General features: G+C 43.3%; 1 protein-coding gene and 1 long non-coding RNA gene across 2 annotated transcripts in view; both read left to right on the top strand.

Annotated features, from left to right (window-relative positions):
• TSHZ3 (teashirt zinc finger homeobox 3) overlaps positions 1–11,273 on the top strand; it is a 75,539-nt gene extending 64,266 nt beyond the window's left edge. The window contains exon 2 of the mRNA XM_045381073.3: positions 6,462–11,273. Within this exon, the coding sequence (XP_045237008.2) occupies positions 6,462–9,667 (3,206 nt within the window). The 3' untranslated portion in view covers positions 9,668–11,273. The remainder of the gene's footprint in view (positions 1–6,461) is intronic.
• A 46,411-nt stretch (positions 11,274–57,684) lies between these two features.
• Positions 57,685–137,511, top strand: LOC123570313 (uncharacterized). The gene is made up of 5 exons (XR_006694403.2): positions 57,685–59,202; positions 85,904–86,026; positions 86,961–87,042; positions 135,681–135,742; positions 137,061–137,511. It is a non-coding gene; the product is annotated as an uncharacterized lncRNA (long non-coding RNA).
• Positions 137,512–144,179: the final 6,668 nt, after the last annotated feature.

Genomic DNA, 144,179 nt, shown 5'->3' with positions numbered 1-144,179 from the left:
GTCCTTGGCACTCAGCTCTTGAGAGATCGATGGCTGTCTTGCTGCTTTAAGCACACAGTCTTCATTGGTGGGGTAAGGAAAGTGAGATGTGTGTGGGGAAGCGGGTGCAGCCATTCCGCAGGGACTCACATCTTGAAGAGAGACTCTTTCAACAGAGGGACTTGGAGAAGCGTGGAAGGCGGGTGCCCAGTCGGCCCCTCACTTGCGAGTCCCTGATCACTCCTGAGAGCTTCTTTGCATCTTTGCAGCTGTTGGTTTGGTTTGAATGAGAACCTCCTCCCCCTCACAGTCCAGCTGCCTCTTCCATGGGCGTTGGCAGCAGAGGTTCCCATCTTATTTGCTCAAGAGAAAAGAAGGATGGCGGGATGATAATGCATTCTTTTATTTTTCTTTCACTTTCACTTTTCCTTTTTTTTTTTTTTTGAGATAGTGGCTCGCTCTGCTGCCCAGGCTAGAGTACAGTGACGATCTCGGCTCACTGCAGTCTCCACCTCCCAGGTTCGAGCAATTCTCATGCCTCAGCTCTCAAGTAGCTGGGGCTACAGGTGCCCGCCACCATGCCTGGCTGATTTTTTGTATTTTTAGTAGAGACGGGGTTTCACTATGTTGCGCAGGGTTGTCTCAATCTCCTGAGCTCAGGCAATACCCCAACCTTGGCCTCCCAAAGTGCTAGGATTACAGGTGTAAGCCACCACGCCTGGCCTACTTTCCTTTTATTTATTTTTTTTTTTTGAGACAGAATCACTCTGTCACCCAGGCTTTAGTGCAATGGTGTGATAATAACTCACTGCAGCCTCAACCCCCTCGGCTCAAGTGATGCTCCTGCCTCAGCCTCCTAAGTAGTTGGGACTACAGGCACAGGCCACCATGCCTAGTTAATTTTTAAAAGAATTCTAAAGATGGGGTCTTGCTGCATTGCCCAGGCTGATCTTGAATTCCTGGGCTCAAGCAATTCCTTCACCTCGGCCTCCCAAATGCTAGGATTATAGACAAGAGCTACTGCACCTGGCAGATAATGCATTCCTGAAGAGGGTATTTGAGTGTGGACACAGCTTGGGGGGCTCTAATGCAAGGAGACCACCGACTGGGGTGTCTCCTCCCATCTTCCTCAGTGGTAGGTTCTGCCATCCTGTCTACCTAGAGACCCTTCCTCACAAAGTGGCATTGCTGAATGTGCCAGTGACACTCAGACAGAACTTGCCTAGGATGGACTTTGGGTCTCACCCCAGCACATCTGCTTTGCATTGGGACTGGCTGGACTCAGCATCCCCTCAGGATGTTTTGGCAGCTATTTAGGAGGTGTGAAGCAGCCGTCTAAGATATTCATTCATTCATTCATTCATTCATTCATTCACTCATTCATTCATCCCACTGACATGTATTGAGTGGCCACTCTGGGCCAGACGGTAGGGTTGCGGCTGATATCAGCGGTGTGGGTGTGTGGGATCTGGTCCTGACCACACAGAGCTGACAGTGTGTTGGAATCTCTGGCTGTAGACAAGTGATCCTCATGGCTAAGGGGACAAACGCTGGAGTCAAAACCCTGCCATCCCCAAGAGCCTTTTCCCTGAGGCCCGGGGAAGGATGGGTTCCTGCATTCTCCACTTCACTGCACCTGCCCCGGGGTTTCCAGCAGAGGAGGCAGCGCTAGAAAGTGTGGAGTGAGAGATCTTGGTGCATCTCAGAAGCTGAGAGGGGCTGGAGGGGAACCGGGCAAATGGTGGAGGACTCCCTTCCTTCAGGGCTGCTTTGAGGAATTTGGATGTTCTTCCAAGCCTGGTGGGAAGTTACTGAGGGTGTTATATGGGGAGGTGACATGACCAGTGCGGTGTTCTATATTAATCTCAGCAGTTTCTGCTTGGAGATGAGATTAAAGGGGCTGGGGCTGGAGTCAGGGAGTTGGTTGGGGATGGGATAAGAGATGCTAGTGGCTGAACTGGGCCCATATGGGAGGCCGCAGAGAGGAAGGGGGGATCCTGTTGCAAAGGCTGTTACAACTCCTTGCTGGTGGACATGATCTCCCACTCACCTCCTTGAAATGAGACAGCCACTGTCCATTGCTCACCTCCTGCGCGCAAGACTAGGGATGTAAGGTTCCCTCCCTTAGAGAATTCAGACAAGAATGAGCAGAAAGTGAAGTAGCAACAAGGAATTTAAATACTCTCAAATACTGTTGGAGACAGTTGCGGAGTTTCCCAAGGTCATATGTGATACATTGTTGGGTCCAATCGGTGGACGGTGCCTGCCCCTGGGCTACTGAAGCCAGCCTGGTGGGGACCAGGTTCTCAGCAGCCCTGCCCCACACCCCTGTTGACTTCTCACCATCTGCACAGTTACTGGAGACACCCAGTCTCTCCTCCCCTCCTTGCCTGATCCAGGGCATTCACTGTGCCAGCTTCCAGAGCCCGCCCTTTTCTCCAGCCAGGGGCTTTGCGTATCATGCTCAGTCTAGAGAAGAAAGCACTGAGGAACGATTCCACTTGCTGAGTGTAGGCGAGGTTGGCGTTTGCAGAGAATGAACCAGATTAAGCGACTTTACAGTTCAGCTCTTTACCTTCTCAGAAGGGCCATAAAATGATAGACATGTAGCTGAGGAAGGACCTTACAAATATGACTGTGGTGCCCCGTATCATTCGGAGAGGGAAATGGAGGCCTAGAGAAAGAAAACTGCACTGCTCAGTGTGCGGTAACCTGCCCGGCGCTTGTGGGAGCTGGATGCGTATTTGTGGAGTGCCTTTCATCCCTTAGTTCCCTCATTTCACTGGGTCCATTTCCATTTTCTAGAACATTTTTAAAGTTCAGTAATCAAGAGTATAAATATTTCCAGAGTAGTGAAATTATTGCAAAGCATGGTGGAAGGATGGGAATTTTCCCTTTATTTTTATGTATTTATTTGTTTATTTTTGGAGACAGGATCTCGCTCTGTTGCCCAGGCTGGAGTGCAGTGGTGGGTCATGGTTGACTGCAACCTCCACCTCCCGGGTTCAAGCGATTTACCTGCCTCATCCTCTGGACTAGCTGGGACTACAGGCGTGTGCCACCATGTCTGGCTAATTTTTTTGTATTTTAGTAGAGATGGGGTTTCACCATGTTGCCCAAGTTGGTCTCAAACTCCTGAGCTCAGGCGGTCTGCCTGCCTTGGCCTCCCAAAGTGCTGGGATTACAGGCATGAGCCACTGCGCCCAGCCTTTCCCTTTATTTTAATGTGGAGGGGAGAACCAATGGGTAAAAGTCTTAGGCTCCACCTAAGGAAATACTTCTCACCTTCAGATCGGAAAAGAAAACGGTCATTTGAACAGGGAGTGAGGCCCACGTCATGACCATGAGGGTGTGCGTTTGTAAGGACCTGGGGTGTGCGGTGAGGCTTCCAGGACCCAGTTCTCTTTGGCACTGGAGCCTTTTAATTCTCCTCTGAGTTGGATCTTGTTCCCACCAGGGAGGTTGAGAGGTTGGCCTTTTCTTTCCATATCAATTTCCTTCTCAGTCAGCAGACTAATGACATTCTGACCCTGCTGTGTAATTTACAAAGCATATCAGAGCGTGTTGTGGGCCAGCCCAGGACAGGAGCTGGTCACGTCATTCATGGTGCCTGTGTTGGGGAGGAGTGCTCCGGACAGCTTGGGCTGGGTTCGTGCTTGTGCAGTGGGGGTGGGAAAGGCTCTAGCCATGGGGAGACGCATTGCCCCTGGGTGGGAGGTGGGCTGGCAGAGCACCTGGGTTTCCCGCTCACCTGGTGGCCTTCACCCACAGAGGACTCTTTCATGTCCACTATTGGCTCTGCTTCTTCTGGCTGCTGGTGTCCTCTTGTAGTGGCTACTGTGGGGCCATTTCTCTCGCAGACTTAATTTCATGGGAGCTACTGTAATAGGAGCAAAATCCCCAGGGTGTGGGGTTTGTATTGCAGACTGTGGCTCCAGGAGGCATCTTCAGGAAAGAAGGGGCTTTGATATCTTCACCCATCTACACAGACCTGGGCATTTCCTTGAGTCTCAGTGGGAGGGACACCAGCCATGGGATTTCCTCCTCTTTCCCTGTTTACAGTGAAACCGTACTATGGAAACATCATGTATGCATGCACCCAGTGCACTTCTGCAGACAGTGGGCTGTGTCTAGCTAAACCCAGCCTACCCTGCTCCAGCGGTTCCCCAAGAGGATTATAAGACAGGTTGCAGACCCATCTGGAATCTCTGACCTCAGTCATACTGTGTGCCCCAGCTCGGGTAACAACCCATCCTTCGGTTTGCACAAGACTTAGTGAATTTCCAGGATGCAGGACGTTCAGTGCTGAAACCAGGACAGGTCCAGGCAAATTGGGACACTTGGTTATTCTTCGTCGGCTGTTCTTCCTCCAGGACCGCCACCCCATTGGAGTTTTGAGTCCGGATATTTCTAGAATGTGCTGCACGCCGAGGAAGTCTGTTGGGGGGCAGGTGGGGGAGAGTGCGATGTCTTCTTTTCTTTTTCTTTTCCTGTTCTTTTTCCAACACATGCGTTCACAGTCTTCATTGTGACTAGCATAGGAACCTCCACTGGTCAGCGCTGTATTTCCCTAAGCATTTGGTCCTGGCCCTAGGAACACAGCTTTCACCATCTTTATTTGTCATCTCAAAGTGCGTGGCCTCAAACTTGAGGTTCCTCATAGCACTTCACACTCAGCTGACCGCAGCAGGGCACTCTCTTGTGGTCACTTGTAAAGAACACCCACAGCTCCTGGACAAGACTCTTGCTTAGTAGTTGGCAAATGAGCAGACGTATCCCCTTCCTGCAGCTGGTGTGTGTACCTGGGACAGTTCCCATTCAAGTTCACATTACATCAGTGTTGGGATTCCATGTGTCTTGGCGTCGGAATCTTGGCACTCAAAGGAGGGGGCTTAGGAGCAAAAGAATCACACTTGTCCTGAAAGGAATGTGAGGGGGCCTATCTGTTTGGCTTCAAGGGACTAATTTCACTCTTTTTGTTTGTTTGTTTGTTTGTTTATCATTATTGTTGGTTTGTTTTCTGATGTGAAATGGAGCAGGGGCAAATCTTTAAAGTTGGTGGAGTCAATTCCACAAACAAAGCTTCCCTTCCTTTCTTAAGAGCTTTTTGTAGAAATCAGCCTTGCCATTCGCACTGCACCATTCCAACCATCTAACACACTTCACCACTGGCCTTTTGAAGCAAACAAGTATTTAGAAGCTGACAGGACAAAGTCACTTTATTTCCCCTTTTCCTTTACCTTGAAATTGTTCCTAGCCACAGGGCTGACCACGCCTCACTGTCCAAAAAACTATCCTGATGCAGTATGCAGTGGCAGATCAGTTTAGTAAGGAATAACCCAAATCACTGAATGCAAGAGAATGAAAAAAAAAAAAATCACCCGGTTGCATTAACACTAGTATTCTCTGGGCTCTGCGTCTCTGGACGTGCATCTTCCGGAACCTGCAGGCGCGTGCGTGGCCTGCCCTCCACCTGTGTGGGAATGCATGCTGGATTTACATCCTAGCTACATCGCTTCCAGAAAGACAGGATCTCTGTTGGATGCCCATGAAGCTTATACTGAGTAAATATTGACAAAGTAGTCTAAAGAGCAAACACTTTGACATTTGTAAGGTCCACTGGAAGGTCTTGTATATATTTATACAGCAGGAATGAGCACCGAATACCAATTTTCCTGAACTTGTTCTGACATAATTCTGCATGGAGAGTGTGTGTGCGCAGGTGGCTGAGAACGGCTGAGTGTTCACGTGGGGGACAGGGCTGGGGGCTGGGTGGTAGCCGGTCAGGGTATCTCCTCTCAACTGGAACGAACCCACACCTATCCCTGCCAGGAAACTTACCTCTAAGCTCTTCTGAGACCTCCTTTTCCAGAAGGAAGAAAGAAAAAAAAAAAGCCACAAAATCTTGTTTTTCCTTTATTACAATGGACGTACTTTTCTTTTTACTTGGTAAAAATTTTATTGATGTTTTTAGACTTTATATTTATTAAAGATTGAGCCTCAAAAATGTAATGAGTAAAAACTGCTTGCTTAATTTAAATTGTGAATCTGTCTGTTAAGAAATGCATTAGGGGTAGGAGAAGCATAAGACATATTAATTGACAGACAGGAACTGCTGTCTCTGAGGTTGATACAAGTAATTTATTACTTTAGAAATGAATGCCACCTCCAGAATGTGCTTCATTAATTTCAAATTTAGTTTTAATTTCAAGCTGTTGCCCCTTGAGAAGAATAAGGTGGCAAATTATGTTTGAAGAGCAGATTTTTTTTTTTTTTTTGCTCCAAAGAAACACCACATTTTAACTATTTAGTTTTACAAATACATGTGCCCATCTGGGTTGCTGTGTTTTCCTGAAAGCCCAGAACGTATTCTAGGTAAGATCAACACGTACTAATGCTTTTTTTTTTTTCTTTCTCTCCTTCTCCCTCTCTCTCATCATTCCATCCTACCTGGCTCTCTTTCCCACCTGTTATCATGGCAGCCTATGTTTCCGAGGAGTTAAAGGCTGCTGCCCTGGTGGATGAAGGTTTAGACGCAGAGGAGCATACGGCAGATGGAGAGCCCTCAGCCAAGTACATGTGCCCGGAGAAGGAGCTCACCCGGGCCTGCCCCAGCTACCAGAACTCCCCGGCCGCTGAGTTTTCCTGCCACGAAATGGACAGCGAGTCACACATCAGTGAGACCAGTGACCGAATGGCTGACTTTGAAAGCGGCTCCATCAAGAACGAAGAGGAGACCAAGGAGGTCACGGTCCCACTGGAAGACACGACCGTGTCGGATAGCCTGGAGCAGATGAAGGCCGTGTACAACAACTTCCTCTCCAACTCCTACTGGTCCAACCTCAACCTCAACCTGCACCAGCCCTCCTCGGAGAAGAACAACGGCAGCAGCAGCAGCAGCAGTAGCAGCAGCAGCAGCTGTGGCAGCGGGAGCTTCGACTGGCACCAGAGCGCCATGGCTAAGACACTGCAGCAGGTGTCGCAGAGCCGCATGCTCCCGGAGCCCAGCCTCTTCAGCACCGTGCAGCTGTACCGGCAGAGCAGCAAGCTCTACGGCTCCATCTTCACGGGGGCCAGCAAGTTCCGCTGTAAGGACTGCAGCGCCGCCTATGACACCCTGGTGGAGCTGACGGTGCACATGAACGAGACGGGGCATTACCGCGACGACAACCACGAGACCGATAACAACAACCCCAAGCGCTGGTCCAAGCCTCGCAAACGCTCCTTGCTGGAAATGGAAGGGAAGGAAGATGCCCAGAAGGTGCTGAAGTGCATGTACTGTGGCCACTCCTTTGAGTCCCTGCAGGATTTGAGTGTCCATATGATCAAAACAAAACACTACCAAAAAGTGCCTCTGAAGGAACCCGTCACTCCTGTCGCCGCCAAAATCATCCCTGCCGCTCGGAAGAAAGCTTCCCTGGAGCTGGAGCTCCCCAGCTCCCCGGATTCCACAGGTGGAACCCCCAAAGCCACCATCTCAGACACCAACGATGCACTTCAGAAGAACTCCAACCCTTACATCACGCCAAATAACCGGTACGGCCACCAGAACGGGGCTAGCTACGCATGGCACTTTGAGGCCCGGAAGTCGCAGATCCTGAAGTGCATGGAGTGTGGGAGCTCGCACGATACCCTGCAGGAGCTCACGGCCCACATGATGGTCACTGGCCACTTCATCAAGGTCACCAACTCGGCTATGAAAAAGGGGAAGCCCATTGTGGAGACGCCCGTCACGCCTACCATCACAACCCTGCTGGACGAGAAGGTCCAGTCCGTGCCCCTGGCGGCCACCACCTTCACGTCCCCCTCCAATACACCTGCCAGCATCTCCCCAAAACTGAATGTGGAGGTCAAGAAGGAAGTCGACAAGGACAAAGCGGTCACCGACGAGAAACCCAAGCAAAAGGACAAGCCTGGCGAAGAAGAGGAGAAGTGTGACATCTCTTCCAAATACCATTACTTGACTGAAAATGACTTAGAAGAGAGTCCCAAGGGGGGGCTCGATATCCTCAAATCCCTGGAAAACACAGTGACATCCGCAATCAACAAGGCCCAGAACGGCACTCCTAGCTGGGGGGGCTACCCCAGCATCCATGCCGCCTACCAACTTCCCAACATGATGAAGTTGTCCCTGGGCTCGTCGGGGAAGAGCACGCCCCTGAAACCCATGTTTGGCAACAGTGAGATTGTCTCCCCGACGAAAAACCAGACCCTGGTGTCTCCACCCAGCAGCCAGACGTCCCCCATGCCCAAGACTAACTTTCATGCCATGGAGGAGCTGGTGAAAAAGGTCACTGAGAAAGTTGCCAAAGTGGAGGAGAAGATGAAGGAGCCGGATGGGAAGCTTTCCCCGCCCAAGCGGGCCACTCCCTCCCCCTGTAGCAGCGAAGTCGGGGAGCCCATCAAGATGGAGGCGTCCAGCGACGGGGGCTTCCGAAGCCAGGAGAACAGCCCCAGCCCCCCACGGGATGGGTGCAAGGATGGGAGCCCCCTGGCGGAGCCGGTGGAGAACGGGAAGGAGCTGGTGAAGCCCCTGTCCAGCAGTTTGAGTGGCAGCACGGCCATCATCACCGACCACCCGCCCGAACAGCCTTTTGTTAACCCTTTGAGCGCCCTGCAGTCAGTCATGAACATTCACCTGGGCAAGGCCGCCAAGCCCTCCCTGCCTGCCCTGGACCCCATGAGCATGCTTTTCAAGATGAGCAACAGCCTGGCGGAGAAGGCCGCTGTGGCCACCCCGCCGCCCCTGCAGTCCAAGAAGGCAGACCACCTCGACCGCTATTTCTACCACGTCAACAACGACCAGCCCATAGACTTGACAAAAGGGAAGAGTGACAAAGGCTGCTCCTTGGGTTCAGTGCTTCTGTCACCCACGTCCACAGCCCCGGCAACCTCCTCATCCACGGTGACAACGGCAAAGACATCTGCCATCGTATCATTCATGTCAAACTCGCCGCTACGCGAGAATGCCTTGTCAGATATATCCGATATGCTGAAGAACTTGACAGAGAGCCACACGTCAAAATCCTCCACTCCTTCCAGCATCTCCGAGAAGTCTGACATTGATGGGGCCACTCTGGAGGAGGCTGAGGAGTCGACGCCTGCCCAGAAGAGGAAGGGCCGCCAGTCAAACTGGAACCCCCAGCACCTCCTGATCCTCCAGGCCCAGTTTGCCGCCAGCCTCCGGCAGACCTCAGAAGGGAAGTACATCATGTCAGACCTGAGCCCCCAGGAGCGGATGCATATCTCCAGGTTCACTGGGCTGTCCATGACCACCATCAGCCACTGGCTGGCCAACGTGAAATACCAGCTTCGAAGGACAGGTGGAACAAAGTTCCTCAAAAACTTGGACACTGGCCACCCCGTCTTCTTTTGTAACGATTGTGCGTCTCAAATCAGGACTCCTTCCACGTACATCAGTCACCTAGAATCACACTTAGGCTTCCGGCTACGGGACTTATCCAAACTGTCCACCGAACAGATTAACAGTCAGATAGCACAAACCAAGTCACCGTCAGAAAAAATGGTGACGTCCTCCCCCGAGGAGGACCTAGGGACCTCCTATCAGTGCAAACTTTGCAATCGGACCTTTGCCAGCAAGCATGCTGTTAAACTTCACCTTAGCAAAACACACGGGAAATCTCCGGAAGACCACCTTCTGTATGTCTGTGAGTTAGAGAAGCAGTAGCATTTGCTTTTGATAGAAGGGACTGCAGTTTGCTTTGAGGGAAACTGTGGAAGGCACCTTCAGGCCCCCCCTCTGACTTGTTGTTCTTGGCACATGTTCTTATTTTAACTGCAGAGAATCACTCTGGGCTGGACCGTTTTGTATAACTGTACAGTGTTTAATAGAGGTGCATAATCAGCTGTTGTTACTGGTAAAATATGAAGGTTAAAATGCAGTGGTAAGTGTTTGGAACTTTGTGTAAATGGGATTTAGTTGTGAGCATCCTGCCGATGCTTCAAGCTGCATGCATTAACAGACAGTTTAATTAAGCATTTATAACGAAATCAGGCACACTTTTTCCACGAGACTCGAGTGTGCTGGCATTTCTCACCCTTTCATCTTTAGCCCTCTGAGTACTTTGAAGCACTTTTGCATTAATTTGGTTAAAAAATAAAATAAAATAATAATAATGTATGAAGCTCTGTTTTTTAAACTCCTTACCAGCTTAGTTATAATGAATAATATGAACCTCCATTTATGCAGGTCTGCAGGGGTATAACACGCCTTGAAATTTAAAAGAATATTATTTTCACATTGAAACATAGATGTATATATTGTATAGATTTCAGACTCTCTTATGAAAAAAATGTGATTGTGGTTAAATGACCTTTTTCTTGCATTTATAGCAACAGTGTTTTATGCACCTGCTGTGCTCTGGGCATAAGCTGTGCCTATGTATAGTGTATATTTCTTTTTTCTTTTTTTTTTTTAAGGTCTATGGGTTTTGTTTTTTACATGCAAACATTGTAAATTATACAGAAGATACCACAGATAGCATTTATAAAGTATACAGAAACATTATCTGAAAGCAAAGTATGATAGTTTGTTTTGCTATACAGTACATCTATATTGATAGAGGTTCATGTTTAAATTATACATATTTATTAGCATCGTATTATCATTTGTTTTGAGCAGTCTGAATAAACGAGACCGGGAAAAACATCCCTGGCAGGCATCATAACTATTTTGCACATGATTTTTAAAGGTATTTATTAGAAATCAAAGAACGCTCAAAATAAACTCAGTGCTCAAAGGGTTAAGTCTATTTGAAAAGGTTAAAAAAAAAAAGAACAAAAAAAAAAGAACTTGTACTGTATTTCCTAAACATTGATAAAGCCTTTAAAATGTTTGTACTGTAATACTTTGCTTAAAAGTCATGAGGCATTCTGTGATCCAACCTCTTTCACTTATTTATAAGCCCTCTTGGTTGCTATTCCATATTGTAGGATGCCTTTCTATTTCAATTGGTAACTTTCTGTTTTGTTCTTCCTAATTATTCTCCCAAGATCCCACACTGCAGCTTTATCTTTAGGCTTATGAAAGGTAACCCGTGGTTACCGGCTCTCCAAGTGATTCTGTTCTTCTCCATTTTTGGCAGTTAATTTGCAGAAGTAACTGACAGCTGACACCATATGAGAACCTTTGTATAAAATATTGGCATGTAAACAGCACAGACACCGTAACACACTCTGTGCCCTGTTTGGTTGTTGACAATGAAGCACCATTATGTGACTCTTCATATAACCCTTTTTTCTACGGCAGCATTAAAATTGTCTTTTTGCTATAATTTTGTGTTGCGTTCACAATTATGTCTGAAATGTGCTACGACTAACGAGCACATTAAAATTAAATTGTATGCGATCTGTTTATGACGGAGCTGGTTGCTGCGGCTGCCAGGTGCTGGCAGTCGGAAGCTGTGCGTAAATCAGGGGGAGTTTTAGTGAACTTTGGCGTTTGGAGAGCGGGGAGCACTTACTCAGAGGCAGCTTGAATAGGATCTGCACCGAGAATAAACATTCACAAGAAAGGAAGACTTGCCTATAAGGTTAGATGCTCAGTGCAGAAGGGATATTGCCAGACCCCCAGATCAGAGCTTCCGGTCACACCTGGTGACCTGCAGGGGGGGCTGGGGTTTGATCTCCCTTCTGGATGCTCGGGGGTGAGGGGCCTGCGCTGTCGAGGAGGCTGATGGGAAAGAAAGCTTTGGAAGGGTGACTCCTTCCTGTTGACTCAGGATTTTCAAACAGCGGGAAACAGAACCAGTCGGGTCAGACAGACTTTGGGGTCCCAAGGTTCTCCCTCCTGTGTTAAAACAGCCACAGATAAGCAGGCAGGGGGGTTGTGGGAGGAGACTGAACCCATCCACCGGAGGAGGGGGAGAGCATTTATATGATAATCACAAGCTTTTATTAGCCCCGGCAAATCATGCCAACAAAACGCTGGGAACATCATGTAAAATTGTAAAATACCTTTATTACTATATTCAAACTACTCTTGCAGTTATGCAGAATCATAGCTCCTAACCTAGAATTATACAAATGAGAGATGTATTACATCCATGTAATACATAAAACACCTCAACTTAAAAAAAAAAAAAAAGAAAAAAAAAAACCTCTTTTATTAAAAATTTAAATTAAGCCCTTTCAGAGATGTTCGGCAACACGCCTACGGTTTTTCCGCTCATCCCCACCCCTTTTTCTCAAGAGAAGTCCAAATTTTTCTGTCTACTCTATTTTCTCTCGGCATTCCATCTTTCTCCGGGTTTTTAGGGAGAAACTCACTACAATTTAAAATGAGTTCTTTTGGCAAATAGAGATTACTGTGTTAGCTAAGCTCTTGCCTTGGGATGTGGGCACACAGGTGGATTTTACAGACGGGCAGGGAAGAATGCAGGTTCCCTTTCTGGTGCAGGGCCTGTGCCAGGCCCCATCTTTTCTGTGGCCAGCCCTGGTTCTTTTCTGGCCCATTCTTTGTCTTACTGACCTTTACCTGGGAGGAGCTGAAGGACACGTACGCTTCCCTCCTGGACCGGCTCCCCACAGAACGCATCTCAGGGGACAGAGACACCCTCCCTCCCGTGCCTTCTGCATCTTCACATCCTGGAGCCCAGATTTCCACTCTTGAATTTTTCACAGGTTAAATATAGCATCGGTTTATTAGAATCCAAAGTCCTGCATCTAACAGATTAAACTGACAACACTTCCATCACCACCAGGGCCCATGTGGCTTGAAGGGAGATGGGATTTGTACGAGTGACGACGGAACCCCGCTCTTGACAGTTTGGGAGAAGGACTCGACACACACTGCCCATCTCCTCCTCACCCCAGTCCCAGGATCATCTTCTGGGCTTTCCAATTTGGGGGTCGGTGTGGGGATTTACAAGCCAAGGTAGGCCGCAGGTTCTCTTGCTCGTTTGACACCTTGGGCAAGTTTAGCCAGGAAAGGACTGCTCATATTCATGGGGGTCCATGAATTAATTTTACTTCTAGAGAAACATCAGAATTGGGCAGTAGGGCTCTAGGCATGAATGCAAACCTCACTTGGCACAATAACAACCCCCTAAACCAGGCAGCATGGCGGATATGACTTGTTGGGATCTCACCCTACTTGGAAATCCAGGGCCATCTTGTCCTGAGGTTACCAAACCTTTGCCTGGCTAAAGATTGGGCCACTGTCCGGAAGAACCTTCCACCCCTATCCCAGAATGGCCCTGGTTTCCCTGAGATAAGACAGGAAGATGTAAAGTCTCACTTCCGCGTCTGTTGTAGTTGTGCTCACGTTCTGTGGTTGCTGTTGCGAGAGTGAACGGAGGAAGGCATTGGTCGCCCAAGTCAGGCCTTTAAATGGGTGCAGGGAGGAGGGGGGATGTTACCAAGGGAGGGAGGTTTTAATCACAGGTGCACAGGTGACCCTGACCTCACCCCGCCCAAGCCCCGGCTTGCTGCAGTCCTACTGTATATCTTCCGACCATCACATTTACGCAGTATCTTAAAATAACATTTGTGATAAATGTGCAATTTAACTAATTTATGGTGCTATGATGTGCTCAGGGCTACATGCAAGATGAAAATCTTAAATGGAGCTTGAACAGCTCACTTCACAACAAGAAATCAATATGCCACATCTTAGCGATTCGCTGCAGTCAACATTTAGCAAAAATATCAGTGATGTATCTTTAAGTTTTAGGCAGCAAGAATTCTATAATTAACCAAAATCCTTACATGTAAGTTAGAGAGGGTTGGTTATGATGAGGACCCAATCTCCCTGGCATCTCTGTTCTATTTTCATTCTGCAAAAGGAAAAAATATATATATTGATAACCACCAAACAGGCCCTTCTCTGCCCTGCGCTCACACAGAGGTGGTACGTCCACAGCCTTCCCAGCTGAGTTCCGGGCAGCAGTCTCCGTGGTGCCTTCCTCAAGTTCAGACCGTTCCAGCTAGGTAGACTTCACTGATCCCCAACCCCTGACCACCTACAGTTCCACAGATGGGGTGACAAAATACTTAGAGAGGTAAAAAGGCCCCCTAAGTCGTCCAGCTCCATCTTGAGGAAGCAGGATTCTGAAGACAGAAACCCGTGAGTGGCAGAGAGACAGGAACTGACAGGAAGCCAGGCTGCATCAAACAAGTCCGGGATGAAAACGATCATCTTTAGACATTTCCAAGTCATCTAATAAAAATTTTTTAAAAAAAATAAATCCAATGATTTTTTTTTTTTTTTTTCAAATTCATCTGCCACAGTCCTTTTGAGATTGGAAAATTGCAATCGCGTTTCATTCTGTTGACTATTTAGCAGGAAAATAATACACTTTGTGTCAGAGGAAGCAATCATATCACTGAAAACATGCAAACTCCAACACTGCTCTTTAATAATAAATACTTTAACTTTAAAATAATAGCTATTATCGTCTTAGCTAATGGAGAAATTACCATCTTTACTCTGCCAGATAGTTATTCTTTTGGTAATGGAAACATGAGCCTCTTTCTCCCTGGGGATTTATTAGTGGGCACGTGTAATCTTTGGCAAAGGCAGCCTGAACATACATTTTCTCCTGGGACGCTGTGCTGGTGGATGCCTTTCAGCATTCAGCTGACCTCAGAAAACACAGAAAGGGTGCTCAGACTTGGACCTCCATGCAGTGCCAGGGCTCACTGGCCTTTGCAAAATACACTCTAGTTAGCTCTGGAAATAATCTGGCTCATTTGGGTAGGGCTTCAGCACTGTGTCTTAGCATAAAGTTTCAGGGAAGACAACCTCATCTGTGACAGAAGCGACCCCACCTTCCCGCGTGCCGTGTGGCAGCTTTGTTGCAGCCAAGGGCTGGATTACGGGTGTCACTGCAGAGCAGCGATCAAACCCAGGTTTTTTTTTTTTTTTTTTTTTTCAGGGAGTTTGCTTATTTTTCTCGCACTCCATTGAGTTTCCACAAGCCAGAGGGAGATGCTGTTTGACTCACGGGCGCCATTTTTCTGTCCCTAAGGATTTGACAGGAGGCGACCCCCAGGAGGATTTTAAAGGCCAGAGAACCCTGGAACCGGTGGGCTTTCATGGTTCCAAAGGCCTGCATCCCAAAGCTCTGGATGATTCCGAGCCACATCCCCTGCCCTGCCAAGACAATAGATTAGCCAAATGGTTGGTTAGTGGCCTGACAGTCCATGAAGGCTGGAGCCGTACCAGACAGGCTAATGATGACTCAGTCCAGGTACTGCTGTGGACACCAGGGGTGGCTTAGATAAGTCCACAGCTTCTGGAGGCTCAGCACTGGGGTGTCAGTGCCCCACCTCTGGTCCAAAAATCCAGGTTTAAAAAACATTAAATTCTAACCGTAGCAGATCAGAGATACTGCTTTTCTGCAACCTTTGTATAATGTCAGGTAGACATATTCTTAATAAATCATTCCTGATGACTCAGGTGATAAGAAAGGTGATCCTTTTCCAGAGATTAACATCCACAATTAGCCAACTCAGGAAGTAGGATACATATACTTACCTTCTAACCTGTGCTGTCCAATATAGTAGACACTAGCCACATATGACTATCCAGGTTTAAATTAAATTAAAATTTAGTTCATCAGTCAGTCACACTAGCCACATGTGACTAGCAGCTACTCGTTGGAGAGCAGACACAGAACATTCCCGTAATCATAGAAAGTTCCATTGGAAGGCCAGGCACAGTGGTCCATGCCTGTAATCCCAGCTCTTTGGGAGGCTGAGGTGGAAGAATCACTTGAGGCCAGGGGCAACATAGTGACCAACCTGGGCAACATGGTTTTGTCTCTACAAAAAATAAAAAATAAAAATTAGCTGAGCATGGTGGCCTGCACCTGTAATCCCAGGCACTTAGGAGGCGGGGCTGGGAGAATCTCTTGAGCCCAGGAGTTTGAGGCTGCAGATTGTGATGAAAGAAAGAAAGAGAGAAGAAAAAGAAAGAAAGAGAGAGAAGGAAGGAAGGAAGGAAGGAGAAAGAAAGAGAGAAAGAAGAGAGAGAGAGAAGAGAGAGAGAGAGAAGAAAGAAAAGAAAAAATTTCCATTGGATATTGGACAGTGCTTTCTATACCATGATTTACAAATCAGTTTCCTGGGTAAGAGCTCACACCTCAGTGATGTAAGCGTGTTTCCAGTTCATGAGTATTTCTAAAAATCCTTATCCTGCCAATATGGGCACAGACAACATTTTCACATGCTAATATCTCTGATCAAAGCCAAGGACACACATAATTAACCTTGAGCATAAAATTATAAACAGAAGTGCAGGCATCGGTGTATGAAGTTGCAGATCATTCTCCCTGCTGTGGATGTGATCTGGGCTGCAAACTCCAAAGCCCACAGATCTGATGGATGTAGTCGTGACCTTGCTCTGCCCTTAGTCAGTGATGAATCAGGCGGTCCCTGAGCTGTTCTTTGCGCCCCACGACTTGGAGACAGACTTGGCTCCATGGCCGGCATGGCTGTCAGCCCCCATGCGTGGGTACTGGGACTCCCTGCCCCAGGCACCGCTGCAGACCCCATTAGGCCTCTGTCCTGGCCTTCGAAGCCCCAGGCATCAGCAGAAGAGACCATCCTGCTTTCTTTTAAAAAATTAAAAGATATAAATGGGACTTCGGAATGACTTCTTAAATTTGGGGGGGTTAAGTTTTTAAATTATTGCATTTCAACATTTCCTTTCGTTTTTTTCTTCCACAGCAGGAATCCAGGGACACATTTATGACCGACATAATTGTGAGTTAGAGATCTCCCAGGCCAAGTGAAATGAAATTATGAGAAACTGAAATCTGTTTTAATTGGAGCATTTATGGAAAAAAGAAGTCAGTGTGGCTGCTTTTTTTTTTTCCTTTATGTGACTCTCTTGTTCATGGCCATACCTGTGTCCAGAAATCAGGACTAGGTAAACTTGAGCCAAGAGACAGCTGGGAGGAAAAGAGAGAGAATGAGATAGGTGTGTCTGTCGGGAAGGAGTCATTTTCTTAGTTTAAAAAAAAATGGAGGTACAGTCGCTGGAGTTCCGCCTCAGTGACCATGAAACCGAGTCGGCAAAAGCTGAAGGACCCGGCTCCTGAAAGCCTCATCAGGGCTTGTCATTGCTCTAATGAATATCATTTAAATTGCTTTGTATATTGGTGGAGTTTGGATGTCGATTTAATTTGTGCATGTGTTTGAGTTCTTCTGCTTGGCTAGGCTAACAGAGAAGCAGCCGCCTAATGAAAACTGAGTTGGTGACAGTGTGATGAGCTGCAACCCAGTCAAATGAGTTTGAAGGGCTGCTATGACAGCCCTCAGAAAGAAGTGCATGTGGCTGAAGATAGAAGAAGGCGGCTTTCCTGCAATGTGTGGACGTGCTGGGCAGCAGGGGCTGCTCCGTGAAGCTGAGGTTACTGGGGATAGCACCTGTGGGGACCTCACTCAGCCCAACCCACCCTCTCTCTAGTGGGTGCTGAGCTTGGGGCACAAGAGACTGTGTCTATTGAACTGGGATCTCAGGAATTCTCCCCTCCCTGTGTTGAAATGGCACGTGGATGGATTTGCCAGGGGAGGCAGCCGTAAAGGTGAGGCTCAGAGCCCATTTCTCCAGCAAGCCTTCCAGCCGAGATCATACAGGAGGTCCTTCCTTATGTTTTGGTTACCCGAGAAAGCAGAGGCCTTCTCCCACATTGCTTTCAACCCAAGGAGTCGTGTCCTGATATTCTTCTCTGGTGGCACAAGCTCACCTCACTACTTTCTTCTTGTATCTGTCTCCCTAGCCATCCTGGGAGGGAGAAGGGCTGTAATCTCTGTGATACCCATTCACAGATGAGGATTAGGGGATCAGTGTCCCGGCCTGGGCCACACAGTGTGAATCAGGAAGATCAGCCAGGCCTCCGTTTTCAGCAGCTCTAGAAACACGGAGCATCCACCCAGTGACAGCCTTACCCAACCCTCCCAACCCCTATCTCCAAAAGGGCCATGGTTCTGGAAGGAGTTTGACATTTGGCTCTCGTGTTTCAGTGAGACTAGGGCTTGGGTCTCCTGGGGCTCTGGTTTCATGAGAAGCACCCTGCCAACCCAGATTTTCCTGGGGGTACTGCACCAGTGGGTGGTCCTGGGGAGAAAGAGAGCACATAAAAGAAATTCAATTTCCCTGCTGTATTAGTCTGTTCTCACACTGCTAATAAAGACATACCCAAGACTGGGTAATTTATAAAGGAAAGAGGTTTAATGAACTCACAGTTCCACATGGTTGGGGAGGTCTCACAGTCGTGGAGGAAGATGAAGGAGGAGCAAAGGCACATCTTACATGGTGGCAGGCAAGACAGCGTGCGCAGGGGAACTCCCATTTATAAAACCATCAAATCTCGTGAGACTTCTTCACTATCACAAGAACAGCATGGGAAAGACCCACTCCTATGATTCAATTACCTCCCACCAGGACCCTCCCATGGTACATGGGGATTATGGGAGCTACAATTCAAGATGAGATTTGGGTGGAGACACAATCAAACCATATCACCTGCCTTCTTACTGCACTTGTCAAAGGTGTGGCCATTGAACAGATGACTCCTACCTTCACTCGGCTCTCTCCAGCTTCTCATCTCAGCCTTCTCAAATGTTTTCAATATCCCCATTCTCAATAAGCTCAGCATAGTGCTTGGCAACAGTGATCCCAAAGGAGAAGGTGCTCTGAAAACCTGGCCACAGCCTCTGCTCTCTAAATGCCCTCTACCCTCACCCCTGTGTGACTCTCTTCCAAGGGGCAAGTGGGGACAAAAAGCTTCTGAAGTCCAGGAAAAAAAATGGGCTTATTCTCCTAAATGGGACTAAAAAGTCAGAGATGTGAGGCACCCACCAGAAAGACCCTTCCCTCTCTTTCTAGCAGCCAAGAGATGGGGGAAGGGTGGATGGAGTGGGGGCAGAGGAAGCAAGGAGATGCTGAGGAGATGGTGCCTTGTGCTTAGGCCTGATGGAGGCTCTGGGGGCACAGGTAGGGGAAGGAGTGGTGGGGGATGGAGGGAGCTTCCGGACTCCCAGAGAATGAGTGAGGGCAGGGCCTGCAAGGGACTTGACCACCATGACCCATTTGAACATGGGGGGCCTATGGTTTTCTTCTGAGAGAGGGTCTGAGGAGCTTTCCCCAAGACACGTGGGGGCCCAGGTGGGTCTCCTGGACCCTGCACAATTCTCAGGCAAGGGTGAGCTCTCATCTTACCTGTGCAGGCTGAGAGAAGGCCCTCAGGCCCTGTGTCGTCACCAAGAACAAGAAGAAAATTCCTAAGACCTGCCTTTGCCTTTCATAAGTTTGGAGTCAAGCTGGAGAGAGGAGACATGTATGTAGTCAGCAGTCATGCCAAGTCAGTGACAACACACAAGGAATGAAGAACACGATTAGGCAGAAAACAAAGTGAAATTGCAAGGCTCAAACCCTGAAACTTGAAGTGGGTCGGCCAGGAGCGCTTCCTTGGGCCAGACAGGGCCTGAGCTGGACCTTGAAGGATGGATGCCACTTGAGCTTGCAGAGAAGGGAGGGCATTGGAGGGCTGGCCCTCTCCTTGGTGGAAACTATAGGGGCTTGGTCCCTAGATGTCCCTTCTGGTGCTGCTTTTGAGATGGTGAGACTGATGGTGTCACTTGTCACATCCTAGGGAGTGCCTTCTGAATCGTCCGAAGCAAAATATCACCATGACCATTTTCGAAATAAATGCATTTTATTCTATTCCAGTGTGTCTCAGATGGGGATTTATTAGAACTTTATACCACAACTTTTTTTTTTGTTGTTTTTTTTGTTGTTTTTTTTGGAGACAGGGTGTTCCTCTGTTGCTTTCCTGGCTCTGCCTGAAGGTCAGGTTCAAGCTGTGTGTTTAGGGTTATGGTCTGGGATGAAAAGGGTCCTGTTAATGGGCTGGTAGGTGATTCTTTGTGCATCTTGAATAATGTCTGACCTCAACTTGCAAAAGGGGGAATAAGCCCCAGTGTGAACTTCTCAGATTCCTCGGGGTGTGGCGCCCCTGATTCAAGGACTTCAACTGGTGCAATCATAGCTTACTGCAGCCTTGAACTCCTGGGCTCAAGTCATCCTCCTGCCTCGCCCTCTCTAGTAGCTGGGACCACAGGCAGGCACCACCATACTCAGCTAATCTTTCTTTCTTTGGTAGAAACAGGGTCTCATTACGTTGACCAGGCTACGTATACCAGTTTCTTGACCATTTAGGGGTTGCAGGCCCTTTGAGAGATACAGTCTCTCTCCTCAGGAGAAAGTGGATGCAAGCACCTACATGCATTTGCTTAAGTGTAGGGGGACATGGGCTCCGTGAAGTCCACCTCTAGGCCTTCGTGGTGGATCCCGGTTAACAAACGTTGCTCTCCACTGCTTTTCAGAACCTGTGACTCACAGGACACCTGTTCTTCTCCAGGCTCAGGGGCCAGGGGTGCTCGTCAAGATGCTGTCAGCAAGAATTTGCTCAGGATCTTAAGCAAAGAAAGGGATTTGGGCTCCTGTGACTGAAGTCCAGGATAAGGGGCTTCAGGCCCAATTGGACATGGGTGCTCAGTGATGTCACCGGGAACCTGCCCCTCCACCCTTCTCAGCACCCCACCTCACTCTGTCTCTGCCTTGGCCTCAGGCACTTTTCCCTTTGTGGGTGACCCACCCTCGTGTGACTCAGCAACTTTCAGGGGAAAGGGGCTTTCCTTTCACAATAGTGAGAGCAGGTGTGGTCCCACCTGCTTTCAGGCCCAGAGCAGCTGGCCTGGCTCTGCCTGAAGGTCAGGTTCAAGCCATATGTTTAGCGTTCCAGTCCAGGATGCAACGGGCTGGTAGGTGATTCTCTGTGCATTTTGAATAATGTCTGGCCTCAGTTTGCTAAAGGGGGAATGAGCCCTGGTATGACCTTCTCAGATTCCTCAAGGAGTGGCGCACCTGATTCAAGGACTTCAATTTACAATAGGGAGCATCCTGATGAGAAACCAAGCTTTGGGATTATCTTTTTTCTTTTCTTTTTGTTTCTTTTCTTTTCTTCTCTTTTTTTTTTTTTTTTTTTTTTTTTTTTTTGAGACAGAGTTTTGTTCTTGTTGCCCAAGCTGGAGTGCAATGGTGCGACCTTGGCTCACTGCAACCTCTGCCTCCCGGGTTCAAGTGATTCTCCTGCCTCAGCCTCCCAAGTAGCTGGGATTACAGACATGCACCACCATGCCTGGCTAATTTTTGTATTTTTAGTAGAGACGGGGTTTCACCATGTTGGCCAGGCTGGTCTTGAACTCCTGACCTCAGGTGATCCACCCGCCTCAGCCTCCCAAAGTGCTAGGATTACAGGCGTGAGCCACTGCACCCGGCCGACTATAGGATTTTGTAACCCACTGGGAGTAGGCTCTCCTGATGGGGCAGGCAGTGTCTCCTCCTCCTTGGGCCAGAAGTGTACAGGGTGGGCCATGCTGACCTTGAGAACCTCCTGGCCACTCTCTCCACAAGGTATAGCTGGGGACCCCCACCCCAGAGTCAGAGTGGGCCTCTCTGCCCAAAGACTGCTGGTCCTTGTGGTCATGACTTCCTAGACCCTGTTATGGCTGCAGACCAGAATTTACTAGAAAGAGGAACCTTCATTGACTGACCCTGTCTCTGGCACCTGAACTGCACAGCGAATATTTTACCTGGCACAAGTGGCAAAATGTGACCCATGGACAGAATATGACCTGCCGATTTGTTTGGCTTGAGCCACACCTCTTAAAAAAAAAAAAAGAAAAACCCACAAAACTTGAATTCATTGCCAAATCTTGAAGATTGGGAGATTTCATACAACAGTCAGATTTCTGGCATCTCTGGATGCCACATTCCTGCCTGACAGCAGGTGGCTGGAACTGGGCAGCAGCCGCCCATTTTAGACAGGACATCCGCTCTCTGGCTGACCCCAGGCCCTACTCCTCCCCATCTGTCTTGTAGGCTGGGCTTTCCCACAAGCGGGACTGAGATGAGGCTTTGAGGGCAGGTAGTTCATTTGATAAGGGAGCCCAGAGGGTTCAGATAGGAGGGAAGAGGAGGCAGATGGGGGACAAAAGGAAACCAATTCCCAATGCATTAAGGAGCAGGCTGCCACCATAGGCCACTGGTACTTGGTCCCCGGGAACCTTTGTAGGTTTGTGCGGGAAACTCTCATCTTTGAGTGACCCCACCCCAGAGTAAGGCAGCTGATGGTCCACCACCTCCTGCCTGTCACTGGCTGAGGATGGCTTCCCTGTGCACAGGTGGAATATGTCCCCACAATCATAGGGCTTGCAGGAGGAAGCTTTTGGCCAGATGCAGACTGGGAAGATGAAGGAATGTGAGGCCGTATGGATATCCCTGCCTCTTGCGGCATTAAGTCATTCATGCTCCCATCTCCCCGATGCTCTCCTATTGGCACCTATTCCACATGGGGTCTTTGACCGAGTGGGAGAGCTCCCAGCAAGGAGGAGTGACTTGCCCAAGGTCACACACTTCATGTCAGCGGCAGAGCCAAGGTTGGAGCTATGGGCCTCCCCCTCTTCCCCCGCTGTTTCTGCTACCCCATACAACTCATTCCGTGGAGACTGGAGCTCTGGTGCCTCACTCATCCGTTTTATTTTATTTAGTTATTTAATTATTTACTTATTTATGTGTTTATTACCCATCTAGTTCCAGAGATAACTTAGGGCTTCTGTACAGCTCATTAATTGCCTCATTGCTAGCTAGAAACAGTGGGACTGGCTGAGACGGGTGGGGATGAGAGCAGCAGGGGGGACCCACAGGATCTGTGAGACATGGAAACCTGGAAGCCTGCTGCAGGGCACCCTGTCCCCCCTCTCTTGGCCCTGCACAAAACGACATCACACAGGAAGTGGCCCCATGCAGGAAGTCCCTCCCCCAGTAAGTCCCCCACTTACCACAGGGCACATCTCGCCCTGACCAGCAGGACGGGGGCACTCCGGCTGGGGAGAAGGCAGCTTTCCTTCATGCCTTCGCAGCTCCTCGTGCTCGCTGCTGGGGGGCAGCCGTGGGCAGCGGGTGTCGAGGCTATGAATGCCAAGAGGAGAGGGGCTGCTGTCACAGCTCCATGCAGTTTTGCAAAGCTTCATAGAATTCTCTTCCAGTGCCCCCACTCCCCCACTCCCTGCCATTTCTTTGTCCTTCCTCCATGAAAATGACTTGTCCTAAAATTAGTGCCAGAATCCACATGGATTCTAATATAATCAAGGTGGGTTCAACGGCCTTGAGAATTTGGAGGAGAGTTTCTTGTCCCTGTGCCCCTTAGAGAACTGATGGGGGACCTCCAAGTCCAGGCTCAGAGACTGCAGTTCTGAGCCATCCATCTTCAGACCTCGGCAGGGCAGAGACCTACACCACCCTTCACGATGCTGTCTGCCCTGGCAATTTCTGCTTACCCAAGACGTCTGTGCCATCAATTAGTCCTGAGGAATGGACAATGGGGGTTACAGGAAATTAATTTCATTTGGGTTTTCTCTCCTGAGGCCCTGCCTGGCAGTCAGCGTTCTTGACACCCACATGTCCGCGCCCAACTGTTGCGTCCATCAGCTCTTGTCCGAGTTAACTATTCATTTTATGTATTTTAATTTGGGCAGAACATTTATTTGGCTTAAATTTCCTTTTCAGGGGTTGGAATGTGCCTTCCACTCACAGGCAGAGATGATCTGCTCGAATTTCGTCAGAAGGAGTTTAGTTTACAAAGATAGCAACTGAGCTATTAAAACCAACAACCCCTTTTAAAGCAAACAGACCATTAAAATATAGGAACAGTTTATGGCATAAATAAAATTGAGGATATAGATTATTTAAAGATAAGATTTTCAAGAAACAGGGATAAAAAAAATTTAAATAATTTCTCCACGATGTATTTTTTTTTTTTACAAAGTGAACTTCAAAATGCAAATGCAAATTTTTTTAAAAAAAAGCACAGAAAGACATTAAAAACCTATCTTACTAGTAAAGACATATGAAAAAGACTTGACTTCTTTTTCTTGATCTGTGTATGATTTTTAAGAGGTGGAGTGGGAGGGGGGAACTCTTCAAATTCATAAATGGTAGCGTTTACCCAGCTCGTGAAATCACATTGTGGAAAAAGAAGCAAGACATTTGCTTCTAGATCATTCTTTGCAGCTGACTGACAGATACAACAATTTTGTCCATTAGTCCGAGCCATTGTCTTCCCTCAGCACAGAAGTACTGTACCGCGGAGGTAGATTTCCACTGCTATGCATATTTTAAGGGTTATTTGGCAACACGGGTAAAGCTAAAAGTAGCCTCTTAATCTAATTAATTGACATTTCTGAATCTTGCTTTCACAACAACACATGGTTTCATGTTCTGGGTTTTAGCACTTGTCAAGCTTTTTTGGAGAATGTTTTGGTCAGAATGACAAGATAATTTGTGACTGAGGCTCCAAGCTAGAGAAGTGTTTAAGGCTATAATGATTTATTATCATCACAGAATAACAAAATTTACAAAGTGTTTCATCAGAATTTTTGAAATAAGTTTGCCACCATAGGAGAATCATTGGGGCGGAGGGGGCTGGGCTCGCAGACAGGGAGGGTTCCGACTTCATATACAAACTCAGCCGTGACTGACGGCTTAACATTTCTCTATGAAATTTATCTCTGCACGTGCCTTGAGAGAGAAACCACAGAGCACTTTCGGAGGACAAGAGGTGATAGAACGAGAACACAGAGAAAATTCAGACCTCTCCCCCGGTTTCTGTAAGCAGGAAACCCGAGTCCCAGCTCCACTTGTAACGTATATGTGGCTGCAGTCAACGATGAATTTCTACATTTTGGCAACGGTCAGAGTGAAAGTAGTCGCACTATCTATAGAAACTTCGAGATGGAGAACACTTGGAGTATGCTACTGAAAATGCAAGAAACACATTTTTGAAAGGATGAAATAATATCACTGAGTGACAGTAAATTAACATGCTGACATTTGCAGACTTTCAGAGCATTGCCATAAAAAGAAGTAATACAACATGACTAATTTGGACTTCTTTATTCCTTCCTTGGGAGAGACAGCCCTGTCCCTCCAAGGCCACCCCTCGGGCTTTGCCTATCGGCGCTTCCTCCTCTTTTGCAGGAAACGCTGGAAATTTAACATTCCCCTAAGCTCAGGCATTGCCTCTCAGAGACTCTAGAGAATGTGATTTTTGACTTCTGAGTTCTGAAGATGCTCCCTTGAATATCAGAGCAGCGTTCAGTGGCTGGCAGAGGGCACACAGATCCAGCCTGCAGTCCTCGGCTTCTTAATGTCCACAGATGTTCTGCCTACAGGACGCCAGGGGTGGAAGAGCCCTTGGGCACCCTGAGCACCCATTGTACTGATGGAGAGACTGAGGCCCTGGAGGATATAAGTTTCCAGGTTGCCTCTCTTACTCTTGAGCCAAGAGTGCAGCCTGAAAGGTCCTCTAGGGGAATGCAGGCATCCTTCCCCGGCCACCACGCCCTGCATTCCAAATTGGCCTTCTATTTAATATTATAGGAGCCAGCACAGTGCTTGGCACACAGAAAGTGCTGAGAAAACTTGGACTAAATTCATAATTTTAAAAATGCATGTGGTGAGTGGATTCTCACAACCTTCGAGTTCAAGCTCAGTGCCTTCCAAAGTGCTAACTCAGCCTGCCTCTCCTTTTTCCTCGTACTTGGGTTTCAGGAAGAGGAGGCCATTCTCTTTTTTTTTTTTTTTTTGGAGACGGAGTCTGGCTCTGTCGCCCAGGCCTCCCGGGTTCACGCCATTCTCCTGCCTCAGCCTCCCGAGTAGCTGGGACTACAGGCGCCGCCACCTCGCCCGGCTAGTTTTTTTTGTATTTTTAGTAGAGACGGGGTTTCACCGTGTTAGCCAGGATGGTCTCGATCTCCTGACCTCGTGATCCGCCCGTCTCGGCCTCCCAAAGTGCTGGGATTACAGGCTTGAGCCACCGCGCCCGGCCCGAGGAGGCCATTCTCTAACTGGGACAGAATGCTCTTTTGTTCCAAGAGCTGTGCTTCCCAAGTGAGCGCCACACCCTTCCTGTCCAAATAAACAAACTAGCTGCACTCTGACAGCCTGGCCCTGTGCCTGGCACATAGTAGATGCTCAACAAAGCTGCGTTTTCTCCCACTAAGGAGCCTCATATTTTTCCCGGAAAAAGACTACCCGGAAATGAATCCATGTTTTAAAAACATGCCCTGGGAAGCCCAGAGAATAGCCTGTCAGCCAGAGTTCCTCAATGCATGCCAGGAAGACAGAGCCCAGAGATCGGGTGGGTGTCAAGGCTGAGCTCCCAGCTTCCGCACGGCCCCAGGTCTCAGATTCTGAACCCAGACTTGACCACTCAAGAGGAGGGGCAGTCATTTGCCAAACTACACTTTATGTTGTGTCACCAGTCTGGCTGTACTTAGGGCACCATGGGCAAGAGATGACTAGACATGGACGAGGATGGTGAATCTGGCAGAGATCTGGGGTGGGGGTGGAATGGGTGGGACAGAGCAAGAGGGGAACTCGGGCTGCAGTGGGGAGTAGGGGTTGCTGGCTGGGTCTCAGAATTAGCTGCAAACACAGCAGCAAATGGACGCAGACCCCAGGCCCTGAGCTGGGCCCTGGAGATGGCTCAGGGCTAAGGCTGAGCCTGCAGGAGGCCCATGTCTGCCCTCTGAACAATTAACCTGGAAAATCAGCACAGGACAGTGCAGAAGGAAGTATGAAAGATGCACATCATAGAAGTTGTTCTAGTGATGAAAAGTCAAGTCTGAAGCGTTCTCTCCCACGCAACTGGGCCCATGTCTGTCCCATCAGTGATATTTCGGTCGCACAAGAGACCTGGGATCCTGGGCTTTCTCTAAGATTTTCCTAGTGATTGAGACAAAAATCCTCGGCCCAGGCTGGAGATGTGATGATTTGAGGGTTCTTAGATGGTGGGCACGGGACGGATCACAAAAGAACCACCATTCTTTCCTCTTCCCTAAATGCAGCTACTTCAGCAAACAGTGACAGCTGCCGTCTACACCCAGCATCATCAGTTGGAGGAAAGAGGGTTTCTGGAGAACACGACCTCCTATTTCTCTCTCTTTTTTTTTATTTCCAGCAAAAACTGAGTGAGCTCAGACACCCAGGTACAAGTGAGCTCCCAGCCCCATGGGATACCCTCAGTGGCCTCCCTGCCCTGCCTCTGCACCCAGGACCGCAGACCCCAGCCCATGTGCCTAGCAGGGAATGGCCATTTCTCAGACACATGCTTCGACTGGACCCTACCAGGACAGTCTGAGGATTTGCGAGCTTCAGGCCATGTCGTGGGCAGAAGACTGTTACGAGGTAACATAAGTTGAGAGTAACCTTTCAGCAGAACAGTTTGAGTTAAAATAAAGGGATTGAAAAAGAGTACAATGACCAAAAAAATCTATAAAAATGCAATTGCGCTAATATAATTTTATCACTTATTTAAAAATTTAGTCGACCCAAAAGACTACCAAGTGTGAAATTAAGGAACAGCTCCTCTACTTTTATGGAAATCACTCTTCCTCACTTGTCTAATAGCCTGATTTTGTCAGATCATTTATTTCCATGGTTTTAAAATGAGCTTGACAGACAGAATTTTATAACACCACTTTACTGCAAATAAGAACATCATTTTCGCTTATTAAAACTGAAGCTTAGAGAAAGCATTAAAATTAACAGTTCACTCTGCTTTAACCTTTTGAATACTGCCGTGACTTTACACCACCAACTATGTGTAAGGAAGACCGTGGGGCTGGGGTTGGATAGAGGAGGTAGGATAGGGCATGGATCTCAGATCTGCCAAGACTCACAGAGGACTCACTCTACTGGAAATGGCTGTGATGGTGCCTAGAGGAATCCCCCCTCCCACCCCAGGCCACTGAACAGCAGCTTTGGGAAGCCAGCCCTAGGGCCCAGGGGAAGCCAAAGGAAGGCACTTATGCTAAGCTGTGGCAAGGGACCTGCATTTCTCCCCAGGAAACTACATTGATTGACAGCTAGTCTCCGAGAATCTCAGGCATCGCTCCTTCCTTCCCTTATTTCCTTTATTCAACAGATACGTGAGCGTCTTTCACGGACAAGGCACCGTGTTAGGCACTTGAGATAAAACAGTATGACCGAGTCCCTGTCCTTGGAGAGCTGATCAGATCTGTCGGGGAGACAGACCGTAATCCAAGAAGCAAATAAACATTTACTCTTACGCCTGATAGGGTGCTGCAGGCTGAGGAGAAAACCAAAGCAAAGCCGGTGAGAGACTCATAGGAAGTGCTTGTTGAACTGAAGGGCGATTTCCCGGGCTGAGGACTTGGAGCAGGGGTGTTTGCCAGTGGCTTCTCCTGGCCATCGAGATAGCCTGCAGCAGTCCTGTTCCATGTCCGGTGGCTGAGGCCTGGATCAAGGGCTTTACTGGACAGAACAGCTGGAATCTGCCTTCCCGTGTCTGAGAGCTTTGTTCAAAACTTGAAAAAGCCACTCCACTCTCATGGCAGGCCCCGAGAGCCAGGGAGCTTATACCCTTGGGAGCAGCTCCCAACCGATGACAGACAGGGACTTTGGGCAGGGACTGGCAATTGTGTTGTAAGACACCGTGGATGGGTCTGAACCCCAGCTCCTCACCTCTTGTAGGGGCGAATAAGCCTGGGGTGCATGTTTCCAGGAGTCTTCTCATGGGATTAAGCTGCAGTCATCCACTTTATCAATAGCCCCAGTCTCACCCCCTTAACTGGGTGCCGTCCTTCACCCAATCTCCTCCCTGTCTCCCTCGCACTTCCCAAATCAGTTACTTGCCCTGGAATGCTTGGCTCCAAGTTTGGGAAAATCTAGCCCTCGGCAAAGACCCATGTCAGACAGCTGGGACTGATGGCTTTTGCTTTTCCCTAAATCCCTAGTCAGATCTCCTTTCATGCCCGACTTAGAACTCTCAGCCCCAACTCAGGCTCAAGCCTTTTTATAGGGACCACTCTGCAGAGGCACTCGTCAGTCCACACAGAAGCAACCAGAGCAGGCAGCAGGTCAGGCCCAGAGACAAGCCCCTCGTGTCTTCCCCAGGAGGGTGTGAGACTGCAGCGTAGCCACCCCGTGCAACCTGCCCAGTCTGTGCTCCCAGGCAATCTTGAACTGCAGTGACTTAGCAGGTCCTGGGGCCAGCCTGACCAACAGCGGAGAAGCCTTCCTTCCCCAGAGTGGATAATTTGGAATCATTTCATGGGGTCCTCCAGAGGGGTCCTGGGGTGGAGCCCCATTGCCCACAGCAGTGGTGAATTTGATGGTGCGTCCTTCAAATGGCTGGGCATCTGCTGCTTTTGTGCTTCCTTCCCTCATCCCTGCTTACGGGGTCATGTTCCGGAATAAACTACTCACACATACTGTTTTGCCTCAGCTCTGCCTTCAAAACACTCAGGCTAACGCACCAAAGGGAGTGAGAGTCGCTCAGACACTCTGGGTGGCTTTCCCAGGCCCCTCCTCTGGGACCGGTGTCTGGGCTTAGCTTCTGAGCACACAGCTCCCCACGGCACCGTCCTGCTCCCTCACTGCCCTGAGTAGTTCAACCCTCTGTGCCTTGGCTTACATCCTCCCCTCTGCTTGCAACGTCCATTCTCCATAACGGCCTCTGTGCAGCCATCTCTGGCTCTCATACAAAGTGCTCCCTGAAGCCAGGAAGGAGACACCCCTTCTGGAGCACCCTCCCCGGAGCACTCCCCACACCAAAGGCCACAGCCGTCAACAGGACTGACCGACAGGACTGCTGTGGGATAGAGAGGAACAGAAAACACAGAGGAACTCACTACTCAGGGCCTGGCTCCTGCACACCCACCATGGTCACCTTGCTTTCAGTCACCTGAAACGTGTCCAGTCCTGTCCTTGGTGCTGTGAGTAGGACAATGCTGTGGGATGGAGATCGAGACAGGGAACACAGGAATCGGCCAGGCAGACTGTCCAGTGGCGTGAACCCCAGTGAGAGCTGCAGCCTCAGGCCCATGGTGGCGCTGTGAGGACAGGCGGGCAGATCAGTGACCCTGTGTAGGGAAGGCCCCTCCGAGCCATCACTTCCTCTGAATGGTGGGCTGTTCCCTTATTGGGAAACTTCTCTGTGCCTGGCACAGAGTAGATAACCAAGAAATAATGAATGAATGGAAAATGAAGGCATATATGATAAAAAAGAATGAACATACTCTGTTCCTGTTTGCTGTGTATGTTACAGCATCAGAGTGCCTCTGCCTCATATGCCCGGGGGAATACCCCCAGGCACAGACAGTCACTCCTGAGGCCCTCTGGGCAAACATCTGTCACTACTTCATGTTGCAATCTGCTTACAGGTGAGTCTTGCCCCAGCCTGGGAGCACCTGGGACCTGACTCTTTCTCTCTCTCTGCTGCACCTGGGAAAGGGCCCCGCAGCGAGAGAGCTGATGCGGCCAGGCGGCAGGCATGTGCACGGAGGGCGTGTTGGATTCTAATGAGATGTAAAGGGATTCTTCACCAGGCAGGAAAGACTAAAAGCAAGGCCAACGTGGTGGGTGTGCAGGAGCCAGACCCTGAGTGGATTCCTCTGTGTTGCCTGTCTCTCTCCATCCCGCAGCAGTCCTACAATGGGAAAGTCACTTTATAATGTCATTTCACGGAAGGGGAGAAACTGAGCCTCGGGGAGGCTGAACATGGGGACCGAGTCTGCATGCTTGTGTTGGTGGAGAATGACCCTGCACTCAGTTTTGACACCACTGCTGCGCTCTCCTGCTGCATCCCCTGCACCCCGCACCCCTCCCCTTCCAATGACCGGACTGTCCCCTCCTGCCCTGGGCAATCTCACCTTCTGTTACACGGTCACATTGAGCTTCTTCCCAAGACCGCAAACACCTCACTCATCACCCCAACACTAGCCCCTGAGCAAAACTTGGACAGGATTGGCACTTAGTAAGGGGGGGCTTACCTGGTTCTTTTAGATGTAGAGGACATGAGATGCACCCAGATTTCTAAGGACAAGGGATTCCCTGCAGAGAAGGATACAAAATTCCCACTTGCGGACCCCTCTGCTGCTGCTATGCCTGTCTTAGGGCAAGCTGAAACCCCAGAAACCCCAGGGGTCCCTGAGTGACTGTGACACCAGCCGAAACCACACACAGCCACCTGGGGAGCAGCTGTAGTGACAGGTGTCTGTGGCGTGGCTTTGAGCGGGAGGGGAGCTCAGGTCGTGTTAGCCCGGTGCCCCTGCCTTGCATAAAAGAAAGGGCACAACACTTGGTGGTAAGCGCAGTGATTTGAAAATAAGGCTGGGTATGATTTTGAGGCAGACGCAAATCCCCCAGGCCTTTAGTGATGCTGTTCTGAGGATGACACATTCCTGCAACATGGTGAGTTATGAAGCAGGCCTGGAGTTTCTGGAGCATCCAGGCTGCCTCCACCTCCAGCCAGCAGCTGGGGTTTCAGAACAGCTTACTCCGTCCCCCTGCAGTGAGTAGCAAGCAGAGCCCGTCCTCACTGCCCCCAGATGTGTGCTATTTGGATTCACCATTGCCTACTGCAGAGGGGTTTCTAGGGAGTTCAAAACACTGCAACATTTGGTTGGCGTTCCCCAATGATCAACAGTGGAAACCTCATCTCCTTCGTTTCCCTCCTCCAGTCACTAGAGAGCCAGGAAAGCATGGAACCATAAGCTGATTCTTCGTCTTATCAGAGTCTCCGGAAAGGAAACCCAGACTCTCCTCTAGCTAGGAGGACGTTGGGTAAAGTTCATTATCATTCACTGAAGTGACTTCCTTCCTTCCCCACTCCTGCTAAGGCACCTGCCCCAGCACCACCTTCTCGAGATGCTGGCCGGGTGATAGCTTTTAGATGCTACAGTCCTTCCTTGCAGACTTGAATCTAAGTGTGGCCTCGTCCATCAGCATCAGGGCACCCCGGGGAATGACAGAGGATTCATGGGTGACTTCAGGGCATGCTGCTTCCCGCTGTCCTTGGACACGCACCAGTCCCATTGACTGCAGTTTCACAGAGCAGGTCGGAGCCCAGACTGGTGACTCGGCCCATATGGATCACACAATTGCTTAGGGCGAGAACTAGAACTTGAACTCTGCTCCTCCAAAATGTGGGAAAGCAGAGAGACGGATGGCCTGAAAATCACCCGCTGCATTGAATGGTATCTGTTTACAAAGACAGGAACTCAGAAATGCATCCATTGTAGCAAAACAAAGCCTCAGAAATAGGAAAGCCGGTGCACTCTCAGAGAGGGCGAGCCATAGCGTGTTTTATATTTCAGCCCTGGGGATTGGTGCTGACTGGCCCCCTCTCCGCCAGGGCCCACAGCCCAGCCTGGGCTCAGTTCCCAGCGTATCACAGTTTCACTGCACCTGTGCAGCATAGCTTTGTGGTGACTCACTCCTGCCTCCTCTGCAGGCCCAGCCGTGCCAGGGACCAGAGCATGTGCACCCTTGGGCACAGCACCCTGGTGCCCAGCATCCCTAAGTAGGCAGGGCCTTGAAGCTCTTCATTTTGTCCTCGTGCAAGTGGATGGAACAGGGGATGCTAAGACCACAGGCTATTTGCCAGTGGGTCTCAGGAGCCTGGCCGGTCAGCAGGTCACTCAGTCTCCCATTCAAAATCCATCAGGTGCCCAGGACCTGCCTGGCAAGGTACCCAAACCCTTACAGCAGAATTAGAGAGTATGGGAAGTTGTCCGGGAGCCAATCTGTTCTGTAGATGGGGGTGGGGAGGAGAGTAGTGTTCAGACAAGAGCAGGAGCTCCTCTGCCTTAGTCACACCCAGCTGTCCTTTGACAGCCTTTGACAGCTGGATGTGAAATTTCCTTAATTTTGAGATTGCACTGGCAAATCCTGCTGCCATCTTTGCTGAGAAATTGCCACACATTCCAGGAGTAGTAAAACTCCCTCTTCATTCCTGTCCCTTTGCTGAAGGGACAGCAGTGAACTGGGGGAGAGGGACTGGCCCTTTCCACCCGGGTTGCGAGGTAGAAGTATGTCATCATTCCATGCTTTTATGTGCACAGGAAAGCGTACTCATGCATGCACAGACTATTGCTTTTTACATATATGATCATTTTGCGTCTGGGTGCAATGATCCTGGGCAACTAGCAAGACTTCATCTCTACCAAGATTTAAAAAATTAATAATTATTTTGCACGTTGGAGACTTGCTCTTCTCAGGCCCTTCGGCTTTTCTGTTAACCCCTGTGGAGGGCCACACAGTTGAGATGCAACTTCGAGCGTTCAGCCATTTCTCTGCCAAAGACATCTATGACTGTTTTCCTTTTGTTAATCTTAAAAAAAAAATCCTGTTCTTTCTTTTTCTTCTCTTGATCCATTTGCTGCATTTTTCTGTGAAAAGTCCATGTGTGTCTTAGAAACCTTAGCTCTTGCACTTGAACTGTTTATTTTGCTAGTACAATGAAAGTGACTCATCAGTGATATTTAAAAACCCTTTAATGACCCCGACTACCCCTGTCCCTGGGAACACCTTGTCCTGAGATTTGCACAAGGATACCTCACCCTGAATATGCAAATAACATTTAAAGATGGTTTCGATTAAACTAAGCAAGTCCATGTTTGACGTGCACTAGGACTCCATTATCAAGATCTATATATTATTTTTTTACCTAAATGTATGTGCAGAGAAAATTAAAATATCTATACTGAATATTTTCAGCACTTGTCTAATATACATTGTCTTGTTAAATCCTCACCATAATTCTGTGAGGCGAATACTATTATTACTTGTGCCTTATAATTGAGGACACAGTAGTGGGCTGAATGGTGGTCCCCAAAAACATATGTCCACATCCTGATCCCTGGAACCTGTAAATGTTTACTTTATTTGGAAACGGGGTCTTTGCTAATGTGTCAGTCCATTCTCATACTACTGTGAAGAAATACCTGAGACTGGGTAATTTAAAAAGGAAAGAGGTTTAATTGACTCACAGTTCTGCATGGCTGGGGAGGACTTAGGGAACTTACAATCATGGCGGAAGGCGAAGAGGAAGCAGGCACCTTCTTCACAAAGAAGGTGAGAGAGGGTTGCAAGCAGAGGAGAAATACCAGATGCTTATAAAACCATCAGATCTTCTGAGAACTCACTATCATGAGGGCAGCATGGGGAAACCGACCCCAGGATCCAATGACTCCCACCTGGTCCCGCACTTGACACGTGGGGATTATAATTCAAGATGAGATTTGGTTGGGGACATGGAGCCAAACCATATCACCTGATACAAGTGAATCAAGTGTCTGGAGATGCTGACATCCTCCTGAGTTATCCAGGTGGGCCCTGACTTCGATGACATGTGTCCTTACACGAGTCACATGGGGGAGCTGGCATAGGGAGAGATGGTGGTGTGAAGACAGAGCGGAGATTAGAGGGATGCAGTCACATCCTCAGGAAGGCCACCAAAAGCCAGAAAAGTCAAGAAATGGATTTTCCCCTGAAGCCTGAGGGAGTATGACCCTGTAGACACCTTGATTTCTGGCTTCCAGCTTCCAGAGCAGTGAGAAATAACTATCTGTTGTTTTAAGCCACCATGTTTAGTATCATGGCCTCAGGAAACAAATTTATACACTGAGACTTAGAAGGTTGGAAACATCTGCAGGTTATGCAGCACCCCAGCACTACGCCCTGTGCCTCAGTGCTCTGGGGTGCCTAGTGATACAGAGGAAAACCATGCACTTCCGGCCCTGGGAAACCACCCGAGCTCCAGACCTCCTGTGGGGACTGCAGAGGGGACTCTGCTGAGAAGCCCTGTGAGCGGAGGCGGTTTGCTCCAGCATCAGCGCTGCAGTGGGCAGGATGCCGGGGTGAGTGTTCTAGATAGTTCTGCTGCTGTCAGCCCTGGCTCTGTGGTAGGTCCCGCTCCACCTCCCCAGGCAGGAATGAGAGTAGGAAGGTTCATTCCCACTCAGCACAGCCTGCTGCATCTTCTGGGGGCTTTGGCTTGAGAACACCAGATGGACTGGTCTAGGTGGCCAAAGAAGTGCCCACTGGACAGATGCAAAGGTCCCAGGAACCCATATCACGGGACGGTTGGGAGGTGTGGGGAGAGGATGGGGCTGGAACAGCTTCAAAGACCATCTCTTCTGCTTCCCAGTGAATCCTTTATCTTCTGGGTCTCAGTTTCATTTGTTGTGAAGGAGGTCAAAGAGGTGCCTGTTGCACAGGTGCAAAAGATCCCGGGCACCCATGTCACAAGGGAGCAGGAGGCAGGGTAAGGCCAGAACTGCTTTGGAATAAGGAACAACTGGTTTGGAATTAGCAAGACCACATCTGCTTTGCAGGGAAATCGGTATCGTCTGGGTTTCAGCTTCCTTTGCTGTGAAATGGACTTCCTAAGGGGACTAGAGCATGCTTTGAAATGGGAAGAATGCAGGCCCCAGGCAGGCATGTCCCCTGTATCTGCGTATTCCTTGTCCTGAGACAAGGATCACAGAAGGGCCCTGTAGAGCATGGGGCTCAGGAAGAGGCCCCTACTGCCCAGGCCTGAGCACTGCACTGAGTTCCAGGGTTTTATTTCTGGAAGGCTTCCAAGGCAGAGAAGTCTTCAAGAGCCACCATTAACTCCATTTCCTCCCAGCCCTCCGGAACCTTCTACCGTGTTTGGTGACAAAGCAGGTTCTACCCTCAGCTTCCCAGTGGAAAGGTGGGTGGGGCAGGGCAGGGCGCTGTGCCTGCTCCTCCCTGTGGTCAGACACTAAACCTGACCACAGGTACATCAAGGTGATGAGCACTCCAGCTGCTCTTCCCACGAGGAGACACTGCCCCAGCCTACTGCCAGCCTAACCAGGCAGCCATTCCTCAGATGACAGCAGTTACTGCCATTTACTGAGCACCTACTATGTGCCAGGCTCAGTGCTAAGCAGTACCTCTACTTGATTGAAAATATGATTCTTGTCCCCACTTCACAGATGAGATGACAGCGCCCGCCGGCTTCTGCAAATGAACTGACACATGGATGTCTTTTCTGGAGACCATGATTCAATAGCCTGTCTTCCCCCAAAATGGTTTTATTACAAAAAAATACTTAGCATATTCCACTTAGAATTGTAGATATTTCATATCTTTTGCTTATTACAATGCACTGTGCTAAGCATCCATTATTTAACTGTGCACTGGGTGTAATCATTTTTCAGGTACTGGTATGCCAGCAATAATTTACATCCTGTGTAAGGAGTTGGGATGTATCCTCTACCTGTGTGGATAGAGCTGACAGCAGGACAGAATATAATTGTTCCAAAAAGCCACACTTGATAGTTAATGAATGAGCGGGTGAGGATTAGAGATGGGGAGATCCACCAGCGTTTGTGAGAGGTAAACCAACGATTAGAAGAAGAATGTGTTCTGTTGGCTGTCAGGGAAAATTTTTGCAACGCAAAAGGGAAAAGATGATTTAGACTCAAGGGTAACACGATGTCTGCTTGCAGGTATAGGGGCGAGGAAAGTCATGCTCATAGATGTGTTTAAAGATATATTTGTAAGAGGACTTAGAATTTCCTTCAGTGCTTTTAAGATGTCAGAAAGATTTGGCTGTGCCTGTCCATGTGCTCACTCAACAGGTGTGTCCTGGGCATGTGCTGTGTGCCTGGCACGTGCAGCCTGGGAACTCTTGTGCCAGGAACAGCTCATAGCAGCAGCTCATGTCCCTCTCTGTGTCCAGGAGAACTGAGGCTCCAGGGAGGATATATTTCTATATCCCCAGGAAGCAAATGTGGATGATAATCACAGTCATTGCTGCTAGTTATTGACCACGGAGTGTCTTCTAGGATGCTGCGTGTTATCTGTTATCTCCATGATGACAGGAGGAACTGGACAATGCTGTCTTTATATTGCCACTTTGGAGGAAGCTGGGGCCAGGGAGATGGAGGAACTGCCAGAGGGAGGGGCGGAGGCCTGTCTGGCCCTATCTCTGGGCTCTCCCTCCATCCTGAACTGTGGATACTGAAACCCAGAGCTGTGACAGCAGGTCTCAGTGGAGGCGTATTAGGGGTTTTGTCAAAACTGAACCTTCTCCTGCCCAAGGGGAAAGAGTTAAACTGCCTGAAGAATGCAATTCTTCTTTGATTCTATGAATTTTTTATTTTTTATATACTAAGGTTCCCTCTGGAGAATGTGTGTGTGTGTGTGTGCGCGCGCGCGCATGCGTGTAAGTTGACAGCAGCCACTCTACAGTTGGTGCCAAAGTCCCTGTTTAGTTGACCTGTGCAGACTGGGAACCTGCTGGCCTGCCCTCTAGTGCCAAGGACTGCAGCAGCCTGGGACCGTCTTTATATCAGTCCTCCAACTTTCCAAAGCTAGATTCAGCAGCGCTGGAAAGGCCCATGCGTTTCAGGCACTGGGCTGGCTATCCTGCCCCTCTGAATCAGCTGACACCTAGCTTTTCCTACATCCTCGGGCTGCAGGTGCAGCATTGATGGATCACTGAAGCCCTGGAACTTTATTCAATAAAAAGCTTCTGCAACCCAACGGGTCACAGACTTGGCCCCGAAACAGAGGCTCCTTACCCACTCTGTGCTTACTCTTAGCGTCTCAGGTTTTAGAGGCCCTCACCTCCCTGTGTATTTCAGTGATGGGCTTGGGGGCTGCAAGCAAGCAGGGAGAGACTAGCCACACTCTCATCACGTGAGCACGTTCTAGGGGCTTGGCTCAGTGCTAGCTGCTCTCTACTCAAAACTACTCAAAACCTGCTCCATCACCCCAGTGTCCTTTGATTTAGGATTCATAGTACTGTTTTAGAAATGAAGGTTTTGAAAGATCTTACTGTCCTTTCTCTTGGCCGACATTTGAACCTGAACTCAGATTTTTTTTTCTTTTTTTTTCTTTTTTTTGTTTTCCAAATAGGGTCTGACTGTCTCTCCAGGCTGGACTTTCCAGGCTGAAATGCAGTGGTGCAATCATGGATCACCGCAGCTTTGACCATTCAGCCTCAAGAGATCCTCCCTCCTCAGCCTCGCAAGTAGCTGGGACCACAGGCACAAGCCACCACGCCTGGCTAGTCTTTTAAACATTTTCTTTTTGTAAAAATAAGGTCTTGCTCTGTTGCCTGGGCTGGTCTGGAACTCCTGGGCCCAAGCGCTGGGATGACAGGCAGGGACTGCTGCTCCTGGCCTTGGCCCCGGGGTTTTGAGTATTCTGTATACACAGCTTCTCCGCAGTATTGGCCAGGTTGTTGACTCTGACATCTTGGTTGGAGTCCCTGGTTGCTTGATGCAAGTTGTTTTGTCTACCCCTTTATTTTGCCTTTAAACTTGCCATTTCTTTTCTTTTTTTTTTTTTTTGAGACGGAGTCTCGCTCTGTCGCCAGGGTTGGAGTGCAGTGGCCGGATCTCAGCTCACTGCAAGCTCCGCCTCCCGGGTTTACGCCATTCTCCTGCCTCAGGCTCCCGAGTAGCTGGGACTACAGGCGCCCGCCACCTCGCCCGGCTAGTTTTTTGTATTTTTTTAGTAGAGACGGGGTTTCACCGTATTAGCCAGGATGGTCTTGATCTCCTGACCTCGTGATCCGCCCGTCTCGGCCTCCCAGAGTGCTGGGATTACAGGCTTGAGCCACCGCGCCCGGCCGCCATTTCTTTTTAATTTAATTTATTTTCAGGCTTACAGAAAAGTTGTAAGAATTCCCATATTCTCTTCATCAGATTCCCTAATTGTTGGCATTTTACCAGCTTTTATTCTTTTCTCTCTCCCTCTCTCTTTTTATGTATCACACTGATATGATTTGGCTGTGTCTCCACCCAGTCTCATCTGAAGTGTAGCTCCCGTAATTCCCATGTGTTGCAGGCAGGACCCAGTGGGAGGTAAGTGAATCGTGCGGGAGGTTTTGCCTGCACTGTTCTCGTGGTGGTGAATAAGTCTCACGAGATCTGACGGTTTTATAAGGAGTTTCTGCTTTCACTTGGCTCTCATTTTCTCTTACCTGCTGCCTTGTTAGACATAGCTTTCACCTTCCGCCATGATTGTGAGGCCTCCCCAGCCACGTGGAACTGTGAGTCCGTTAAACTCTTTTCCTTTATAAATTAGCCAATCTCAGGTATGTCTTTATCAGCAGCATGAAAACAGAGTAATACACACACACACACACACACACACACTCTGTAATTATGTGTATACACACACTTTAATTTTTCTGAACCATTGAAGAATTAACTGCAGACCTGATGCTCTTTCACCCATGAATACTTCAGCATACGTTTCCCATAAACAAAGATGCACACTTTCATAAACACAGAAATTAGAGAATACACACAAATCAGGAATTTAATATTGATAGGATAACCCATCATCTACAGATTTTGCTCTGATGAGGCTGATTATCCTAATACTATCCTTAGTGATAGAAGGAAATCTTATATCTTGAGTTGCCTTCGGTGGCCATCTCTCCTTGGCCTCCTTTTATGCCTTCATCTTCCTCTATGTTCCACGACATTGATGTTTTTGAGGGCTGGAGGCCGGCTACTGTGTGGATCATCCTCAATTTGGTTTTTTAAACCCTGATATTTTATGAGGATTAGGTTTGCGTTAACGCATTTGTGCCAGAAATGCCACCAAAATGGTGCTTTGGTCTCCTCGGTTCTTCCTGTCAGGGGGTACAAGATGTAGCTTTGTCCCATGATTGGAGTTGCTAACCTGAATGTCTTGGTGACAGTGGTGTTCCAGCTTTCTCCATTCTTAGGAAAATGTCCTTTTCCTTTGAAATAAGTAAGCTTCTTATGGGAGATATTTCAAGACTATGTAAATATCCCCTGTTATTTCTCAAACATCCCCTCAGTAGTTTTAATATCCATTGACGATTCTTGGTTGATTCAAGGATGATGATGGTAGTTGCCAAGAGGAAATTTTTCAAATTATAGTATTCTTTCTACATTTACTAATTGTCTTTCTACTGCAAGGAAGAGCTTTTCCTTCTTTTTCACTTATTTATTTATATCCATGTAACTGGTGGATGATTATTTCATTCAATAAATCATGATTTTCAATCATTATTTATTTTTGGGCTAAATTTGTCTCATATTTGGCCAGTGGGAGTCTCTACAAACTGGCTTCTTTGTCCTTCTGATATGTCCCTGTTATTCTTTGAGCATTTCCTTACTTTATGGCACTAGAAGTTTCAGGCTCATCTTGTGCTTTCTCAGTTGCAGGCCTTCAATGACCATTTTGTAAGTGGCCCTGTTTTCTCTTACAGGAGAATAACATAGAAACCAATGCCTCCATGCTAAGTATGCTCATTGCCAGTGGAGTTCCATTGTTTCCAGGTCCTCTGTGCATATACATACGAATAATTTCTTTATCTCTTTCCTTCTCTCCCCTGACTTCCCTAACTCTCTCTCCTGTCCTCCCTTCCTCTGTCCCTTTTTAAACCATGAGTTTTTACTTATACCTTCAATTTCAATCCAGCACCCTAGGGCGTATTCTGTCTCCTCCTCCCCTTTCCAATTTTATAATCCTTTCTCCAACAATGAGAAACCTGTCTTTGAATGACTATATTTATTTGTTTGTTCAATTGTCAACTATTCATAATCATTTTGTGTCAGCTATGTTAATTTTTACTGCCAAATTTATGTGGATTGCACAAGTAATACATGAACACATTCTTTTTAAAAATAATTTTAAATACAGGTAAGGAAGATTGCATCCTCCACATTCTCCCATACCCTCAGGTCTAATAAATATGATCAATTTGGTATGAATCTTTCCAGACATTTTTCTGTGCCTTATACACCCACAGAAATTAGAATTGTAATGTTTTGAGTTATTTTTATATAAGTGATTTGATAGTGTATACTCTGATTAGCAACATAATTTTTTTTAAATTGAAAAAACAAAAAACAAACTCTTGGAGACTTTCGATGTTGTGACATGTCGATTCACTTCATTGCAGCTTAACTCGAGATGCTGAACAACAAGGGAAGTCTCTGGGGTCTGAATACTATTTTAGCATGGCTCTTCTTTGGAATATCATGTAGTACTTAAAAGGAATGCCCAGCCATTTTATGCACATCAGCAAATATGTCCTTAGAGTTGCTGCAGAGAAGTAGGATTGTTGGGACTTAGGACATTTATATTTTGTAGTTAAATAAATATTGCAAATGGATTCCAATGTGGCTGCACTGTGGCCACACTACCTGCAATGAATGCTGAGTGTCTTCTTGGGCACCCCAGGATGGGTTGTAACAGCCCCTACCACTCTGTCAGAGGCAGGGAATGCACTCTTGAGACTGCAAATACCTTGAAGCATCCAGCTTTGTATGGAGACCCCATGTAATCCTCTGCAAGGCTGGTGGCTGGCTGGGGGGCTCTTTCAGGTCTTACAGTACAGAAGCAATGATTCTCGCATGTCCAGAGCTCCCATCTGATAGTGCAGTTGTCAGATGTAGCTTATGTCTTAACTACACAGAAGCACTCTGTTACCAGGCAGAAGAACCTTCTGCATGAGATTTTGTGTTGTTTTGTTTTGAATTTTGTCTCTTTTAAAGATAGGCTGGAGGAGATAGGGGTGACCTGAAACCTTGTAAGCATCAATATTTCTTTTAAGAGTAGCTTCTTGTTTCCTAGTCAGATTCATATGAGCAATAGCCCCTCTATCTTTTTTGCCATTTTCCTTCCACATGACTCCTGTGCACATTATCTTATTTTAGTTTCTTGCCTATCCGATGAGAAAGGTGAGACAAGTTTTTCCCATTTTTCAGCTTTCTCCTACTAAAGGTTGCACAGCCATTGTTGGGGCCTGGACTCAAATCCAGACCCCCAGACTTTAATTCCAACATTTTTTTGTAAGTAAGATTTTTTAAATTGTATATTGACTTGCAACAATTGAAAAATATAGAACATTACAATAAAGAAAAATAAATAAATCACTCGTAATCAACACTGTCATCCAGAGATAATAACACCATGAATATTTTCCTATGTATTTATACATATATAACAAATTACATAGAGTATTTATTTGACTGCTTTGTATTGTAAGCATTTTCCAATGATATTAAATTTTCTTTATAAGATTTTAGGCCAGGAGCAGTGGCTCATGCCTATAATCCTAACACCTTGGGAGGCTGAGGTGGGCAGATGTCTTGAGCCCAGGAGTTCAAGACCAGCCTGGGCAACATGGTAAAAACCTGTCTCTACAAAAAATACAAAAATTAGCCAAGTGTGGTGGCATGTGCCTGTAGTCCCAGCTACTTGGGAGGCTAAAGTGGGAGCCTCACTTGAACCCGGGATGTTGAGGCAACAAAGAGCTGAGATCATGCCTCTGCACTCCAGCCTAGGGGACAGAGCCAAGCCATGTCTCAATTAAAAAAAAAAAAAAGATTTTAAATGACCGTATAAATATCCCATCATGTGGATAAATCACAATTTGGGCAATCTTCCGTACTTGGATGTAGGCTAATTTTATACTGACATACTTTATATTGTCCATTCTTGCACAGCTGTAAAGAAATACCTGAGAGTGAACAATTTATAAGAATTTCTTATAAAATTTCTTATTAAAGTATCTTCTTGTTTAATAAAAGAGGTTTAATTGGCTCACAGTTCCTCAGGCTGTGCAGGAAGCATGGCTGAGTAGGCCTCAGGAAATTTTCAGTCATGGTGGAAGGCAAAAGGGAAGCCAGCACGTCTTACATGGCCAAAGCAGAAGGAAGAGAGAGAGTGGGGAGATGCACACACTTTTAAACAACCAGATCTAATGAGCACTCACTCACTATCAAGAGAGCAGCACGGGGAGGAAATCCGCCCCCATGAGCCAATCACCTTCCACCAGGCCCCACTTCCAACACTGGGCATTACAATTTGACATGAGATTTGGGTGGGGACACAGATCCAAACCATATCATATACGGTGATTGTTATATATAAAGTTTCAAATAATATGCCTGAATGCAAATATTGAACATATCACTGATTATTTCCTTGGAACACAGACCTAAAAATGGAGAGAAATCCCAGGCCAAAAGTTATGCATATGTTTTAGGTTCTTAATACCTAAAGCTCAAGTCTACTTTCAAAAGGCCTTGCTGATGACCACCCTCAGGGTAAAGCAACCACAGTGCAAACTGCCCTCCTCCAAGTGCTTTCCACACGAGAAATAATGATTTGATATTGTTACATCAAGTTTCCAGATGCAGATGAGGAAAACAGAGTCAGCGAGGTTAAATAAGCTTCCTAAGGTCACAGAGAGGGGACCCATCTCCCATTCCCAGAGCTCGATGGACACCACTCCACTGCTCCCCCATATCATCTGAACAAGTCTGACCTTGGCAAGGGAGGCACAGAGCCCCCGAGGATGGTATCCTGTGTCGTTGGGACATGCATCTGCCCCCACCTCCTCTGCTTCTGCTATGTGAGAGGACTCATCCCATACGCAGGCGGCAGGGTGGGCATCACTATAATACCAGCCTGCAGGGCTCACCTCCCTCTGACCCGGGAAAGTTCAGGGCATTATATGATACAGGATACCATGCATGGGTTGGTGTGATACATTGGGACCTGGTCTACACAGGGGTGAGTGGATAGATGATAGTTAGGAGTGACTATGGCAAAAATCCCACAGACTTGTTTTAAGTGATGTCTGTAAGTATGTAACAGTATAATTGTAGGTTGAGTTACCAACATGGATTAGAAATTACTAGGGACCAAGCATGGAATTGTGCCAAGGTCAGACTAAGGAATTTGGGGTTGTGGTTCTTCTAAGTGCAGTGGAGAAAAAAAATCCATCAATGACAGGTATAAAGTATTATACTTCTCTTAATCCATATAAACAGTCAGTAGTTATAGCTATAGATACATGTGCATCTTTCCTTTCATTGAAGGCTTCAGACAGGTTGGTTTAGGAGGGTGTGATGGTTAATTTTAGGCTCAACTTGACTGGATTAAGTGATATCTAGATAGCTGATAGAGCGTTATTTCTGAGTGCATCTGTGAGTGTATTTCTGGAGGAAATTGGAGGGTGAATTGGTGGACTGAGATAGGAAGATCTACCCTCAATGTGAGCAGGCACCGTCCAATCTACTGGGGTCCCAAATAGAACAAAAAGGTGGAGGAAAGGTGAGTTTGTGCTTTCTCTCTCCTAGAAGTGAGGCACCCATCTTCTGCTGACTTTGGACATCAGAGCTCCAGGTTCTCTCTCTTAGAACTGAGACACCCATCTTCTCATGCCTTTGGACATCAGGGTTCCAGATTCTCTCTTCTAGACCTGAGGCACCCATCTGCTGCTGCTGCCTTTGGACATCAGAACTCCTGGTTCTGTCTCGTAGAACTGAGGCACCCATCTTCTGATGCCTTTGGACATCAGAGTTCCAGATTCTCTCTCCTAGACCTGAGACACCCATATTCTGCTGCCTTTGGACATCAGAACTCCAGGTTCTCTTTCTTAGAACTGAGACACCCATCTTCTGATGCCTTTGGACATCAGAACTCCAGATTCTGTCTCCTAGACCTCAAACACCCATCTGCTGCTGCCTTTGGACATCAGAACTCCAGATTCTCAGGCCTTTGTACTCTAGGATGTGCACCAGCAGCCCCTGCCCCAGGTTCTCAGGCCTTTGGCCTCAGACTTCAAGTTACACCACTGGCTTCTCTGGTTCTGAGGCTTTTGGACTTGGACTGAGCCATGCTGCCAGCACCCCTGGGTCTCCAGCTTGCAGATGGCCTGTCGTGGGACTTCTCAGTCTCCATAATCATATGAGCCAATTCCCTTAATAAATAACCTCTCACTTATCTATCTATGCATCCTATTGGTTCTGTCCCTCTGAAGAACCCTAATACTAAAGCTTTCTTCTGGAAGGGACAAATTTTAAGTGAAGACTAGACGACTAGCCTTGCCATGTGTGAGAGGAAAGTCACTGGCTAAGTAGAGAAGCACGCATTTCAAAAATATGGCCTAAAAGTCCACTGGGGAAATGAAATTACCCACTTAATTATCTATGTAGTTTACATCCCTTGAATAATTGTCTATTAGGCATCAAGTGAAGATGGTATGACAGGGCAGATTGCCTGATCAGAGTGAGGTATGAGGGCCCAGTGATCCTCACAGGTTTATGGAATAGCTCAGTCTTCCCCAAACGTCCCTGATGATAAGAGTTACCATCTTAGTGGTTCTGATTCAGTGGGTCAGAAAAGCACCTGGGAATGTGGGTTTTAGCAAGTACTTCTGGTGATTCCTAGTATTAGTTTGTGAAAACCTGGGTAGAGAATACAGAAACTTTTGAATAGAGCTTTGAAAATATTAATGAATGTAAGATCACCTGAATATCTTGTTAAATTTCAGATTCTGAATATATATGTGTGGAATGAGACTTGAAGTACTGCATTTCCTACAAGCTCCCAGGTGAGGCCTAGGCTGGTTCCCTGAAGACTTCACTTTGAATAGCAAGCGTGTAGACCAGAAGTTACAAACAGGTGGTCCATGGGCTATACATGGTCAGATGTGTTTTGTTTGGCTTTGTATGGTGTTGAATTTTTAAAGTTTTGTTGCTACTCTTTGAAAAATGAGTACTCTTTGAAAAAATGTTACTCTTTGAAAAAGTAACCATGATGAGGTGACTGGTACCAGACTGGTTCTCTTGTCATAAACAACTATAAAACTAGACACAATATATGACAACTGATTTGGGGCAATAACAATTAGATAACACAAAGCAGTGATCCCAGAGAGAAGGGAAGCTCATGTGAGGAGCCTTCTGGTCATTCAGTCCCCTGCCTGGGTTGTAATAGTAGCACAATCACAGCAGAGCAAGCTGATATCTGGGCAGAGGATGGTGGGCATGCTGAGCTGAGGAGAATGAGGTCAGAGTTTGAGTCACTTCAAATGGCTGGAATCTGCACAATGGCGCATCGGAGAAAGGGAGGTGTGTAGGTGGTTCCCTTCAAGTCCATGGCTGATAACCAGACTGCACGTGCATGGAGAAGAGGAGATTACCTAGTGCTTACCAGAGTTAAGCTGTTGGGAGATTGAAAGCAGAGCAGAGAGACTAAAGCTTTGACAGTGATGGAGGACAGGCAATGTGGTGGGGCTGGATGCTTGATTCTCAACCTTATTAGAGTGAAGAGATCTCTTGAGCATATGGTTAACATCTCAGGCATCCTTCAAGACACCAGAAAATTGTGTCTAAGGTATAAGAACTATTCTTGATTTGTCCCAACAGAGTCCAAATTGAAGCCCCAACAAGAGTCTGCAGTTTGAGTCCTGTCAAGTTAGAGGGGCTTGGGAAATACCTTGGGCTTTCCATTTATTATTTAAAAATCATAAAACCAAGCCTACTAGATGATGTGCAAGCAACTGAACCACCTACTAAACGTTTGCACACATTCCTATGAAAAGATAACAGAATCCACATTCTCTACCACATATAATCTATAGTGTGCAGTATTCGATCAAATATCACTTAGGCATACAAAAATAAAAACATGAAAATGTGATTCAGGGATAAAGAAAATATAATCAAGAAACTAAATGTAAGGTATCTCCTATGATGGAGTTAGCAAAGACTTTAAAACAAGTATAATATTTTCAAAGAATTAAATAAAAATATGGTTTTAATGATTGAATAGAAAAAGAATCTGAGCAGAAAAATGTAAACTATACAAAAAATCAACCGAATGGAAATTCAATAACAGAAAATTATAATAACTGAAACTTTAAAAAAATTACCAGATGAACCCAACAGAAGAAGATTATAACTGGGCAGAGAAAGAAGGATCTTGTTTATCAATCAATAGCATTTTTCAATCACATCTACAGAAAAAAAAAATTTAAAAAAATAAACAGAACCGTATGGACCTGTGTGAAAATATTTAATTGCTTAATAACAGTTTTCAGAAGTGTGAGTGTCCCCAAGATTATTTCATAAAATCTGCACTACTAAAGCTATATTTATGATAACTAAGATATTATATGCCTTTCTCTTGTCCATCTTTTCATAGGTGTATAGTGGAGTTTTCCATAGACTGCAAGATGAATGATATAACAACAGATTAAATGCAGAAACAAATAAGAGACTCTAGCTGTCTTCTGTGAAGCCATGAAAAGCACTCTGTGAAAGTGTGTCATTCTTCTCACTAAGAATTTTTGATTTTTTTCAGTAAGTCTACCTTTTTATGTTAATGTGTTATGGTATTATTCTTTTTTATGTGTGTCGATATACATATTTTTAATAATTTCTCTGCTTAATTTCTAATATGATAAATACTGATAGCTATAACCACATAAACAAATGCTTTCAGGGTTCTTGAAAATTTTAAATAGTGTAAAGAAGTATTGGGACCAAAAAATATGAGAACTACTGCTTTTACATACATGAAATTTGCATCTCAGAAAACAATTATAATGAGCAAACCAGCATTTGGAAAAACAATGACTAAAAACTTAACAAATTGAATGAAAAACAAGAAGAAAATTTTTGGATTAAAAACAAAGCCAAAAATCTAAGTCAATCCCAAGCGAGATAAATGTAAAATAAATAATCAGAGTCAAATTGCAAAGAAAATACTGAAAGCAGCCATATCGAAAACACATATTACAGACATGAAACAAAAGGATAAAAATAACTTACTATTGACTTTTCATATCAAACGATGGAGGCTACTAAAAGTCAATTTAATTACATTTTAAAAGTGTAAACGTTTGAGAGGCCATGGTAGGAGGATCAGTTGAACTCAGGAGTCCAAGACAAACCTAGGCAACATAGTGAGACCCCATCTCCAAATTTTTTTCTTTTTTAAAAATTAGCTGGGCATCTTGTCACATGCCCATAGTCCCCAGCTACTTGAGAGGTTGAGGCAGGAGGACCACTTGAGCCCAGAAGGCCAAGGCTGTCGTGAGCTATGATTGCACCACTGCACTCTAGTCTGAGAGAACAGGACTCTGTCTCCAAAAAATAAGAATAAAAGTAAACTGTAAATGAAGAAAAATCCTGTCAATTTAGATTTCTATATCCAGCAAAAATAGCTTCTGAAAGTGAGGATGAAATCAAGATAATTTCAGACAAAGAAAATTAGGAAGTTTATTACTAGGATGCTTGCAAAAAAGAAATAGTGAACAGTGTCATTCAGGCTGAAAGAAATAACAGCAAATCAAAAGTTAGATCTGTGTAAAAAATAAAGGGCATCAGAAATTGGAAATGAGTCTATAAATATAAAAGCCTCTCTTTTATTCTCATAATTTATTTAAATTACTCACAATAAAACTAATTACTTATCACATAAATAATAACACTGTAGAGTGACCTTTAACATATATAGATGAGTAAAAAATAGGATAGCAATTATAGGAAGGATATGAGGAGGTAAAACAAATCATATCCTGGGAAAAATAATTATTGTAAAACAGGAAGTATGAAGTGTCAGAAGGGAAGTGTGAAATGTGAAGAGGCATAATATTGACTCTAAATAGACTGATAACTTAAAAATCACATTTTAGTAGCCCTACATCAAGCACACAAAAAATTAAGTATAAAAAAGAGAAGACGTATTGGATATCTAAAATATTTATCAAAGAATACAGGAAATAAGCAATAGAAATAATTTTATAAAACATGCTAGGGAAATGGAAATCAAATTATAAGATGAACTTAAACCTCAACTGATGCAGATATACTAAGCATCCCAATGAAAATAGAGATTTTTGACTAGGGAAAAAAGTGAGATCCAACTGGATGCTATCTGTAGGAGACACATTTTAAATACAAATAACAAGACATTGACTGTAAAAGGATGGATAAGACATGCAATGCAAACAATAAGAGCAAGAAAGCTGGCATGGCTATATGGGCGTTAGAGAAGGTGGGTTTCAAGACAAAGAGTAAGAGACAAATACAGGCATTATACAATGATTAAAGGAACGATTCACTAGCAAGGTAGAACAATTTTAAATATGTATACCCTTAATCACAGGGCATCAAAATTCATGGCCAGGCACAATGACTCATGCCTGTAATCCCAGAAATTTGGGAGGCCGAGGTGGGCAGATCACTTGAGGTCAGGAGTTCAAGACCAGCCTGACCAATATGGTGAAACCGCGTGTCTACTAAAAACACAAAAGTTAGCCAGGTGTGGTGGTGCATGCCTGTAATCTCAGCTACTCAGGAGGCAGAAGCAGGAGAATCGCTTGAACCTGGGAGGTGGAGGTTGCAGTGAGCCAAGATTGTGCCACTGCACTCCAGCCTGGGTGACGGAGCAAGACTGTCTCACCAAAAAAAAAAAAAAAAAAAAAAAAAAATTCGTGAAGAAATTATTAACAGAAATAAAGGGAAAAATGGACAAAGCCACAATGATAGTCAGAAAAATTTTAACATTCCTCTCTTGGTAATTAATAAAAATATACAAGCCATAGATGAAGATATCAAGTTTAATATAACAATATCCACAAGTGACATTTATAGAACTACCACAAACACCTGCAGATACATATTATTTTCAAATGCACATGGAATGGTCACCAAAATAGCTAATATTCTAGGTCATACAATAAATATCAACAAAATTGAAAACATTGCAGTCATATAGAGTTATTTTCTGACCACATGGGATTAAATTAGAAATCAATATAAATGACATATCTAGAAAATCTCTAAACATTTTGGAATAAAACAATTGTTTTTAATAACTCAGAAGCCAGTGAAAATTACAAGATAAATTAAAAACATTTGAAGCAAATGAAGATGAAAGTTTCCATTTCAAACTTTGTTGGGTGCAGGGTGCAGCTAAAGCAATACTTTGAAAAGAATGTATAGCTTTCAATATGTATTTTAGAAAAGAAAAAGGTTTAATACCAATTATTGAAGTTTCTATTTTATAGAGATAGAAAAAGAAAATAAGTTCAAAGCAAAGAAAGGACAGAATTAATATAGATAAGAGCAAACATCAATGAATGGTAAACATTCACATGGGAAAATTAACAAAGCCATAAGTTGGTTCTTTGAAAAAAACTTAATAAAATTAGTAAATCTCTAGCAAGACAAATTAATGAAAAAATAAAGAAAACAAACAGTATTAGAAGTGCAAGTGGGAATATGAATATATATCCTGTAGAATGTTAATACATTTCTAGGAGAATTAAAAATATATGCATATTTTAAAAAATAATAAGAAGCAATAATAATAGTAAGAAATAATGAGGAATATTATCATATGGACATATAGCAATCAACTTTAGCCTATTAAATAAGTTTAACAGGGATATTATCATACAGACATATAGCAATCAACTTTAGCCTGTTAAATAAGTTTAACAGTTTAGGTGAAAGAGACAAATTACTTTAAAACTCTAGTATTCCAAAACTGAATCAAGAGACAATAAAAAACTGAACACTCTCCAATGTATTAAAAGAATTGCCTTTTCACTCTGTTGATTGTTTTTTGTTTGTTTGTTTGTTTTTTCTTAAACGGAGTCTCACTCTGTCTTCCAGGCTGGAGTGCAATGGCATGATCTCCGTGCACTGCAGCCTCTGCCTCCCAGGTTCAAGCAATTCTCCTGCCTCAGCCTCCCAAGTAGCTGGGACTAGAGGCATGCGCCACCACGCCTGGCTAATTTTTGTATTTTTAGTAGAGATGGGGTTTCACCTTGTTGGCCAGGCTGGTCTTGAACTCCTGGCCTCAGGTGATCCTCCCACCTTGGCCTCTCAAAGTTCTGGGATTACAGGCCTGAGCCACCGCGCCCAGCCTATTGATTGTTTCTTTTGCTGTTCAAAAGCTTTTTGCTTGACTCAATTCTACCTATTGCTTGCTCTTCGTTCCCTGTGCTTTTGGTGTCATAGCCAATAACTTATTGCCCAGATCAATGTCAAGAAGATTTTTCCCTATGTTTTCTTCCAGGAGTTTCATAGTTTCAGGTCTTACAATTGAGTCTTTAATTCATTTTTAGTTTATTTTTGTGTATGGTGTGAGATAAGGGTCCAATTTCATCACAGCAAAGGAAAAAAATAAACAGAGTAAAAGGACATCCCTAAGGGAATGGGAGAAAATATTTGCTAACTGTATATCTGATAAAAGATTAATATCCACAATTTTAAAAGAACTCGAACAACTTAACAATAAAGACCAAATACCTGATTAAAAATGAGCTAAGGCCCTAAATGGACATATCTCCAAAGAAGACATACAAAGGGCCAACAGGTGTATGAAAAGGTGCTCACTGTCTCTAATCATCAGGGAAATGCAAACTAAAACCACAATGAGATATCACCTGACACTTTCTTACAATGGCTATTGTCAAAAAGACAAAAGATGACAAATATTGATGAGGACGTGGAGAAAAAGGAACTTTTGTACGCTGTTGGTGTGAATGTAAATGGTACAGCCATTATGGAAAAACAGTGCTGAGTTTCTTCAAAAAACTAAAAATAACTAGAAACTAAAATAGACCTGTTGCATGACCCAGCTATCTCACTTCTGGGTAGAGATCCAAAGGAAATGAAATCAGTAACTTGAAGAGATATCTGCACCCCTGTGTAGCATTATTCACAATAGCCAAGATATGAAATCATCCTAAGCGTACATACGTTGACATATGAATGAATAACAAATATGTGGCTGGGCACGGTAGCTCTTGCCTGTAATTCCAGCACTTTGGGAAGCTGAAGTGGGTGGATCACTTGAGACCAGCCTGATTAACATGTTGAAACCCCTTTTCTACTATATATACAAACAAATTAGCCGAGTGTGTTGGTGCATTTCTGTAATCCCAGATACTTTGGAGGTTGAGGCATGAGAATTGTTCAAACCCAGGAGTTGGTGGTTACAGTGAGTAGAGATCATGCCACTGCACTCCAGCCTGGGTGACAGAGTGAGATTCTGTCTCAAATTAAAAAGAAGGGGAAGGGGAAAGGGGAAGGGGAAAAGGAAGAGGAAGAGGAAGAAGAAGAGGAGGAGGAGGAGGAGAGGAGAGGAGAGAAGGAAAGAAAGAAGAAAGAAAGAAGAAAAGAAAGAAAGAAAGAGAAAAGAAAGAAAGAAAGAAGGAAAGAGAAAGAGAGAGAGAGAAAGAAAGGAAGGGAAAGAAAAAGAAGAAAGAAAGAAACAGAAAGGAGAAAGAAAGAGAGAAAGAGAAAGAAAGAAAGAAAGAAAGAAAGAGAGAGAAAGAAAATGTGATACACACACACCCATTGGAAGAAATGCTATCATTTGTGACAACATGGATGAACCTGGAGGACATTATGTTAAGTGATATAAGCCAGGTAGACACAGACAGACAAATATTGCATGATCTCACTTATATGTGGAAACTAAAACAGTTCAACTCATAGGAACAGAGAGTAGAATGGTGGCTGTCAGGAGCTGGGGTTGGGGAAATGGGGAAATGTTGGTCACAGCGCACAAAGGCTCAGTTACTTGGGATAAATAAGTCCTGGAGAGCTAATGTTCAGCATGGTGACAATACTAAATTAATCTGTATCATACACTTGAAATTTGCTAAGAGAATTAATCTTAGGTGTTTTCACCACACAGAAAAAATACTTAACTGTGTAAGGTGAAGGATATGTTAATTATTTTGATTGTGGGGATCATTTCATGATATATACATGTCTCAAAACATCAGATTGTATACTTTAAATATATGTAATTTTTATTTGTAACATATTGCACAGTAAAGCTGGAAAAACATAAAATAATTGAATTTATCATAAAAATCTTCCCATACAAGAAATTCCATGTTGTGATGAGTTCACCAATGAATACTATCACAGATTTACAAAAGCAATAACATCAATATTACACAGACTTTTTCCAAAAATATAGGAGAGACTGCTTCCTAACATATGTTATTAGACTAGCACAATCCTGATATCAAAAGCTGACAATGCCATTGGAAGGAAAGGAAATTACAGACCAGTATCTCTTATGAACACACAAACCAAAATCCTCAAGAAAATATTAGCAAACTGAATTCAGCAGTATATGAAGACTGCATCTCAGTATTGCAAAGATGTTCCAACATGGAAAAATTAATCAATTTCACACATTATAGAATAAAGTAGAACATTCATATAATAATCCCAGTCGATGCAGCAAAAGAATTTGATGAAATCCAAAACTCGTTCATGATGAAAAACACACAGCAAATTGCATATAGAAAGAAACTTTCTCAACTTGATCTTGGGCATCTATGAAAAACATACAGCAACCATCACTGTTAATGGTTAAAGTCTGAAGGCTTTCCCTCTAAGACTGGGAATAAGACAAAGATGTTCAGTCTCCTCACTTCCCATCAATACTGTACTGGATGTCCTGGCCAATGCCATAAGGCAAAATAAATAAGCAAATGAATTTAAAAATGACAGAAATATTAAAAAGGAGGAAATAAAAATGTATTAACAAATGTTATGGTTATCTGTATAGAAAATCCTAAGGATTTTACAAAAAAACTACTAGCCCTAAAATGAATTTAGCAAGGTCACAAAATACAAGATGAATATATGAAGTTAATTTCTATGAACAACAAATATTTAGAAAACAAAATTTAGAAATGAGAAGGGAGTAAATTTGATGAAAACTGTGCAATATTTCTACATGGAAAGCTATAAAACATTTTTGAAAGAAATTAAGGAATATCTAAAATTAACTGAAAGATATGTCCTCTTAGTGGATGGGAAGACTAGATAGCGTTAAGATGTTCTTTGTACCCAAATTGATGTATAGGTTCAACAAAACTCCAAACAAAATCTCAGTAGGCCTTTTTTTTTTTTTTTGGTAGGAATTAACAAAGTTACCCTAAACTGATCTGAAAATGCAAGAGCTATGTTTCAGCAACATAGCTGAAACAATCTTTAAGAAGAACAAAATTGGAGGACTCACACTTCCTGATTTCTATGGTGCTACAAGAACTGGGTATCTGTGTAGAAAAAAAATGAACCTCAATCCTTTGCTCACGTTTTCAGGAATTAATTTGAAATGAGTCATAGGTTTGAGCATAATGCCTTCCACTATAAAACTTCTAGGAGATAGCATAGGAGAAAAACTGCAATTTGGGGGTAGACAAATATTTCTAGGGACACAAGAAGCACTAACTAAAGAAGAAAAATGACCAATTGCACGTCATCAAATTAAAATTGCTTGCCCTGCCGAAGACATTGACAAGAAAAAGAAATAACAAACCACAGACTGGAAGACAGTATTTGCAATGCGCATATCTGGCAAAGACTAGTATCCGGAGTTTACGAAGTTCTCTTACAACTCAACAGTGGAAGGCAAATAACTAATAAATAAGAGAAGTTCTAAATAGGCATTTCACAAAAGAAGAGACACAGTTGGCCAATGGGCGAATGAAATGATGCTCAATTCCATTAGTTATTGGGAAAATGCAGATTAAAATGGGATACCACTTTATATCTAAATGACTAAAATTATGACTAAAATGACTAAAAGACTAAAATTAAACAGACTGGCAAGACCAAGCATTGTTAAGGATGTTGAGCAACTGGAACTTTCATATATTACTGGGGAGGGGAGGGAGTGTAAAATGGCAAAATCACTTTTGAAAACTGTCTGGCAGCTTTATGGAGAGTTAAGCATACACTCACCAAATGACTCAGCAACTCCATTCCTCTGTTTTTACCCAAGAGAAATGAAAACATATGTCCATAAAGAGACCGGTCCAGGAATGTTCCTAGCAGCTTTATTCATAATAGTTTTAAGTCTGGAAATAACTCAAATGTCCACCAACTGGAAATGAATCAACAACTAGAATACATTTAGGCCACGGAATACTACTCAGCCATAAAAAGGAACACACACTGGATACGTGCGTGGATGAATCTCACAGGCATGCTAAGTGAAAGAAACAGGACAGGAAACAAATGCATTCTGTATGATTCAATGTATATTAAGTTCCAATTATATTAAAACAGAAAAAAAAAAAAACCATATCTGTAGAGATAGAAATGAGGCCAGTGGTTAGCAGGGGGTGGGATGGAGGTCATTGACTTTAAGAGGCAAGAGGATGATTTCTGTAAAGATAGAAACATTCTATATCTTGATCAAGGTGGTGGTTGCATGAGTGTGTACTTTGTTCAAATGCCACTGACCTGTACATTTAAAGTGTATGTATTTTGCTATTTTAAACTAAACCTGTACAACATTGATTTTTAAAATAAGGCATTTAAAATAAGCATTTGAATTTCAGGATTGTCTTGGAGAGTCACCTGTGGAAATACTGGGCAAGTAATCCTACTTAATCACAGCCAGGTGGAGCTGAGCTACAGCCACCCTGTTCAGATTGGACCAGCCTCTCACCAGGCTCTCATACACCCTCCCTTTTCGTTCATTTATACTATCTGTCAGATCACTGCTTGTTGGCCTCTGCTCTTTAAAAAGCATTCATTTATTCATTGATTTTTTTTTCAGCCAGCAATTACTCATCAAACATGTCCTCGATTCTCTGGACTGGCGATTTCTTCTACGTGGGAGCAACCCCTCTTCATTTGAGCAACAGGGATGGAGAGAACCCACCACACTCTTGGAGAAGGCTGTGGCATCTTACAGACGCTCCCCCAGGCTTAGCTGGCTCTAGCTCAGGGGCGGGAGGCAACCTGCTTTGGCTCCCTTGGAATAAGGGAGATAAGCCAAGAATGAGGTGGCATTTCCCTTTATGCTGATCATCCCTGATTCTTAGGCCTTTTCCCCAAGACCAGCTCTAGGACAGAGGAGCCTGTGACTGGGACAGCATTACAGAGACCCAATCAGGGCATATAAATCAGGGTCTGGAATTAAAGAAAAGTGGGATTTTTATAAAATGGATCATTATTGTATGACTTTGGTGATATAAATCAGTCAGGTGTAGCTAAAGTGTGAAGTGAATGCCCTTAAATCAAAACATTTTCCTTAGGAATTCCTAGGCACGACTTGTGAAGCTGCTATAGGATCCGTAAGCTCCGGTTGGAGTTATGTAAATCCATTTCCTCCCCTATAAAGCAGCTGAATGTTTTAACTAAATCTAATTCTTAAAATAATGATTTCTGAATCAAAACTTTGCTGGGAAGATTTACAGGCAAGTTTTATAAATCAGAGGCAAGATATATAACTCAGATAGTGAGAAGTGCAGATTTATAAATCCAACTTGTAAATCAGGAGAAAAAACATCATGTTTTACACTAAATAATATTTTTACAAATGGCACCTCATACATCATGCAATTGCCACAAATCTTTCACAGTGGAGTCAGGCTACATAATGCGAGGCTGAATCACAAAGGAAATGGAGGCCTGGGTGGTGAAGTCGGGATCGGGGCATGTGGGTTTGGAAAAATGCTCCTGTAAGCACCTAATCAATGTAGATCAGCCAGGGGCTTTGGCATCAGACTCAGATATGTTTGTAATTCCCCTCAGCCTCCTGAGAGCTGGAAGTGTGGGAGAATCACATCACTATCCCGCCATCCGAGTCTCAGTTTTCTTTCTCTATGAAGCCCATGCAATAATCTCTTTCTCAATGGACTGTTGTGAGCTTTAAATGAGATACTATGTGTATCGCACTTAGCTCGGGGTCTGGAAAATACCAAGTGCTTAATATATGTCAGTTTTCTATTAATATATTATCATATGCATTGTTATTGTGATCATCCTCGTTATTATTATTTTTAGTCCATGTCGCTTTTCCACCCCATGAGTCTTAAAAGGAGTAGTGATGGGAAGCAGGGGTCGTGATGGGGCTACTGACTCCAGGACTGTGTCCCTGAGAGGTGGGTTGTCCTCTCCTGCATTCAGGTCTGACCACTTTCCCCAGCAATTCCCCAATTTTTGGCTGTAAGAATTTCCCCATAAAAGCTTCCTGAAGACCATTTTTTGATACCTGACTTCTTTGCAGAATTTAAATAAAAGTTAATGTTTTTAAGAATCTTGTTACAAAAAGTAATACATTTTTACTGCAGAATATTCGAGGAATAATGAAAATCACCAATACCTTTGCCACCCAGAGATAATCACTGATAACTTTTTGGTTATCCTCTTAAAGTCTTTTTCTATGCATATATTTACATACATACATTTTTTAAAAACAAAAGAAATGAGACTCCATTGTACCAATGGTTTTGCAACTTTTTCCCCCATTTAACTATATATTGTGAACCTTTTCTGAAGTCACTAAATAATTCTCAGTATGATTTTCTTACGACCTTGGATTATAATGCACCATAATTTATTTAAGCAGCTCCATATTTTCAGATGTTTATTTTGTTTTTAATTTTTTGCTTTTATAAACAACCTTCCAGGGAACATTTTTAAATAAATTTCTGCAGTTATTTATGATTATTTTCTGAGGATAAATTCCTAGAAGAGGAATTGCTGTGTAAATGAACTCTGCATATTTTTAAGAATTTTGCCAAGTTACCCTCTACAACAATTGTATCACTTTAGGATCATCCTGGCAATCTGTGGGTGCCCGTTTCCCCAGGCTCTGCCTAATCTTTTCTTTTTTAGAAAATGTCAGTGTAATAGCTGAAAATGTGTGTTTCACTATTGTTTCAGTTTGCACATCTTTGACAGCTCGCAAAGTTAAACATTTTTTATATTTTTGCTGTTAGTACTTCCTTTGTGAATTTTCTAATCATGTCTTTTATCCACGTTGACATTTCAGAGACTTAAGAATATAAACCCTTTATTACATACATTGCAAAGTTTCTTTTTCCAGTTTCCTATTTGCTCTTAGATATAGCCATAGCAGAATATTTGAATTTACATGTGATCAGTTTCATCAATATTTTACTTTATTGTAATACACTACTTAAAAGATTTTCCCATTACAAGATCAGATAAACATGCACCTATATTTCCTTCTAGTTCATTTGTATATGTATTTTTAAATTTATAATCCGCTTGACATTTATTTTAGGATGTGGTGTGAAGCAGTGATGAATCAATTTATCTTTAGTGTTTCACAGTTGTCCCCGCATCATTTCCCCCAGAGACTTGAAAAAGCTCTCCTATTACAGAATAGATTCTTAATGTTCTTTCTACCTGCCCATCCTTCGTCCAATAACATTCCATTTTAATTGTCGTAGTTTTAGAATCTATCTTAATGTCCGTGCAGATGTTTCTAATCTTTCTGTTTGATCAAACTTTACTTGATTATTTTATTCATTTATTCTTCCAGACAACATTTGAATCATTTTGTCAGGTTTCAAAGAAAACGTTACTAAAATTTGGATTAGATTTATAATAGACTTATACACAAATTGAGGCAATGGCACCCTTACAATGTTTAGTCTTCTCTTTCAGGAACATGCATGCACCCCTCTAATTTTACCCTTCTCATATCTCCTTCTATAAAACTCCCTTCTAAAACCACTGGGTCCCGACAGTATCCTAATCAGGTCGGACCAATATTACTGGACTCCGTTTCAATCAAATTTCGAACCCACAGGTCTGTTTTGAGGAAGGAGGAGATGGAGAGAGGTTAGGATCTAAGAGTAGAGTGGTGAGATAGTGCATGCCCCTCCTTTAAGAACACTGACTTCCAGGAAGGTTCTATAGGAAACTTCAAATACCGGGGTCTACAAATGACCCTGCAGTCACTGACCCATGTACGATCCTTCTATGCAGGCTCTGCTTAACATCCTGGCAGCATCGGTAGAGACTTTTATTTAAAATCTGATCACCGCTCTCTGCAATCTGCCCATGGGAAGGTGCTAGTAACCTTCAGTGTTCAAATATCCCAGCTCAAGGAAGAAAGTTTGACCCTAAGCTTCTGATTGAAACAAAATAAAGCAAATAAAGATTGAAAAATAAGACGCATATTCTTGGGAACCATGCTGATATTGTCTCTGATAATTTTTTATTTTTTTGAGACAGGGTCTCACTCTGTCACCCAGGCTGGAGTTCAGTGGTGTGATCTCAACTCACCATAACCTCCACCTCCGGGACTCATGTGATCCTCCCACCTCAGCCTCTGGAGTAGCTGGGACTGCAGGCATGCACCACCACTCCTGGTTAAATTTTGTAATTTTTGTAGACATAGGGTTTCACCATGTTACCCAAGCTGGTCTTCAACTCCTGGGCTCAAGCAATCTGCCCACCTTGTCCTCCCAAAGTGCTGGGATTACAGGTGTGAGCCACCACACCCAGCCTCAAATATAATTTTTATTGGTGAATTCAGGAATTACAAGAACTTCAATAATGTCTGCTTACTTAACTTGGCAATGCTCCCTCTACTCTCCTTCCAGCTCCCCAGTGAAGCATGGCCTTGTGCGCCATGAGCCGATTTAAAGTTTAAGAAGATGACTCTAGATGTTCCATGGAGAATGTTGGGAGTGAGAGTGGCCATGGGAAGACCCAATGGGAGGCTGTTGAGTTGCCCAGGTGAGATGATGGTTTTATGGACTTGTTGGGGGTCTGTGCTGATGGAGGGAAGGAACTAGAGTTTACACATGTGTTGGTGATAAAAATAAATCAGTAAGATTTGATGATGGTGCTAGAGAAGGGAAGATGTCCAAGATGATTCCAAGGTTTCTGGCAAAAGAAACTGAATGGTTGCTGAGATTTGAAGGGTGGAGTAGAAACAGATTTGAGGACAGTAGGGACAGGACTGCCAAGAACTGAGTTCAAGGCATGCTTGTGTAGATCCTGAGTGTCTTGTCATTAAGTGAGAGAAACCTACCTTCAACTCTACTGAGTGAAAAAGAAGTTTTGGGGTACGCAGTAGAAAGCCCACAGGTGGAACAGCCTTTCAGCCCTGGGAGTTCAACATTGGCACTGGGAATCTCTCTCTTTTTCCCTCCCACCCTGTCTTTCTTCCCCATTCTGTTGCTGCAAGCTGTGCTTTCACTGTGCTGCCCTTCTCCTCTAGCAGGCTCTCCCTAAGTTTGGTGGCAGAGTTGTCCCAGTCTCCTCAGGCTTCTATTCTATTCCACCAGCGTAGTAATCCCAGTGAGAAAATAGGGATTTTTTCCCTCCTCAAATTGTGTCAGCAAAATATGTTGGGTGTGAATTATCTTGACCCACTTTTGACTCAGTACCTCTCTTTATACCAATCTGATTCTGGGTAAATCTATCATATGACCAGACCACTTTGAAAAAGTATCTGGGCTAGGCGCGGTGACTCCTTCCTGTAATCCCAGCACTTTGGGAGGCTGAGACGGGTGGGTGGCTTGAGGTGAGGAGTTTGAGATCAGCCTGGACAACATAGTGAAACCCCGTATCTACTAAAAATACAAAAAGTTATCCAGGCATGGTGGCACACACCTATAGTCCCAGCTACTTGAGAGGCTGAGGCGCAAGAATCGCTTGAACCTGGAAGGCTGAGGTTGCAGTAAGCCGAGATGGCACCATTGCACTCCAGCCTGGGTGACAAAGAGAAACTCCATCTCAAAAATAAATAAATAAATAAAAATAAAAATAAAGAAAGAAAGAAAAGAAAAAGAGAAAAGAAAAGGTATCTGCAAGGGATAGTTCTCTAAAAGCAAAAGATAAAATAAAAATAAGGAAATAAATAGATTGGACAGACAAATCACAGATGCCTGTATCTGCTAATATATGTGACCTTAAAATTTATTGTCTAAGATGTTTTTGAGTCTGAAAGGGGTGCTGTGACTACTTATGCCAGGACACCACATGTAAATAGAGACTTCCCAGAGCAAATGAAGACATATGGTCACCTTACCCACAGGGTGTTCAACTAGAGATGTTGACTAGTGCTTGGTGCTCAGATGGAAGGCAAGAATGGAATACAGGATTTAGAGCGGTTAGCAGGGAAGTTCTGATGGAATGGTGTATTAGTCCATTTTCACGCTGCTGATAAAGACATACCTGAGACCGGGTAATTTACCAGTAAAAAGAAGTTTAATGGATTCACAGTTCCACGTGGCTGGGGAGGCCTTACAATCATGGCAAAAGGCAAAGGGCACATCTTACATGGTGGCAGGCAAAGAGAAAATGAGAACGAAGCAAAAGAGGAAACCCCTTATGAAACAATCAGATCTTGTGAGATTTATTCACTACCATGAGAATAGTGTGGGGGAAACCACCCTTATGACTCAGTTATCTCCCACTGGGTCCCTCCCACAACACGTGGGAATTATGGGAGTGACAATTCAAGATGAGATTTGGGTGTGGACACAGCCAAACCATATCAAATGGTATGGAAAGAAGTGGAATTGAAGGAGTTGAAAGAGTGGGCTGAAGATTGAAAGGAGGTGAGGAATTGGGGGCAGCATAATATGGACACATTGCTTTTTTTTTTTTTTTTTTTTTAAGATGGAGTCTTGCTCTGTTGCCCAGGTGAAGTGCAATGGCATAATGTTGGCTCACTGCAACCTCCGCCTCCCGGGTTCCAGCGATTCTCCTGCCTCAGCTTCCCAAGTAGCCGGGATTACAGGAGCCCATTAACACACCCTGCTCATTTTTGTATTTTTAGTGAAGATGGGGTTTCACCCTGTTAGCCAGGCTGGTCTCGAACTCCTGACCTCAAGCCATCCGCCTGCCTCAGCTTCCCAAAGTGCTGGGATTACAGGCGTGAGCCGCCTTGCCCAGCTGACACACTGCTTTTAAGCCAGATTGGGAAGGGTAAGGAGATAAGGCAACAGCAGTAGGAAACCGAGTGAGAGCAAAGGAAATGAATTTTAAGAATGGGAGACTAGTGGAAATTGTAGGCAAAGGAATAGTATCTGTTGATGGAAACGCTCAGAAGGCAGGACGGGAAAGGCCCCTTAGGAAGGAGAAGGGCGAACTTCACCTTTGTAACTGGAGGAAGGTGGGGGAGGATGGGGAAGCGCAGATGGGCTGATAGATTCTGTCATGCAAGAAAGAGATGCTCCTGTTCTTATATGATGGCTTCTCATTTTTCCATAAAGTGCAAGACAAGGCTGTATGCCAAGATTGGAGTTTGAGGCCATAAAATGGGTTGAACATGTTGCTGTGGCAAAAGGGTTGGTGAACAAAATGCACCAAGACTGTTGGGCAGTGTGACGGGGTGAGATATGTGTGACAATGTGAGCCAGCTATGGACTGCAGTGTCTCTGGCAAGGCTGGGGAAATATATTCAGCTCATCCTCCTAGGCTTGTTTGCAGACCACTCCTTTCATTCCCCAGGACTTCAAAGAGATTGTCACATCTCCATGGTCTGAGGCTGACTCTGGGGCCAGGCTCCCTATAATGCAATTCAGGATGCTCAAATGATCATGCTCTATGGGCACCTGAAGTAACATGGCCTCACTTCTAAATGAATGGCAGCATTTGCATGAAGGAAAAACATTTTTTAACACCCCCTTTTCTGATTTAGGAGGTTGCTGAAGTCAGGGTGCGGTAGAACTTACCATAAGTCACAGATATGGCCTCCTCTTCCTCAGAGACCTCCAGCCAGCACACTGCAGTGTTCAGAAGCTGCTCCTGGGTGCTCAGGGGGAGCAGGGGCCTTGGGGCTTTTAGGCTGTACATAAAAGCTGAAGCCTTTGTGTGTTCATCCTAACTGGTAATTTGCCATTTAAGAAATTCACATTGGACTTTATCACCTCCAGCCCTTGAGCCCAATGTTTTCTCTTGATAGAAAGCTGGTGAATCAAAGTTTTTAAATGAAAATATTATAAAAGAAAATTTTGGTGGATTCCCCTTGCTTTATTGTTTTTAATTTTTTCTAGCATCAACATAAAAGGATTTCTCTTTGGTACTCAAACTACTTACTGGGGCTGCTGAATAGCAATGATATGATTTACGATCTGGAGTGTCCTCCAGCCCTAAGGCTAGAGTGTTAGAATTGGAGGTAGCATTGACCCACCACGTCTGGCTTCTGTGAGGTCCTATCCCATCCACAGAGATCTGCATGATTAATACATAAGAGATTATGTCCTGGGAGACATGGATGGAGACATCATTGGAGTGGTTGTCTTCACAGCAAACGTCACTTGAAACTTCCTTTTCCCCCCTTCAGAATACCAACGTGATTATGCATTGAGCTGTTGCTATTTACAGATATCTTAGCACAGAGAGCATTACACAGCCAATGACACAGAATTACAACCATCTAGACATATGGTTTGGATAAACAAAGCACAAAGCACAAATTAACCATGGTTGACTATAACTCCCGCTCTCTACTCCCCAGGGAGGGACTTTAGTGAAACTCCCCGTTGGAGAAAGCAATACATATCAGAAAGTAGAGTGCATACAGCATGGTTTAGACAAATGCTAAACCTTATTTAATGCTTTTCATGGTGCCAGAACACAATGGCACCAACCTGTCTAGCAAAAGTTATATCTCCGTGCCAGTTTCCTGTAAATAGTAACTGTACTCCTACTGGATTCCATGCCTGTGTGCTCCAAGGCCAAAGAATGCCTTTCATTTTTTATCACCTTGCTTCTACTTCCTGTGTCCAAAGGCCTGGTTGCCGCATACATCTGGATGTTAGAGCTGCAAGGAGTTGGACGCAAGTAGCCTCCTCTAAGTAAACACCCTTCAACTTCCACTGTGGTCCTTCCCCTCACTGAGTGGCCCATGCTAGTCTATAGGGAAGAACCCCCATCACCCCCACCCCCGCTCCGGCTAGGACAGTCAAGGCCTGAGCTCATCCAACCCCACGGGTGCCATTAGGAGTGGGCGGATTCTATTCACTGGCAGTCAGCATTTCCCCCACTTCCCATATTTTATCTTCCATGAGAAATTCTTCCAGGACAGGAAACTTTCTGTGTGAGGTCCTTGGCCCCATCATTGACACACGAACCTTATAAACTTTGTTTGACAATAAAGAGTATAATATTTGCTTTTCATAATACATGTGCATCGCTTTCCAAAGGAGAGAGCAAAATAAATAAATAACTGGAGCAAAAGGCTTCTACTTGGCTTGAACACTTGTACTGGAGTTTTTCAAAAGGAAAAAAAAATCCACAGAACACTTAGCTAAATATATGCCTACTTTTTTTTTCTTGCCTTTGGTGACTTTTCAGATGTACATTATGTATTTAGTTCTCTCTCTCTCTCTCTCTCTCTCTCTCTCACACACACACACACACACACACACACACATGTTATAAGAACTAAAATTAGAGTCCATCATTCACAGACCTACCTGGGAGAAGGTATACACTTGTGGCCCCACAAATACAGAGGGCTCAACAGTGTCAGATAAGCCTTAAAGACAATATTTTATGAGTTGATAAGCCTTTGATTCTTATTATTTTATTAGCTGACCCGAATATTTTAAGTGTACACCAAAAACAAATTCTGCTCCACGAGATGAGCAGAGGAAAAATCTACAGGCTCAGATGTCCAAGAGAAACAGGGCTTCCATCAGTGTGACTGGGACATAGAATCTCTAATGCCCTCTCAACAGAAATCCCAGCCGCCAACCTCCTGAGCCCCATGGTCATCTTGAGTCAAGGGAATTGTGTGAGATCCACTCAAGTGGCCTTGATGGCTTTCTTCTTGCGAAGGTTGGGCAGGCAGCGGGAGACTTGCTGACCCCACATGGGTATTATTGACATGTCTTCTTGCTGTCATTTTCACATCTCATTTCTAACCCTCTGAAGTGAATAAGGAAGACTACTGAATCACTCTCTGTCATGTTTATATGGCAAAATAGAAATGGAGAAGGACAGGAGATGAGATTCCCAGGACAAAGCTAATGGACTTACCAAGGCCACTTACCTGGATTCAGTAATTCAAATTAACTCCATTCAATTCAGCAAATATTTTCTGAGTACCTCCTATGAAGGAAGTCCCTGTGCTAAGCCCCGTAGAAGATACAGCAAAGGACCCGAAGCTCCAGTCCTGAGCGGGAGACGTTTAAGGGTAAAATATTCCGGAAAGCATGTTAGCTGGAGAGGGACAGGAGGTCCTGAAGGAAGGAAGAATCCATTCTAATTAGCACTGGGGAACAGGAAGATGGGAACCTTGACTTTACTCCAGAGCCTTTGAAAGTTTTTCCAAGTCTAGGAAGGTTGTGAAGTGTGTACCAAGTCTCAGTCCTACTTGTCTCTTTTCATCTCAAGAGTCAAGTGAAAATATCTTCAAGCATATTGAAAATAACATCTGGTCACATGCGTTTGACTGAACCCATTCCCATTGTGGACTCCAATATATACTGGATGTGTTTCATTTTGCTTCTATGTAAAACAGATTCTACTAGCCCATAAAGAGGGATTTTACATTTAGTCTTCTGTGACGTTCATTAGTAACATGTTCCATATGCACTTACAGATGTACATTCTATAAATTGGAATTCTTACAGTCTAGCTATAGATGAAGAAAATTCATGGGAAATCTCTATGAGGCTCAAAGAATGGATGGGAAGGGTAAAGACCCTGGCTTAAAATAGATTGCAACCAAGGTATAGCTGGGGTCCAGGCAAACTCAACCACATGCACTGTCAGGGAAGCATGAGCTCCAACCACTTCCTGACCTCATGTTACTGTACTCCAGATTCAAAGTCCTGGGGGAGAAGAGAGGCTGGTTGCAAAGGTCCCATTCTTGACACCTTGGCTTGCAGTCTTACAAGACCCAAGACAGAGGGCGAGGTAAACCTTTCACCTTTCAGAAGGACATTAGAATGCTATTATTGAAAGTAAGGTGAAGGGATTCTGAGTCACCAAGCCACCAGGAAGTGCACCATAGTTAGTGGGCCAGATACCATGTTAATGCTAAGGTAATAAACTGATGGACACTGAAGCCCAGCGACAGGCCACCATTTAGTGTCAGGGAGTAGATGTGTAAATAAATCACCACAAAACATGGAAGAGGGGAAAACATGGGAGAAGGGAGGTGAAGAAGGAGCTCCAAGGGAGGTTGGAGGAGAGACAGTGATTTCTACTCAATGTGCCCAGCTAACCTTTGGATGATATAGTGGTGATGCTGTAGAGGGAATGTGGAGTGTTTCTGACGACTTCGGACACATGGGTGAGGCCGGGAGTGGATTTAGGTCAGCCACCAATTTGACATAAGAAGAACTGCACATCCATGTTGGAGTTATGGCATCTGTTTCTTATTGATTTTGATTTGAAGACACCCCACCACCCATTCATTGACACTCCTGTGTCTCAAAAAAAGTGTTTTTCAAGGTATGTGTATAACTGCACTCATACACATGCACATATCTGTTGGAAACCGTGGCCTGGATTGGCTTTCTGTCCACCACCAAAAGAATTCAGCATCCTTTTCTTGAGTTTTCACTGCACTTTATCCTTACCTCTAATGCTACACCTGCCATGTTAAATTAAAATTATCTTTTGCAGATAATGTCTTGTCCATCATGGCATCCCCTGTGCCTGGTATAGTCGCTGATACCAAGTAGGCATGTGACAAATGTTGGGTGAATATACATAGTTGAGCATACACATCTCTAATCTTAGTCTTGTTACTGCTGGTGATAATAAACATTTGTAATTAGGCATTTTAACTAGTTTGGCATCTATGCTGTTCTTCTATAACTACTTTTGGTGGATTTGCCTGTTGCTTTCTGTAGTTGCCTCAAAAGGAAGTGGTGCACATTTCAGCCTTCATTGAAATTTCAGTCTTGGAGTCATGAATATTGCTATGTGCTCACCAAAATCTGTTTCTTCATTTTTCTGGTCACACAGCTAGACTACATTTCCCAGCCTGCGTTGCAGTGAGGTGTGGCCATGTGACTCAGTGTTAGCCAGAGGAAAGGAAAAGGAAGTGAAGTGCACCACTTCTTGGACTGGCCCTTTAAAAACCTACCCTGTGATCGTCCTTCCTTACCTGCCAGGTGAATAGAGAGGGCGCCAAGACTCTAGCTACTAATAGCCACTAATCACATGGGGCTATTTAAGTTTGAATTAATTTAAATGAAATAAAAATGGGAGGCAAAGAACTATCACAGCCCCAAGTACTCTTGATTTCTTCCCTTCTCCAACCCAACGAAATAAAAATAAAATGTGAAATTGAAGTTAGATGAGACCCAAAATACATATATAGAGAGACAAGGGGCAGTGAGAGACCTCAGCTTCCTGTCTCACTTACAGCCTGTCGCCCTTCACTTATTCATCTCTTTGTCTTCCTCCTGCAAGTCTCCCATACCATCATGGGGCAACTTTTGGATGACAGGTAACTGGGTTTCAATCTTGCCTTTGGCATTTCCTTGCTATGTGATTATTGTGTTTTTATTTAATGTTTCCAGGCCTCTGTTCCTTCCTCCTAAAGTTGCAGCCGATGCTTCTCACTTCAGTAATCAGTTTGACAAAAATAACATATACCAACATGGCATAGTTATGGTTTCTCTTAAATCTGTCTCTCCATTTTTATTTCATACAGATATCCAGTTGTTCTACCACTGTTTGTTGAAAACGATTTTCTCCACCATCTATCCACCTTGGCATTGGCAAGGTAAATAGATGGTGAGAGAAATCGTCTTTAATTGATCTTTTTCCAAGAGATCAATTGAAGATTATTGATCAAATTGATCAAATAATCAATTGATCAATTGATCTTTCCAAAGATCAATTGAATATATATATTTTTAATGTAATCAAATTCCATATATATTCAGTTATATACTTATACACATTCCAGATATATTCAGTATACATTTCAAATATACATATATATTTTATATGTATACATATATATATATATATCTATACACTTATATATTCGTTTCTGGACTTTCTATTCTGTTTGTTCCATTGATTCAGTAGACTATTCATGTGCTAATAGAACTGTCTTAATTACTTTCCATAATTTAAATACCATAAAATAAGTCTGGAAATGAGATAATAAAGATTCTTCAATGTTTTTCTTCTTTAAAAAATTAAATAAAATTAAAATTTCGGTTCTGCCATTGCACGGGCCACCATTTAAATGCTTCATAGCCATACATCTTTAGTGGCTACTGTATTGGACAAGGAAGTATAGAACATTTCCATCACCATAGAATGTTCTACTGGCCAGAATTGCTCTAGAAGAGGGTAAAATCACAAGAGAGAGAGAAGCTAAGTCGCTGAATAGTGCTTGAAGCAAACTTCTCACCGCCATCACTGATTGGACTTGATAAGAAAAATAAACTTCTGCTGTGTTGAGCCCTTTGGATTTAGGGGTTTATTTATTCACAGTAGCTACTGATTAATTCTCTGATACAGAGGTCATAGGTTAAGACGCGGAATCATTTTGTTCACCTGTCTCTCCACAGGCAGTGAAAAACAAGCTCCACTTGGAGAAGTGTCTTGTCTGAGAACAGAAAACTAATGAATTTTTGGGGTCCAATCCAGAAACACTGATTTCATACATATGGTGAAAGCATAAAGGCCTTACTGTCAGCTGTGAAGAACTTCCCTTAAGTCTTTAGAGCCTGAAGATACGCACATCTCACTCTGCGATGCAGCCTTTCTAAGGCACTGGTACAAACATGCATCTTACTTGCAGAGGTCCTTCTGCAAGTAAGAACCTCCTGGCAGTCACAGTGCAGCAAAGACTGTAAAATTAATAGAAAAATTAGCAATTCTGCCAGATTACAATCCCACTACCTCAGACCCTGGGGAGTGAAATTCCCAATGGACCATGACACTTTAGAAAATAATGTTATAACAAATTATAAAGGTTTAAGTTAGAATCATACAGCATGTAGCCCTTTCACACTGGCTTCCCCCACCCCAATTAGTAACATACATTTAAGTTTTCTCCAGGCCTTTTTGTATGGCTGATAGCTCATTTCTTTTTAGCTCTGAACAATATTCCATGGTCTGGATGAACCAGTTTATTTATCCATTGAACTACTGAGGGATGGCTTAGTTCCTTCCAAGTTTTGGCAATTATTAATAAACCTATTACACATATCCATATGTGAGTTTTTATGTAGACATAAGTTTTCTATTCTCCTGGGTATATCTAGGAGTGAGACTGCAGGATGACATGATAAGAGCATATTTAGTTTTATAAGAAAGCCCCAAATTGTCTTCCAAAGTGGCTGTTCCATTTTGCATTTCTACCAACAGCGAATGAAAGTTCCTGTTACTCCACATCCTTGTCGGCATTTAGTGTTGTCAGTGATCTCAATTTCAGCCATTCTAATAGATGTGTGGTGACATCTCAGTGTTGCTCTAAGTTGTATCTCACTAATGACATATGACATAGGACATCATTTTATATAGGTATTTGCCATCTCTATCTTCTTCGGTGAGGTGTCTGCTAAGGTCTTTGACCCATTTTTAAGCTGGATTGTTTATTCTGTTATTGTTGAGTTTTAAGTGTTCTTTGTACACTTTGGATAGCAGGCCTTTTTCAGATAATATCCTTTGCAAATATTTCCTCCCAGTCTATGGCCTGTCTTTTCATTCTCTTGGCAGTGTCTTCAACAGAGCAGAAATTTTTGATTTTAATTAAGTCCAGCTTATCATTTCTTTCTTTCACGGATTGTGCCTTTGGTGTTGGATCTAAAAAGTCTTCACCAAACCCTAGGTCATCTAGATTTGCTCCTATGTTATCTTCAAGGAGTTTATTGTTTTGTGTTTTACATGCTTTACATACTGTATCATTCCAACTGTGTGACATTCTGGAGAAGGAAAAATTGTAAAGATAGTGAAAAGCCAGTGGTTATCAGGGGTTGAGGGGAGGAAGGGATGACAGGCAGAGCACAGAGGAGTTTTAGGGCAGTGACACTGCTTTGCAGGATTCTGTAATGGTGGATACATGCCATTATGCATTGATCTAAACTCGCAGAATGCACACCACCAAGAGTGAACCCTCATGTAACCTATGGACTCTGGGTGATGGTGATGTGTTAGTGCAGTTCATCAATTGTAACTAAAAGTACCAGTCTGGTGGGGGCTGTCGATAATAGGGGAGGCTGTGCATGTAGAATGCAGGGGACACACGGGAAATTTCTGTACCTTCTGCTCAGTTTTGCTGCAAACCTAAAACTGCTCTAAAATAAAGTCTAGGGTTTTTTTTGTTTGTTTGTTTGTTTGTTTTGTTTTGTTTTTAAAAAGGTAAATTAGATTACTACCTTCCTTTTCTTAAAATCCATCCACAACATTTGCTTTGCACTTGAAATAAATGTTTGTCCTTTGGAAGCGAGTTCTCGCCTTTCATCCTCCAACCCTGCCCATCTCTTTGACCTCATCTGCTCCATTTCCCCCTTGTTCACCCTGTCGCCCTGCTCTAGCACCACTGGATTTCTTTCTGTTCCTTTAAGATTTGCACATGAGTTCCACCTTGGGCATTTGTCCTTGTTTTTTCTCTGCCCACAACATTCTGCCACCAGCTCTCTCTGCCCCTTAACCCCAGCCATGCATACAGAGATTTTCACAGGCTGGATGCGTCCTAGTCCCTCATGTCTCCATTCAAAAGCTGCCTCCTGGGCCGGGTGCGGTGGCTGATGCCTGTAATCCCAGCACTTTGGGAGGCCGAGGCGGGCGGATCACCCGAGGTTAGGAGTTCAAGACCAGACTGGCCAACATGGTGAAACACCGTCACTACTAAAAATACAAAAATTGGCCAGGCGCAGTGGCTCACACCTGTAATCACAGCACTTTGGGAAGCTGAGGCAGGCAGATCATGAGGTCAGGAGATTGAGACCATCCTGGCTAACATGGTGAAACCCCGTCTCTACTAAGAAAAAAAAAAAAAAAATTTAGCTGGGCGTGGTGGTGGGAGCCTGTAGTCCCAGCTACTCGGGAGGCTGAGGCAGGAGAATGGCTTGAACCCGGGCTGCAGAGCTTGCAGTGAGCCGAGATCGCACCACTGCACTCCAGCCTGGGCGACAGAGCAAGACTCCATCTCAAAAAAAAAAAAAAAAAAAAAAAAGCCAGATGTAGTGGCACATGCCTGTAGCCCCAGCTACTCGGGAGGCCAAGGCAGGAGAATTGCTTGGGTCTGGGAGGCAGAGGTGGCAGTGAGCCAAGATTGCGCCACTGCACTCCAGCCTGGGTGACAGAGGGAGACTATGTCTCAAAAAAAGAAAAAGAAAAGAAAAAAAAAAAAGCTGCCTCTTGGGAAAGCCTTTCTGATGATCTCAGATGACTCATCCCTCTGTACCACACTGCCTTGTGTTACTGTCTCCTTAGCATGGCCACTAGGTCCCTCCTCTTGCAGGAAAGTGCTGTCTTCATGAGGCCAGGGGCCTTGCTGCTAGGGCTTCTAGTTGTGTGCTCAGCTTGAGACACGGTGGGGGCTGGGAGCCCCCCAAAAGGCCTAAAATGAATTTCTTGAGTATTCCAGCAGATTGGATAATTTTAAATATTTAAGAACGATTTGATGACCAGACATAACACCGTCATAAAAAATGATATTTCTTGCATACACTTATGCCATTGATGTTCTTTGATGTTTCTTGTATACATATATACATACACCATCATAAAGAATGCAAGTTGTAAGTAATTGCATTGTAAGGTTTTTCTTTGAGAATTTGGTGATCTTCCTCCAAAATTATTAGAGTATTTTTAAGCAAATTAGAAAACTCTACTATCGATCCTTTATATAGAAAAAACTATAATATCTTTTCTTGAGTCGGAGTCTCGCTTTGTCGCCCAGGCTGGAGTGCAGTGGCACGATCTCAGCTCACTGCAACCTCCACCTCCTGGGTTCAGGTGATTCTCATGCCTCAACCTTCCGAGTAGCTAGGATTACAGGCACTCGCCCCCATGCCCGGCTAATTTTTGTATTTTTAGTAAAGACGGGATTTCACCATCTTGGTTGTGCTGGTCTCGAACTCCTGACCTCAGGTGATCTGCCTACCTTGGCCTCCTAAGGTGCTGGGATTACAGGTGTGAGTAACCGCGCCCAGCCTATAATAACTTTTTGATGTCTTTTGTGGGGGAAGTTTATATGCCTGTGTATATAGTCATTTCCGTGAGATAATCTTAATGCAGTAAATTTGTGGACTCTTAAGTTATAGGGGACAGCACCTTGTGAGTGTCACATTATGTACTTAAACCTTCAAATATAATTCCTTCAGCACAAAAATATTAATTCACTCTAATTACATAATTGTTTGCATGAACAAGGATGTTTAGACAAGGCTAGCATTCCATAGGCTGATGTTTGAGTGAAATTTCAGTTTTCGACTGCAGGTACCACTCTCCCAGCTATGGAGCTGGTAAATATACAAACCATGATTATTCTAAACTGCTTTCAAGATTATCCTTTGAGCTGAGCCCGTCATGAATATCTTGCCTGCACAGAGTCGGTTTATTCAAAACAGTGGCATATTTAATTTTAGAATATATATGGAAAAGAGAGAAGGCTATTAGAAACTTTTTCTATTTTTCTTTTTCTTTCTTCTTTTTTTTTTTTTTTTTTTTTGAGATGGAGTCTCACTTGGTCACCTAGGCTAGAGTGCAGTGGCGTGATCTTGGCTCGCTGAAACCTCCACTTCCCGGATTCAAGCGATTCTCCTGACTCAGCCTCCCAAGTAGCTGGGATTACAGGCATGAGCCACCATGCCCAGCTAATTTTTTTTTTATTTTTAGTAGAGGCAGGGTTTCACCAGGTCAGGCTGGTCTTGAACTCCTGACCTCATGATCCGCCTGCCTCAGCTTCCCAAAGTGCTGGGATTACAAGTGTGAGCTACCGCACCTGGCTTAGAACCTTTTTCTATAAATATTCTTATTAATGTAAAAAATCATTTTGTTTTATGGTTAAAACAACACAACTGGGACCAGCTATCTTCAGAGTTTTAATTTTTTAAAGCTCACGTCTTTACCCTATTTCTGATATTTCTTTTTTTCTGATATTTTTTGTACACACTTATACTATTGATATTTCTTGTATACAATTATACCATTGATGTTCTTTGATGTCTCTTGTATGCATATATACCATTGATGTTACTTGAGATTATTTTATGGGCTCTGTTGACAGATGCTTCTAACTTAATGAGTATGTTTTCATTGAATTAATTTGTATGGTTTACAATTTGTGACAGATGATTCTGACTTCCCAGTGAGTGACAGCAATTTTCCTTTTTGAGTAAATTTATTTAAGTAAAGACCTGACTCATATTAAAGAAAAATATGAATACAGGGTAGTACTGACATAACATGGTGCCACAATTCTGAATGTGGTACCCAAATGACTAATGTCTGGGAAATGCTTTGAACACCTACACTGGAGATGTAGAGCCAACCAATTAAATTTTTTTTTTTTTTTAATTTTTTTTTAAATTTTTTTGAGACGGAGTCTGGCTCTGTCGCCCAGGCTGGAGTGCGGTGGCCGGATCTCAGCTCACTGCAAGCTCCGCCTCCCGGGTTTACGCCATTCTCCTGCCTCAGCCTCCCGAGTAGCTGGGACTACAGGCGCCCGCCACCTCGCCCGGCTAGTTTTTTGTATTTTTTAGTAGAGACGGGGTTTCACCATGTTAGCCAGGATGGCCTCGATCTCCTGACCTCGTGATCCGCCCGCCTCGGCCTCCCAAAGTGCTGGGATTACAGGCTTGAGCCACCGCGCCCGGCCAATTAAATTTCTTAATTTTTGTATCAATATTTGGTACCTGCCAACTTTTAAAAAATTTTATTTTAATCCCCTCCTGCTTTGTTACATTCTTGGCAAAGAGGGAATGGCCTATGGATGAGGGTTGAAGGCCTGATTCTTCATGGAATAAAGACAGGTCTTCAGGACCCCCACACTTAATCCTGGGATGTGAAAGTGATAAGGTTCAACCAACTTAGGTGTAGTGCCTCATCCAGGTATGAATGCAGTCTTTCCCGGGGCTGAATAAAGCTCAAGAATCAAAGACTCTCTTCTTGCTTTCTCAATCTGCTCTATTGTCTCCACTCAGCTCACTTCCTATGGAAAGGACTCAGGTATGGAGCAGAGTCACTTCCCGAACCACGCCATCAGCAAAGCTGGCTCCTCGTGGCTGGCTCAGGCCCTCTGGCCTCCCAGCTATGAGGTTACACCAGCTGAGAATTCAATGATCTGTCTTAACCACAGTGACTCATGCAGCCTCTGGTTTCCCTGTGGCTGGGACCCTTCCTCTACCAGGAAGACATATTTTAAATGATGACATGAATGACAGAGAGTGCACAGAAAGCTTTCAAAGATTTGGAACAACCAGCCGGAAGCTCCAAAGCTAACCCGGGTTTGTTCAACCTCATTTGGTTTGAGAATTAGAAGGACTGGTCCCGACGGGTGCTCTCTGACTACTGCCAAGAATCTCTTGTTCTTTCTAGCAGTGATGGCCTGGCGGCCACACTCAGCACAAGTTAACCATTCCAAGTGCAGGAAGAAGTAAGGAGTGAGAAATAAGAATAAAATAAAAAATAAAATCCCCCCAAATAGTCTGCAATTTGAAAACTTTTCTCAAATCCTCAAAGGAAGATAATTGTCTAAACTCCAGGGACAGCTCAAGGCTCAGAAGAAAGAGTGTGGACTTACTCTAAAGAGAAGGAGAGTGAGGACTTGGCACCAAACGTGCGCTAAGTGCCAGCACGCCCATTCCTTTCACGTAATCTGCTCCTCTCCTCCATTGCGTTTTTTTCTTTTAAATAGACTTTATTTCAGTTTTTGGTTCACAGGAGATACAGAGATTTCCCATATACCTCCTGTTGCTTACAAATACATGCAGTCACCCCGTTACCAACATTCCCCCACCAGGGTGGTACCTTTGTTACAACTGAGGAACCTACATTGACCCATCACCACCACCCAAAGTACATAGCTTACGTCAGTGTTCACTCCTGATGTTGTGCATTCTATGGGTTTACACAAATGTACAAAGACATGGATGCACCATTATAGTATCCTATAGAGTAGTTTCACTGCCCTAAAAATCTTCTGTGCTCTGCCTATTCATCCCTCCCTCCTTACCCCTGGACACCACTGATTTTTTTTCTTTTCTTTCTTTCATTTTTTTTTTTTTTTTGAGACAGAGTCTCCCTCTGTTGCCCAGGCTGGAGTGCAGTGGCACAATCTCGGCTCACTGAACCTCTGCCTCCTGAGTTCACTCAATTCTCCTGCCTCAGCCTCCCCAGTAGCTGGGACTACAGGCGCATGCCGCCACGCCTGGCTAATTTTTTTTGTATTTTAGGAGAGACGGAGTTTCACCATGTTGCCCAGGCTGGTCTCAAACTCCTGAGTTCAAGCAATCTGCCCGCCTCCACCTCCTGAAGTGCTAGGATTATAGGCCTGAGCCACCGCACCCAGCCGATCTTTTTACTATCTCTATAGTTCACCTTTTCAAGAATGTCATATAGTTGAAATCATACAGTATGTAGCCCTTTCACACTGGCTTCTTTCACTTTGTTATAGGCTTTTGAGATTCTCTCATGTCTTTTCATGGCTTGATAGCTTCTGTCTTTATAGTTATATATTCCATTGTCTGGGTGTACCACATTTTACTTATCCATTTGCCTACTGAAGGAAGTCTTGGGTGCTTTCAACTGTTAATAATTACAATTACAGCCGCCATAAACACCCCATGTGCCTTTTGTGAGACATAAATTATTTTGTGGGTAAACATCAAGGAGCAGGATTGCAGAATGGTATGCTAAGAGGATGTTTAGTTTTGTAAGAAGCCACCAAACTGTCTTCCAAGTGGCTGTTCCATTTTGCATTTCCATCAGTACTGAATCAGAGTTCCCGTCACTCTACATCCTTGGAAGCACTGGGTATTGTCAGTGTTCTCGATTTTGTCTATTTTAACAGGGGTGTAGTTGCATCTTATTTTTATTTTGATTGGAATTCCCCTGATGATACATAATGAGAAACTTTTGCTTTTTATTTTTCTTTATTTTTCTTTCTTTATTTTTGAGACACAGTTTCACTCTGTCATGCAGGGTGGAGTGTAGTGGCATGATCTTGGCTCACTGCAACCTCTGACTCCCAGGTTCAAGTGATTCTCCAGCCTCAGCCTCCCGAGTAGCTGGGATTACAAGTGTGCACCACTACGCCCGGCCAATTTTTGCATCTTTTCAGTAGAGACAGGGTTTCACCATGTTGGCCAGACTGGTCTTGAACTCCTGACCTCAAGTAATCCTCCTGCCTTGGCCTCCCAAATTTCTCGGATTACAGGCGTGAGCCGCCGCGCCCAGCCACCTTTTGCTTTTTAACAAATTATACTAACTCAGTATGTGTAGTAAGGGACTACCCTAACATTTCACGGTTTTATCTCAAAATTTCCTACGCTATCAAAAAAAAAAAAAAAAAAAGAAAGAAAAGCTTGAAAGTGCTCTCTAGGTTTTGTTTGTTTGTTTTTTTGTTTGTTTTAAAATGCTCGAAAGGCTCGATCTGCTGAGCAAACATGCCTCCAAGCATCTACCCTGGATGCCTTTCTTTGTATTTTTTTCTTTCTTTTATTTTTTTATTAATTTTTCATTTTATTTTATTTTGTAACTTTTATTTTAGGTTCGGGGTACATATGTACATTTGTTAATACAGGCAAATTTGTGTCACAGGGCTTTGGTGTACAGATCATCTTCTCACCCAGGTACTAAGCACAGTTCTCCATAGTTCTTTTTCCTGATCCTCTCGCTCCTCCCACTGTTTCCTCACATAGGCCCCAATGCCTCTTGTTCCCCTCTTTATGCCCATTGGTTCTCATTATTTATCTCTCACTTAAAAGTGAGAACATGCAGTATTTGGTTTTCCATTTCTGCATTAGTTTGCTAAGGATAATGTCCTCTAGCTTCATCCTTGTTCCCGTACAGGACATGCTCTCGTGTTTTTTTTTTTGTTGTTGTTGTTGTCGTTTGTTTGTTTTTTAATGGCTGCATAGTATTCCATGGTGTCTATGTACTTCATTTTTTTTTTTTTTAATCCTGCCTACCAGTGATGGGCATTTAGGTTGGTTCCATGTTTTTGCTATTGTGAATGGTGTTGCAATGAACATACATGTGTATGTGTCTTTATGGTAGAACAATTTATATTCCACTGGGCATATACCCAGTAATGGGATTACTGGGTTTAATGGTACTTCTCCTTTTAGGTCTTTGAGGAATTTCCACACTGCTTTCCACAATGGGTGAACTAATTCACACTCCCACCAGCAGTGTATAAGTGTTCCCTTTTCTCCATAACTTCCCCAGTATGGTTTTTTTTTTTTTTTGAGTTTTTAATAGTAGCCATTCCGACTGATGTGAGATGGTATCTCGTCATGGTTTTAATTTACATTTCTCTAATGATTAGTGATACTTAGCATTTTTTCATTTGTTACCAACTGTATATATTCTTCAATGAGGTGTATGTCAGATTTTTTGCCCATTTTATTTTTAATTTTTTATTTTTTAAATTTTTAAATTTTTTAATTTTTTTTTATTATTATACCTTAAGTTCTAGGGTACATGTGAACAACGTGCAGGTTTGTTACATATGTATACTTGTGCCATGTTGGTGTGCTGTACCCATCAACTTGTTAGCACCCATCAACTCGTCATTTACATCAGGTATAACTCCCAATGCAATCCCTCCCCCCTCCCCCATCCCCATAATAGGCCCTGGTGGGTGGTGTTCCCCTTCCCGAGTCCAAGTGATCTCATTGTTCAGTTCCCACCTATGAGTGAGAACATGCGGTGTTTGGTTTTCTGTTCTTGTGATAGTTTGCTGAGAATGATGGTTTTCAGCTGCATCCTACAAAGGACACAAACTCATCCTTTTTTATGGCTTCATAGTATTCCATGGTGTATATGTGCCACATTTTCTTAATCCAGTCTGTCACTGATGGACATTCGGGGTTGATTCCAAGTCTTTGCTATTGTGAATAGTGCCGCAATGAACATACGTGTGCATGTGTCTTTATAGCAGCATGATTTATAATCCTTTGGGTATATACCCAGTAATGGGATGGCTGGGTCACATGGTACTTCTAGTTCTAGATCCGTGAGGAATCGCCATACTGTTTTCCATAATGGTTGAACTAGTTTACAATCCCACCAACAGTGTAAAAGTGTTCCTATTTCTCCACATCCTCTCCAGCACCTGTTGTTTCCTGACTTTTTAATGATTGCCATTCTAACTGGTGTGAGATGGTGTCTCATTGTGCTTTTGATTTGCATTTCTCTGATGGCCAGTGATGATGAGCATTTTTGCATGTGTCTGTTGGCTGTATGAATGTCTTCTTTTGAGAAATGTCTGTTCATATCCTTTGCCCACTTTTTGATGGGGTTGTTTGTTTTTTTCTTGTAAATTTGTTTGAGTTCTTTGTAGGTTCTGGATATTAGCCCTTTGTCAGATGAGTAGATTGCAAAAGTTTTCTCCCATTCTGTAGGTTGCCTGTTCACTCTGATGGTAGTTTATTTTGCTGTGCAGAAGCTCTTTAGTTTAATTAGATCCCATTTGTCAATTTTGGCTTTTGTTGCCGTTGCTTTTGGTGTTTTAGACATGAAGTCCTTGCCCATGCCTATGTCCTGAAAGGTATTACCTAGGTTTTCTTCTAGGGTTTTTATGGTATTAGGTCTAACATTTAAGTCTCTAATCCATCTTGAATTAATTTTCATATAAGGAGTAAGGAAAGGATCCAGTTTCAGCTTTCTACTTATGGCTAGCCAATTTTCCCAGCACCATTTATTAAATAGGTAATCCTTTCCCCATTTCTTGTTTTTCTCTGGTTTGCCAAAGATCAGATGGCTGTAGATGTGTGGTATTATTTCTGAGGACTCTGTTCTGTTCCATTGGTCTATATCTCTGTTTTAGTACCAGTAACATGCTGTTTTGGTTACTGTAGCCTTGTAGTATAGTTTGAAGTCAGGTAGCGTGATGCCTCCAGCTTTGTTCTTTTGACTTAGGATTGTCTTGGCAATGCGGGCTCTTTTTTGGTTCCATATGAACTTTAAAGCAATATTTTCCAATTCTGTGAAGAAACTCATTGGTAGCTTGATGGGGATGGCATTGAATCTATAAATTACCTTGGGCAGTATGGCCATTTTCACAATATTGATTCTTCCTGTGCATGAGCATGGTATGTTCTTCCATATGTTTGTGTCCTCTTTCATTTCACTGAGCAGTGGTTTGTAGTTCTCCTTGAAGAGGTCCTTTACATCCCTTGTAAGTTGGATTCCTAGGTATTTTATTCTCTTTGAAGCAATTGTGAATGGAAGTTCATTCATGATTTGGCTCTCTGTTTGTCTGTTACTGGTGTATAAGAATGCTTGTGATTTTTGCACATTACTTTTGTATCCTGAGACTTTGCTGAAGTTGCTTATCAGCTTAAGGAGATTTTGGGCTGAGATGATGGGGTTTTCTAAATATACAACCTAGATGCCTTTCTATAACCTCAAACCACCTCAATCCAGAAGCAAATTTATTGTTTTTCACTTAAATCACCTTTCCCTTGATCCTTCTGCTTCTGTCACTGACCTTGTTGTTTTCCAGTTCTCAGGGTCCTGCAACTCCTGCTTTGTCACCCCCAGGCTGAAGGGCTCATGGTGAACCCCAAATGCACTGACTGAAGCCCCATACTCCCCTCCTCACTGCTGGAATCACCCCGCTGGCTCCCAGGGTCTGGCTGGCCTGGGCTGGCTTTGCCACTGAATCTCTTTTCCCCATTTGCCTATGGCAGTCACTGCTGGACTGCTCTGCCTCACAACACTTCATGCCACCTGCTTTTCCTTCCTCTGTGTCCTTGCTGGAGCCTGAGATGCTCTTCCTAACCACTGCCCCTGCCCCAGCCCAGGCTAGTCCAGTCCTGCCTACTCCTCGGGGTCCAGCAGCTGACAGTCACGCATCCATCCACTCAAGGGAAGTTGGTGTGTCCCTCTAACTCCTGACCATGCTTCCCATCTGTGTCTGCTGTAGCCCATCTTACCTCTGTCATTAGACTATAAGCTGCCTGAGGGCTGGAAATCTACCCCTCCCTCATCTCTGCAACCCACTACCATTCCCAGCAATTTCATACACACAATTACCTGTTGAATGCATGTTCAATGTAAAATGTATCTGAGACTGATTTTATAAAGATAGAGGGAAACCATGAGCTGGAGTTGTCTGAAGAATGAATCCTTATTTTAGATCCCACTGAGTCTCTCTGTCATGGACTCTTTGGACTATGAAAACAGGAACAATTATGGTGTAAATGGACTTTGAAAATAGCAATAATTAGGTAATTAAAAATGTACTTCAGTTTCATTATAGTGTCCATAAAATTCCACCATCGAAAAACAAACTATTTTTAACATATTTTATTTAATATAATTCATGTAATTGTGATTTTTATGTTCCACCTAGTTATGTAATTAAGTAGTACATGGCTATTTCTTACAATTAAACATTGCTAAAATCTGCCGCCAGTTTGGAACACAGAGTATGATATATTTAACAACTTTTTATGCTAAACAGTAGACACAGTTAACACTGTATTCATTTAATTCCATTTTAATTAGTTGAATAATATTTTCAAATGTGAATTTAGCCCTAACTAGAATGGTACATTACTTAAGGTTGTTTTCTTTCAAATTATGTATCTGTAACCTGTTGAGGTTTCTTGTAGAAGAAAATGGTGGTACGTGTGGGTTCCTGAGTTGAAAATCGTGCAGGTTTTTCAGTTCTTGTTCAGAGCTTCCTACTCACTGGTTAGATCCATTCTCATGACATAGTGTACACCAGCAAAACTTCCCCTGTTTCTCCTTGAAGCGTTAACCCCTAGACGCTCATGAAATGTGTTCCAGGCATGGCTGGGCTCCTGGAAGCAGCCTGAGGCCCAATACACAGAAGAAAGATCAGAGGCTTCATTTTTCTAGATACACCTCCTGCTTTGGGGAGAGGCATTCTGAACTCCTCAAACAAACTGCCTCTGCCACTGGCCCTTGTCACCAGCCCTGATCTCTGAGTGATGCAGAGGCAAGAAGTGAGGCAAGAGACGAAACTTCTTGGATTCAAGAAGAAAAATCAGGTGCAAAGGCCCTTTTGAGACTGTGTCATTGGTGACGTTACTATAAGATTTCCCATTCCTGATTTTCTTGAGAGTCCCTCCAACCCAGGCCTGTGCCTCTATAGGCCAAGCTTCACCTTTGGTCGCTGGACCTGCCCTACCTCCAGTTCCCCTGCACTCATTTGCCGGGCTTAGAGCATCCCCCCAGGTACACCTTCCCAGCAGTTTCCCTCTCTCCTCCACTCTGGTCTCCTTTCCTTCACCCTCCCATCTACCAACTACTAACTCTTAAATGAAGTGTCCTTTTTAAAAAATTATTCTTTATTTCTTTTATTAATGAGTTAGGATACAAAAAAGTCACTAAAAATGACATTAAAAACTCATAAACATTGTTCAAATCTTCTTTCAATGCTCCAGGCCTTGTTGCCTCCTTCAAAATCAACTTCCCCTCTTTTGTTCATGCTTCCACTTGGCCTACTGACCTGACCTTCTCTCCCTCTGTTCCTAGAATTGAACCCCCACCCAACCACTCCATGCACCTTGGCTGAGATCTTGCCACAGAATGGGGAGAAGGGGTTGGGGGCCCTTGAGGACTTCATCTCTCAAGTCATGGTTACCCTCACTGCACCTAAGGGGTATCACTGCTCATCCCAACTGCTGACAAACCCCATTCCCACTGCTTCTGCCACTGAGTTAGCCCCATTCATGTCAGGCCTCAGCTCCCACCATGCCTGTCTCCCATGACACCTTCCTAGCACTGCCTCAGACACTCAGAACTAAATGAGATAAGGCATGACCAAAGGCTTAACAACCAACACGACAATAATAAGATCATTAATGGTTATTGAATACCTCCTCAGTGCCTGGCTCTGGACCCAGCACATTACATTAATCATCTAATTTAGTGCTCCAACAGGCACAAACTACTCCTACTATCCCCACTTAGGGTGGGTTATGAGACTGGCCTGAAGTCCTACAACCACTCAGTGGAAGAGCCAGAATTCAAACCTCTGAATCCTGGGTCTGTGCCCCTAGTCACTACTCTGTCCTGTCTCCCTAGCAGGGGACCCAGCAAATGGTAAGTGTCCAATAATTATTAGTTACTGCACTGAGTCCCAAGGAATAATCTTCTTTTCATTGTTCCCATTACTCTTGCAATCTGAGTCTCCAAATTCATTGCTCAGTTTAGAATATCAGTTAATTTTCAGTTATTTTTTTTTTTTTTCCTGCACCTGGCTGGGCACCCACAGGCAGCTCAGTCCCGGGCTTTCTACATGGAGTCATAAGGTCTCTGTCTTTAGGCTCTTGAGTCCATTTGAAATCTGCCAGGGAATCTATCAGTGGCCTTGTATCTGGCGTCTGGCAAACTGGGGTCAGTCTTGAAATCCTCAGTCATGGCCTTCTGCTTATCACACGCTTCAAACATCAGGATCCTGACTGCTCTGATACCTTCAGGTCCAGCTCCAATCCAATCCCATTTTGGCTTCCCAGCCTCAGCTCCACCTGATTCCAGCCTCAGCCATCCTAAAATCTTGGCATGACTTGGGCCTTCCACAACTCAATTTATGGCTGGGACTGAAGAAATGTTGTGATGAAGGTAGCATCAGTAAGTAAGATCTGCACATGGAAGTGTGTGTTGTCAAACACCTCTGAAAGAGGAACTGTGTGGCCACAGTTCAGGAATCAGCATTGGGAAAACCACGACTTGTGGTAAACCATGTCTTCACTGCCCCTACACAAAACCAGCTGTGATAGGTCCCATGCTATGCGCCAGGGAATTACACTATGACTCTTCTAATTCTATTTCCAATTCCCATAACAACCCTGCAAGTTAGGTATTGCTACCCTCACTCTACAGGAGAAGGAGAAGCTCAAGTGTACAGTGGATCTGTGATGATGTTTTTGTCTGCTCACAATTCATTGTTTCTTCTAATACTAGTACCCTGACTTCCCTTTCCCATGTATACAGTCTTCATGAACTCCATTGCCAAGAGACAGGCGTGTGATACAAGCTCGGCCAATTGGACTCTCTTTCTTTGGAGCCTGAATGTTAAGATGAGGAAGACAAAGATGGGAAATGATTGAAGAGGGTTTATCCCAGCAGGATGCCCAAAGAGACCTCATTACTTTCTGCAGTCTAGAGGCCAGGAGCTGCTCAGCCCCCAACCTTTCCAGGACCCATTGTTAATTCAGCCTTTGCTTTGATATCCTAAACCGATCCATATCCTCCTAACGTTAACTAGCATCTATTTTTGTTGCTGGAAACCCCAAACCTCCACCTGATAAAGGGACATTCATTCATTTGTCTGCTGAAGAGTTCTTGAGCACATTCTCTGTGTGAGGCTCTGTGCTTGGTGCTAAGGGTGTTGCCACAAGCAGGACAGAGGTTTCAATAATCAGCAAAGGCAGTCATTCATTGCACTTATGATAAAGGTTTTAGAATAAGGAGCTCATCCTGGGTAACACACAGGTCCATTCCTTAGCTTGGCATCAAGATAGCTTGTCCCATATTCCACACTATTTTATAGGCCTGCGTGGTTTATACACACATTAATCAGGTATCATTCAAAGGGATTGTTTTCTCCACCACTGCACTAAACGGTGGCACGAACAAGTGCCACATATTTAAACACACAAGTACAATTTCCTCAGAAATTCTTCTATTGATTTGGCTAATCCATTCTTTCTTGGGAACTTTGTGGAGGAAAGTTTCTTAGAGTCAAAAGAATCTCATATGGTGAATCAGGAGACTTGACTCAATTTGTCGTTTTATTACAAATTTCCATTGTGATATTAGACACGTTAGTTATCCCAAGTGAGTCTCAGTTTTCCCTTATATAAACTCAGAAATAGTTCAGATGATCTCTGAGGCTCTTCTGCTTTGATATTTCTAAATATCTTCTTCAAGCCCCTGGAATTAAGAGAGAAAAAAAGTTGCTTCTCCCTGATTTGAGGTTCTGAATGGCATCAAAAGAGTTAAACTCTGCAGTACTTTGCAACATTGATTTAAAAAACCTGTGTATTTTAATTTCTAATAAAAAAATCAAGCAGGTATGAATAGCAATAAAATTGCTCAAAAATTGTTCAAATTGAAGGGAAACAATTGGAAATGGATTTGGAAATATAATGTTTAGCTAAGCAAGCTATAATGTTCTGTTATTTTAATCAGCATTGTAAAGTAATTTAAATGATGCAGGAATAGACTTTTATACTTTAATATATAATCACTTTTTTCAATGCATTCATCAAAAGGTATTTCATGTTAATGATTCTATAGCTGACAACAGACACCAGCAATAATGGTCTCTTGCCTGCTCCAGGTATATGTTTGCAGGATTTAGATTTGACTTTTATTTCCACTCTTCCCGCCTAGCCTTAAAGAAAAATTTCTGCAATTTTGGAAGAAAATTCATATTACTTAATGTTGCAAAGATAGAAAAAATTAGAAAAGGAAATCTAGGACATTTCCTCAATATTGTTTCTTCTATAACACTAGAAAGTTGGAGCAGATTACAGGGGTTATCCCAACAACTCACCTGCCTTCAGGCCCCTAGAATGCAAACAGATACAAACGTGGCTTTTTGTTTAAAAATCTTTTACAAAGAGAGATGAGATTCTGTCACCCTATAGCCATTTTGTCTGTGTTAAATTAATGTTTATTGAAAATGGAAGATTTGTATGAATTAAATGCTGAAAAGTAGATTTCTTTCTACTTAGGGGCTGATGTCTACCATTATCAAATGGCTCTCTCATAAAGTTTTTTTAAAAGAATAACTTGAAATTTTCTTGCTGCAGCTTAAGTATTTATCATGTCCTTATGTCCTTGCTGGAGAAGGGAATATAAGACAGCTGAAGGACATGTTGCTGTTCCCAGAATGGTGATGCAATCCAAGGATTTTGGGGGCCTGGACTTGTGTTTCCAAGGACTTTCCTTTCACCCAAAATAAAACATGCTTTTGGTGCCTCTTGCTTTGCTTTTGCCCATGTTGGTACTTGTTCAATGTGAGAAATCAATCTGTCCATCCATCTCTCCACCTATCCATCCATCCACCCATGCACCCATTCTCTCATCCATCCATCCATCCATCCACCCACCCACCCACCCACCCATCTGTCCACCCATCGATCCATCCATAAATCTACCCACTCATCCATTCATCCATCCAATCACCCACCCATTTATTCATTAATCCACCCATCCATTCGTCTGTCCACTCATCCATCCATTCATTTATCCATTCACATATCCATCCATTCATTTATCCATCCATCCATCCATCCATCCATCCATCCACTTCACCCATCCATCTATTCATTAATCTTCCACTCACCCATCAATTCATCCATCCATTCATCTACCCATGCATCCATCCACCCATCTATTCATCCACCCACCTACCCATCCATCCATCCACCCATCCATCCATCCATCCTTCCATCCATCCATCCATGTATCTCTAGAATTTCCGCAAGACAAAAATAGAACATAGGCCTAGATGTGTCTTTAAAGCCGTTTGAATACTATTTCGAAATTATAAAGTTTCTACTTTGGCTATTCAGAAACATTTTTGGAAAAGGCAGCCTTGTATTTATCAGCTAAGTGCCAAAGAGTGGGGTTGGATTCAAACTGCTAAGGAGCTGAGCAAGGCTAGTGTCCAGGTGGGGAAGGGGCCAGGAGCCTCTGTTTTGGGCTGAGTCTGCCCCAGATAGAGGGTCGGGCAGTCATTCCTCTCTTTGGAATGGCAATGAAGGACTGGAAACAAATGGCAGACTCCAGGTTGAGACTCATCTCTACATGGTGCTCCCGGCTGAAGCGGGCTCAGCCCAGAGCCAGCTGGGGCCAGGAAGGAATGAAAGCTGCTGAGGCCACACCCTTGGTGAAAAGAGCTCTCTGGGTCCTCTCATCCCGAGTTTCAGGAGCCATAAACAGCCAGTATTTCAGTGCCCTTCAGGAGAAAGAAGTGGATCAAAGATTGAGGGAGCCATGCAGACTTGCAGTGAATGCAGAGATACAGTCAGCTCTGTCCATAATGGAATAAAGAAGGGGCAGGAAAGGAAACCTCCACTTACTAGCTGGGAGTCCCTAAAATGTTCCACCTTGGTTTTCACACCTGTAAATGATAAATTATAAAAATTGCGGTATCATGGGCTTAGGGTGAGAATTGCATAAGGTAACAAGTGTAAGGCACTTGGCCCCTAACCTGGTGAAATGTGGCTGCTCAGGGAGTGACAGCTGTGAATGAGCAATTGTGTTCAGGAACAGTCGACAAGCAACCTCTCCAGAATGGCACCTGACTGGCTCATCTCCTACACCTTTGCAGGATATAACTAGAGTCCAGGAAGGATCGTAGCCCTACTGAGAACTTGAAAGATCCCAAGTTCCATCCTCAAAGCATCCTCGCTGCCGCATCATTACAAAATCCCCCTGATCCACCTTTTCAAAGGTACATGTTAACCTATCTATGTGGTGTGTGCTTACTGAGTGCCTGTGGGGCTGTCCAGCTCCAGCTCCCTGTGTTGAAGGGAGGAGCAAGGGAAGGGAAGGCTCTCCTCTCACCCTGGAGGGGCTTGTGGCTTGCTGGGCAGAGGAGACACAGTGCATCTTGCAGCCCTGGGCAGGGCACCAAGCAATGTGTGGAACAAGGTTTCCATGCCTGCAAAGTGCAGGAAAGACAACTCAGGACAGAAACATGGACAGCCAAGAAGCTGGGGAAAATGTTCCCTTGTACTAACAAACAAAGCAATGCCTATAGCATTGTCAGTAACTTAACATTCTGTCTACACACATCCAAAGATTAAAACAACAGTAACGACAACATTCTACTCATGGTTGGGGTAAGTATAAGCAGGTATGAGCAGTAATGAAATTTGCTACAGTAGGCTGATATATTTGACAAGTTTGATTTACATAATTTTAACTGTGCATTTGTCCACCACACCGCTCCCCCAAAAAGGGAAAAGAAAGAAGGAGACAGGGAGGGAGGGAAGGAGGAAGGGAGGTACCAAGGAAGGGAGGGAAGGGAAAGAAAGAAGAAGAGAGGAAGGAAGGGAGGGAAGGAGGGAAGGGAAAGAAAGAAGAGGAGAGAGAGGGAGGAAGGGAGGAATGAAGAAAGGAAGGAAGAGAGGGAGCAAGAGAAGAGAGGAAAGAAGGAAGGAAGGAATTGAAGAAGGAAGGAAGAAAGGGAGATGATATGGTTTGACTCTGTGTCCCCACCCAAATCTCATCTCAAATTGTAATCCCCACATGTGGAGGGAAGGAAGTGATTGGATCATCGGGCAATTTCCCCCATGCTGTTCTTGTGATAGTGAATTCTCAGGAGATCCGATAGTTTTATAAGCATCTGGCATTTCCCCTGCTTGCACTTCTCTCTCTTGCAGCCATGTGAAGAAGGTGTCTGCTTCCCCTTCACCTTCTGCCATGATTTTAAGTTTCCTGAGGTCTCTCCAGCCATGCGGAACTGTGAGTCGACTAAGCCTCTTTCCTTTATAAATTACCCAGTCTTGGGAAGCTCTTTGTAGCAGTGTGAAAACAGACTAATACAGGAGGGAAGAAGGAAGGAAGGAGGGAAGAGAGGGGAGGAGGTAGAAAGGGAGGGAGGGAAGAAGAGAAGAAAGAGAAAAGGAAAGAAGAAAGGTAGAAAGAAGGAAGGAAGATGTATCTGGAGCCTGCTTTACCACCTGTCATTTCCCTCCAGGTGTGTGCTCAGGAGACAGCACCTGAAGGGAGGTCCCGCTGCTTTCTCCCCAGAGCTGTTTCTTCTCTGGGTCTGTGTGGTGTGACCATCCCAAGGGCTGGGTCTGAGACTCGTGTTTAACGACCCATTCTCATACCAGATGTCCCCTAAAGCCTAACAGCTCCTAGCATAAGAACTGCAAAGATGGCTCTCCTTGCTACCCACCCCCACCTTGTACCCTCCAATCTGTTTTCCAAGGAGCAGTCAGAGAGATCCTTTAAAACAGGAGTCACTCAAGTCATGCCTCTGCTGAACATGCTCCACAATTTCCATTTTTCTCTGGAAAAAGTCCGTATCCACCCAATGCCCTGCCTAGCTCACCTCTCTGGTCTCCTCCTATCCTTCACTCTTCCTGCCACACACTGGTCTTTGGACACATCAACCTCCTTTTTGTTCCTTCAACATGCCAGTTGTGCCTCCTTCTCAACTCATACATGGTGTTTCCTCTCCTGGGAATGCCCTTTCACCAGCTAGTTGCATAGCTCAATTCTCACTTTCTTCAAGTCACCTCTTCTCAATGGAGCTTCCTTTGACCATCTAAACCTCTATGGCACCCTCCTCCCAACATACTTCTCTTTTAGCCCTGCCTAGTCTTTTTTTTTTTTTTTCTATATTACTTATCCTCTAATGCTTTAGAAATTTTGTGATTGTTAGGCTTAATTTTCGTTATCTGTCTCCACCAGAATAGCTTTTTACAGTGAATATATTGGTCTAGTTTTGTGTCTGTCCCATCTCCATCTCCTGGCACCGTGCCTGACACAGAGTAATTACTCAATAAACAGTGTTTGAGTTATTGCATGAACAAATGAATTACCGAATGTCAATTTCCAACACTGTATTTTCTTAAAAGATGCACCAGGGCAATTTTGATGACAAGCATTTTGTATTAAATGCACTGACTTCAGAAATATCCCTCCCGCTTCATTTGAGAGTCTATTATAGAAGGTTTCAGAAGATAATTTGGCAACATGTATTAAGGGCTTAAGAGTTTATCCTAGGAACATTTCACGTGTGTTCACGAATGTTGAACAAAACTACGGGCAGCTTAGTGTTGTATCAAATACAAAAAATTGGAAGTGATCTAACTACCCAATAATGATTGAGGTAATAAAAAAGTATGGTCTGCACAAACAATGGAGTATTATTTGGCATTTAAAATGCAGAGGAGTAGAATTGTTTCTAAATAGAAAATGTTTATAATATATGAGTTGAAAAAGTTGTGAAACAGTAAATAGATTAGAATATCACATTTAAAAAAGAAACATACATATATTGATATACACATATATGTATTATTTATGTGAATATGCATATACATATATCTATATCTATACATATATAAATATTTCCCAGGAAACTATAATTTTATATGCTATGGTGTTGTCATTAGTGATTTCTAAATTGTTACTTTTTTGTGAATTATTTTAGTACATTGTTTCACATTACCTTATCTTTTTCTCTAATTTTTCTCAAAGATCATGACTTTTTTTTTTTTTTAAACAGAGTGTCGCTCTGTCACCCAGGCCAGAGTGCAATGGCACAATCTCATTTCACTGCAACCTCCGCCTCCGGAGTTCAAGTGATTCTCCTGCCTCAGTCTTCCAAGTAACTGGGATTACAGGTGCCACCAGCACGCCCAGCTAATTTTTATATTTTTAGTAGAAATGGGGTTTCACCATGTTTGTCAGGCTGGTCTCAAACTCCCAACCTCAGGTGATCTGCCCGCCTTGGCCTCCCAGAGTGCTGGGATTACAGGCGTGAGCCACCGCGCCCAGCCGTGACTTTTTAATGGGTATTTGTATTTGGCAAATAATGGCAATAGATGGTATTTCCAGTAAAAACTGGATCTCAGTGCTTTCTAACATTTAATATTGTAATTTGACTTAAAAGAAGACACTTCCAACTTTTATTTCTTAAATCATCGTCTCTGGTCTTCTGAGGAAGGAAGGGAGAAGCCAGGCTGGCCAGGCTGAGCTGGAACAGGAGCGGACCCTGCTCCAGGACCGCTCTTCCACTCAGCAGTTGAATGAATACGGTGGCGGCCACTGTGAAGCCCAGGTTAGTTCCTGCTCAGTTTAATCACACAGTCCTGCACTCTAGTCAAAGGGGATTAGACATAAGTGGAGATGCCATGGCCACGTAGACTGCTTCTTTGGAGTATGGCTTATTTATTCCTTTAGTCAGTTTTTTCCCCAAAATCATTGATATTTCCGTATTAAATTATATGACTTATCAAGAAAAATCAACTTTTCAAACATAGTGAATTTTTTTTTTAGCAATTTGACATTCAGTATGTGTTTATTTTTATGTAGGCAAATCTTTTAAGCTTTTCCTATTTTTGATGCCTCCCTTCATTTTTAGATTTAACATGAACATTTAATCAACATGCAGAGATTGGTATTTTTAAGTCATTTTATAACTTTCTAATCCATCTGTATATGTGTGTATGTGTATTTGGGCGATAGTACAGGGTGAGAGAATAATTTAAGCGTTATTAAAAATTAAATGATTACAATTTGCCCCAGACCTACCTGTAGAGTAATTTTCTGTAACCCACTCTCCTGAAATTATACTTCTAACGCTGTACTAAGCTGTATTCATTTATTACTAAATATTCAATAGGCACCTATCACAACGCTGTCACAGTGTTAGGATCCTTTCAAGACTTTCTTCTTTTTAATTGGTTTTTCTACATTTTTTTCCCCTGACACCACACTGCTTTAATTATACTTGCTTTAAAGTACAGTTTAATATGTGGTATTTGAAAGCCCACTTTATCACTATTCTTTTTTCAAAATAAACTTCAGTTTTCAGAGTAGTTTTGGATTCACAGACAATTGAGCAGAAGGCACAGAGATTTCCGAGGCACCCCCCTTCCCACACACATGCACAACCTCCCATTACCAACAGCCCACACTGTAGTGGTGCATGCATCTGTTACAATTGATAAACGTACATTAACACATCGTCACCACCCAGAGTCCGTAGTTTACACGAGGGTTCGCTCTTGGTATTGCACATTCTATGGGCTTAGGTAAATGCCTAATGAGTATCCAGCATCACAGTATTGTACAGAATTGTTTCACTGCACTAAATATCCTCTGTGCTTTGTCTGTTCACCTGCCTCCCTCCAGTCTTCCACTGGACACTACTGATCTTTTTACTATCTCCATCATTTTGCCTTTCCCAGAATGTCATAGAGTTGAAATTACACAGTAGGTAGCCTTATCAATTTGGCTTCTTTTACTTAATAATATGCATTTAAGTTTTCTATGTATCTTTTTATGGCTTGGTAGCTCATTTCTTTTTAGCCTTGAATGATATTCCAAAGTCAAGATGTACCAGGCTTTTAGTTTATTTATCCATTCGCCTACTCAAGAACATATTGGTTTTGGCAATTCTTAATAAAGCTGCTATACATTTCAATGTCCAGGTTTTTTTTTTTTCTTTTTTCTTTTTTTTTAGACATAAGTTTTTGAGTCCTTTGGGTAAATACCAAGCAGTGAGATTGAAGGACGGTATGGTAAGAGTGTGTTTAGTTTTGTAAGAAACTCCCAAACTATCTTCCAAATTGGCTGTTTCATTTTGCATTCCCACCAGCAATGAGAGAGAGTTTCTGTTACTTCATGTTCTTACCAGCATATGGTGTTGTCAGTGTTATCCATTTTAGCCATTCAAATGGGTATGTAGAGGTATCTAATTGCTGCTCCAATTTGCATTTCCCTAATGACATACGGAACAGAGCACCTTTTTATAGACTGTTTGCTATCTGTATATCTTCTTTGGGGAGGCGTCTGTTAAGGTCTTTGGCCCATTTTTTTCAGCTGGGTCACTGTTTTCTTTCATTGAGTTTTAAGAGTTCTTTATATATTTTGGATAGCAATCCTCTATCAGATATGTCTTTTGCAAATATTTTCTTCCAGCCTGTGACTTGTCATTTAATTCTCTTGACAGTGTCTTTCGCAAAACAGAAAATTTTAATTTCAGTGAAGTCCAGCTTATCAATTAGCTCTTTCATGGATCATGCCTTTGACATTATATCTAAAGGGTTACCATCAAACCCTAGGTCATTTTGATTTTCTCCTGTGCTGTCTTCTAAGAGTTTAGTGGTTTCAAATTCATTCGGGGGAAGAATGTAAGATCTGTGTCTAGATTTTATTTTATTTTATTTTATTTTTTGGTCATGTGGATGTTCTGTTGTCCTGGCATCATTTGTGAAAAGATTATTTATTACTATTTTATGGTCTTTGGTATTCAATCAAAGACCATCTGACTATGTTTTTTTTTTTTTTTTTTTTTTTTTGACGGAGTCTCACTCTGTCATCAGGCTGGAGCGCAGTGGTGTGATCTTGGCTCACTGCAACATTCGCCTCCCAGGTTCAAGTGATTCTCCTGCATCAGCCTCTTGAGTAGCTGGGACTATAGGTGTCCACCACCATGCCCAGCTAATTTTTGTATTTTTAGTAGAGATGGGGTTTCACCATGTTGGCCAGGATGGTCTTCATCTTTTGACCTCGTGATCCGCCTGCCTCAGTCTCCCAAAGTGCTGGAATTACAGGCGTGAGTCACTATGCCTGGCCCTGACTATATTCTTATAGGTCTATTTCTGGGGTTTTTATCCTGTTCCATTGCCTTGTCTATTTTTTTTTTTTTTTTTGACAATACCACATCATCTTGATTATTGTAGCTTTATAATAAGTCTAGAAATCAGTGACACAACTTTGGTCTTCTCTTTCAATATTATGTTGGCTGTTGTGGGCCTTTTACCTCTCCGTGTAAATCAGAGAATCAGTTGGTCAATATCTACAAAATAACCTTCTGGGATTTTGAATAGGATTGTGTTGAGTCTATAGATCAAGTTGGGAAGAGGTGACATCTCACAATATTAAATCTTTCTATCCATGAATATGAATAGAATACCTCTTTGTTTATTTAGTCCTTCTTTGATTTAGTTCAACAGAGTTTTGTAGTTTTCTTCATATAGATTTTGTACATATTTTGTTAGATTTCATTTTTGGGGGTGTTAATATAAACGGTATTTTGTTTTAATTTTCAAATTCCACTTGTTCATTCCTGCTACCTAGACAAGCAATAGACTTTTGTATATTAACCTTTATCCTGCAACCTTGGTATAATTATTTATTAGTACCAGGAGTACTTTTCTTCTTTTTATTTTCTAGATAGGCAATCATGTCACTGTGAAAAAGACAATTTCATTTCATCCTTCCCATCATGTATATATTTTATTTCCTTTTCTTGTCTTATTGCATCAGGTAGGGTTTCCAGTATGATGTTGAAAAGAATGGTGAGAGGCCACATTCTTGTTTTGTTCCTAATCTTAGTGGGAAAGCTTTGAGTTTCTCTCCATCAACTATGACATTAGCTATCAGTTTTTGTGAATATTCTTTATCAGGTTTCCCTCTATTTCTAGTTTACTGATAGTTTTTATCATAAATGGTGCTAGACTTGATCAAATACTTTGTATGCTGCTATTGATATGGTCTTGTGAGTTTTCTTCTTTAGCCTGCTGATGTGATAGATTATAATAATTGATTTTCAAGTGTTGAACTGGTCTTGCATACCAGGGATAAATCCCAGCCAACTGTGGTCCATAATTATTTTCATGCATTATTGGATTCAATTTTTTTTAATAGTTTGCTGAGGATTTTTGCATCTATGCCCATGAGAATATTGGTTCACAGTTTACTTTTCTTGTCATGTCTTTTTGTCTGATTTTGGTATGAATGTAATGTGGGCTGCTCAGAATGAGTTAGGAAATATTTCCTGGGCTTCTACTTTTGAAACAGAGTCTACAGAATTGGTATTATTTTTCCCTTAAATATTTGATAGAATTCACGAGTAAAGCTATCTGGAGCTGGTGCTTTCTGTTTTGAGTTATTAAATATTCATTCAATTTCTCTAATAAATATAAGCCTATTAAAATTGTCAATTTCTCCTTATATGAGTTTTAGTACATTTTATCTTTCTAATAATAGGTTATTTAAATCTAAGCTATCAATTTGTGGACATAGAATTGTTTATAATCATTATTTATTATACTTCTAATGTCCATGGGATCGGTAGTGATGCCCCCTTTCATTTATAATATTACTAATTTGTGTCTTGTCTTTCCTTGGTTAGCTAGGGCAAAGGTTTTTAATTTTACTTATATTTTCTAAAAACATGCTTCTGTTTTCTTAAATTTTCTCTATTTTTTTTCTTGAATTCAATTTCATTGATTTCTCTTCTAATGTTCATTTTTTTCTTCTCCTTATTCTGGACTTAATTTGTTCTTCTTTTTCTGGTTTTCTGTAATGGAAGCTTAGATGATTAATTTTGGTTCTTTCTTTTTTCTGATTCTAATATATGCTAATTTAATGCTATAAATTCCCCTCTAAGCACTGCTTTTGCTGCATCTCACAAATTTTATAAGTTGTGTTTTCATTTTCATTTATCTCAAAGTATTTTTAAATTTCTCTTGGTATTTCTTTTTTGACCATGTGTTATTTCGAAGTGTATTGTTTAATCTCCAAGTATTTGGGGGCTTTCACCTATCTTCCTATTTATTTACAGTTTAATTGCATTGTGGTCCTCGAGCAGACAATGTGTGATTTCTATTTTCTTAAATTTGCTGAGGTGTATTTTATAGCCCAGAATGTGGTCTACCTTGGTTAATTTTCCAATTTTCCATGTGAGCTGGAGAAGAATGTGTATCCTGCTGTTGTTGAATGAAGCTGTCTATAGATATTAATCATATACAGTTGATTGTTGGTGGTGTTGAGCTCAACTGTGTTCTTACTAATTTTTTGTTTGCTAGGTCTGCTCTTTCATGATAGAAGAGTGTTGAAGTCTCTAAGTATAATATTGGATTCATTTTTTCTTCTTTTCAGTTCTATCCATTTTTACCTCACATATTTTGATGCCCTGTTAGGCATAACCTTACTAAGGATTGTTATGCCTTCTTGGAGAAGTGACTCCTTTATCATTGTGCAATGCCATGCTTTATTCCTGATAGCTTTATTTGCTCTATCTGAAATTAATATAGCTACTCCCACTTTCTTTTGATTAGTGTTAGCATGGTATGTCTTTCTCCATCCATATACTTTTAATTTAGATGTGTCTTTGTATTTAAAGTGGGTTTCTTCTATAAAACCTATAGTTAGATCTCATTTTTTTCATCCATTCTGGCAATGTGTCTATTTTAATTAGCACATTTTAACCATTGGCATTCAAAGTGATTATTGATGTCATTTAATTAATGTCTACAAAATTCATTGCTGTTTACCATTCATTGCTCTTGTCCTTTGTTCCTGTTATCTCCTAGTCTTTTTATGCCATTTGTGGTTTTAACTGACAAACTTATGAGAGTCCATTTTCTCTGTTTTCTTAGTGTATCTGTTATATTTAATTTTTTTCCTTTTTATAGTTTTTGCCATAGAGTTTGCAATATATCTTTACAACTAATCCAAGTTCACTTTTAAATAACTATAATATAGTGTAACTACACTGCTATACTGCTTCATGAATAATGTGAATACTTTATAATAACAAAATACTCCTAATTCTTCCTTCCCATCCCTTATGTCATTGTTTTCATTTATTTCATATAAATATATACATGTATACACACACACACATACACACACAATGTCATGCCTTATATAATGTTTTGATCAACATAATATTATGATACTGTATTGCTGTACAGAATTGTAACTCAGAAGCAATAAGCTATAACAAATAGCCTAGGTGTGTAGTAGGCTATGCTATCTAGATTTGTGTAAGTACACTCTATGATGTTCACACAGTGACAAAATCACCTAATGACTCATTTCTCAAAAAGTATCCTCATTGTTAAGAGACATGTAACTATATTGATTATATGTGTCTGTATACAAAAACACATACATAATCAAATACATTGTTGCTATTTTTATTTTGAATAAATTTATTTGTTGTAAGAAAAATAAAAGTTTTTACTTTATCTTCACTTATTTCTCCTTTGGTTTCTTCCTTTTTTAATGTAGATCCAAGTGTCTGACCTATAGAATTTTCCTGCTCTCTAAAGCACTTCTTTTAACATTTCTTGCAAGGCAGGTCTGCTGGCCAAAAAATAAAAGAATCCCTACATTTTGGTTTGTGTAAAAAGTCTATTTCTCCTTCACTTTTGAAAAGCAATTTTGCAGGGTACAGAATTTTAAGATGATTTTTTTTATCTTAACACTTTAAATATTTCACTCCACTCTCTTCTTGCTGGCATGGTTTATGAGAGGAAGTCAGATATAATTCTTATTTTTGCTTCTCTATAGGTAAGGTGTTTTTCCCTCTGGCTTCTTTGGGGAATTTTTCTTTATGTTTGATTTTCTGTATTTTGAATTATATGCCTAAGTGTAATTTCTTTAACATTTATCCTGATTGGTGTTCTCTGAGCTTCTTAGATCTGTGGTTTGGTGTGTGACATTAATTTGAGAGGAAATTTTGGGGGCATTATTGTTTTAAATATTTCTTCTTTACTTTTCTCCTCTTGTCTCTCTCTGGTATTCCCATATGTGTATGTTATACCTTTTATATTTGTCTTATAGTTCTCAGATATTATTCTCTGCTTCGCCACCATTTTTTTTTTCTCCCTGCTTTTCAATTTTGGAGGTTTCTGTTGAGACACCTTTCAAGTTCAGAGATTCTTTCTTCAGCCATGTCCAATTTACTAACAAGCCCATCAAAGGCATGATTCATTTCTGTTATAGTTTTTTTTTTAATCTCCAGCATTTCTTTTTTCTTAGAATTTCCATCTCTCTGCTTACATTGCTTGTCTATTCTTGCATGGTGTCAACTTTATCCATTAGAGCCCTTAGCATATTAATCATAGTTGTTTTCAATTCCTGATCTGATGATTCCAACATCTCTATCATATCTGAGTCTTCTTTTGATACTTGCTGTGTCTCTTCAATCTGCACTGTTTTGCTTTTTAGTATGCCTTGTACTTTTCACTTGACAGCTGGTCATTATGTACTGGATAAAAGGAAATGCTGTAGATAGGCCTTTAGTAAAGTGGTGGTAAGGTACAGGGAGAAGGGGCATATTCTCTAGACCTGTGATTAGGTCTCAGTCTTCTACTGAGCCTCTGCTTCTGGACTGTGAACTTCTCAAATGCTTCTCAATCTCCCCACCCCACTGCCACTTAGATGGGACAGGATGGCTGCAAGCGTGTGGAGTTGGGTATTTCCTTTCTTCCAGGTGAAGTAAGTTCTGATAAAACCATAGCAGGTTGGGCTCTGGTTGAATAGTTTCTCCTAAGCGCAGACCTTGTTAAGAACAGAATGCTCTGATGCACTCTTAGATGTTTTTTCACCTCCTCCTGCCAGGAGCATGAGGGGATTTTCCTCCAGTGTTCAGTGTGGGAACCTGGTCCAGTTCCATGGGGTAAAACTCACTTAATTGTGAGGTATACCCAAAGACTAGTCCATCTAGAGTTTTTAAATCTCAGGTTTATCCACACTGAGACTCCAATAAGTCATCAATTACAGTTCAGATATCCCTACTTTGGCATTGATTCCTTCAGAAATTCTGCTCATGAATTTCTATTCCAGTAAGTTGTGATTCTCTGTATTTGCCTATCTGTCTCTAATTTTGGGGTCGGTAATTTGTCTTGTGAACTCACTTCCCTTTGGGATCTAAGAAGAGCTGTTCATTTGAAGAGCTGTTCATTTTCCAGTTTGTTCAGCTTTTTACATGTTGTTAAGATAGAGTAGCAACTACCAAGCTCCTCATTGAACCAGAAACCATTACTATTCTTACTAAAAAAATTCTTCTTCATTCTTACCAGTGAATTCTTCTAAGCTAATGTTAAAATCGCATTGCCAATTTTCCAGCCCCCCCCAAAATTAACAAAAATACAGTGTGATAACCGTATTTGTTCTCCTCTCCAAAGAAAATAATGCATTTCTCCAGTTATCCACATCATAATGTATGTGACTGTGTGCTTTACAGATTTTAAGTCCTTTACAAAGGCTCACACTGTCCTGGAGATACCCTAAGAGATAAGGATGATGATTCCAATGTTACCTATGAGAAGAGTGAGGTACAAAGAGGTTAAGCAGCTTGCTCAGGCTCACACAGCTAGTAAGTATAACATTCAGGATCCTGACCCAGGTAATTAGGTGCCACGCTATCTACCCAACATCATTCATGGACCTGCTTGGAACATGCCTGGCATTTGGTAAGTGCTACTGGCTGTGGCATTCAAGTCTTTTGAGATTGTTCCTTCATCCATCACGACAGTCACCATCCAGTGGGCACCTGGGGACATGGTCACAGAGGGCTTCTTTCTCCAAGGAGGATAAGAGTGTGGAGGTGATGCGGTTGGATATTTGTTGCTAACAGAGACTGCTTCCTGCAAAATGTGACTGAAATAGTTTAAAGGAATCTTGAGTGAAAGAAAATTCCAGACTGGAGCCACAGAGGCCAGATATATCATGTCATATGTATGGGAAAGTCTTGTACAGACTTGGAGTCATGAAAAATGCTCAGAAAAAAAGGCAGAGCCGGCTTAGAAATGATAAGAGAAGATTCTTTCTCTTTCAGACATCTCCCTTTCATCAGCAACATGAGACCTCCCTATGCCACACAGGCACTGGGAAAAACCAGGGTTCACAGGCGGGCTCTGATTTTAGGGGAGGCCCCTGTATGTACCTATTGTATCGTTGGAAGATTGTGGTAGTAATGGACAGAAATACAGCAAAGACTCCTCCCACTAATCACCTTCTCCACGCATCTCCCTGGCTTTGGTTTACACTTTCTCTACTAATTTTCATTAAAAAGCTGTCATCCTAAAAACTGTCATGTTAACCTATTAAATCCAATTGAAGAAAGTATGCAAATTTCATATACCCCAGGGATAGATTTCACAATTTTCTCTGCAGTGTTGTTTGTGTCAATGTAAGAGTTGCTCTTGGCATCTACAAACAAGTAAAAAGGATAAGTGGAGTGCAGGCTACACGGGTGGTGGAACACTACACTGTAATGCAAAGAAATAAAGTTGACCCCAAAATGATGTTGGATGATAAAAATAAGAAATTGAAAAATATACTACAATACTAACAGAACTTAAAGGGCCAAAATGCTATATCTTCCAGAAATAAAATATAAGTAAACATAGTGAAAAAGGATTAGCAAAGACACCTATTAAGTGCAAATCACATACTAATGTCCAGGTCTGACCTTGACAGAGTATAGGGTATTAGGCTTACTCTCCCACTATAGACAACTGTAAAACTGGAAGAAATTTACAAAGCATCTGTTTTCATACATTGGAGGTGAGATCTCCATTTACTCATTTACTCAGTTTCTGCCCAAGAGTAATTGGTTCTTAATAAACATCACAGGCATGTGGTTGAAACCCCCAAAAGGCCACTTGTATTAAATTGTTTTCTTCTTCTAAATGTGCCTTCTGCTTTTTGTTCGCCTTTTTCTTACTTCCTTTCTTCTTTGGTTTAATTGTGTATACTTAATATTTGTCTTGTCTCTTCCATGGGCTTTTCAGCCATGCTTCTTTGGGTTATTATTTTAGAAGCTGATCTAGGAATTATATTATATATTCTCAACTTGTTTCAGTGCTCTATGAAATAAAACCGTGCTACTTCACGTATAATGAAGAACATTCCAATAGTACATTCTTATCCACGTCTCCATTATATTATTGTTGTGTATCTTAGTTTATATGCTATAGGCCCAATAAATCGTTATCATTTTAGTGTAAGCAGTCAGATGTCTTATAAAGAAGATAAGAAAGAAGAAAAAGACATTTTTAAAATAAAATTTATCTTTTTGAGGCAGGTTCACCCAGGCTGGGGTGCAGTCCCCTAGGGTGGAGTGCAGTGGTGTGATCATGGCTCACAGTAGCTTCAGATTCCTGGGCTCAAGCAATCCTCCCACCTCAGCCTCCCAAACAGCTGGGACTATAGCAACGTGCCACCATGCCTGGCTAATTTTTTTTTTTTTTTAACTTTTTGTAGGGATGAGGTCTCACTGTGTTGCCCACGCTGCTCTCAAAATCCTGGCCACAAGTGAACCTCCCACCTCAGCCTCCCAAAGTGCTGGAATTAAAAATATCTTTTAAATTGACATTTTTTTCCCTCTCTTCCTTCTGTCATGTGGACTAAGTGTACATCTGCTTTTATTTCCCTTCAGCCAATTACTCTGGGGGGCAAAGGAGAAGCCTGATGAAAATGTCTTCATTTTGACCACATTTTTCAAGGATAGTTTTACTGGACATAGGATTCTAGGAGGAGTTATTTTTACTTCAGTATTTAAAATATGGCATTCCACTGTGTTATAACTTGCATTGTTTCCGATTAGAAATTAGCAATACTCATACTGCTTTTTTCTTGTATGTAAAATGATTTGTATCTATGGCTGCTTTTATGATTTTTTTTGTGTGTTAAAGATATTTTCAACAATTTGGCTGTAATGTGTCTACATTTATCTTTATGTTTCTCCTGTTTGTGATTTGTTGAGTTTCAGTGTCAACTGTGTTGATATTGTTCATAAAGTTCAGCAATATTTTAGTCATTTTTTTTTTCCAAATAATTTGTTCTCTCCCAATTTTCTTCACTTTCTCACATCCCAGTTAAACCATTTGATTGAATTACTTAGGTCTGTGAGTCTCTACTAATTTATTGGTATTTTCTTTCTTACTGCTTCGGGTGGGAGAGTTTCTACTGATCTATCTTCAAATTTACTGGCCTTCTCCCACATTGTTCAATATGGTATTAATCACATCCAGTGAAATTTTCATTTCAGATTACATTTTTTCCTATTCTAGAATTTTTATTTATTTATTTACTTATTTTCAAAATAGCTTTTATTACTTGGCTGAGATTTCCCACTCATTGACTTATTATATTCAACATTTATTTTAAATCCTTGAACATATTTATAATGGCTTCTATAAAGTCCTTGTGTCCTAAGTTCAATAACTGTGTCATTTCAGAGTCGATTTATACAGAAAAGTTTTATTTACCTTTTTTTTTTTTTTTTTGGATAAAGGTAAAATATTCTTTCTTTGCATATCTAGTGATTTTTTTAACTGTGTACTAAATATGAATGCTACATAGTTGAGAATATATTTTGCCATCTTGGTCTAAAGAGTGTTGAGTTTTATTTATAGATAATTATTGAGAAATCAGTTTGATCATATTAGGATTTGTTTTTAGGCTTTGATAGAGTGGGAGAGAAGTTGTCCCTTTTCTGAGATTGAAATATACTGCTCTGAAGATGTGGCCTATATGAAGTCTCAACTGAATTCCTGGAATATTTAGAGGGGTTTCTCTGTCCCGGCTGAATAAATCTCCTGTGACTCCCAGTGCTATCCTCTGGAATTGTCATTCAGTTCACATTCTCTCTTATAGCTTTCTTCTCCCCCTCCAAGCTCTTGTAAAGTGATACCATGTGCATGCCTATCTTAGAATTCTGCCAAAAACTCCAGGGAACATCTACATAGATTGCTTGGGTTCCTTCCCTTTGAAGTTCCTCTTTAATAACCTGTCTTTTAAGTTCCAGTCACTTAAGCTTCCCCAAACTTTAATCCAATTAAAAGGCATAGGTAGCGAGACTTCGTAACAGAGCAAAATGTAACTATATGCTACTACAAGAAAAACACTTGAAATATAAAGAGACAGGTTAAAAGTAAAAGAATGGAAAAATATGTACTATCCTTACTGTAAGCATAAGAAATCTAGCATGGCTCTATTAATATTAGACACAGAGATTGAGAGAAAAGGCTATTACCTGTATTAAGAAGGTCATTTTTTGATGATAAATGGGTAATTCAAAAAGAAGAAAAGCAATACTAACAATATATTGACACAACAACAAAGTTTCCAAACACAAAGGAGAAACTTAAGGAACTAAAAAGATAAATAGATAAATTCACAGTTATGGCTGGAGATTCCAATACTTCTTCCTCATTAATTGATAGAGTAAGTAGATTTGAAGAACAATATTAACCAACTTGGCCTAGTTGACATTTACAGAATGTGACAGCCAACAACTTTATAATACACTTTTTTTTTTATTGCATCTGGAACATTCACCAAGATAAAACTAGTGGTACTATAATACACATCTCTATATATTTCAAAAGATTTAAAACAGAGTTTTTTTCTCTGATAATATGAAATTAAAATTGGAAAAAAAAAGACAAATAAATCTGGAAAATCCTCACATATCTGGGAAAAATCACATACTTCTAAATAACCTACTCATCAAAAGGAAAAAAAAATCACCATTGGAAATGATAAAAATTTAAAAATAATTGACAGTGAAAATACAATCTATTAAATTTTATGAGATGCAGCCAAAGCAATGCTTAGAGGAAAATGTATTGCCTTAAATGTTTATATTAGAAAATAAAACGCCAAAATTCAATGCACTAAACTTAAAAATACAAGAAAAAATCTAAGTAAATAAAACCCATGAAAGTAGAAGTAAGGGCAACAGTGAATAGAAATTGAACAAACATTAAAGATAATAAATAAAACAAAAAGTTGTTTTCTTTAAAATATTAAGAAAATTGATAAATTACTATGTTAATTAAAAACAGAAGAGGAGAAACACAAATTTCCAGGGTCGGTAATAAAAAGGATGATCACTAGAAATAAATCAGACATTAAAAGTATAATAAGGGAATGCTATGAACAACTTTATATCTAAATAAGGGAATGCTATGAACAACTTTATATCTAATATTTAACAACTTAAAGTTGAAAAATGCACTGAAAGAGAAAAATTACCAAAATTAACACACAGACTATAAAAACTGGTTAGCTATGTATCTGTTAAATAAATTAAATTTGTTATCAAACTCTTCCTATCAAAAGCACTCATATATCAGATCACTTTTGAATTTATCAAATTTCAAAAAATACCAATTTTTCACAAACTGTTTCAGAAAATAGAGAAAGGAACACATCACCCCTTTTTTGATGAACCTAGCTCAATGCTAATATAATAACGAAACAAGAACATTAAAATAAAAGAAAATCACAAGCCAGTATTTCTCATGAGCTTAAATGCAAACATTCTTAACAAAATATATATAAAAATGGATAATATATCATGACTAAATGGATTATTCAAGGAATGTCAGGTTGTTTTAACATTAAAAACTTAATCTAATTCACCAGAATTACCAGAATAAAAGAGGGAAAAACCATATGATGATCTTAATAAATGCAGAAAAAGCATTTGCTAATTTTCAACACGTATTCATAAAAAACTTTTGCAAGTAAGACTAGAAGGAACATTTCTCAATCTGATAGAGTTCCCCTAATATCAAAAACAAGCAATAAAAATTCACTTTCATCACGTCTATGCAAAACTGTACTGGAGAGCTTAGCCAGTACAATAGGCAGAAAAATATATAAAAGACATCGGGTTTGGAAAGGAAGAAATAAAACTATATTTATACATGTAGAATTATACGTGTAGAAAATGCAGAAGAATCTGTAAATAGTCAGAAATAAGTGAATTTAGCAGTTACTAGAGATAAGGTCAATTCTGGAAAATCATGTGCATTTTTATATACTAGCAAAGAACAGTTGGAAAATAAAAATTTAACATATTAAATAAAATAAAAATACTTAAGAAAATCTATGTATGGCTTCTATACTAAAAAGTACAAAATACGCCAAGAGAAATTAAAGAAGACCTAAATAAATGAAGAGATGTATACCATGTTCATGGATTGAAATTCAATGTTGCTGTAATATTCTATTTCCCAAATTTAACTCACTTCTATCTAAATAAAAATTCCAGCAGACTTCTTTCTCTTTGACAAGTCAAATCTTAAACTTTTATGGAAATCTAGAGGATTTAGAATAACCAAAGCAATATTAAAGAGAACAAAGTTAAATAACTTATACTACCTGATTTTAAGACTGCTTATGAAACTAGAGTTATCAAGACAGTTTGCATTGGTGCAAAACAGACAAATAGATTAAGTGAACAGAATATAGAGGCCAGAAATAAATTCACACAACTGATTTTTGGCAAAAGCTGCAAGGCAATTCAATAAGAAAAGGGCAGTCTTACAGCAAATGATGCCTTAAAAAAAAAGATATACCCATACTGAAAAAATAAAAACTAAACCATACCTAACACTAAATGCAAAAATTAATTTAGGATAGATTATAGACCTAAGTGTAAAAGCTAAAACTATGTATAAAGGTCTTATAAATAAACACAAGAGAATATATTATTTCACTACCTTTCAGTGACCAAATGTCTTATATGTAATGAAAAAAACTACAAACCATAACAGAGAAAACTGATTAATTGGACTTGGTCCAAATTAAAAGCTTCTGCTTATTAAAAAAAAACATTAAACATGAATTGGTACAATGAAATTCCACACAGCAATAAAAATCAATGAGCTATTGATACATACAGCAGCTTGGAAAAATTTCAGAGATGCTGAGTGAGAGAAGTCAACCTCAAAAGGTTACATATGGTGTGATTCCATTTATATGGTGTTCTGTTTATTTATTTGTTTAAAAAACTATAATATAGTGATAGAGAACAGATCACTAATTCCAAGGGGTTATGCGGGGGGAGCATGTGCCCACAAAGGTTAGATCATTTGGGGTGACAAAAATGCTCTGTATCCTGATTGTAATGGTGGTTACATGCATCTCTACATGTGTTAAAAGTAAGAGCAGTGTGCCCCCCAAAAACTCAACTTACTGCATGTTAATAAAAACATAAAATATATTAGTTGGCAACTAAAGATGAAGAAAAAAGATTTTGTAATACACACATTTGAAAAAGGACTGGTCTTCAGAATATACAAGGAATTCATACAACTCAGTAAGAATAAGAGAACTCAATTAAAAATAGGCAAACCATGTGAACAAATACTTCACAAAGATAATTGAATGACCAATAAGCATATAAAAAGCGATAAATGTCAATGATCAACAGGAGGATGAAAATTAAAAACATACTTGGAGAGCTATACGGAATCACTGAAATGCTTAAAATTTAAAAGACTATCAATGCTAAATGTTGATGAAGATATGGAGTAAACAGGTTGCAGAGCTCTCTTACATTGCTGGCTAAATGAAAAATAGTGAAACCAAATTGAAAAACAGTTTGATAGTTGACTAGTTCTTTCTCACACCACTAATAAAGACATACTCAAGACTGGGTAATTTACCAAGAAAAGAGGTTTAATTGACTCACAGTTCAGCATGGCTGGGGAGGCCCCAGAAAACTTACAATCATGGCAGAAGGGGGAAAGGGAAGCAAATATGTCCTTCTTCACATTGCAGCAGCAAGAAGTCCTGAGCAAAAGGGGGAAAAGCCTCTTATAAAACCATCAGATCTTGTGAGAATTCACTCAGTATCATGAGAACAGCATGAGGGTAACTGCCCCCATGATTCAATTACCTCCCACCAGGTCCTTCCCATGATACATGGGGATTATGGGAACTACAACTAATGATGAGATTCGGGTGGGGACACAGCCAAACCATCTCAGTAGTTTCTCATAGAATTAAATATACACTTTACCCTAGAGCCCAGCAATTCCACTCCTACACACTTACTCAAGAGGAATCCAAATATATGACTGCAAAAGATTTGTACAAGAACAGTCACCACGACTTGATTCATAATTGGTAAAAACCAGAAGGAACCCCAACATTCGTTAAAAGAACAGATAAAAAAATTGTGGTAGAATCACACAACAGAATACAACTCAGCAGTAGAAATGAGTGACCTATGGGTATGCACAACAGAGAGCCACAGAAACATTGTGGTGGTTGAGAGAAGCCAGATGCAAAAGAGTTCATTCTGTGGAATTCCATTTCTACAAAGTCCTAGAACAGGAAAAAACTAATTTATAGTTAGAAATAGAAACCAGAACAGTGATTGCTTGGATGGGTGGGAAGGCAGGCACTGACTGGGAAGGATAATGATGGAACTTCCTGGGGTGATGGAAATATCCTATATTCTAATAGGAATGTGAAGTACACATGGCTGTGCATGTGCCAAAACTCATCCATTTGTATACTTATGTGTCTTTTGTTGTATGCAAGTTATACCTTGATTAAAAAGAAAATAACGTGTCTCTGGGGAAGGCAAGATTAGGGATTAAGAGAAGAGGGGGTTAATAATATAACAAACAGACACACAGTGGCCTTGCCTGGACTTAGCATTGAAAGATGCCCAGTCCTGGGCATGGTCCAGCCTCCACCCAGCTCCCTCTGCACGCTCCTCCTCATCCCTGCCGCAGTGTCTTTCCTCTGTTCACCGTAGAGGATTTGGCAAAGCACACCCCCATTCTGATTTTCCCCTCTGGTTTGTCTGACATCACTCCTTCATTTTACTTCCCTCCCCTAAGGGGCTAGGAAGCTGGGGTTGGGGGTTAGGGAAGGTGTGAAGAAGAGAGGGAGAAGTGGCTTTTGCTTATTGCCTTCAGTTGGCCCCCTGGCTGCCCTGAAGATGAGCTTTAAGCCCAGCTCTGCAGGAGGACCAGGATAGCGCAAAGGGGTCTGGAGATGCTTATGGGAATAAGTCTGCATGGGGGCCACTCCAGGAAGGCAAGGGAGAGCTGGAGCTTTCCTCGCTTTGCATTTCTATTTCCCTTGGGTTGTTGTTGTTGTTTTCTTGTTTGTTTTTTTAACATACAATTTTACCTTCAAACTCTAGAGGCTGACAAAGGTGTCCCTGTCTCAGGAGGATAGAGTTCTGAGGCTCACCCTGCTCTGCTCAGCACAGAGGTTGTAACTGAGCAATCTTCCTTAACCCCTTGAGGGGGAAAAGAAAAGAGGCAGAGGAATGCATGTTTTCCTTCTCCCTTGTCATTCTGCTGTACTGACCTTTTGCTTAGCTTTTTGCTAATGTCATTTTCACTCTTGGTTGGGCTTTCTCGACAGTAAGGAAGACTTCTTTATGAAGCTGCGGTGATAAACTAGGGTCATGCATTCATTCACATCGAGGAAACCACTTCATCAGCTCTGACTTCAATATCAAATACCTCTAATCTAATCAGGAAAACAGCAAAACTCTGCAAAGTGCCCCTGTTAATCCTGTCACTTACTACCTCGCCAGATTTTGAAAAATGCAGTTTAATTAGCAAAATAAAAGAACTTAATCTTTCCCCATATTATTCACACAAGTAAAAATACATGCATTGGCTGAAGATAAAAATAAATTGCATAGGGCTACTAACCAAATGCAGGGGTGGGAGACAGAGGAGGCTGCAGTCACCCTGATTGTAGAGAACAAAACAAACTCTAGGCTTTGTTACGGTCTCAGTAAAACAGTGCAAAGAAATGCCTCTCTCCATAAATATTTCACACACATTTAATACAAGGAAGAACAATTTTTAGGCCAAAAGGTGTTTCAACACAGAAGAAAATATTCCCTCTATTTCATGTCGTAGTTTTTGTAACATGCAATAGGACTCTTCACAAAGTCGATGCTTTGGATTTTAATAAAAATTGTAGAAGACAAGAAAGAGAGCTTTTTCCTACAATTACCTTAAAAAAGAAAATAAGATCCCATCTTAAAAGACGATTGCAACAAAGAAGAAAAAACATCCTTTTTTGGTCTTTGCTTTTGAACTCTCACCACCTCTACCCTTTTACATATTCATAAAATGTATACGGAGCTAATTTTGAATGTGCCCTTTATGACTATATCACGGTCATAATATCGTCACGTTCTGAAGGCGTAATTAAAGATTTACCTAGATTTATGAGACTTTATCATTATCAATAGGGTTAAGGAATGCCGGGGAGACACATTGTTGGAAGATTTTGCTCAGCAATTTCTTGAGCAATGAGAATACTGGTATTACTTTAGTGCTCAAAAAAATGACTGTTCGGCACTAATATATGGCCCTTTATTAGAAAGGGAACACCAAAGACACTTCAGTCAAAACACTCCAGTGCCTGCTCACCTCTTCCTTTTGAGGGATGAAGAAGCAAAATGCCTTGCTCATCGAAATGTGAAAGTTGGAAACATCAGCTCCCTACAACAGAGGGTGGCTGACCTCTCAGCTCTCCCTCCTTATAGGTTGAGCCATATTGCATCCCGTGGATCAAGACGCCTTTAAAACAATAGGATGCAGGATGGAAAAATCCCAAACACACCTGGTTCCCAACCTGCTTGCTGCCTTTCTGTGGCCTTCCAATTTTAGTCAGGCGATTCTCTGGAAGGTTGGCTTCAGCAGCAATTTGAGCAATAAGTTGTTTTTTTTTTTTTTTTTCCCATGTGTGGCTAGTGTTTCATTTTTCTCATTCTCAGGGTAGTCTTCACTCAGAGCAAGACAAGGCTCAGAATGCCATTTTTCATGCAACATATGTTTCATGAAAATGAGCAGGCCTAAGCCCCATGTCGAGGCACCCTGCCTTCAGGCTTTGCAGGGAAGAGGCATGTGTTGAATCAGTGTCATTATGACAGCACCTACACTGGCAGAGGCTAATTTCCTTTTGTCCTCTAAGGATGGAGGGAGAGAGAGAGAAAGAGAGACAGAGAGAGATATATAGAATTGGCTCACATGATTGTAGAGGCTGTCAGGTCCTAAATCTGCGGGGCAGGCTGGTAGGCTGGAGACTCAGGGAAGGGTTGATGTTGTAGTTCAGATCCAAAGGCCATCTACTAGCAGAATTCCCTCTTCCTTGGGCAAAAATCTCTGTTTTTCTTAAGGCCTTCCCTTCAACCTATTAGATGAGGTCCACCCACATTATGGAGAGTTACCTGTTTGACTCCAAACCTAATGATTTAAATGTTAATCTCATCTAAAAAATACCTTCATGGCAACATCCAGATGTGTGTGGCCTTGTCAAGTAAACACATAAAATTAAACATCACAATACCTATTCTAGGGCCCATGAGTCTCACCTTACTTGTCCTCTGAATTAGAGTCTTACATATGCATTTTTTTGTCTAAGAAACTTATCTTCTTTTAACGCATCGGACACGTGGTGTATGGATTAAAGCAATACACTTCTATCTGCAAAGGAAAGCCATTCTAAAGGGGAAGTTGAGGCATGTCTGACATTGCAAGCAAAGCCAGCTAGCTTCTGCTTTCCTTTGAGGGATTCTATTTGACTCTCTGCTTTCCTTAGAAGCACTTGGAATGAGGATCTTGGGTTGGGTTGGTGGTTTAGGGTCAGTCCTCGGACCTGCCTAGGATTTGGATTTTTCATCACGGGCTGTGCATTTTGGTGTGACTTAGAAATGTTGCATGTACATTTCCAAAAGTGTGGAGTAAAGCAGGGCCTTCCATCATCCCCTAGGCAGGCTTCAGCTGGGTGCAGCTAAGAGGAGCTGAGGATTTTTGTCTGACAAATTCAGTTCTCCCTGGAACAAGAGCTCTCCGAGATTGCATATGGCCGACAATTCCATGCACTCTTCATTTTGGCTGGATACACAGCATCGGTACAGAAGTGATTATTTGGGAAGATGTTTCCCCAGCTTAAACCTGCTCTCAATGCCTCTGGAAAAGGTGGTTCTATCTGGGTTATTGCTCGGAATCTGGGCAGAGACTGATGGAGCTCACTCTCCAAGTTCATATTCCACATTGGAGGAATAGTAAAAATTACTTTATCTATATGTAGAGCATGCAGCTCTCATGGGAACCATATGGGAACAATCATGGTTTGCAGTGGGGATGACAGACACTGCATTCACCTGCAGTGGAGATGCCTGCAGGAGCAGGGGCTCTGGAGGATCTGGCCAGGGCTCCAGTTCCTTTTGGCTTCTCTTTGGAGTCCTGCATGTAGCTGTGTCCTTGACCTGACCCAGGATTCCTCATCAGTGCTAATTAGCCAGAATAGTGCATCCACAATGAGATGGCAATTTTTCATTCAATGAAATTGGCTGAAAATATTGCAAAAAAAAAAATAAAAAAAAATTCCAGCAACAACCAAAAAAAAAAAAAAAAAAACAGGAGAAGGCCACTTTCCAAGTCCCCTGGCCTGGGACTGTACCTTCACTTCCTCATTGCATTTTTCCTCCTTGTTGCATTTCTTCTGTCAGCCTGTGGGCACACCAACCAAACACAAATTATGCTGGTGTGGGTCTAGAGAGGGATGCCCATGCTTTCTGCTTACCATAGAGCCTCTCCCTGGTAGCTGGTGTAAGTCTAGCTCCTTAGAGCCCCACTGGCTGCCTGTTCTCCCTCCCCAAGCCACTCCAGGGGTTCTCTCTCTCCTCTGACCCAGCCACAGAGCACTGCTACTGCCGAGGGATTCTAAAGGAAACCCCTTAGACATGGATAAAACCCTTCTTCTCTCTGCCCAGATGGTGCAGCTTCCCAAAACAGATAACATCACCCCTGGTAATATTACCAGGCCTAAAATATTGCCAGAACCTACCCTGCCCCTTTGCTGAGTTCCCTGCCAATCTGCTTCCTGCATGGTAAGGAAAAGGCCATGAAGCCAGAAGATTCTGGATGGGTTTCCTCTTCGGTAATCACGCTAAATCACGAGACACCTTCTTATGCTTAAACATGGCCACTGCAAGATGAGGGAAGGTGGTGCTGTTCTGCTTGATTCTTCAAAAACTGGTAAGTGGATCTAAATCTCTGCTACCCAGACGAGTTAAAAACCTTGGTGTCAAACTGGAGAGCCACCTGCCCTGCCATCGTGTCATCTCTCCCCCTAATGAGCTCTGGGAGTGAACAACCTGAGATTCAACTTAGTCCTCCACCAAGCGGGCTGTTACAGATGTTCTGCATATACTGAAATTAGCAGGTGAGTTGACAAGATGGTGACATTGCTCATCTTCTTTCTTCAAGCTGCTTACCTTTATCAGTCTATTGTGAAGGTTATGGTAGTAGATACAGAATTACACCCCTGCCCCAGCGTGAGCTTCTGCACAGGAGAATGGCCAGATAAGGGGCCGGGCCCCAGTAGTAGGAAAATGGCCTGACATCAGTTATCATAAAAGCAACAGAAATCCTGTCAAAGCGTCCAGCTCTCACTTTCAGCATCTCGCACGTATGAAAGAAGGAACATCTGTGACATGCCCGTCAATATGTTTTAGCAACATTTTTTGGGACCAAAATTAACATTAACAGGAAGACAGGTTTGTGTTTCTCTGTATTTTCACTTATTAACACAACAATCCCAAGGTGATTAGCAATTCTGAGCTATGTTGGGCTGTGAATTTCCATGTGCAGCACTGAGACACAGGACAAACATCCTCAGTTTTAGCTCAGAGTTTGGGCTTGTGGAAATTTCAGGAAACCATATAGCTTTGAAAAGCTTGGATGTCTTTCAGTCCATGTTTAGATGTGAGGAAACGTGCACCAGAGAAAACAGAAATGTCACGGTGCCACTGTGTTGGATTATCTCCAACATTCGCTAAGTGCCTATGGTGGGTGAGGCTCTGTAGAAAGCAGGTGTACGGCCCGGACTTTGGTGTCTAGGACTGAAACTCATAGACTCTTCATTCATTCATTCATTCATTCTTTCTTTCGTTCATTCATTCATTCACTCACTAATCATCACTGGCTTAGCAATTCCTGAGTAGCAGATACTCTGCTAGACACTGCTAAGCCCTAGTCTACAGTAACATTCAGATATTAAACTTACCTGGAGGAGCTCACAGAGGGGTAAGGAACACAAACAAACTCAATCATAATTACAATACAAATTGCCAGGACCAGGGGCTTTACCAATTCCTGTGTTTTCAGGGAGGTCCAAGGGAACTGCCAGCTCTGGCAGTTGGGCTGTGTGTAGATCTCCCAAATCTCTGAGAATCTTTACCTCTCTATCTTACTGGGCTTGTGTGAAGGTTGAAAGCCCTTAGAACACTTGAGTGGCACTATATGAGCTCAATAAATGGTAGTCATAATCACCACCATCTTTACTATCACCACCACCACCATCATCATTACCACCACCATCACCACCATCATCGCCCCCACCATCACCACCACCATCATCACCACCATCATCACCACCAGCACCACCTACCATCATCATTGTTACCACCACCATCATCACCATCATCATCGCCCTCACCATCACCACCACCATCATCATCACCACCACCACCATCATCATCATCATTACCACCATCATCATCACCCCCACCATCACCACCATCATCATCATCACCACCATCACCATCATCATCATTACCACCACCATCATCACCACCATCATCGCCCCCACCATCACCACCACCATCATCACCACCAGCGTCACCACCATCATCGCCCCCACCATCACCACCACCATCATCACCACCAGCGTCACCACCATCATCACCACCAGCACCACCTACCATCATCATTGTTACCACCACCATCATCACCATCATCATCGTGCCCACCATCATCACCACCATCATCACCACCACCAGCACCACCACCACCACCATCATCATCATCATTACCACCACCATCACCACCATCATCACCACCACCACCATCATCATCATTACCACCACCATCACCACTATCATCATCGCCCCCATCATCACCACCACCATCATCCTCCACCAGCACCACCACCATCATCACCACCATCACCACCTACCATCATCATTGTTATCACCACCATCACAACCATCATCACCACCACCACCATCACCATCACCATCATTACCACCATTTTCACCACCTCCATCACTACCACCATCACCAGCACTACCACCATCATCACCACCATCGTTATCACCATCAGCGTTGTTACCACCATCATCATCACCACCACCACCATCATTGCCACCATCACAAACACCACTGTCACCACTACCATCATCATTCTTACCACCACCATCACCACCACCACAATTATCACTGTTACCACCACCACCATCATTGCCACCATCACAAACACCACTGTCACCACTACCACCATCATCATTCTTACCACCACCATCACCACCACCACAATCATCCCTGTTACCACCACCATCATCATTGCCACCATCACAAACACCACTGTCACCACTACCACCATCATCATTCTGACCACTACCATCACCCCCACAATTATCACTGTTACCACCACCATCGTCATTGCCACCATCCAAACACCACTGTCACCACTACCACCATCATCATTCTTACCACTACCATCACCACCACTACAATTATCACTGTTACCACCACCATCATCATTGTCACCATCCAAACACCACTGTCACCCTTAGCACCATCATCATTCTGACCATCACCATCACCACCACAATTACCGCTGTTACCACCACCATCATCATTGTCTTCATCATGGGGATAGATTCTCTGTTTGCCCCTCCAAATCTACTTTCTATCTTCCACCACCCTGCTCTGTACCCCAGGCAGCTGACCAATGTGGACTTCATCCATAGGCTCTCTTACTCTTTGACTTCTAGATGGGAATGGCTAATTGGGAACGCTATAAGAGAAGGATGTCAGAGGACAGTCAGAGTATTTGTTCTGTCTTTCTCTCTTCTGGGCCACCATTGACAGTGACTGTATTCTCCTGGAAAAGGTTATCAGATGACCTCTTCCACTGGACAGCTCTCTCTGGGTTCTGGTTACTGCTCCTTTCCTCGCCCTTCAGGTCACAAGGTGATAGAGGTTGCTGCTGCTGATAGCCCTGGAGTGTTTTATCTTCCCTTGCTGTTTTCTGTTAGTCCCTTTCCCCGTTGTTGTGAGTAGTCCTGTCAGGAAGTTCTTCAGTCACCCTTAGGTGTGTCCTAGGTTTCCTCACTAGGACCCTGACCATTCAACCATCATGCTCATCATCATCATCATCATCATCATCATCATCATCATCATCAGTGCCTTCTCCAGTCCGGGTCTCCTGCTCTGTCTTCAACCACTATGTTTCCTGATTTCCACCACCATCTTTCCCAGAGGCACAGGTGCACATTTCTTTAGCCAACTTTCAGGTATTGACACCTGAAGCTCAAGCACCTGGTGTTTGCATCCTTCAGGACTCCGCTCAGGCATTATCTCCTACAGGAGGCATCATTCACCTGTCCTTCCTCCAAGGTCCAGATGATAGCCTTCTGATGACACGTCTCACCCTGGAGCACAGTTTCCTTCTGCACCTTTTGCCCTGTGATTACTGCAGAGAGGCAAGGATGGTAGAACCTTCTTTTTTTCTTGAGACGGAGTTTTGCTCTTGTCACCGAGGCTGGAGTGCAATGGTGCAATCTTGGCTCACTACAACCTCTGCCTGATGGTCTCAAGTGATTCTCCTGCCTCAGTTTCCTGAGTAGCTGGGATTACAGGTATGCGCCACCACACATGGCTACTTTTGTATTTTTAGTAGAGACAGAGTTTCAATATGTTGGCCAGGCTGGTCTTGAATTCCTGACCTCAGGTGATCCACCCGCCTTGGCCTCCCTTACAGGTGTAAGCCATTGTGCCCAGTCGATAGCATCTTCTTTATGCCAACATTTAATATGGACTGTTCTGAATGTGCCCTTGTGGCAAGCAGGCACGAAGGAGGGGTGTGGATGAGGAACAACTGACATTTGCCCTGAATACTATTATCACTCCAGCTAGTCCCAGTAGCCAGGAGATGCTGACAGCTCTCTGCAAACTGTGACTACCACCCAGTGCTTAGCATGCTGGAGGGATTAGGAAACATTTGTTCAATTAAACAAAAAGAACGATCATATCTATCATCAATGGGAAGCTTACTATTTGCTAAGCCCTGAGCTAAGTAACTTCATATGTTGTTTCCTTTCATGCTCAGGCTGTCCCTGCTGTGAGCCTGACATTATGAGGAAATTGAGGCAGCTCTAAGCTCAGGCCTGTTAGCCTCCATTGTCTACACTTCCGACCACTAAAGCCCAGTCTGCGGTGTTTGATTATGAAAGTAGATGAGGGGAAGCCAGAAAGTGGACTACAGGCGCCTCTAAACATTTGTTTTATTCTCATTGTAAACATCAGATTCATGTCACATCTCTGTCCCCGCCTCCCTCTCTGCACACAGCTATAAAATGGGGCAATGATGGCACCTGGTCCTTGGGTTGCTGTGAGCTTCGAAAGAGAATATTCCTGCCCTGAGATCTCAAGTTATTACATTATAGATGTGGTCAGCAGACAAATGGGAAAAAAAGCAACCCCCAAAGATGTATTTGCTTCCCAGCCCACAGAACTTGTGACTGTTACCTTATACAGTAAACACTGGGATTTAAGCGAGGGATGCTGAAAGCAGGAGTTCATCCTGGAATTTCCAAGCATACCCTAAATGCAAGCACGTGTATCCTTGTAAGAGAGAGGCAGCTGGAGAGGAAACCCAAAGGCAGGCAGAGGAGAAGGGCATGTGAAGATGGAACAGAGAGTAGAGGGATGCGGCTGGAAGCCAAGGAACATCGCAGACGGCCAGCAGCCCCGAGGCTGGGAAGGCAAAGGATGGAGATTACGTGGAGATTCCCGTGGGGCCCCTTGAGGAAGGGCAAACATGCTGACACCAGCCCTGCTGGCTATCCTCTTATATCATGTCTCTCCTCCAGCTTCTGGGAGCACAGGAGAGCTTAGCACATCTCACTCTTCCCAAATCCAAGTCATTTTCAGAAATGTTTAATTTGAAATATAGCATGCCTGCAATAACCCACCGTGAAGGCACTGTGGTCCTTTGATGCATCTTCCTGCTGATGGATTCTTGGATAGGCCCCAGTTTATAGCAATTCTACACCATGTTGCTGGGAAAAGTCTACTGGGATAGGGCAGGAATATTCTCTTTTGTTGTTCACAGCAACCCAAGGGCCAGGTGCTATCATTGCCGCATATGCACATACTTCTTCCAGGTACATGCTTACGAGTGGCATTGCCAGGATGGAGGGTACACATGGTAGATACTGCCAGTTTTCCCAAGTGATTCTACCAGTCTCCATTTCTACCAGCAGGGCATGAGAACCCTGTTTGCTCCAGGTTCTTGTCAGCCCTTGGTACTTTCTGTCTTTCCAATTTTGCCAGTTTGTGTGGTGGTATCTCATTGTGCTTTTCTTTCTTTTCTTTTCTTTTTTTTTTTTTCAGTATTTCTCTTTGTTAAGAGACAGGGTCTCTCTCTGTCACCCGGGCTAAAGTGCAGTGGTGCAATCACAGCTCATGGCAGCCTCAACCTCCTTGGCTCAAGCAATTCTCCCACCTCAGCCTCCTTAGTAGCTGGGACTATAGGTGTGTGTCATCAGGCCTGGATAATGTATTTTTATTTTTGTAGAGATGGAGTCTTGCTATGTTGCCCAGTCTCAAACTGCTGGCTTTAAGAGATCCTCCCCACTTGGCCTCCCAAAATGCTGAGATTACAAGCAAGAAACATCATGCCTGGACTCATTGTGGTTTTAATTTGCACTTCTCTGATGATTAATGAGATTGAACAGCTTTTCATAGGTTCATGGGTTGTTTGGATATTCACGTATCTCTTCATATCTTTCTCCATTTTTATTTTGGATCATTTCTCACTCACTTACCTGAGTTCTTTTCCAACAATATGTTCCAAAATAATCTGTGAAAGTTAGCAACTTGATTGTCAACTCTGAAACATGTGCACACCCCTCCTCCCCCACACAGCCTCTCACCTCCTTAGGTCCGGATGGATCTAGAGGACTTCTGCTGGTAGGTCCAGCCAAGCCTCTCTCCTGGCTGTCCCCTGGGCTGGGTTATTCTCACCACCCGGCCTTGCCTCAGTCTGCATCACCTGCCTAGAGAGCCCTCTCTTCTTACCATTGTGAAAACTGACTCGAGGTGCCCCCAATCCCAGAGGGCTTCCTCCTCCTTCAGCCCACACAGAACTCTCCCCTCAGACCCAAGTTGCAGCCCCTCTTGGGTTCTCTTCCTTGTCTCTGAGTGAGCATCCTCTCATTTTATAGAGGAGTAATGATCATAGGCTCCTAGGGGCAGGGCTGTGTCTCCATCTTCTTGATTCCCAGATGAGAGCCTTCCCAAGTACTGGGCAGAGATGTGGGGCTAAACAGAAGCTGATGCCAGCCAGGCCTGCAGTGCTCAGGGACAGGAGGTTGGAGGAAGAATGCTGGCCACTCCCCACCTGCTTGTGGCCGGGGCCCCACTGGCCACCTCCACTCAGAACAATCGAGAGCAGACACACAGCTGTTCCATCTGAGGCCCTGTGCTTTGGGCATTCCTGCCCCTTTGCACCCAGCAAGGACCCGAGCCAGAGCCTCCTTCTCCCTGCCAGGATGTGCCCCCTTTCCTGAAGACCCTGCCAAGGAGGAACCTTGTCCTTCGTGTCACCCTCGTGCCAGCCTCTGAGACCCAGTCTGACCCTGACCATATGGCTGAACCCCACCAGAACCTCTCCACACAGAGTCCTAGAGGAAGGCTCATCGGAGCAATGCTTCCAAAACCAATTGTTCTATCTAAACTTTGTGAAAAACACAAACAAATTAAAAACATGACAACTTGGGAGAGATGATTTTAGCTTAAGTCCTATATAGGGGTATTTCTCTTCACAGTTTTAGCAAGATTTATGCACATAACATTTAACACTTGAAGACAGCTTCTCCTTTATTTCATTTTATTTTATTTTTTTTCATTAAAATTGATCAACAAAACACAAAGCTGTATGTGCCAACAGGAAGGCGCAATGTAAAAATTCCCAGCCGAGGGCTGGCTGGCTGTGCAGGAAACTGACCTGGGTCTATCCAGCTCTGGGTCTCTTGGGGCAGCCTTGCCAGTCATGATGAACTGGGCCATTGGGTGGCCCCTTTATCCTACAGACAAATGGCCTCCCAGGGCTGGGGTGAGACCACAAGGCTCATTTCCACTCCTCACTTTCCCAGGGAAGCCCATCCTGGGACTCGCCGTGTTTGGGCTTTGATTTGCTGTGTCGGACCCAAGTCAGAGGGGTCAGGCCAGGGGATGTTTTGCTCCAGATTAAAAATAAAAGCCAGAATGCATGCAGGGGGGATTTGGCTGTCAGAGATGGATTTTTGTTTATTCCCGTAAGGTTTGATCTCATCCAGTCTACTTTCTTCCCAATCCCTCTCCTAGTCCCACTCCTGTTCAGCCCCCTGACTCCTTCTGGTTCTTATCAAGCACCCTCTCCCCTCTGTACCAATGTCACCTTGCCTCAGCAAAATTCCATGCCTCTCTCTCCTAGATCTCCAATCACCCACAAAACGTTGTCATTTATTCAGGATTTCGTTAATTCAAGAAACAGCTGGTGGATATAATACTCTCACAGAGAAGACAAACCCATAAATACGTAGGCAAATAAATAACTAAGATAAAATCATAAAACACCAATACAAAGGGAACACAGCAGGTGTGATGGTTCATTTGAGGTGACCTGGGCCACAGGATGCCCAGATTCTTGGTCAAGTGTTATCCTGGGTGTTTCTGTGAGAGTGTTTCTGGATGAGATCAGCATTTAAATTATTACGCTAAGCACAGCAGGTGGCCCTCCACAATGCGGGGTGGGGTGGTCATCCAGTCAATGGAAGACCTGAATAGAACAAAAAGACAACCTCCCAGGAGGAGCAGGTAGCTCCTTCTGCTCGATGGATGGAGGTGGGACACTGGTCTTTTTTTCCTGCCTTTGGGCTTGAGCTGAAACATCTCCTCTTCTTGGGTCTTGAGCCTGCTGGCTTTCAGACTGCAACTGACACTGTTAACTCTCCCGGTCCTCAGGCCTCTGGGTTCAAACTGGAGCTACCCCGTGGGATCTCTTGGGTCTCCCCCTTTGCTGACTGCACATCTGGGGACTTCTAAGCCACCATAGTCACATGAGCCAATTCTTTTGTTTGTTTGTTTATTTTTGAGATGGAGTCTCGCTCTATCTCCCAGGCTGGAGTACAGTGACCTGATCTCAGCTCATCGCAGCCTCCACCTCCTGGGTTCAAGTGATTCTCCTGCCTCAGCCTCCCGAGTAGCTGGGATAACAGGAATACCACCACACCCAGCTCATTTTTGTATTTTTAGTAGAGACGGGGTTTCACCGTGTTGGCCAGGCTGGTCTTGAGCTCCTGACCTCAAATGATCTGCCAGCCTCAGCCTCCCTAAATGCTGGGATTACAGGGAGCCGATTCTGTATAATAAATCACTTTACATCTATGTATCCTGTTGATTCTGTTTCTCTGGAGAACCTTGACTAATACAACAGGATCCAGTGGGAGAGAGTGACCAGATTGGAGGGAATAATTGAGCTGATGAGGAGAAATAGCCAGATATTCAAAGCTCTTAGAAAAGAACGTTTTAGGCGCCAACCATAGCATGTGCAAATGCCCTGGGATGGGAACATTTTTTTTCAAGAAACAGAGAGAAGTAAAACATTTATGAGTGCTTTCCATTTGCCACCTGATGCCCAGAATGTCCTCATGTGAGCATATTCCTCACCTGAGGCACAGATGACATATTCTTAACATGACCTCATTTTTAAATGTTCTGTGTAGTCTGTTGTACTGAATTAAACGCTATAGGTAAGAACTGAGCAATTGAGAGTAAATGCAGATTTATTGTTTTTCACAACAAACAAGGTAGTCAGGGATTCCTTGTTTACAAACTGTTTTGCATTAATTAAATGCAATCTGGAAGTCATTTTGTCTCCTTTCTATCTCTCAGACCCCACATCTAATCTGTGAGGTAAGCGTGTTGGATTCCCTTTAGAGTATTTCCACATTTAGAATATTCTCACATCCACAACCACTGCTACCAGCTTAGTCCCTCACCTCCAGGCTATGTGTGCCCCATCCCACATGACCCACGACACAGTTGTTGGATCTTCCTTTTCAAATAAGGGTCAGATAATTAACACTACTTCTCAGCACAAGAGAACTACAAAGGACTGCAATTTCATCTAAGCATAAGCCACAGCCTTTATGGTGGCTGTGAGATCCTACATGGTCTAGCCCCATCACTTTCTGTCCCTATCTTGGGCTTTTTATTCCTAACTCCTGCCACTCCCTCCTTGTATTTCCACTTGTATTCCCACTCACCTGCTGCTGTGCCGGGTACAGGTCAGTCCCACTTCTGCCCCAGGGCCTTTGCCTCTCTCCCTAAGATACTCTTCCCCTAGATTTTCATGGCTCCCTCAATCTTAAAATCTTTGCTCAACCTCCCCTCAATGAGCCCAATCTCATTCATCCTATTTACATGGCCGCTGCCAGCTGCTTAGCTTGCTTCAGGTCTTCTGACCACTTCACTTTGTTCTAGTCTTCCGCTCCCTGCAAATACTTCTGAAATAAAATATGATCTATATGTTCATGATGCTTTTTACTTACTGTTTGTCTTTCCACTAGAACGTTAAAGTATAGGGATTGTTTTTCCAGTTTTGTTCACTGTTGGCATGTGTTCTCTGCTGAAGAATTTGAAGTTCACTGAAGGAACACTTGCCTGTGCATTTCTTGAGTATGTGTGAATTGCATGTTTTGCATTTCAGACTTGTGTGAAAACTAAGGTAACAATTCATTGGAGTGTACATGGGAGATTTGTACTGCTGCTGCCACCACGACTACTGAAGGAATGTTTGCAATGGGATGAATATTATACCAAATTATTGCCTGATTTTCTCGGAACATTTCAAACTCATCCTCTTAGATAGACAGTGTTATCTTCCCCAATTCACAGATGAGCACGTTGAGGCATAGAAAGGATCAACAACTTGCTGGCGGTCACTAAGTTGATACTCTCAGTAGCAGAGAGTCAATCCAAGAAGTGTGACTTCAAACCTCTGCCCTAAATCTTGGTCAACCGCCCTTCCAAGGGTACTATGATATGGAGGTAGCTGAGGGTGGGACATGGGTGAAGTGCACCTCCAAACCAGGTCTCTCCAGAGATCTTCCTTAGTTGTCATGGTTGTTTCGGTGTCTCACGGAGCACCAGTATGCCCCCAACCATGGGACCCTCCATTAAAACAGACCTGTAAGATCTGGAATGAACAGATGGGTCTTCACTAAGGAGAGGTTTGCATGGTTACTCAGATCTCTAATCCCCGAATGGGGAGAAGATTTTGGAGAAATGGAACACTGGGCAGGGAATTCTGGCCTCTGTGGGGAAAGGGAAAGGCCTGGGGTAGAATGGACAGGGCTCTGATGGAAGGCCTTCTCAATACTGACATCACATTAATTCTAGTCCTAGTGCACATGGGCCCCACCCTACCAAATCCACTCCTACCCCACAGGGAGTATGAGGGCTTAGTTATTGAGCATAAATACCTTTTATAGGCCATTCTATCTTTTCTTTTGAAATAGGCCTAATTGTCCCATAGAACTGAGATTTATTATTTTTTTTTTCTTTTTGAATAAACATAGAAATTCATCCTCCTTGTCTTAAAGCTTGAAATTTACCTTTGTCTGATCTGAGTCCTTTTCTCAGGAAACTGATTCTCAGCTTTCTAGATAGAATCAGCACATCCAGACTCTGAGATTCCAGACCACTCCCTAATTTCAGTTTTCCCACACATAGTTACATTTCTTCCCTGCTATAAAAACCTCTAATTTGAATCAGTTGGGAAGATGGATTTGGGACTCATCTCCCATCTCCTTGGCTGCACCATCTGAATAAAGTCTTCTTCCCTGGCAATACTCGTTGTCTCAGTGATTGGCTTTCTGTGCAGGGAGCGACAGGATCTAGACCAACCCCCTGGCATTTTGGTAACACTGCCTTCAAGCTGTAGAGTAGGACATGGCAAACAAACACCCTGGGACTCAGAGACCCAGGCAAGGCTACCAAGTAGGGGACTGGCATCTCTCTTTTTCTTCCCCCACCAACTCATTTTTTCTACCAAGTGTAATTTTTTTTACCAAGATTATTTTTCCTACCAAGTGTAAATTTTCTAATTTTGATCTGTTATACCTAAATTCCCTTTCTAAAGGATTTCTACTCTAAGAAACAAGTTGATTTCTCCATTGAAGGTTCCACTGTAATTAAACTGATTGCTGAAAAAGACATCATTCTTCTTTTAATAAGGCAATTTGCATTTTCAATAACTTTAGCCTCACTTGCTGAAAGACAGTTTGAAAGTTTGTTTGTATATTCTCTCACTCAAATGTTTTCAGATTGCCTTACCTCATTTCTATTAATGGGGTGATAATGGAAAGAAAATGCAAGAAGAAATTTCTTTTAACAACAAAAAAATATTTACTTTGTTTCAAAGCACTACAATTAATGGACAAGAGGGACTCTGTGGGGAAACATCTTGTCAAAATCAGGTGTTTTGTAGATTACTTTTAATTTCCTGTCCATAAACTGATGCTTGCAGTCTAGTTGGACTTGGAGGGGTATGAGGGAAATATGGAACCCAAAGAATTACAGCTAATGAGAACAGATGAACCACAGGACTCAAGAGCATGTAGATGTGGGATGCTCTCTTTAGCTGCAGGAAGAATAGTTTGGTGAAGATAAGAGTCACATTTTTTATGGGCTGAATGTAGGTTCCCCCAATCCCCCAATTCATATGTTGAGGTCCTGCACCTCAACATGATGGAATTTGGAGAATGAGACCTTTGTGAGGCATCAGGTTTAGATAAGGTAATGAGGGTAGAGCCCTGATGATGAGATTAGTGCCCTTCTAAGCAGAGGAAGAGACACCAGAGCTCTGTTTCCCCCATAAATCCTTATGTGAGGACTCACCAAGGAGGTACCTGTCTGCAAACCAGGAAGAGAGCCCTCACCTGAACCTGATCATGCTGTCACCCTGATCTCCAACTTGCAGTCTCCTGAACTGTGAGAAAATACATCCCTGTTGTTTAAGCCTCCAACACTCATCACATTTGTCCCCATTCAGCAACGGTGACCTTCTTGCTAGTTTTGCTACTCCTGAACCCAAAGTGAGGCTTCATGGCTTTCAAAACATTCATGCTACATTTCACCTTGCTTGTTAAGCATTCAGCTAGACCCTATTAGCAGTGCAGATGAAAAACAGCTGACTGCTGTCTGTCGACAAGATGCCAGAACCCATAAGATGGGTTTATCAGCAAACTTCTCCATGCCGAAATCCCCTGCCACTATGGTGTGTGACGTCTCCACCCGGGCATGAAAACCCGGGACAGTTCTGGGGCAGCATATATACTCATAACCAAATCCCAGATATTCCTTCTGTCTTTGGAAATTTGCACATCGCTCAAAGGACACATGGCCACGGGCTCACCCTTAATGGCATTCTGGAAGATCACAGCATTGCTCGGTATTTCTGCGGCACAGACTCAGGGAGGCTGTGTCTCCAGGAATGGACACAAACCTACTTTTTTTTCATTGTGGTAAAACACACGTAATAAGAAGTTTGCCATTTTAACAATTTTTAAGTGTACAGCTCAGTGGTATTAAGTGCATTCATATTGTTGTATAACCATCATTGCCATCCATCTCCAGAATCCTTTTATCTTCCCCAGCTGGAACCCTGTACCCATTAAACTGTAATTCTCCATTCCCCCTTCTTCTTAATCCCTGGGAGTGCTGTTCTACTTTGTTTCTATGACGTTTTGCCTATTTATTCATCTACCAATGAACACTTGAGTTGCTTCCACTTTGGTTATTGTGAATAATGTTGCTATGAACATGGATGTATAAGTATCTCTTCAATTCTTCAGGGTATAGACCCAATAGTGGAGTTGCTGGGTCATATGGTTATTCTATGTTTAAAATTTTGAGGAACCCCCATACTGTTTCACACTGGCTGCACTATTTTACATTCTCACTGGCCTTTTGCTTTCTTTTTCTCTGCTTGAACAACTAGTCTCTCCTTTTTTTTTTTTTTTTTTTTTGGTCGTCAACGTCTGCTTTAAATAGCATGAAGTCCACTGCGGGGAGTGACTATCTTCCCCAGCCCTGTGGTTCTCCCATTTCCAGCACCCTGGAGTGGGGATTTTTGTATTTATTTCTTTTGGGATCTAATTTTTCAATATGTCCTCTTCACATGTTCATATAAAGGGCTGAATTTATAGAATAGTGGAACCTTGCATGGAGACTCAAGCTTATGACAGTTGGATGCTTTTCTCCCTTAGGATGAGTTGCTTTTTATACATCCCAGACTATCCAAGTATGCAGCGGGCCACAGACAACGTCCTATGGGGCTTAAGACTGGCTGGTCCAGGCCAAGACCTGGGTACAGAACCTACCGTATTCCACAAGGCCAAGGTATACTGAAAGGCACAGAAGGGACTGAAAGACATTGGCTTTTCTTTGTTAAGTGGTGTCAAAATCTAGGCTGCATCCCTGCCTGAGTTGTGCCAAAAGACGTTGAGCTTGCTGGGGGAAGCCAGTGTCTCCTCTGACCCTTTGAGTTAGTCATGATGATAAGCTTCAATCTTCAGAGTTTATGGTGGTTGCCATTTTCCAAGTGGATTTCAGGCGCTTTGCTCTCTCCAATTTCTAGCTTTGGCTCCGGTTGTTCAGTAATGCAATCCTGAAAGGGTGAATTTGGACAATCGCAGCTTGGCCATTTTGAGCACATATGCTAGAACTAAGTCTTTTTGGCCCAGCTGTAGCTTGAATCTAATGAAAATGACAGATAATGCAGCACTCTGTGTGCCTGCCAAAAAAGAGGATATTTCCCATGAGGTAGCACCTGGTGATGCAGAAATAGACACTATAGATTTGTGATTGGCTGGTGCGTATGCGTATTCATATCTAGTCTGTATTATCAACCACACAAGATCACATCTTGGATAATAGCAGCAACAATGGCATGCATAAAAATTACTGCAGCAAAAAGGAAGAAAAGTACTAGATCAATTATGTCAATTATGCACGGGTACTTTTTCCCCTCATAGTTTTAACATTGAGAAAAGGTGGCGTCTATCTCTGATCTAATTATTCACATGCTTATTTGTGGGTTTCCCCCCTCTTTGCGCTCTCCTCTTTTACAGGCAGATATAAAAGAGCTCTCTTTTAGAAACACACCGTGGACTCAAACGTGCCTACATACATATGTGACTTACATTTGAGCAGTTGAATAATCAGTAACTTGAAAGTAAAGAGGAAACGCCTCTGCGTGTTCTAAAGGGAAGCAACGGGAGGGGTATATACTGAGATGACCTTACCTTAGAGCAAAAATGCCATCAGCCTCGAGAAGTGTCATAAATTAAGTTGCTATTTAAGCCCTGATTCTAGTAAAAGGGTCCAAATTTCCAAGGTGCCTTTAATGACTCTGTGCTCAGTGACAATGAAGTATTTCTTTAACAGACTGCCACTGAGCAAACATAAAAAATGTGTGGCTCTGGAAAGAGAGCTTGCTATTTTCCCTTTCTTCTTCTCCTTCCTTCTTCCTTTCTACCCCGTTTTTACCATCCTTTCCTATTGCTCCTTCTTTGGTGGCCTTCCCTTTAAAGATGCAGTTGAAAACCCTCAGCACACAATCTCAGAATGAGACAAGGGTGGAATACTGGCAGCCTGTGTTCAAGTCTTGCTGGACTTGCTCTGTGGCCTCCTCTGTGACCTCGATAAAAGTCTCCACCCTCACCACGGACACACAAACCACTGTTACACCATCTTTAAAGTGAGGGGTCTTGAACTGGATGTTCTCCCAGGTCCCTTCAATCTCTCTGATTGGAAGGAAAGGGTAATTTACCTAGGCTAGCTTAGGAGGAAGGTGATTTTGAAAGAGAAATACAAAATCATTAAGCAGATCAGTAAATTTGATAATGAATTGTTTCAATTACATTCAGGTGGCAGCAGATGTTAAATTACTTTAGCAGAACCAAGCTTAGAGCTTTGTGGTTTACTTTTCTCATTTAAATATATAGATGCAAAGGAAGAAATCACATTTCCAGTCCATCTTCTCAAAAAGCCCTGCTGCGTGAAGCCCCCTAGCATAACTTCTGTTGGTCGGGAGATCAGGGACATGGGGCTCTGGTCTCAGCTCCACTTCCCAAAGATTGCATGTGCTCTGGGTGGAGCCTGTCCCTTTTTGTGTTAAAGATCTGCCATCTATGAATGAGGGATAGACTCATCTCTGCCCCCAAAATGTGCCATGCTTCCTTGAACTGTCATCTACCTTTGCCAGTCTTTGAAATATATATCTCAAGTATATTTGTGTTGAGCACACAGTACATTTTCATAAGCACGTGGCTTGTGAGCTCCTGTGGGACTGGATATTTTTGCACGCCATAGGGGCACGTAGTCTTCTGGGGAAACTTATGATGATATTGGTTGTAGCAGTTGCAGGGGTGAAAAGGGATGATGGAAGATGGACATTTCATCCTAGCACTGGCATCTCGGCTGCCCTAGGCAGGCTTCCTGTGAACCCGAAGCCCAATATGATCCCCAAAGGGTCACGCTCATCAGCCCAGTTGACCCTGGGAGAGGCTGGACTCCAGCATCCAATGGAGGAGGGATAAACAGCATCTTGGTCCCAGAGAGCATCTCTCCATCCTCTCCCTTCTTGGCTGCAGCCTTCCTGGGAGCCAGTTGCTCCCAGGCCTGGCTCTAGAATGCTCTACACAGGATAGGCACAGTGCAGATGCCACCTGTTCCCTCTCCCTCGAAGTCCCCACTCTCTATCCAGGCTCCCTGCCCTGCCGCGTGGAACAAAACCACACTAGGTCTGCTGAGCTCCTGAGACAACTGCCTCTTTAAGAACTTATCTCATATTTTCAGAAATTGACTGTGAAAATTCTAAGTAATGGTGTGACATGATCACACTCACTTTCTGTAGTTAATCCTTCACGAGGGTCAGGCACCCCTCTCTTCTCAGTGGCTCATTTGATTGTCACCTACCTTGCACAAAACCTCCCAGCCCCGAGCACTGTCTGGTGGGTTGACAGGCAGTCAGAGTGCTGAACGCTGTGCAGGAATAACTGAATTAGAAAAAAGCTGCTGGCGCTGTAATAAAGCGTTTAATGGACAGACAGCCTCTCTTGCCTTCCTTGGGGTAACACTAAATCCCTTTTTATTGTAGTTTGCACAGATGTTAGTGAGTTATCCATTTCTCTAATCATACTAGAAGTCGGCACATCCATCTTAAATAAGAAGACCAGCCCACTTGCTTTTACAGAGTCCTTTTTCTAATAAACTTGTGTCAGTTTCAGGTCAGTTTTACCAATACAAATAAAATTCAAACAAATAAAAAGTATATTGTCTCATGATGAGATTTATGTAATTATGTCCCTTAGGTCACTTTAAATTTTCACAGGGAGTTACACCCTGCCTAGTCCTTATTGTGGCCTGGATTTTTCTCTGATTCGAGGACACACACAAACACCCACCCACAGAGTTTACAATATTGGATCGCCCCGGGTCAGGGCAGACCCTTTGGTGCAGAACAGCCCTTGTTTATGTCCGAGGGCTGAGCTGGCCTGTGGGTGAGCTGCACTCGGGTCTTCTCTGAAACCATCCCCACGAGGTCACAGTTTTTGTTTTTTTTATTTATTTTATTTTTGGATGACTTCTTTTACATCCAATCTGTGCTCGAGGTAGGCCAATGTTCCACCCTTATTGTGGTCTCATAGACCACCCAAAGATCTTCTTGCAAAAGAAAATTTTGCAAAAGAGGTTCATGTCATGGAAAAAAAAATGTGTTTTTTAAAAGGACACAGTGGGGAAAAAATCCTACACACCAAGGTGCTCCCATCTGCAACTTCTGTGGACCTGGGAAAGGTCACCTGAAGTTCAGGCCAGGATAAATAATTGCTGTGGTGAGGGTTCCTTTTTTCCTCTCCGTGGAGTTGATGGGTTCACAGCGGTAGCTGAATCTTGATAGATTGGCAGACGCTGAAAGGAACCGCTAAGCGGTGACCGGGGCAGGGCTGCACTTCAGTTCTCAGGGCAAAGGGTGGGCAGTGGAGGTTCCGGGGCTGGGTGGACGACAGGGGCCAGGTGACAAAGCCGCCTCTGTCCCTGCACAGAGCAGGAACAAACGCTGGCCCTGGCATCGTCCCCGGGATGGGCTCGGCAGGGTGGGCTTCTCCACCACCACGGAGGCCCGAGGCTGCCGCTCGCCTTTGTGCACAGAATTACTGCTCTCTGGGGTCTCCCCTGCAAGTGAGGAGGCTGCCTCTGTTGTGTTTCCTGGTCCAATCGGCCACTTCATAAATCAAAGACGATGGGTGGTGCATTAACCATTTGATGTCCTGTCGCAAGAGGGAAAACCACCATAGCAGCCACAAAGGGGGAAGAGGAAGAGAGCTTGGTGGGAGCTGCACCTCACCCCGGGGACAGCTGCTGAAACGGGAGCCTTCATGCACACAGTGTCCTTAAAATCTTTGAATTCCCTGGCTCACTCACCCATCATTCTGCCAAAACTGAGGTCCAGAGAGGTCGGCGTGACTCGTGTAAGCTCCATCAAACAAGCGGATGGAGAAGCTCAGACTGGGACCTGAGGCTCTGGCTCCTAGCACAGTGCTCCTTCATTCACTCACTCATTCATTCATTTATTCAACAAATGTGTATGGAGTACCTGCTCTGTGCCAAACACTGTGCTAGGCTGTAGGTGGCCGCTGGGGAAATATTTAGAAAAGTGTCTAGCATTTCACATTAATAAAGAAGTGTTAGTGTTTCTTTCTTTGGTTATTAATGAGTAAGTATGCAATCCTGCATACCTGAGGTTTCTAGCCTTCCAAGGGCTCTTGTTGGGCTTCTCTCAGGGCTCCAGGTCAACAGTGCCTCCCCGGAAGTCACAGTGCAGGAACAGTGAGGCATTCAGCTTCCATGGGCAATAGTGCCATGTTCTGGGTCGATGGCCTGAGAAGCTCTAAAACAGCTACCTGGCTGGTCTTGCTGTCTTTCCTACCCCTCCAATACCTGTCCCCTTTACTGTCTTCTAGACCATTTGCTGTCCCTGACCACCAAAAAGGTGTCGGGGTCAAGGGTCTGGACTCAGGAGCCAGCCGCTCACATGAGACTTGCAGCTCGACCACCTGCTCACTGTAAGCACCAACTGGGGGACATTACTTAGCTTCTCTGCACCTCAGCTTCCTCAGTGTAACATGGGGATGATAAACATGCACTTGCTTCTTAGGATCTTGAGCACATTGACTGAGTAAATGCCCATGAAGCACTTAGGAGAGTGCCTGGTGCAGGGTAAGTCCCCAGTATACACGTGCAGCTTTTCTCAATGGGATTATTGTTGCCCAGTGACTCCTCTGAGCTGTGTGCCCCAGCCTGTCCTTTTAATCCATGTTCCTCACTGGGGCCACAGTCATCTTTCTTGTTCTTTGTTTGTTTGTTTGTTTTGAGACACAGTTCCACTCTGTTGCCCAGGCTGGAGTGCAGTGGAGCCATCTCCGTTCACTGAAACCTCTGCCTCCCGGGTTCAAGTGATTCTCATGCCTCAGCCTCCCGAGTATCTTGGATTACAGGCACAGGTGACCATACCTGGATAATTTTTGTATTTTTAGTAGAGGAGGGGTTTCACCGTGTTGGCCACTCTGATCTCAAACTCCTGACCTCAAGTGATCCACCCACTTCGGCCTCCCAAAGTGCTGGGAATACAGGCCTGAGCCACTGTGCCCGGCCACCATAGCCATCTTTTAAAGCATCTTACCAATAACTGTACTCCCCACTGCAACTGTCATGCCTCCCTATTCTCCACTACAGAATCAATCCGAGTTCTAAAAATTGGCATTCAAGGCCCTTTATAATCAGATTTCATCTTATCTTTCCAGCCTTAGTGCTACCAACTCAACCTCAAACCCTACGCTTTAGCTTATCTGGCCCCATCCATCCATCTGTCTACCCTCCCCCCCATCTACCCATTTAAACATGCACACCCATATTTCGGACTGATGAAATAGCCCAAAGATTACATTCTTATCCAACAAACCTTATCCTTTCTATAAGGCCCACTAGTTTACTTCCTCTAGGCATCCTTAAGAACCCACCTTAGTTCATCTCCCCTGGCTTCACCGCTTCATGTCCCAAGGCTTGGGTGTCAATTGTAGCTCCTGGGAATGTTAAGAACATCACTTTCCTCCTCTAGATAATGGAAGAGACCTACCTTATTGGTTGCTGTGTCATTCAGTGGGTCACATAAAAGCTTTAGCACAGGACCTGAGACAAAGTGGGTCCTCAAAGAACTGGAATTATTATATTACTTGCCAAGCTTTCCAGGTCTTGGGGTCTCTCTGAGTGCCCACGGCCCTTATGTTGACACCCCTGGCTGTGCCATGTTCCTTGTTACCTCCCTACTTTGGGTTGCTCTTGCCTAACCTAACGTATGCTGAGCACATAATACATGCTCAAGAAAACATTTGGCTTAGGGATAACAAAGAAATTTCACAGCACTTGTTAACTTTGACCGATTGTGAGTAACTGCATAGAGAGTTAAGTTGACAAGGATTCTGAGGCTTTGCCTGATCCTAGTGGTAAAGAAATTTCATGATCAAAAAATGATGTGTGCTGTGAGGTGGAAAAGGAAAGAGAGGCAAGACTCCAGCTCTCCATGCCCCAGGAAAATCCAAGAAAGTTTGAAAAAAGCCATCATCCATTTACTCATCCATCCATTCAAGTGTTTGAGACAAATTTGGGCGGGCCAGGAAATAATTTCCCCCTCCTCTATTTGCAAAGCTAACATAAATTATTGTTTCATCTGACAGCCCGATCGTAGCAACATTTCCATTATCCATTCAAGAGTGATGTTATCACTTTCTGAAAAAGTATTGAATGAATATTATACTGTAAATTCTATCTGATTATAATTAGATTATAATTAGATTTTTTTTTTAAGTATTTAATCATTACTGAGTACCTACTGTGGGCCAGGCACCATGTTGGGGTGCTGGGGAAAAAGTGATCAGTAGGACACACAAGGAACTCACAGATCCTTGGAGAATAAAATCAGGGGAGCAAATAATGAAGCTTCAAATCGCCACATTGGCTTCACTACCTAATTATGTGTGAGCACAGCCACTGACGAGCTCCCTTTCTTTGGGCTCTAAAATACTCACCAGGTACCTCAGCTAGATGTATATGAAAGCGACCTACAGATATCAGGAGATAACACCCCACGTTGGTGGATGGCAGGAGTCAGGAGTATGGCCAGTGGGCCACATCCAGTCCCATCACCTGTTTTTGAAATAGTATCATTGGAACACAGTCATGCCCCTTCATTTACATATGGCGCATGATTCATGCCCTACAATGGCATAGTTGAGTTGTAACAGAGACCGTGTGGCCTGCAGAGCCAAAAATATTTACTATCTGGCCCTTTACAGAAAGAGCTTGCCACAACATGGCTAAGGAACAGAACAGGCTGATTCCAAAAATGCAGCTGCATGTCTGCCTGATTGGGTCCCGCACATCAGGGCCCAGGAGGTGGCCCAAAGGTGCTGAGGGGAAGGGTGACTCAGAGGGGTTTCCAGACACCAGGAACTGCAGATACGGCTCAGAAAACGTCTCTTATGGAGGAAATGTTGTGTGTGCTTAAGGGAGGTCAAGTAGAGAGTGAATTCGAAAGAGGAGAAACTGTGGGACTCATATCCCTAAAACTGTGAATCCCATATCTCTAAAATTGGTGACGTTAGCATAGGAAAAAGCAATCAGGGCATTCCAAATTATATCTATGCATATACTTCTGTTTCAAATCTCAATTATTTATTCATCTAAAATGTGTTCTGCCTTAACTTTAGTCCTTAGTTCAGAGTTGTCTGCTAGTAAAATATAATTCTAGTTATGTGTGCTCCTTAACACCAGAGTGAGTTTTGGTTAAATACACAGTAGGAAACTAACGGGCATCCAGAACCTAGGCTCACCAAAATAGTTTTTAAAATGTTTTTCTTGGTGGTATGGATGTACTTTTATTATGTGCTTGTACACATACGGAGGCATTCATATATGTGTGGCGATCAGGAATTATTCCATGTGAAATACACACACACAAAGATATATAAATGAATGTTAAATAAAATTTCACTTTGGAACTGTGTTAAGGAAATCTCGAGCTGTAGAGATATTTAAGAGAGAAAGAGTTGGGCAAAATAAGTGAGAGAGACAAGGAAATGCATGATAAATGTACATGTGCACACAGACATACATATAGCAGCATATAGAAAAAGATATGTAAAGCATATATATATATTCATTTGGACATATACAAATATTTTAAGTAGAGATAAGTATAGAGATATTTAAATTGTGTGTAAATGTATGTGTGTGTGAATGTGTATGTGTATGTGTGTGTATATGTGTGTGTATGTGTATATACGTGTGCGTATGAGTGTATGCAAGTGTGTCTGTGTGTATGCGTGTGTGCCTGTGTGTTTCTGTGTGTGTGTGAATATGTGTGTGGCCAAACTGTCCCTTTCCTTCAAGACCTTAGGAGCTGAGGCCTTTCCCTGCAGCTGCTGGGCTCCTGCTGCTGTCTGCCTGGTGGGAATTAGTCACACGTGGAGCTGAAAAAGTGAGCCAGACTCAAATATCCATAGAGCATTTGGAGGGATACCGCAAGACGGAGTATCCAGTGGAAACTCATTTTATGGCTGGGGGTTAGATACCTGGGTTGTCACCCCAAAGAGCTGCCCAAAGAAGAGGTGTTATTTGTAGTTTCTTGTCAGAGGGGCAGGTGGACCCCAGAACGTTGTTGTTTTTACCAGTTGTGCCTAAGTACAGCACCCTTTATGCATCTTACAGTGTGAACCGATGTTTAACACGTGCACACCACCTAGAGGGAGGCCTCCAGAGTCCACAGCCTGTGCTCCTATTTGTTGGCTCTGTGACTCTGGCAAATTACTTAACCTATCTGTGCCTCAGCAACTTTACTTGCAATATGTAAAGAAGAACAGCACCTGTCTGTTCATATAAAGATAAAACCAACTGATATTTAAACACAAGGCCTGGCCCCATTGTAAGCCCTCATGAGCTATTGTAGTATTATTTATTCCTGTGGGCGGAGGTGTGTTTTTGCTATCTTCAAGAGCAACTTTCTGGGGTGTGGTGGCTCACACCTGTAATTCTGGCACTTTGGGAGGCTGAGACAGAAGGATTGCTTGAGGCCAGGAGTTTGAGACTAGCCTGGACAAAATAGTGAGACCCCATCTCTATGAAAAATAAAATACTAGCTGGGCATGGTGGCATGCAGCTATAGTCTCAGCTACTCGGGAGGCTGCGGTAGGAGGATCCCTTGAATGCAGGAGATTGAAGCTACAGTGAGCCATGATCGTATCGCTGCACTCCAGCCTGGGTGACAGAGTGAGAACCTATCTGGAAAAAAAAAGAAAAGAAAAGAAAAAAAAATAAGAGAGACTTCATAAAAAGTCATTTTCTTTCAATTAACGTTCCTCACCATCAAGGTACCTTATAGTTGGTGAAGCATATTCACATCTTGAAGCAGTGAGGCCCAATAGAAATAGAATGGGAGCTTCATGGACAACTTTACATTTTCTTATAGCCACATTAAAAAGGTGGAAAGAGACAGGTAAAATTAATTTTAATAAAATATTTTTATTTAGGTCAATTGTGATAATTAGACCTCCCTGAAGGTGTTCAAAACCTACAAATGTGTTTTGTTTCATGGCAAAAGAGCATTGAGGTTGCAGATGGAATTAAGTTTGCTAGCCAGCTGATTTGAAGAGGGGGATGTGATCTAGATAATCTGTAATCACAAAGGTCCTTAAAAGTAGAAGATGGATGACTGGGCATGATGGCTTATGCCTGTAATCCCAACACTTTGTGAAGCCAAGGCGGATGGATTACCTGAGGTCAGGAGTTCGAGACCAGCCTGGCCAAAATGGTGAAACCCCATCTCCACTAGAAATACAAAAATTAGCTGGGTGTGTTGGTGGGTGCCTGTAATCCCAGCTACTCAGGAGGCTGAGGCAGGAGAATTGCTTGAACCCAGGAGGCAGAGGTTGCAGTGAGCTGAGATCATGCCACGGCACACTAGCATGGGTGACAAAGCCAGACTTTGTCTCAAAACAAACAAACAAACGTAGAAGAGGGAGGCATAAGAGAAAGTGAGAGCGGTGCCATGGGAGAAGGAGTGAAGTGTCGTCTGTATTTACAGCCACTCCTCATTGCTTGCATTACTGTCTGAGCTCCACCTCCTGTCAGATCAGCAGTAGCATTCGATTCTCATAGGAGCACCACCCCTATTGTGAACTGAGCATGTGAGGGATCTAGGTTGCATGCTCCTTATGAGAATCTAATGCCTGATGATCTGCACCATCTTCCATCATCCCCATATGGGGCCACCTAGTCACAGAAGAACAAGTTCAGGGCTCCACTGATTCTACATTATGGTGAGTTGTAGAATTATTTCATTATACGATTACAGTGTAGCAATCATAGCAATAAAGTGTACAATAAATGTAGTGTTTTTGAATCATCCTGAAACCATCCCCAACTCTGACTCGTGGAAACATTGTCTTCCACAAAACCAGTCCCTAGTGCTAAAAAGGTTGGGGACCACCATTCTAGAGCCTCCAGAAAAGAATGTAGTCCTGATGCCATCTCAATTTTATCCCAGTAAAGCCTGCATTGAACGTCTCACCTACAAAACTGTGAGATAACAACTTGGAGTCGTTTCAAGCCACCTACTTTGAAGTAATTTGTTATAGCTGCAATAGCAGACTAATCTACTGGTATACCAAACATGATCATTTCAACCTGCCATGGATAGAATGAATTGTTAATCAGATACGTATTTTTTTTTCTGTGTTGTCCTTGAGATCCTTGAGATCCAGTGTGTGTTTTACGTTGATAGTACATTTTCTTTCATCCTAGCCACATGTCGAGTGTTCAGCAGCCACATGGGGCTGGAAGCTACGGTTTTGGAGGGCACAGCCTTAGATAAATCCCACGTCTTTAAGTGGTGATGTTAGCAGTAGGAAAATACAATTAGGGCATTCCAAATTATATGCATACCTATAGCTTTGTCTTCAATCCCAATTACTTATTTGTTTAAAATACGCTGTTCTGCCTGAACTTTAGCACTCCGGTCAGAGCTGTCTGCCACTTGCAGTTGACAAAGTTGTTCACTGTACCAGGAAAGTGACCACAGGGTGAGGCGGGGCTGGGAAGAGCAGTCTTAGAAGCAGCCTATGCCTCAAGCACCAAAACCTGCATCCTGTGGACTCTGCCTACCTCCCTTGGAAGCATAATGTTGTTGTATTTATTCCAAGTCTATACAACAGAAGGAATAAGTCATTATCTTTGCGTAGACTTTGAGTCCCTTCAGCCCTAGTCTATTCTCCTCGGGCCCTCCCGTAGGTGATTAGAATCACGAATTAGGTTGACACCTTCCAGCCCATCTGTGCCACTTTCCCGTACTTAGGTATATACCCATATATGTTTGTGTTTAATTCACATAAACAGCGTCATGGCATTTTATGTTGCAATCTACCCTTTTCCTTCAACTTTTTTTTTTTTATTGGTGATCTATGCAGCTCTATTTTAAAAAGAACAAGCACAGTTATTCTGTAGTGGGCTAGATTGTAACGACTTCGGGGCATTTAGGTACATGTGGATCTTGTAGTATCTATGATAACTACTGAACTCTGATCTTTTAAAGCAAAAAGTGGCCACAGACAATATGTGAATAAATGAATGGGAATCTTCTAATAAAACTTTATTAACAAACACAGGAGGCAGACAAGACTTGGCCTGCTGGCCACAGTTGGCTGATTCTTACTCTAGTTCATCATTTTAGCTGCTACTTAGTCTTTTACTCTGAATATAGCAAGACTTGTTTTACCTACTGTACTAGTAACAGTAAATAGCTTGCCATCATTTTCTTGTATTACAAGCACCACTATAACACACTTCATGGACTGGTTTTCCTGTGCACCCACCTGCAAAAGAGTTTCTTTAAGTTAAATTCCCACAAAAAAATTGCTGGGTTAGAATGTCAACATATGTTCAGTTCTATACCTAGGGCCTCACTGCTCTCTGGAATGGTTGTATCAATTTACCACTCTGCTCTCAGGCAGGAAAGTGTCTATTTTCCCTTCAGTCTCATCGCTGCTGCATGAGGGACTCCTGGGCCTGGTCACATGAGGCAAGAGAAGTGGCCCATCAGTCCCGCCCCATGCACCCAGCTACCTTCTCGGTGCCGGAACTTTTTGCTTAGGGGGAAGTCAATTCCGTAGGTCATGATTAAGGAAGGGACCAGGATCGGCTGCCTGTGTTAAGCCGCAACACTTATTCAAAGGATAAACTTTCATTTCATCACATCTTGTTAAGCTTAACTCACAGAACATAGTGCACTTTATCTTAAGAAAAAAAAAATCCATGAACCACTTGGCTTTGATACTGATGACCCCGGGAATGATTTTGCAATGCAGGAAATCAATTTCCTGGCCTTATAACATCATTTCCAGAGGTGTGATCACCAGAAAAGATGGTGCTCCCATAAAGATCCTTGTGCTTCCGCAGGTGGATAACGATCCAGAAGTCAAAGCTTCTTCACTTTAAATAGATGCCCTGGGTGGCTGGTATCTGCTCCTGCTCCTGACCAACCAGAACTGGTGCAGTGAGAGGTCTTATCCCACTGAGAATATCTCGTTTTGTTTATAGGGAGAGCAAAGAACTGTGGGCATCAGAATCGGGAAGACCTACCGCCTTTCAGAAAAGACAAGGTATTTGGAGACTGGAGTTATTATTGTTACCCAAGTGCTAAAAATTTTCTCTCTCTGCTCCTAGCTGTTCTTTCAGTTAACAATATTTATTGAATACCTATTACGTGCCTGACACTATTACAGGTACTCATAATACATCACTGAATACAACAGAGTCCTGTCTTCTTGGAGCATACATTCTAGAGCATATACAATAAACAATAAGCAGAATAGGCAAATTAACATTGGCCCATCTGTTTTTATTGTGCTTCTTCTATGATATGTCCCAGGAGCTCAGGTTTTCACCACATGGTCCCTGACCTCAAGAAAGAGGCACACATTCCAAGAGTTGAGACAGATTGGTTAACAACAATAACAAAAGCAAAGCAATGTGATCATTAGATCATTATTCAGGATAAATTCTTATTGTGCATCAGATGTCACAAAGTATTTATTATTCCCAATGGCGTCACTAAGGGACTTGTGAAAGGTTCTCCTCTAGGAAGTTGGGGAAGGCCCCTTGCTCTTTCAGGCCATTAGATCAGTGTCTTGGAAAACAAGATAGAGGGAAATGGAGGGGAACATTTAGGGCAGAGAAACCTCAGATGGAAACAGGTAGAGGCCAGGAAGGCAGGATAGAAGTCAAGTTATCAGGGGCAGAAGAAGGTGAGGACTTGGGTGTGTGTTTGAAAGCCATCTGAAGTCATATGGCGAGCAACGGTAAATGACGTCTAATCTAAAATGCTTCCAAAACAAAGGGGCACTACTTTAAGAGAATGATGTGGGCCCCAAGGCCCTAGAAGCCTGCCTGGCTCACAGTGTGCCTTCAATAGAAATTTATCATACGAACACGTGAACGAGCGCCCAGGCTGCAGAAAGATATGTCCTCAAACGCAAGTCACAATTACTCCATTTTCCGATGAGATGGTCACTTTCCTACAACGAAGCTGTGGTTGGAAAGCCTGGCAGAGAAACAAATTAGATTTACGGCTATGTCTTTGTTTCAAAAATGCTGTCATCTTGAAGGCAGAGTTCTAGGATCCCTTATGTAATGTTCTGCTCCCTGTTGGAAGGGGTTATCTAAGGCAAGCAAGAGGGCAGAGTACAAAGGATTCCAGGACAAATATTCCTTGTCCAAGTAACGTAGTCTCAGGGAGAGCATGGGATCATGTCTAGATGAGGCCAGATTCAATGTTCAGGCCACTGTGAGGACAGGGCTGATGGAGAGAGTGCAGGTGATTGGTTCACTAGCTCTGCTTCCAGACAGGGCTGGTCCTTCTCTTTGGAATGATCTCCAAGAACCATCGTTGAAAACTGCTTTCTGGACTTCTCTTCCCAGGTGGGAGAACAGAGGCAAGGGGTGTTCCCTCAGCAAACCTGGCATCTTTACCTGTGAAGTGAGGACACCACGGCCAGGAGGACAAAATGAGACAACACATGGCAAGTGCTGAGTAAGGGCCCTGGCCCTTATGATAGAGACAGGAGGCAGCAAGCAGCCCCCAACAAAACCCTGCCTTCAAGCCTAAAACAGCCTGAAGGCTAAAAAACCAGAGTTCGGGTCTCAAATAAAGCCCATACTTTCTTGATTCTCTCTGAACAATGCCCACCTGCGCACTGAGAGGATGAGATGGAACCTTGGAAAGTTCAAGCCATTTGTAGTGACGGGAGTCTGACCTCTCCGGTTTCTGGGTGGTGACCTGAGATTCAATCTGTGAGATTGGGGCCTGTTAACATTAACCCACCTTGCTTTGCTTAGAGTTCACTTCCTTTTCTCCCAATAAACTCCATTATCCCCAGCCCTTCAAAGTGTCTGTGTGGCTTATTTTTCCTGGCCATGTGACGAGAACCTGGTTTTTTCTACAACACTTAGGTGATTCTCTTCTTTATTCCCTACTTGGTCATTTGGGCCAATTCAGTGTCTTGGGTACAGGGTCATCCATCTGGGAGACTGGATGCCATGAAGTTGAGTCAGAGAAAGATTATGTGTGGACTTGCTATTGTTGTATTGCAAGCAAATACACCACGTCAGTGGTACACAACAGTAAACATTTCTGTCATTCCTGTGGCTGTGGGCTGGCTGGGGCTTAGTGTATCTACGTCCAGGCTCAGCTGGGTAGCTCTGCTGTCAGTGTTTGGTGCTCTCTTCCTGGGCCCTGCAGGCAAGCTCAGGTATGTTCTTTTCATGGTGATGGCAGAAGTACAAGAAATGAGCAGAAACATGCAAGTTCTCTTAAGGCTGAAGTTCGGAATTGGGAATACCATCACTTTCCTCTCATGCTATTGGCCAAAGCCAGTCTCCTGGTCAAACACAAGAGTGAAGAAATTTGCTGTGCCCTTTAATGGGAAGAACCGCAGACTCATAAGGCAAAGTGCTAAACACAGGGCTAAGCCTGAGAATTGGGGCCAGTAACTCCATCCACCAAAGGTGGTATTTTTGTAATCTCTTTATTAAATGAATTATGTCAACACACTTACTAGACTAAGGGAGGGAAAATTACCTAACAGTCAACAACCATATTAGGCACATATTTAGTCATTTACTCAACAAATATTTATTAGATACTCACTCTGAGCCAGGCACTGTTTTAGGCCCATGCTACCATAGCAAACAAGAAAGTCAAAGCCCTTGCTCTAGAAGACAATAAATAAGTTAACAAAAAAAGTGTATTCTTTGATAATTACAAAATAAAACAAGAAGTCAAGTGATAGCAACTGCCTGATGTGTGGAGTACCTTTAAATAGTGAGAACGTGTCTGTTCAACAAACTATGGGTGATATTTATCAAGTGCCAATCAGACATCACTGTCTGATGATCGTAGAGTTTCTTATTCTCCCAAAACTGCAATGGCATTTTATTCTCAACTTAAATGACTGTACTTCCACTCCTTCCTCTACAAGTAAGATGAAGGAAAGGGAATTAATTTTACACATAGTCTTTCTCTTTTATAGCATGGTTCACCAGATTTTAGAAGGCTTATAGTCTAGAATGTACATTTTTTAGTAGGAATCTGGAGCGCCATGTTATATTTTTTCCTAAACATCTTTTTTATGAACAGCAATCATGGTAGGAAACTAGCCTTTGTACAGCAATATCTTATGTCACGTGGTATCATCAACTTTATGCAACATCCGACCACAGTAAACAGCTGAACTCCAATGGCAGGATTAGTATGATTCTAACCAGAGTTCCTGATCCATGAAACCATCCAGTGAGATAATAACACTAAGAAACAAGTTATCTAAAAGACGGCCTAAATGAAGTTGCTCCGTTGGATTATTCAAATGTTTAACAATATTCAAGTATTTGTTGGCTTGACAAATCTATTTATATATTTGATATTATAAAATATCCATCTGAATACTGGCACTGTGTGGACCTAATCATGGCTTCATGACTTTGGGTCCACTGGGACTTTGAGTTGCTTCCATTCAAGGCATGGGTCTGGTGATGGTGCCTCGGATGCCTCTCCGTTGGGTTCTGTAAGGTCCCTAGAGCGGCTGTTAACAGTGGAGAGAGGGTTCACAGCAAGGAAGCAAAGAGGAAGTGAGGACCAGGAATGGACTGGGCACTGGACATGGTTAAATTCTGCATTTTTTCCATGACAGGATAATCGTGAAGGTTCTAATCCATCCCTGATCAGGAACTCTAGCTCCCTGCAATGACACTGGCTCTTCCCAGGGCCCTAGAGCTCTGGTACTCCTGAACATCCTTGGTGAGGTCCAGCTGCTTGGATACTCAGTCATGTTACAATTATATTGTCTCAAAGCCATGAAGAGGCTCTGAACTCAAGAGAATGTCTTCCACTTGAAGTATTTATTTATTCTTCTTCCTTTCTTTTCTAATCACCGTTGAAGCGGCATTCCTCCCACCTCACCCCTTCCACATATAGCATCCCCAACTCTGAATAGTCAGCGAAAAGGAAAAACGAGCTTTCTGGGATGGGCTGACAAAAACCAGAAGTACCTTCCACATAAACATGCACACGCACACACACACGCACACACACACACACACACGCTCACATATACAAATATTATTACATGAGTTTGGTTCCTGCCTATTGGAATGGAAAGACATAGTAATATGGAACCATCCATCCCATTTTGAGACCTAGGACATTCTAGGCAAAACCCAACGGTATGAATTTTTTTTCTTTTCTTTTTTCTTTTTTTATTTTATTAGGCAGAATTCTTCAGCTGTAGAACTGTCTAGCGAGAAATTTACAGGGAGAATTGACTCTTTGTCTCTACAAAGCCATGAAGGAAAGAGTTTAAGTGATAATTGTATGCACAGTTCAAAATATTTTAAATGAACTTGTTCTCACAAAGAAATAAGTTATGGAGTTAACTTTTGTGTGTGTGTGAATAATTAAACTATTGTCACCACTTTAAATTATCATCCATTGTTAGCTTACATCATTAAATCTTACCTCTTTGCTAAAGAATAATGAAAAAATGCACTTAATTAATAGTTATTGCAAGCTCCAGGCCATTGATAACGCCAGTCTCAGCCTGAATTTAACGAATGTATTTTTGTTCTTCCCTTCCTGTTGTTGTGCTAGGAAGAGAAGCCCTATGTTGAATCAGGGACGAAACTGATTCTCCTGCATCGAGACAGACTCTCCCTGAAAGCAGAGTTTTTCCTGAACCATCCAATCGCATCAAGATTTTGTTTCTGTGCAAAGGGGGACACTGGGATCCAGGCTTGAGCCTTTGTTCTCCTTATGGAATTTATGAAACATCCTCAGCTGCTGTCATATAGGAGAAGAAGCTCCTCCCCCAACCATCCTATGTGTACAACGTTTAAGCAATTTCTTTGATAATTTTGGGGGTTGAGGACTGGCTGGCTGGGTCAGAAGAAAGGGGATCAGGCCAGGTCTCTCTACTGATCCCTGGAAGAAGATGGCTCATGTTAATTTCCTTGTTGTTTCTATTAAGGAGGTGATATATATTTTTTTCTGGATATTGTTAAAGAAGCTTGCCAGGCCTGTAAAGAATGTACAGCATTCTTCAGATGAAATAAGGCCAATCAGTGGAATAATGAGGAAAGTAATATCTCCCTAGAGAGGCTGATGGGGTTTTCATCAAATCAGCCAACCTTTTCCCGTCACTTACACTGCTATGCACTCCAGGCAGGCCCCGTCCGCCTGCCTCCTCTCCTTTCTCCTCTTCGTCAGAACTTCCCTGTGGTTATTACTGATAATGGAATACTCAGGGACCCAGGAAATGTACGTGCACTGGATACCTCCTCTTTCTGAAGAATAACTATTACCTCTTATGTCCTTTATGACTCAACTGTCCCTTACATCCCAGAAGATCTTCAGAAGCCAAGAAGAATGGAAGAGTTGCAGAGATATGGAAAGTCTGCTCCTTGGTGGCCTCTGTTGCCTTGAACTGAAGCTGAGATGGGCAGGCTCCTTATGTTCAGCTTAGATTCTGAGGTTGAGTAGGGACGAGATAACAAGGGTCCATCTATGGAGGGACAGACCACACCATGGTGGCCCAAGGGGACTTCGGTGGTACGGGGGTGCCCGACACCCATTCCTTGCTTCAGAACTACAAAAAAAAAGGCCGGGCGCGGTGGCTCAAGCCTGTAATCCCAGCACTGTGGGAGGCCGAGATGGGCGGATCACGAGGTCAGGAGATCGAGACCATCCTGGCTAACACGGTGAAACCCCGTCTCTACTAAAAAATACAAAAAAAAAACTAGCCGGGCGCGGTGGTGGGCGCCTGTAGTCCCAGCTACTCCGGAGGCTGAGGCAGGAGAATGGCGTGAACTCGGGAGGCGGAGCTTGCAGTGAGCTGAGATCCGGCCACTGCACTCCAGCCTGGGCGGCAGAGCGAGACTCCGTCTCAAAAAAAAAAAAAAAAAAAAAAAGAACTACAAAAAAAGATACCTGGAAACCAAGTGGCTAAATAGCCCTTTTACCAAACAGCAGGGCCCAATGGGAGAGAGGATTGAAGAGCTGGCCTGAGATATGTGCTGCAAAACAATCCGATTGTATCTGCCCCGTGAGCTGTGGGCCATCCTGCCCGTAGCGGGGCAACCATCTCCCTTGCAAGGGACTCCACTGGAGCTTCTCAAAACTGTCTTCCCTGTGGGCAGGGTATCCCCGAAGGCCAAATGAGAAAAGCAGACGCATGTCATGCGATGTGGCCAGAAGACACGTGGATGCACCAGGATATGGTACCCTGGCAGTCTTCTGATGCACTGGTTGCCCATTGGTTGTGAACCTCATGAAGACTTTGCCTAACTGTGCTAGAAGATGAGCAGGCACTCAGAGGTGTCCATCCCCCTTGCAGGCCATCAGCATCGCTTTGCCCACCGCAAGCTGGAAGAAGCAAGATGGAAAGAGCTCGGGACTGGTTCCCAGCACACGGACCTCACAGGCTGACTTCAGAGTATGGAGGAGGCAATCAGCGGATTCTCCTCTCAGCAACCTGGGCATTTTCTCCACTGAGGCCGAGGGCCAGGCTCACAAAAGAAGGGGGGAAAAAATCACATTTTGCATGCAAAAGTTTTCCAAATTAAACGAGATCCATTCACAGAAGTCCTCCCACCGTGCTCGGCGAATGATTCAAAGCCTCCACATGATTTCATCTGTGCAGACTCTAATCCACTTACTTAATGAAATACATAATTAACATATTATAATTGCAGTAAAGATGGTTTTGACAGAAATCATTTCCCGTATCTAATACTGTGGTAATTTAATCTGTTCCCCACTCCCTAACATGACCCTCTATGATTAAGTTTCATAAGAATTTTTTTGATTGATTGACTCATCTGACGGGCTGGGCCTTGCTGAAGCAGTGTCTGTCAGTTTCCGGGGCGGCATGTGAAGTCGCGGCAGATGGCTGCGGCAGCTCTGTGCACTGTCTCCCTGTGTGGTCTCCCCGTCTCCAGCGCTCTTTTTCTTCCCTTCCCCTTCTTCTAAATGCCCTGATAATCCACCCTCGACTTGCCTGAAATGCCAAGGCCGGTGTGTTTTTAGCTTCCGCTCCTCTGCGGTGGGGATAGTTATTAAAGGCAGGGAAGCTCAGACCTACTTGGGCGGGCGGGTGGGCAGGCAGTGGGCGCCAGATGCCAGCCTTCTCTCGCACCTGGCTGTGCCCCTCCCGCCCCCACACGCTGAAGCCAGCCTGGCTGCCTGGGAGTTCCTCCGCCTTGTCCGCAGGCCTGCCTGAACCCTGTGTGTTGGCTGAAGTAGATGGAAAAGGAGCTCCTCCTCCCTGCATCTCCCATCCTGCCAGCTGTGGCTCTGCTCTGTTTGGGGATGGGGGTGCGTGGCAGACCTTGGAGTTGGGGTTTGCCTTGAGAGGCAAAGATGCACACTCTCCCGGGATAACAGTGAATTCTGAGCTCCTGGATTGCTTCTAGGGTGCTGGATGGGGATTCTGGGAGAGTCAGGAGTTTAGGGAGTAAGGCTGTAGTTTTGGTCCGTGGGAATAGTACTGTCAATAAATAAAATGTAAGGTGGTCCTGGAGGTGGGGAGAAACCCCTTGCTCACTCTTCAAAGAGCAGGCAGGGCAGCGAAGGGCCCTGCAAAGTGACTTAAAACATAGCTCCAGCCAGGCATAGTGGCTCACACCTGTAATCCTAGCACTTGGGAGATCGAGGAGGGAAGATTGCTTGAGACCATGAGTTCAAGACCAACCTGGGCAACATAAAAGAGACTCCCACCTCTACAAAAACAAACAAAATTAGCTGGGTGTGGTGGCACACAACCATAGTCCTAGCTCCTCAGGAGGCTGAGGCAGAGGATGGCTTGAGCTCAGGAGGTCCAGGCTGAAGTGGCCCACGATCGTACCACTGCACTCCAGTCTGGGCAATAGAGTGAGACCCTGTCTCTAAGAATAATAAATAAAAACTACATTTTAAAAAGCTGTTAGAAAGTAACTCTGTGTGAAGGACAACATCTGTTAATTTCTTAAAGCTTCCTCAAGATTGTCGCTGTGTATTAAGCACCCACTGTATACCAGCCACTTGGGACTGGGGACTGTGCATTCTATTTAACAGATCAGAAAATGATTGCCAGTGTATTGGTGTTAGAACCAACCCCAGTGACTCTGCTAGAGATAATGGGGCACTCTTTGAGCGGGGGGGTGGGGGTGTGTGCATTGAGATGGGCTTAGAGGAAGGGCTCTTCGAGAGGGAGGAGGCCTGTGAGGGGCCATTTGACCAAGGGGGAGAGGCCAGAGCAAAGGTTCGAGCAGATGAAAGCACGAAGACTAGGGAAGGAGGACGGTCGTGGGAGTCGGGGATGCCTGGGTTCATAAGTTGCCCTCCCATCACCCCATCACTCCAGCCTCCAGCAGGTTCACCCCAGTCCCTCTGATGTATCCATTCCATTTTTCCTGGGCTGCAGTCTTTTATGGACTGCTTATATCTCTTAACTGGACAGCAGCTCCCCAGAAATCAGGGCTGGGTGTCCCCGCATCCAGGAGATGTGTGCA

This window comes from Macaca fascicularis, chromosome 19 (genome assembly GCF_037993035.2).
Source record: "Macaca fascicularis isolate 582-1 chromosome 19, T2T-MFA8v1.1".
Classification (NCBI taxonomy): Eukaryota; Metazoa; Chordata; class Mammalia; order Primates; family Cercopithecidae; genus Macaca; species Macaca fascicularis.
Note: the sequence above shows the minus strand (reverse complement) of the source record. Positions and strands in the feature narration are given on the sequence as shown.